This window comes from Spermophilus citellus (genome assembly GCF_964194105.1).
Source record: "Spermophilus citellus genome assembly, chromosome: 17".
In the NCBI taxonomy this organism is placed as follows: domain Eukaryota; kingdom Metazoa; phylum Chordata; class Mammalia; order Rodentia; family Sciuridae; genus Spermophilus; species Spermophilus citellus.
Genome location: NC_138199.1, coordinates 31314258 through 31432546, shown reverse-complemented (window position 1 = coordinate 31432546; position 118289 = coordinate 31314258). Strand labels below are relative to the sequence as shown.

At 42.1% G+C, this 118289-nt stretch overlaps 3 protein-coding genes, 1 long non-coding RNA gene and 1 pseudogene across 9 annotated transcripts; 3 read left to right on the top strand and 2 right to left on the bottom strand.

Moving 5' to 3' along the window:
• Positions 1-213: 213 nt before the first annotated feature.
• Positions 214-6896, top strand: TRAF4 (TNF receptor associated factor 4). The gene is made up of 7 exons (XM_081271847.1): positions 214-371; positions 3301-3352; positions 3948-4052; positions 4123-4284; positions 4374-4535; positions 4620-4775; positions 5004-6896. The coding sequence occupies exons 1-7, from the start codon at positions 229-231 to the stop codon at positions 5634-5636; spliced, it is 1413 nt and encodes a 470-aa protein (XP_081127973.1). The 5' UTR covers positions 214-228; the 3' UTR covers positions 5637-6896.
• A 2644-nt stretch (positions 6897-9540) lies between these two features.
• FAM222B (family with sequence similarity 222 member B) lies at positions 9541-85294 on the bottom strand. Of its 5 annotated transcripts, none has more exons than XM_081270990.1 (4): positions 85158-85271; positions 29621-29721; positions 23377-23498; positions 9541-12333 (listed from the first exon to the last, which is right to left on the bottom strand). In XM_081270990.1, the coding sequence occupies exon 4, from the start codon at positions 12141-12143 to the stop codon at positions 10839-10841; it is 1305 nt and encodes a 434-aa protein (XP_081127116.1). In that variant the 5' UTR covers positions 12144-12333; positions 23377-23498; positions 29621-29721; positions 85158-85271; the 3' UTR covers positions 9541-10838. The 5 variants fall into 5 exon arrangements, with proteins under 5 accessions (XP_081127116.1, XP_081127115.1, XP_081127113.1 ...); XM_081270989.1 differs by having other exon boundaries at positions 9541-12445; positions 85158-85270; XM_081270987.1 differs by lacking the exon at positions 29621-29721 and having other exon boundaries at positions 9541-12445; positions 85158-85294.
• On the top strand, positions 82456-85151 carry LOC308636005. Its single transcript, XR_014019323.1, has 3 exons — positions 82456-83357; positions 83543-83694; positions 83734-85151. It is a non-coding gene; the product is annotated as an uncharacterized lncRNA (long non-coding RNA).
• A 4749-nt stretch (positions 85295-90043) lies between the features above and the next one.
• Positions 90044-90687, bottom strand: LOC308636393 (large ribosomal subunit protein uL16-like; annotated as a pseudogene). The gene has a single exon. The product of its transcript is annotated as a large ribosomal subunit protein uL16-like (transcript).
• Positions 90688-96774: 6087 nt separating this feature from the next.
• ERAL1 (Era like 12S mitochondrial rRNA chaperone 1) lies at positions 96775-102013 on the top strand. The gene is made up of 10 exons (XM_081271686.1): positions 96775-97088; positions 98461-98588; positions 98712-98789; positions 99396-99442; positions 99832-99893; positions 100058-100170; positions 100262-100510; positions 100868-101017; positions 101128-101208; positions 101319-102013. Exons 1-10 carry the CDS (start codon positions 96800-96802, stop codon positions 101439-101441), a joined length of 1320 nt encoding a protein of 439 aa, XP_081127812.1. The 5' UTR covers positions 96775-96799; the 3' UTR covers positions 101442-102013.
• Positions 102014-118289: the final 16276 nt, after the last annotated feature.

The window sequence follows — 118289 nt, the reverse complement described above, 5'->3', positions numbered from 1 at the left end:
CCCCAGAACTAAGGCTTAAGGTGTGGGCGGGGCGCCCGGCGGGCCAGGCACTAGGACCGCGCGGGCGCGGCTCCGCCCCCTCTTCCGGCGGGCGGCGTTGCTGGCCGGGCTTTGGCCGGGGCTGCCAGTCGGCGCCGCCCGGAGCCGCGAGCGCGGCCGGAGCGAGGCGCGGGCTGTGGGGCCGCCGCGTGCCCGGCCCCGCTTGCCCGTGCCCGCCGCTCTCCCGCCATGCCCGGCTTCGACTACAAGTTCCTGGAGAAGCCCAAGCGGCGGCTGCTGTGCCCGCTGTGCGGGAAACCCATGCGCGAGCCCGTGCAGGTTTCTACCTGTGGCCACCGCTTCTGCGACACCTGCCTGCAGGAGTTCCTCAGGTGCGGCTCGGGGGCATCCAGGGATCGCCGGTGGCGGAGAGGGAGGGAACTACTTGGGGAGGGGCCCAGTCCCAAAGCACGCCGGGCCTTTGTCTACGCCGCGGGCCCGTGACCTCAGGGGCGCCCACCGTGACGTCACAGGGCGGCGATGTTGTCAGACCCCAGGGGAAGACCCCACGCACTTATTCGTAGGGTCCCTGATCCCAATTGCCAGGCGCCAGGCGGGAAGAACTCCGAGCCTCCCAGCCATGCGGACAAGGGAAAGACGCTTTTCCTGACCTATGGCCGGCCCTTCCCCCTCACCTGAGGGGAGCGGCCTTATCCTTGAACTTTACATCTTTCAAGGAAGAGAAGGACAAAAACCCTCTCTCCCCCACTGCACTTTAAGCCTTTGGAGAGTCCGTCGCTCTAATTTCTGTGATCCTTCGGGCGCTCAGATACCGGTCGCTATTGTTCTCCCATTTCACAGATGATGAAACCAGAGATTCAAAGAAAGGCCGCGACTTGCCCTGGGTCACACAGTCGAGGGCTTGATTGTGATTCGGGCATGGGCTCCTTGTAGTCACACAATAGAGGGAGCATTGTGATGCTACAACCCTTCCTTGAAGCGGGTGCCCTCTGGGTGTCTCTTTTCTCTTGGAGAGGGGCGGTCTTGAGTACAGCGGGTGGGCAATACACTGTTAAGGCGGGGGTCGACCCCTGAACGCCCCTGCCCACTCAAGACCCAGATCACTCCTTGTTTCTTGGGCATCCATTAAGTTTCTGGGCGCCCTGCGCGGTCTGGAATCCAACCTGCCCACTCTGGAAACTGATCGGGCTAGGGTGTGGGGAGAGGAAGTGAGAGAGCGTGGGGACTCCTGGCTAGGTCTTGCCGTCGGAGCTCGGGGATCAGCCACGGTTCAGGAGGCTGTTTGCTGCGCGGAGGGGCCCAGACCGGGAGAGCATGTCTGGGGCTCCGGCTGCAGTTATCCCACCCTCGGCTCTCCGCAGCCCCTAGCTGGCGGAAATCTCCACAGGCCCTTTGTTTTTTGTTCCCCGCAAGCCGCTCAGCCCCTGCCCTCACATACGCTCGTGCACAAGCTGCTGTCCTGCCCCCTCCTCCCCTTCCCCCTCCTTCCTCCCTGTGGTGTACACACTTAACTCCCCTACAGACACACACGGGGCCCATTGTCTCGGCAGCCCTTCCCCAGCCCTTTGGTTTCCAGATGAGGCCAGCTGAGCCAGCCCCCTCCAGCTGACCCACCCTTAACTGTGATTCAAGCCTGGGGAAGGAGAGGGGGGTGGGGACTGTCAGACCCGTTTCCCTCCCTCCCCATCTACTCCTCTGGCCCCAGTCCGTTGCTTCTGCCCCTCCCCCTCCCGGAAATCCCCTCTTCCTCTCCCACAGCCCCCTCCCCCCATCCTGTCTTCTCCCCTGGGCCTGGGCCTCCACGGCACAGCCTGGAGCAGGCTCTGTCCCTGCTTCCCCCCTTCCCTCAGCGCTAGGAGCTCTGCTGCCCGCGCTTCTAGAGGGAAAAGGTGGTTGGGCAGGCTCTGCCCCTGGTGGACACTCCTACTGTACAAGCTCGGTTGTCCATAGCCCTAGCCAAACCTTTGTCTGGGCTGGGCCCCAAGCGATAGGGTAAGCTTCTTCCTGAAGCCTAGGAACTTGTGTTACATCGTCTGCCCTGTGTCCCATCCACGCCCCCCCCCCACAGCTGTTTCCAAAACCACTAAGTCAGCACATTCCTGAATCAGCCAAGTGGACCCCTCCCCCTTTGTCCACCCCTCTTTCTTTCCCCATTCCTGCCAGAGCCATTACTCAGGTTTGCCAGTAAGACTGGGCACATACTGTTCTTGGCATTGGTGGAATGGCCAGTGGTAGTGAAGGCAGGGAGGAGATGGGTGCTAGAAATCGTTCTGGGCACCTGGGGCATGGGTCGCCCAGGCCCGGAAAGTGCCTTTAAGACAGGACTGTTGTGAGGCCTCTGCTTCCGCCTTGATGCCTGCCTGCCTCCCACCCACCTGACTCAGACCTGCCAGGAATGCCATGCCTAGGGGCCTTCAGTCCTACCAGACATGTGTGACTGGTCCTGGCTGGGGTCAGCAAGGGCATGCTGCAGGAGGAAGTGTGCCACCAGAGTCCTTGAATACTAATAGCCAGGTAGGGATTGGTGGAGAAGGGGACAACTGAAAGGAGGATGTGTCAGAAGCCTAGACAGCTGTGACCCAAGTCTCGGCTGTGTTTGCCTGGACATTTTGGCCTCCTCTGTGCCTTATGGTACAGTAGAGCCTGTCTGGGCTGCTGAAACGGATATAGACATATCCAGGTGCTACTTCATCTGTGAGCCTCCGTTCTTTCACCTGTAAATGAGAACATTTCAACTCTCCTCAAGCAGGTGGTGAGGACTGGGTGGGAATGTAAACACAGTGCCAGGGATCTTGTCTTTCCTCCCTTTTCTTTTAGGAGACACACCCTCAAAGAGGAGGGGAAGGATGGCATAAGTGGCCCCAAGCTGACCTTTGCCTTGGTTCTTGGCCTGGTACCTTCATGGGGGCTGGGTAGCCCTGGCACTTAATCTCAGCCCATCCCTGTTCACCCTCCCCATCAGCTTCAGCCCAGCCAATGAAAATGACCCAGGGGGGAGGAGGTAGCTGGGCAGTTTGTTTTTTCCCCGTGCCAGCTGCCACCTGTTGGCCAAGTGCTGTCTGAGGCAATTCTCTCTGCCTTCACTGGACCCTGAACCCCTTTTCCCAGGATTAGGGCTAGGGTCTTCTGAGGCGCTAGAGAAGTGGGTCCCCTCAGGCCTCTGCTTGCCTCATTGTCTCAGCTGTGGCTGTTTGGGAACCGGTCTGGTAAGGGATGGAGGCTCCTCTGGTTTAGGGGGTGGGGCTCAAGATCTCCCTTCCCATAATAAAGAGCCTTGACACTGTCCTCTCTCCTTTTTAGTGAAGGAGTCTTCAAATGCCCTGAGGACCAACTTCCCCTGGACTATGCCAAGGTGAGCCTGCAAAGCTAGTCGGAAGCCCAGATTCAGGCTGTTGCCCTTGGTGGAGGCTGGAACTTACTGGCAGCCAGTGGGCTCAGGGCCAGTGTCAACCCAGAATCTTGGGATCGCGTGCCCCCACAAAGGTAGCCTGTTCTCTCCCACCAGGCCAGTTTGCAAACGGAGGCCTGTGTTTGCCCTGGAGGGCAGGCACAATGCCCAGCCTATGGGGGTGCACAGAGCTGCTCTGTGCGCTTAAGAAGTGTTCCTTCCCTTTCCGGTGGCAAGTTAGACCTGTGGCTGAGGGCCAAGACCCCTGTATCAGGGGGAAGGAAGCAGAAGGTGGGGGGTGCTACAGCCTGGGACTGAGTAGGCTGATTGGCTGTCTCTCCAAAGGGTGCCAAAGGCATGTTAGGGACTCTGGGATCCAACAGCAAAGCAGACACCACCTGCCGTGCCTTTTATCTTTGGGCACAGAGCAGCAAATAGCCCAAGAGAGGCTGTTACTGGCTCTAAGTGGAGCCAAGAAACTGGGGGTGGGGAGTGGGATGAGACTTGGGGTTTATAACAGATTCTGACCCTGGCCATTTCTCCCCATTCTCGATTCCAGATCTACCCAGACCCAGAGCTAGAGGTCCAGGTGCTAGGCCTGCCCATCCGCTGCATCCACAGTGAGGAGGGTTGCCGCTGGAGTGGGCCACTTCGTCATTTACAGGTGAGGTTCTATTGGTGGGGGTGGAACTATCCCATCCTCGGCAGATGCTGACTGCAGTTCTTCCCACCAGGGACACCTGAATACCTGCAGCTTCAATGTAGTTCCCTGCCCCAATCGCTGTCCTGCTAAGCTGAGTCGCCGTGATCTGCCTGCACACTTGCAACACGACTGCCCAAAGCGGCGCCTCAAGTGCGAGTTCTGTGGCTGTGACTTCAGTGGGGAAGCCTATGAGGTGAGTGGGTCCTGGCTGAGGGTGAAGGGAGGGTGGGGCAGCAGATGGCCCAGGCATCCCTTAACTCAACCCCTCCATCATCACTACAGAGCCATGAGGGTATGTGCCCCCAAGAGAGTGTGTACTGTGAGAACAAGTGTGGTGCCCGCATGATGCGGCGACTACTGGCCCAGCATGCCACTTCTGAGTGCCCCAAGCGCACCCAGCCTTGTACCTATTGCACAAAGGAATTTGTCTTTGACACCATCCAGGTAAGACCTTTCCTGAGCTGTGGGTTGTGGGGTAGAAGATATAGGGGTCAGTCTATTGACTGCTATCTTTCTCTGTGGTCCCAGAGTCACCAGTACCAGTGCCCAAGGCTGCCTGTGCCCTGCCCTAACCAGTGTGGCGTGGGCACTGTGGCTCGGGAGGATCTGCCAAATCATCTGAAGGACAGCTGTAGCACTGCCTTGGTGCTATGCCCGTTCAAAGACTCCGGTTGCAAGCACAGGGTGAGATGCCCCTTCTTCCTGTCAACCCCTCTTTAGCCCATGAAGTCCTAGATGAAGGCTAGGTTTCCTGGCAGTTTAGTTCTTTGAGGTCCTTCCCCCTGCTGATCAGCTGCAGGTTCTTCCTAGCACCCTGTCTTCCTCATGCAGAGTTGGGCGCCTGCTACCCCTGTGCCTTCCCCTTTTGGTAACAGTCCTCCTTTCCCTCATTGCCTGGGGCTTTGCCAACAGTGCCCTAAGCTGGCAATGGCGCGGCACGTGGAGGAGAGTGTGAAGCCACATCTGGCTATGATGTGTGCCCTGGTGAGCCGGCAGCGGCAGGAGCTGCAGGAGCTGCGTCGAGAGCTGGAGGAACTATCAGTAGGCAGTGATGGCGTGCTCATCTGGAAGATTGGCAGCTATGGGCGGCGGCTACAAGAGGCCAAGGCCAAGCCCAACCTCGAGTGCTTCAGCCCAGCCTTCTATACACATAAGTATGGTTACAAGCTACAGGTGTCTGCATTCCTCAATGGCAATGGCAGTGGTGAGGGCACACATCTCTCTCTGTACATTCGTGTGCTACCAGGCGCCTTTGACAATCTCCTTGAGTGGCCCTTTGCCCGTCGTGTCACTTTCTCCTTGCTGGATCAGAGCGACCCAGGGCTTGCTAAGCCACAGCATGTCACTGAGACTTTCCACCCTGACCCAAACTGGAAAAATTTCCAAAAGCCAGGCACTTGGCGAGGCTCCTTGGATGAGAGTTCTCTGGGTTTTGGATACCCCAAGTTCATCTCCCACCAGGATATCCGAAAGCGAAACTATGTGCGAGATGATGCAGTCTTCATCCGTGCCTCTGTTGAACTGCCCCGGAAGATCCTCAGCTGAGTGCAGAGCTGGCAGGCTCAAGGGGAGAAGGGGGCATGGATGGGACATGATTTATCAGGCACTGGTTGAACCTGGAGAGGGGGCGGGACCTCCTTTCAGCTGCTTATGCTGCCTGGGTTGTTACCCTGTTTTCCCCCCTACCACTACCACCCTCAGGTGCCTCCAATTGGTGCTTCAGCCCTGGCCCCTGCGGGGAGCAGGTCTCTGGGTTATCAAGGGCTGGAAACAAGTGATCCCAGGGCCTGTCTCCCCTCCTGGGCAGGGCAGGTATGCCTTGGTGCCAACCACATTCTACCTGGACTGAGGTACCTGCTCAGGTGCTATGTCCCAAGAGCCATAGGGGGAGGGATTGGGAAAAGGAGGGGTAGTTAAAAAAAAAAAATCTGTCTTGAGATTTGATTTTTCTTTCCCCAGCTGTGTCCCTTCTGGTTATTTATTTCCTTAGCACCAGGAAGGCACAACAGGGGAGCCCTGATTTTTAATAAATCCTTAATTGTATTTATTAACTTGGTTCCAGCCTGTCTCCTCCGAGTTAGTTAAGTCCCTGGGAGGTTGGGGCTAACTGGGCAAAGGACCACTGAGAGAAGTGCTGCCACTATGACCCCAAGATCAGCTGCCCTGCTGAGTCGCCCCCTGGTGGGCACCAGGGGGAACCACAGCAGACTTTGGAAAAGACCTGATGCTGCCTCCTGGTGGTTAAATGGGAAAGGTGCAGGATAAGGCTGGAATCCCCAGTTTTTTACTCACCAAAAATCAAATGCTATGTCATAAGCCCCAGCCCCAGGCCTCTGGTACTGGGGATCGAACCCAGGGGCACTCTGTTAATGAGCTACATGCCCAACCCTTTTTTATTCAGAGGGGTCTCAGTTGCTGAGGCTGGCCTCGAACTGTGATCCTCTGCCTCCTGAGTTGTACCATCAAGCCTGTCTCCTGATGACAACTGTCATTGATTTAGTACTTTCTGGTTACAGACACTGCCAAGAACTTGATGCAAAATATTTCTTTCCGTATAGCAGTCAAGTTAAATTAACTTTTACATCATAGTAAAAGGACCTGTCTTAAGTGGGTCTTATTGAAGTTAATGAGACAATACATGTTCCTGACATTTATTCTAAGTGCTTAACAAATGTTAACCGAAGCCAGCCTATACCTGGGGACTGAATAGAGGTGTCTTCAAGATGTACAAGGCAAGCTAGGTTTGTGGCTCAGTGGTAGAGCGCGTGTGTGAGACACTGGGTTTGATCCTCGGCAACATAAAGAAAACAAAGATCTACAACTAAAAGAAAAAAAGAGATGCAAGGCACTTGAACCTTTTTGTCCATCCTTCATATAGGCCTCAGTGGCCACCTGCAGTCACCCATACTTTACCAGCTAGGGACATTAGTGAATTATTAGTACTCTTTCAGCGGTCTAGGACAGGGCTGAATTTCTTTTTTTCCCCTGGTGCTGGGTATCCTTGTGCATGCTACCCATATGCTCTACTGAGCTACAACTCCAGCCCAAAGATTCTTTTAAAACTCCAGAAATATAGCTCCAATTCTGGCAATACACTTGGGCTTGCATTTGGCAAGTTTCTTAGCTACATGGGAATTAATTATGCTCAATTCTAGATTTTGTTGAAATGATTAAATGAACTAATCAAAACCTGCCTTAGTGGTCTTGTTTAGCCTTGGGAAGAAGCCCAAGTTGTGGAAACTGTTACCTAGTAAGGGAAAGTTAAGGAATTATTTTTGTCAAAGGGTAATGTGAAAAAGCCATTTATCAGCTGACAGGGAAGGACTAAGCCAGAGCCTGGGAGCTCTCCCCTAACCATCTTTTCAAAGAAGGTACATTTCACTACCAGAAGTTGGGGCCCTAGCTGAGGAGACAAACCAGCATAGTACAGTGATACCTGGAAACTGGTAGAGAAAACTATCAGAGGAAATACCTCTACCAGGCAACAGGTGAAACTGCCCTTCCAGCATCTCAAAGAGAAACTAGAAAGCCTGAATCAAAGCTGGGTGTTCTCTGCTGCCAGGACGCTGCTATTGCACGATTCCAGGAGGGGCACATTGATAAGAACTGCCTCTAGAACTGTACACAAATCACGCAGTTGACTCCTCCAATCAGCCTGATAGGGCTGGCTCGCTCTCCAGTGCCATTTATTATTTGTGAAACTTGGGCCAGGTTCTGCATCAGTGTGTGCCTAACTCCCAAGTTGTCTCACCTGCCACTGCTTAGCTCCACATGACTTGGTGGACTGCCAAGACTCTTCTGAGGAGGATTTCTTGGTAACATGAGGAGTAAAGGGGGCAATGCATCCTTTTTGTACTGGAGACTCAACTCAGGACCTAGGTAAGCACTCTTATCACTAAGCTACATTAATTGTTAAGGCTAGCATTTGCACCACTGCCTGTAATCCACAGTGGTGTTTACCCTCTTGCACATAAATGATGTAAAGTTCTCTATTAGTCAACATGAGGAAATTTAATTCACCAAAGGAGCTTTCATGTTGCAGACTACAGCACCTCCACCTCTGTCAGAGGCCCTCAGAAATCGCAAAGCTGAAGCAGGGAAGAGAGAGGCCTAAAATTTTTTGGTTCTCTTATGGGCAAACCAGATCTCCATTTTTAACAACTCATGGTCTTTATAGTGAAAGTGGCAGAATCCTTTGGGCTGCTAGCGAGAGGCAGCAAACCATACTTACCCCCAAAATTTGACAGGCCCTAGGAGCCCAGCTTGGATGGAGGGCTGCCATCTTTCTCAACCCCCTGGGGGAGTTGCCAGGCATATGGCCTGGACTAAAATGGGGACGGTTTGAGTGGAATTAATATTACAGGACCCCACTACCACAAGTAGGGAGACAAGTTAGAAAATGACATAAGAAAACATCACCTCAAACATTCACCACAGTAAACGAATAGAACAAGGTCAAAAGGTGAGTTTTTTCTTTTTACTGGTTGATAATAATCTTAAAAACCCCATCACACCCATAAACCACCACAGGTGAGGTGAGAGATGGAGAATGAATGCTACAGTATGTGGATATAGAGTGGGGAATCCAGGTATTCCCTAGGGGTGGCACAGGATGTGTGGATAGGAGGCAGGGAGTGTGGGTAGGAGGCCCTGGCTTGGACCCTTATTGCTGGTTGGGGGTTGGCTGGCAGAGGAGCAGGGGACTCAAGGTTGAACTAGGAAACATCTCACACCAAAGGCGAGGGTAGTTCGTTGGGGGTGGGGGATCACAGTACATTTTCCATGCAGACTAGGGGTGGGAGTGAGAGCTTCAGAGACTTGCACCCCTACACAGGAAGAAATGGGTTTGAGGTTGTTTGACTTAAAGCCCCCAAATTGGTGTCTGGTCCGGTTTCCTAAAATGGCAGCTCACCTTTTGGGGAGAGGGATGGGGAAGGGGGTTACAGCAAGAATATCTGATTTGGAAATCAAGCAAGAGATAAGGGTAAACAGTAGTGCTCATTAAACTTAGAACAGCAGGACTGGAAGGGGGCCCTGGGTGAGACAGTGGCCAACACCTGGGGAGAAGGCACCACCAGAAGCTGCAGGGGCTCCTGAGGGCTCAGGGATAAGCGGGGGTACCAGTGTACACAGACAGTAGGAAAACAACTGGGAACAATAAATTAGGACTTCATGTTGCTATCATTTGGCATAACACAATCAGGCAGTTTTTTCTTTTTTTTTTTCTTTTTAAATATAAGGCAACTTGCCAACACATAATTTAAAAACTGGTCTTCAGTCACATTGCTTCAGATCACTAGAGAATTTCTGGCTAAGGAACAGTGGATAGTAAACAGAACCCAAAATCTTAAATATCAGCTTACATTCCCCAGAGACAGAAAAGGTAAGGGCTTATTTGGTTAAAAAAAAAAAAAAAAAAAAAAAAAGCCCATTGTGCATCTTTAACAGAAGATGGGTGCATAATTTACAACAAAACAAAAATCTAAGTTTAAAGTTACATAAAAGTGTTAAGTTTCTAGCCAACTAATTGTCACTTGGGAATGAGATGTGTTGAGCATGGAGTAGGTGGGGGATGCTCTGAGAATGGACTGTGGTAGGAGGGGCTGTTTCCAATATAAGCCCATCTCCACTAGTTAAAACCATGCTCATTTGGTTGAGGAAGAATTCAAAGAGCTTAAGGCTTTGTGTTTGTTTTTTCTTTTCTCTCCTTTCTTCATTAAACTGAGGGGCTGCAAAGGAGGTGATTAGGAGGGTGAATGTACCTGTGGGGCCACTCATACACAATGCTACTCAAACCCACACTACATTCATACAGAAACATGACATTTAAAACTTACAGTGTAGAACAATATTCTTAGCCAGTGTAGAGAGAACCAAATGCTTTTTTTTTTTTCTTTTTGTTTTTGGTGTTTTAAATTTCAAACTCCAATGTGATCATCCCTTACCTACCTAATTCCTTGAGTAAGGTAGTTTTTGTTCTGCTTTTCTGGAGGGCAGAGGGGAGAGGGTAGGAGGATAAGGACACAGTTAAGTTAGGAGAGAGGCAACAGTGAGAAGGGGTATGCTAGATGGCCACTGAATTTCTCCAGGTCTGGAAGCAAAGTCAGGAAACAAGATGCCAATACAAAGACATTTTTCTCCATGTAGCAAAGACTATGGCCAAATACCTGCAAGATGGCCTTGAGTCCAGTGTGGCAAAGGCAAACACAAGTGCAGTGGCTATAGAAAGCAATATAAAAGCAAACCAAAGCCTTTAGTAAGGAGTGGGGAGGAGATGAAGAATAGGTCAGTTTTGATTTGAGATCTTTGGGTGAATAAGGATTGAGCTTCCAGAGCACTTGCAAAATCTGGCTTATTAGTTCTAAAGGGAGAGGCCTAGCTTAGGGCCTAAGGCCCCTTCCCTTAGTCACACTTCAGTCCTAAGGGAAACAGGTAGAGGTTCAGGAAAAGATGGAAGGAGGTTGGTGGGAAATGGCCAAGGTGAAGACAGACTAATAGGCAGGCAGTGGAGATGATAAAATCCTGGCTTCAGGGATACATTGTTAACATGAAAACAAAAGTTGCTGAAAGGGAGGACAAGAGAACCCCTTCTTCCCCTAATTGGATTCCGTCAAGTTCCCTCCCTTAAATGTCTTAGAATGATCACACTGGAGCAGTGAAACTTTGAAACTATCCAGTTACTTAAAGTAAGACTAAACCTAGAAGGGTGATGTATGAAGTGTTGCTTAAGGAGGGCACCATGGCTCCCTATCTATACCCCGGGTGCTGAATATGAAGACTTCGACTATCAGTGGGATCAGGGGCTCGGCTGCCAGGGGCTCGGTGGGCCTTGCTCAGCATGGCCAGGCTCTGTTCTCGGAAGCAGGCCTGTTGGAAATCCCCACTCAGGTAATCCACCGTTTGCATCAAGCTGTTCTGGCTTGCCACTGGACCGCCCCCAGTCCCTGCTCGGTAGTGGGCCCCAGGAGCTGCCGCACAGTCGAGGGGTGCACCTGTGGGCTGCCCACCGTGGAACGGCATGGCAAGGTCCTGAGACCCCGAGCTGTCGCTATTGGGAGTGGGCAGAATGTTGTTCCATAAGGGTTGGAAGTAGTGACCATTGGGGTAGGCCAATGGGGCTGCCAGGCCGTTGACTGGTGGGGATGGGGTCGGCTTCTCCAGGGGTGGCTTCAGGTGGAACGACTGTGCCAGGCAGAGTTCCTGCGGGTAGGCAGGGGCCTTACTCACAAAGCCAGGCCCTGCCAACTCACGTCCTGCTGCATGCTTGCCTGTCAGGCCAGGGGCTGGTGTCCCACCAGCCTCGCTGCACATCTGTTGTAGGTGGGCCAGCTGGTGCTGGTTCCAGGCAACTGGCTTGAGGTCGCTAGAGTAGCCAGTGGGGGCTCGAGAGATGCCTGTGGGCAAGTTGACAGGACCTGTGGCAGGCAATGCGGCTGGAGCCGCATGGGTGTGCTCCATGGGATTGACCACACATGAAGGCATTGGTGTGGGGACGCTGTGGGTTGATACCCGAGTGCTTGCATTGATGAGCAGACTGCGACTAATGGGGCTGGGGTTGGCGATCTGGCCCTCACACACTGAGGTAGTGCTGATGCCTGCCCTCGTCTGGCAAAACTGGTTGATCTGGTGCACGATGCTGCTCAGGTCCGGGGGCTGGCTGTGCTGCAGGGTGGCCGCCATTGAAAGGGGGATAGTTGAGGTAGACACGGTCACATTCGGGGGGGCATCTGAGTCTGGCATCTTCCGGCCTCCATGCAGCAAGGGATTGGGGGGGTGCTGGAGACCCTGGTGAGCCAGGGCCTGAGGGTGGACCAAGCCCTGGGTTTGGGCCATGGGCTGAGTATGGCCCAGGCCCTGAGGCTGCTGGAGGCTCTGAGGGTGAGACAGCGCCTGTGGTGGCGGGATACCCTGAGGGTGCTGCAGTGTCTGGGGAGGGGCATGGGCCAGGGTCTGTGCATGCTGCAGGGCCTGCTGGCGGGCCAGAGCCTGGGCCTGGGGATGGGCTAAAGTGCTTGGTGCCACAGTAGCATAGGGTGCCACTGGGGGGTTCATGATGGCCTCAGGGAGTAACCGGGCTCGGGTGCCGTCAAAGTCCTTGAGTATGCTTTTGGCTGGCACTTTGACAATGGCAAGCAGGCCTGCCTTGGTGGCAGCCTGAGTCGGGTAGGGGCTGTAGCGCTGGGCTGATGTGTCGAGGCCGTTCACAGTACGACGAACGTGTTTCCGCTGGGGAACCTTCACACTGTTGGGGAAGATTTTTATAGTCAGTGGGTTGTTTGCGACCTTCTTAGCATACGCATCCAATTCGGCTGGGGTAGGATAGTGAGCAGTTCTCATTTTCTGTGTAGTGTCCCCTAGAGAGAAAGAGAGGGGAAGGAGAGCAAAGAGGGAGGGAGCTCATCAGTGCCAAGCCAACTAGCCCTTCTAGACTCCCCTGTTGAGATCCTAGGAAAGGGGTGGGGATTAGGTTGTCATCTGCAGCTTTCACTGCAGATTTAGCCTCCGCCCTCACAATCATGGGCACTGCTAACATTTAGTATAGTACAGTGGGCCAGGCAGGCCTTGTGTTAAGCGATAGGTTATCTCAATGATCTTCATGACTGTTGGAGAAGGTAAGTACTATCATGTCCTCATTTTATAAATGAAAAACTGCAAAGCAGCTTTCTAAGACTCTCATGGTAGAGAGCCAGAACCTAACCAATTCTCACATAGCTAACCAAGAGTTCTTCCCCTACATGGAACTTTTAAGTTCCTACCAGCCCAAGCTGATATGGGGGTTGAAGGTTCTAAGCAGAGTAGCATGTCAGGAACACTCAAGTCCCTTCCTATAACACTCTGGTAAAAAGGGTACCCACAGTGGCTACTGTTCAGCCTGCAGTGGCCAGTGAGGCATCAAACTTTCCCTTGTGCCTTCCTTGGCAGCTGGGGTGCCATGGGTAGACATGTCCATCTGGCACAGCTGACAGAATGCTTCTTTTTCAGGAGCAGAGGAAGAAGCTGTCAACATCTCTTCCTCATCCATGTCACAAGTTCACTTTTGTTTAAGTTTATTCTGTGCCTTACTGGGTGAAGATCAAAAGGCTTTATTTATTTCCCTGTGTGGAGGGTGATAATAAATGACAGGGCAGCAGGGAGGGAACTGAGCATCTTTAAGTCCTGGGTGCCAAAAATAGTTCCTTTTTGGTCCACAGCAACTGTCACTTTCCAAAAAGAAAGAGGAAAACCTGCCTTCCCTTGGAGACTGCGGAAATACCCACTCAATGTGCCTCATTAATGTTAACAGTCTCTTTGTTCCCATCTCCCAGGGCCTCCCATCAGGAGGCTCCAGCGGATGTAGGGCTTCCAAAAAGGAAAAGGTTCCCCGAACAATAGCTCTTTAAGGATGCCTGGCTCCTGCAAGGGGTCTCTGCTTAGTGCTCACTCTCTCAAAGGAGGGACTCCCCTGAGTATACACAAAAGGTGCTTAATAAATGCTTGCTGAATGAGAAAGTACACACATTGACTGCCCAAAGGAGAAGGAAAGTGCTTGGCTGTGGGCCTGGGCTCAGATAGTCGACTCCCTCCCTGTTTCCTCCCTTGCAGAAGACAGACAGGACAGATCAAGGACTCATCTGCTGAATGCCCAGCTTGTGGCCTCAGCTGGCCTTGGCCCAAAGTAGACCCCATTCAAGTCACTGGGCACCAACTGGAACAAGAGCAAACTAGTGAATGTCTTAAATGGAAAAGGGCACAGCTGCCTATGTTTGGTGACATTGCTGGTTAGCTGGCAACAACTGCTTAGAAACTGCTGCTCTCTGAAGCAGGAAAAGAAAGCTCAAGTTTAGGAGGGACGGGGAAATTTGGTCTCATGCTCAAAAAAAAAAAAAAAAAAAAAAAGACAGTCGTAAGTGAAAAGAGAGCATACAGAGAAGAAAAAGGTCTGTTCCTTCAAATACTTTTTTTTTTTTTTAAAGAGAGTGAGAGAGGAGAGAGGATAGATAGAGAGAGAGAGAGAGAGAATTTTTAATATTTTTTAGTTCTCGGCAGACAACATCTTTGTTGGTATGTGGTGCTGAGGATCTAACCCGGGCCGCACGCGGGCAAGGCGAGCGCGCTACCGCTTGAGCCACATCCCCAGCCCCCTTCAAATACTTAATAGATGTCTCCTATATATTTAAGGACCTGCTTTAAGGACTTGCTTTACTTGCTGAGGATAGGATAGATGCTCATGCATAAATGAAATAAATGTTGTGAATATCTGCTTTGGGAATGGTCATTAAAAAGATAAATATGCCAGGCGTGGTGGCGCATGCTTGTAATCCTAGTGACTTGGGAGGCTGAGGCAGGAGGATTGCAAGTTTAAATCCAGCCTCAGCAATTTAGCGAGGCCATAAGCAACTCAGTGAGACCCTGTCTCTAATAAAATATAAAAAAGGGCTGGGGATTTGGCTTGGTGATTAAGTGCCCCCGAGTTCAATCTCTGGTACCACTCCTCCAAAAAAAAAAAAAAAAAAAAGATAAACGTGAGGTGATGCTTGGTGGCACACGCCTGTAATACCAGCAGCTCAGGAGGCTAAGGCAGGCTGATTAACAGGCTGATCACAAGTTCCAGGCCAGCATCAGCAACTTCGTGAGACCCTATTTATAAGTAAAAAATAAAAACGGTTTAGCACATCTGGGTTCAGTCTACAGTACAAAACAACAACTAATGGTGACAACTGAGGGCAAGAAGAAGGGGAAGGTAGGGAGGCCCAGAAATCTCCTATCCACAAGGCAGGACTATCTGATCAGAGTATAAAGCCCTAAAATCAGGGTTTCGGTTCTATCATTTCTTTTAAGCCACTGACCCTAAATGGACTTCAGTCACCATTCAGAGTGGCTATTTTCTGTCCCTTCTTAGTCTCCTGGACAAGAATTAAAAAAAAAAAAAAAAAAAGTAGTAGTAGTAGTAGTAGTAGCAGTAGTAGTAGTAGTAGTCTGGGATCACTAAGAGCTAAACTCAGGGCAGCAGAATTCTAGCACAGGGGCTGGGGATGTGGCTGGGGCTGTGGCTAAAGCGGTAGCCCGCTCGCCTGGCATGCGTGCGGCCCGGGTTCGATCCTCAGCACCACATACAAAGCTGCTGTGTCCGCCAAAAACTAAAAAATAAATATTAAAATTCTCTCTCTCTCTTAAAAAAAAAAAAAAAGAATTCTAGCACAAGTTGCCCTGATTAGCCACTGTACATAAGAGTCTGACTGGTCAGAATCATGAGATAATCCTAGTACTGTGCCTTACCCGAAGCAGACACAATTAGTATAGGTACTGCATGACTGAACAAGTGGGGCTCAGCTGAGGAATGGAAGGCAGAAGCTGCTGGGTATTAGTTCAGACATGAAATATAGGTCTGCCTTCGGGTCCTCAACACCACTTCTGCGTAGGTGGGCTTTTCTCCTTGAAATCCAATTAGGAGGCAGAGGTACAATAAGTAGCTTCTTGAATAAGAGTTCCTTTCTTCCAACTCTCAGGTTGGTTTTCTCTGTGAGAGGAAAGAGGTCAGGTTGGCCTCATTCAGGAATATGGAAAGGATACTTAATGATACTGATTAGTTCTCTCTCTCCTATCTTCACTGATGCTGGCAGTGGTAACAAGGACAGTCAAATGAAGCAATCAGAAATAAAGAAAAATAAGGGTGGGAAAGGTGCGCACAAGGTACATACAGAATCCTTCCCCTCACCCTCAGTAGGGTGGAATGATTGAACCCAGGGGTGCTCTACCAACTGAGCTGCAACCCCAGTCCTTTCATTTTTGAGATAGTACCTCAGTAAGTTGCCCAGTTGGACTTAGACTTGGAATCCTCCTGCTTCAGCCTCCTGAGCCACTCTTTTTTCCTTCTTCTTTTTTGTTTTATTTTGTACCAGAGATTGAACCCAGGGGTGCTTAACCACTATGCCATATCCCTAGCACCTCTAACCCTTTTTCTTGGAACCAGGGATTGAGTGAGGAGTAGAATTCTTAGGTCATGAAATTGTTTTGAAATTTTCACCAAATTAAAAAAAAATACATAGAAGAATGCTGGGTATACAATAGATATTCCATTATTATGAGAAAAATGTTCATATCAAATTAGGGTTTTTTTTTTTTTTGGGGGGGTGTTGCCGGTACTAGGGTTAAACCTAAAGGTACTTAACCTTTCTTTCCTTCTTTCTTTATTTGAGATGGGGTCTTACTATGTTGCCCAGGCTGGCTTTGAACTCCACGATACTCCTACCTCAGCCTTCTAAGTATCTGGAACTATAGAAGCATTCAACCACAACCAGCTTCTTTCTCAAAACTTTCTTATCACATCCCACACAAGCATGTTGGCACCTTCCTTTTGTAAAATATTCCTTTATATAATCAACACAAATACCACAGTTCTGTAAGAAATTTAGTTAAATATCTGGAACCAATGGTGTCATTAATAGAGATATAAAATAGGACTATGAATTGGGATTCCATGGTTAGAAAACACTATAGTTTTGTCCAGGAGCTAGAGTAAAAAAAAAATCTTGAATCTGGGGCTGGGGCTGGGGCTGTAGCTTAGTGGCAGAGCTCTTGCTTAACATATGTGAGGCACTGGGTTCAATCCTTAGCACCACAAAAAAAATAAATAAACAAAACTATGCTATCCATTGATAACTTAAAAAAAAAATTAAAACAAAAATCTCGAATCCAATCTTCCCTAAAGAGACTGCTCTGCTTACTCATCTATTCTAAAGGCCAAAAGACTGGAGAGAAACAGGCAAGTGTGTTTTAAACACAGGCTTTGGAGACTGATCTGATTAAGTTTTGGCCTAGTCACTGACACAGATAAATGACAAATCCTTAAAAGAAAAATAAGAGAACCAATAATCCTAGTGACTCAGGAGGCTGAATCAAAAGAATTCCAAATTCAAGGCCAGTCTCAGCAATTTGGCAACTAAACAACTTAGTGAGACCCTGTTTCAAAACAGAACACCGCTGGATATGATGGTGAACACCTGTAATCCCAGTGACTTGGGAGACTGAGGCAGGTGGATTGCAAATTTGAGGCCAGTATCAGCAACCTACTGAGGTCCTAAGCAATTTAGCAAGACCCTGTCTCCAAAAACAGTCTGGGGATGTAGCTTAGTGGTAAAACACCGCTAGGTGTAATCCCTAGTACCAAAATGAAAAAAAGAAGGAAGGAAGGAGAGTCTCTTATATAATAATACTAAGGAATGAATGAGAACATATGGCTAGGTGCAGTGATGTATGCCTGCAATCCCAGCTACTTGGGAGGGTAAGGCAGGAGGATAACCTGAGCACCTAGGAGTTTGTGACTAGCTTGAGCAATACAGTGTCTCCTCATCTTAAAAAGAAAAAAGAGAGAGAGAGAGAGGGAGGGAGGGAGGGAGGGCCAGAGCCCGCACACAGGAGCTGGATGTGTTGGCACACACCTGTAGTTCCATCACAGTAACCTGGGAGGTCAGGCAAGGAGCAGACACTGTATCAATTAAAAAAAAAGCTGGGTTTGGTGGTGTATGCCTATAACCCAAAGGCTTGGGAGGCTGAGATAGGAGAATTCCAAGTTCAAGACCAGCCTCCGACTCAGTGAGACCCTAAGCAACTTAGCAAGATACTGTCTCAAAATAAAAAATAAAAAGGGCTGGAGATGTGCTCAGTGGTAAAACACCACTGGGTTCAATCCTCAGTACCAAAAAATTTTAGAAATAATTTATTTTCTTTTTAATTTAAAAAGGATTGGGGCTGTAGCTCAGTGCTTGCCTAGCATGTGTGACACACTGGATTCAATCCCTAGTACCATCCAAAACACCCCCCAAATCAAACCAAACAAATGAACAAGGATCTGTTCTGAAGACATTAAAAATAGCATGTGGCACATGTCTAGCAGTCAACAAATGTTAGCTATTATTTCTAACAATAATGAATTTATCCAGTCATTGGGTAAATAACCCATTCCAGGGCCCTCCACTAGGGGGTAGACAGGCATCTAAAGTGGTAAAAGGTAACTTGGGCATTTGTCCCAAGACCTCTAAGTCTCTGCCATAAAGTGGGATCAGTTATTATTTAAAAGATGGAGTGAGGACCAAGGACTTTTGACCATTTCAGCCATTTTCACAGTGAATACTTTATGAGCCACTATTATATACCTGGATCCTGAGCTGGGGAAATGAGCAGAGGTTTGGCAAGGGTAAGGAAGAAAAACTTTCAAAATCACATTTTATTGGCCATTTTAGAAGATGGTCAGAGAAAAAGTACAGAGTTCTAAAATAGCTGAAGACTCTTAAATGACACTATGGCATTTCTAGAAGAATTCCATGAAAGCATCCACGTATAATCCCAGTGACTCAGGAGGCTAAGGCAGAGGACCCCAACTTCAAGACCAGCCTGGGCAACTTAGTGAGACCAGCCTCAAAATAAAAATTAGAAGGACTGGGGATATAGCTCAATGGGGAAGTGATCCTGGGTTCAGTCCTCAGTACCCTGCACAAACACACACATAAAATGATGGGAAATGTTTTATATTCACACACACATATTGAAAAGGAAGGGGAGAAAGGGACAAAGGGAAGGAGAAGAAAAGAGTTAGAAAGGATCAGTCCTACCATTTTGAACACAAGGGCACTAAAGCCTGGAGAAAAGCCTTTAGCCAAATGACTTCACATGCTGGGCCAAGAAACTACATACTACATCTCCTGACACTTTGTCCACCTCCACTACCTTGCTACCTTCAGATGTTTCTTCATTTTTTCCTTTTCCTTTCCCTCCCTTCGTTCCTTCCTTTGCAGTGCTGGGGATTAAACCTGGCTCCCTGTGCATAGTAGGCAAGTGCTCTATCCCTGAGTTAAATCCTGAGCCCAAGATAAATCAAAATATAAAGTACCTTAAGCTATAAACACCTGTGCACCATTCTATTCCACCAACCTCTGTGTCTAGCAATTTGTAAAACCTGTCTGAAGGGCTAGGAATGTGGCTCACTGGGAGAGCACATGCCTAGAATGTGTGAAGCCTTGAATTCAATTCCTAATACCCCAAAGGGAGGGGAGAAAACAAACAAACAAACAAACAAACAAAAAAAACCTCACACCCTCCTAAGGATGTAGGGCAGAAAAAGGATAAATAGCAGAGTCTAAAAAATATTTTTGCTTTTTGTGCTGTGGACTAAATAAACTTAGGGCCTCCAGCATGCTATAAGCATTCAAGCATTCTATTATTGACCAATACAACCAGCCCAAACCACAAAAATATTTTTATGGGGGGCTGGGGTGGTGGCTCAGTGGTAGAGGGCTTGCCTAGCACATGCGAGGCCCTGGGTTTGCTCCTCAGCACCATATAAAAATAAATAAAATAAAGGTATTGTGTCCAACTTAAATAAATAATACATATCTAAAAAAAAAAACAAAACTTTTTTTATTTACTACAGCTGATGGGCCTGGGCTTTGGTTACTGGGCTCCACATTACCTTAACTGTAACTGTTTAATGGTAGCAGGTATGTCACATTATAGGATGTTTTCTTTGAGGGGTGAAAAAAGAAAGCAGGTAAGCTTAAGCACTATTAAATCACCTCTTCTGCAAAGGTTGGGTATGTTTAATGATAGTAACAAGAAAGCTAGAGGGGATCAAATACATATCCTCCATATGAAATATAACAGCCTAAAACAATAATATCTCAGTATGTGTGTGTCTGTTGCTGGGGATCAAACCAGAGCTTCATGCATGTCCATATCTTAATTCTTTTTTTTTTTTTTTTTAAGCGGAGGGGTACTGGGGATTGAACTCAGGGGCACTAAACCACTGAGCCATATCCCAAGCCCTACTTTGTATTTTGAGACAGAGTCTCACCAAGTTGCTTAGTGCCTCACTGTTGCTGAGGGTGGCTTTGAACTTTCGATCCTTCTGTCTCAGCCTCCAGAGCCTCTGGGATTACAGGCACGAGCCCTTGAACCCTGCCAATATCTCAATTCTTAAATCCATAACTGAAGACAGTGGTTATCAGAGGCTATTTGGGGCTGCTTTTAGGAAAACAAAGTGGAGATCTAAAGTCAGCATCAAGTGGTGCACACTTGTAATGCCAGTAACTTGGGAGGCTGAGGCAGGAAGACAAGTTCAAAGCCAGCCTTGGCAATGTAGCAAGACCCTGTCTCAAAATAAAAAATAAAAGGGCTAGGGATATAGTTCAGTGGTAAAACACCCCTAGGTTCAATCCCCAGTCTCTCAAAAAAATATAAATAAATAAATAGTCAACACTATTTGCATTTTCCCTTAAATGGCTCTTCCCTTGATATATCTCTGAGTGAAGTTGCTGTAGTGTGTTAAGCAATCTAGAAAAAAACGAGTTTTCTCTTTGTCATCTTATTGTATATATCCAAGTATATTTCCTCTCCAATTGTGCCTAAAAGCCTAGAACTAGGCACAGTGAAGTTAATGTGATGATTTGGATGACGATGGAAAACAAAATTTCATCACTAAATTATCATTCAGGCTAGGTATACCTCTCAGTAGTTAGAGCAATTACTAGGATGAGTCAGGCCCTGGGTTCAGTCCTCAGCACTGCAAAACAATTTTTTTTTTTTTGGAAAGTGAGAGAAAGGCTGAGTTCATCAAAGCTGGTATTAGAGAACTGGCTTATATATTAGGGAGTTGTAGAAGAAAACTGTCACCTTCAGCTTTGTCCTTTCACAAAACTGGATTTGTCAGACAAATTCAAAACTATCAGGTTCTGAGTCTATGCTCTCTCAAAAGGCTAGTTTTTTTCCCCCCCCAGTGTATATGGGGTGCTAGGGATTGAACCTAGGACTTTGCCCACGCTAGGCACATGCTCTCCCTCTGAATTATACAGTCCAAAACTAGACCACTTTTAACTTCTGATGATCTCGTAGAACAGGGGTGGCAAACTACAGCCTGTATACCAACTCCAGCTGTTTTTGTAAAAATTTTTATTGGAGGGCTAGGGTTGTAATTCACTGTATGTGAGGCACTGGGTTCAACTGTCAGCACCTCATATAAATAAATAAAAATAGGGGCTGGGGTTGTGGCTCGGCAGTAGAGTGCTCACCTAGCACATGTGAGGCCCTGGGTTCGATCCTCGGCACCACATAAGAATAAATAAATAAAATAAAGGTATTGTGTCCAACTACAACTAAAAAATATTTTTTAAAAAAATAAAAATATGCCCTTCAATAGATGAATGGATTAAAAAAATATGGAGGGCTGGGGATGTGGCTCAAGCGGTATCACGCTCGCCTGGCATGCGTGCGGCCCGGGTTGGATCCTCAGCACCACATATAAACAAAGATGTTGTGTCCGCCGAAAACTAAAAAATAAATATTAAATAAAAAATTCTCTCTCTCTCTCTCTTTCTCTCTCTCTTTAAAAAAAATAAACTTTAAAAAAATGTGGAATTTATACACAATGGAATATTAATCAGCACTAAAAAATAACAAGATCATGGCATTTGCAGGCAAATGGATAGCATTAGAGCAGATTATGCTAAGTGAAGTTAGCCAATCCCTAAAAAACAAATGCCGAATGTCTTCTCTGATATAACGGGGGTGACTCAAAATGGGATAGGGAGGAAGAGCATGAGAAGAAGACCACCACTAAATAGGGAAGAGAGGTGAGAGGGAAAAAAAGGGAGAAGGGGAGTTGCATGGAAGATGGAAGGAGAACCTCATTGTTATACAGAATACATATATGATGTTGCGATGAGAAAAAGAAAAGTGTGTCACATTAGATTGGATAGAGACAAAGGATGGGAGAGGAGGAGAGGAGTAGGGGGGATAGGAAGGGCAGCAGAATGGAATAGACATTATGATTGATGTATGTACATTCCATGTATGTATTATATGACAAAATACATTCTGCTGTTATGTATGACTAAAAAAAATAAAAATAAATCATATGGTTAAAAAAAGAATAAAATTTTAAAGACCTATAAAAAAATAAAAATAAAAATAAAATAAAGGTCCATCAGCAACTAAAAAATAATTTTAAACATTTTTTTATTGGAACATACATATTCCTTTGTTTACATATTGTCTATGGTTGTCTTTGCCCTATAATGGCAGAACTGAATATACAGAGACTATGTGGCCCACAAACCAAAAACTATTTTCAATCTGGCCTTTATAAAAAAAAAAAAAGTTTGTGGCTCAGCGTTAGAGTGCTCGCCTAGCATGTGCGAGGCCCTGGGTTCAATCCTCAGCATCACATAAAAATAAATAAAATAAAGGTATTGTGTGCAACTACAGTTAAAAAATAAATACATTTTAAAAAAAAAGTTTGGTAAATTTTGTTTTGTTTTGGGGACTGGACACAGGGCACTCTACCACTCAGCTATATACCCAGACCTTTATATTTTGAGGCAGGGTCTTGCTAAATTGCCCAGGGTGGCCTTGAACCTGCAAGCTTCCTGCCTTAGCTTCCCCAATTGCTGGGATTACAGGCATGCACTAGCACACCCACCTTGCTAATTCTTGTAAAGGATTCAGCTAAGATGCTTAAGCACTCTGTTCTATTAAAGGAAAACCTCACTATCTCATTGATAACCCCTTTTGTGTTCTGAAGGGAGGGTTCACACCAAATTCAAAGCTGTTTTTATATCTGATATTATATGTAATAATTAGCCAAGAATGGAATATTTTTCTTGCATGTCATGTAGTGCAGGGATAGAAGGCAAGAATCTGGGAAAATATGAACTACAATGATCCAATTTAAGTAATTAAGACAGGAATCTTAACAGTTCTCAAAGGCTCAATCTTATGGGAATTATACTAGCAGGCAAATGCCCAGAGAGGCTGAGAAAGCTAGCTCACAACTCTTCAGAGGACAAGAGTTCCTTTACTTACTGTGAACTGAAGTCACACTGGCTCAGAAGGCAGACAACAAAACCAAAGGGAACTATCTGTTTCCATGGTACAGTGTACACAGGTCAAAACAACATAACAGTGTAAATAGTTTACTTCAGAGATACGGTAAGTAATCTGGACTATAAGTTTTCATCCAGTTCCTCAGGGGGTTAACTGAAACATGTTTTTGAAGGGTACGTATCTTATAAAGCACCTTAGTAACAATTAAAATCACATAAACTGGAGAACTGTAGTATTTAAGAGGATTTCTGTAAGATATAAAAGTTATCTCACATTGCTGACAGGTAAGGGCTTTTGCAACTGCTCTCCTGACAAATACCTTGGAGGTACAAAATTCAAAATCAACATGCCCCAGATATGCCTCTGGGATAACTCACATGTAGGGACTAAACAAAGGATCACACATCCTTTCTTGGGGATCCAGATTACTTACATTTCTGAAGTCCAGTGTTCATCTGCGTGTGAGAAAGAAGCTGAAAGGACAGGTCACCTGGCCCTGGTAAACAGGCTAGCATGGCAGACCGGCATCAACACAACATGGGGCAGTGGCTCACACTGTAATGACAAAAAAACAAGGTCATGGAACACAAGGCAATTCATTCAGGGAAGATACCAGGGAAATCAGATATGAGCAGCACAGGCCCAAGTTTAGGTAGATAAACAATTTAATTAACAGTATGTTTGCTGAATAATATATCTACATGTTTATTTGTAGCACCAACCATTCTGATGGCTAAAATGTTATTTCATTCAGCATAGATGTACGAGTGGAAAAAATACCTATTCATACAAATAATTGGAAAATAAGGTATATTTGTAAAGTTTCCACTTTCTTAACAAGTACTAGAACTTACAGTAAGATGACTAACAAAAGCACCCAAAATCCAACTTGTGATCTGGTAATCAATCCTAACTCACTTTTAAAATAAAGGAGTCAGGTGCAATGGATCACGCCTATAATCCCAGTGACTAGGGAGGTTAACCCAGGAGGATTACAAGTTGAAAGCCAACTTCAGCAACTTAGGAAGACCCCATCTCAAAATAAAAGAAATAAAAGGGGGACTCGGGTGTAGCTCAGTGATAGAGTGTGTGCCTGGTACATGTGAGGCACTGCTAAGTTCGATCCTTAGTACCACATAAAAATAAAAAAAATAAAACAAAGGTATTGTGTCCATCTACAACTTTAAAGGGACTGGGGCCAGGTGTTGTGGTGCATGACTGTAATCTCAGCCTCTCAGAAGGCTGAAGCAGTAGGATCACAAGTTCAAAGCCAGCCTCAGCAAAAGCAAGGTGCTTAAGCAGCTCACTGAGACCCCATCTCTAAAAACAATAGGGCTAGGGAGGGACATGACTCAGTGTTCGAGTGCCCGAGTTCAATCCTCAGTAAGGAAAAAAAAAAGATTGGGCTGGGCATGGTGGTGCATGCCTATAATCTCAATAGCTTGGGAGGCCGAGGCAAGAGGATTGTGAGTTCAAAGCTAGCCTCAGCACTTTAGCAAGGCCTGGTGATGTGGCTCAGTTGTTAAGCATATTTGGGTTCAAACCCTGGTATCAAAATAAATGAATGAAAATCAAAAACAAAGAAATAAAACCAAGAAGGAACAAAGAATCCTAGGACATCCAATTAACTGGTTTTATTGTTGTTGGGGTTTTTTTTTTTTTTTTTTTTTTTGGCTTTTGCTGAGGCTTCCTTTGAACTCCCTATCCTCCTGGTTTAGACTCCCAAGCCATTGGGATTACAGGCATGTGCCACTGTGCCTGGCGCACACCCCCCACACACACTTTTTTTTTGTGTGTGTGTGATATTGGGGATTGAACCCAGGGCTTTATGCATGCAAAACAAGCACTGTACCAATTGAGCTATATCCCCAGCCCCCCTGGAGCCCTTTTCATTTTTTAAATTTTGAAATAGGGTCTCTCTAAATTGCTTAGGGTCTTGATAAGTTGCTGTGGCTGGCCCTCAAACTTGTGATTCTCCTGTCTAAGCCTCCCATTATAGGTGTGCACCACCACACCCAGCTATAATTAACCACTTTTTAAAAAGATATTTATTTTTAGTTTTAGGTGGACACAATATCTTTATTTTATTTTTATGTGGTGCTGAGAATCGAACTCAGTGCCTCATGAATGCTAGGTGAGTGTGCTACCACTTGAGCCACATCCCCAACCCCTAATTAACCACTTTTAAAGCAAAATTTACTTGTAAATTTTGAAGAATTCATCTTTTGTATCATGTTTCACACAATTAGGCTTCCTGGACCCCCCAAAAAAGAAAAGGGAGGGCATTGCTCCTAGGCTGCCAGCAGTCCCCTCTGGGTAGGTAATACTAACATTATATCAAAATGGTATGGACTACTGCTAGGTGTGGGGCTACACACTTGCAATCCCAACTACTTGGAAGCCTAAGGCAGGAGGCTGACAAGTTTTAAGGCTGGCCAGGGCAACTTATCAAGACCCTGTCTCACAATAAATATTTTAAAAGAGATAGTGATATAGATCTGTGGAAAAGCACTTGCCTCTCAAGCATAAGGCCCTTCTAGGTTCAATCACCAGTACCACAAAAAAAAAAAAAAATTGATTTAATTGGTGTTGTGTAGCAAAGAGACATATACAACCCAAACACACAACTCTGCTGTAGTGAAGGAAGTATTATCAACAATGCAAGCTCCTATGTACCTGGAAACAAGCTTTTCTCAAATTAAGTAGATTACAGTAAAATACATGAACTTCCTTCCCAATACTACAAAACCCAGAAACCATGATGGTGGATTATGGTTTAGATTACTACAAAAAGGAAGAGTGCTCAAAAATTAAACAAAGGCCTCAAAATCTCTTTATTTCCCTTAGAGGATTCTCTCAGGTATGTGAAACTACCTCGTTATGATGAGTATCTTAGAGCTCTAGCTTGCAAGACCAGGAAACCGAAAAGACACTTTATAAAAGGGAATGCTTAAACTGCATCTAAGATAGCAACTGCATAAAGAACTGAAGATTGGATGACTCAATGAGAACAGAACTGCCCAAGAGTTTTGTTTTTTTGGGGGGGGCACAGATTCGATCTTAAGTCTGTAGTGAGTGGGACAAAAGAAATGAACACAGTGTGCCAACTGCAGAGCCTTAAGAAATAAAATGTCGGGCTGGGGATGTGGCTCAAGCGGTAGCGCGCTCGCCTGGCGTGCGTGCGGCCTGGGTTCGATCCTCAGCACCACATACAAACAAAGATGTTGTGTCCGCCGAAAATTAAAAAAATAAAAATATTTAAAAAAATTCTCTCTCTCTCTCTCTCTCTCAAAAAGAGAGGGCTAAGGAGAATTATTTAAAAAAAAAAACTTAAACAGTACCTATTATTTGGGCAGAAATTTTTCTTTATACTTTGGCACATTATTTCTATAAATAAGTTTAAAATAAGGAAAAATTTTCAGGCATGATGGTGCACACACCTGTGCATGCACCATCCCAACGACTCAGAAGGCTAGGACAAGAGGATCAGAAGTTCTGGGTCAGGCTCAACAAATCAGGGAGACCCTCAGCAACTTAGACCGTGTCTCCAAATAAAAAATTAAAATGGGCTAAAGATGTAGAGTAGTGGTAAAGTGCACTGGAGTTAAATCCCCAGTACCAAATAATAATAATAAATACAAATAAAGAAAAATTTACCAAACTCAAACCCTCAAACCTAAAGCAATGTTCACATGTGGATTGCTGATACACTGATAATGAAAGTTCAAAGCAGACATTCACTCAGCAGTCTAGCAGATACCACTCTGTCCCTGCACATTTTTTTGTGTGTTTATTTATTTTATTTGATACTGAGAATCAAACCCAGTGTCTCATTACATGCTAGGCAAGAGCTCTACCACTGAGCCACAAACCTCCCCCACCCTGCACTTTTTTGTTGTTGTTGTTGTTTTAATTTGTTATACATGACAGCAGAATGCATTTTGATTCATAGTACACAAATGGGGCACAATTTTTCATTTCTCTATTGTACAAATAGTAGAATCACACCATTCATTTGTTCATACATGTATCCCCTCTGCACTTTATATATATTTTAGATGTAGTTGGACACACAACCTTTATTCTATTTATTTATTTTTATGTGGTGCTGAGGATCAAACCCAGGGCCTCACTCGTGCTAGGTAAGCGCTCTACCACTGAGCCACAACCCCAGCCCCACCCCTGCACTTTTTAATAATTTGTTTTCCAATATTCGGAATTTTTTTTTAGTTTAATGATCCTAATTGGCTTTATTTTTTTAATCCTAGAATTAAAGATAACACTTCAATCCATACAATAACAGAATAAGGGTTTCTTAGATTTCTCTCCTCCTACAACCCAGAGACACATTTATTTAGAAAAACAGATATATATTCAAGGCAGAATCTATCCCTTGAAGCTTCCTGGCTTGTGGAGGTTGTAATCAAACAGGAAAAAAGCAACTTCCCTCCACAACCCATTCTAGAAAGCAGAGATGTCAGTATAAAGCATTCTCCCTTGCGAGCTATCTCAAGGAAGAGATATATTTTGAGGTAAAATGAGAAATACATGTTCAAAGAAGAATGTGGGTCATCTTGAGCTTTTGGAGTAAAGCAAAGAATCCACATTCAAGGGAGAATATCGACCATTCCCAGAGGGAGAGAGCAACCCTAGAATACTTTTGAGCTCTCTCCCTGGCATCCCTCTGGGTTGCTAAATATAGAAATTCTAATTTGTGACACCCCCTCCCCCATTTTTAAGAGTTCTGGGATCCATCTGCCATCCTTTCCAAAAGACTGCCTTCAATGCTAAGGGAGGCTTCAAGCCCCTTGACCAGTTTTACTCATGTCAAGAATCAAATCCTGCTAGGTCAGGGAAGAAATGGAATGGACTCAAGACTGTGAAGTTTATAGGGGCTGTGATTAAAAGGGAAAAAAGTAGGCTAGGGTTGTAGCTCAATGTTTGAGCTCTTGCTTCACATGCATGAGGCATTGGGTTTGTTCCTCAGCACCATATAAAAAATAAACAAGTAAAACAAAGATATTGTGTCCATCTACAACTAAAAAAATAATAACAACAACAATAAAAAAAGGAATAAAGCAAGTTTCCTCCACAACTCATTCTAGAAAGCTGAGATGTCAGTATAAAGTATTCCTCTAGAGGTGTGGCAGCTAAACACAGGCCTTTTATTTAAAAACTTTAAATCACCTCCACATTATTATCACATCTGCTTTTTCTTAAACATAAATCCCAATATAATTTTACAGCTCATATTTCCAGGAGCACAATTAGACTCAGAAAATTAACACTAGCATTATCTTCTGAAAGGGCCTCAAAATTCAACTCCTGCCTTCAGAACAGATCAAGTAGTAATGCTGCAGACATCACAGCAAAAACAGAATGGTTTCCTTGGCCTCTCTGTGAGCTCTCAGCAAGCTTTGCTTCTACCAGCTGGTAAGCCAGGACTGCTACCTGAGGGGCCAGAGCTATGGTATCACAGCACAGAACTAGGGTGTTCAAGTTCTCCTGAGGCACCTGCACAAGGGCTGGCATTTCCCAGGCTACCACTAATTAAGGAATAAACCTATTTTCCCCATTGGAAAAATTCAAATGTACTTTCATCTCTCTCTCCTGAGCCTTGCCTCTGTTCAGAAGAATATTAGATGTTTCATTAGAGTTGTGATATGACTTTCTCTGCTCTCCTGGGTAGAATCTGATAAAGGGTCATCTTTGCCTGGGGTGGGGGATCCGTGCTGGTAGGGAAACCTCAATCTGCATTTGTACTGTTTCTCCCTTCTCAAGTTTTTTTTTAATATTTATTTTTTACTTGTAGTTGGACACAATACCTTTATTTTATTTATTTTTATGTGGTGCTGAGGATCGAACCCAGGGCCTCACTCGTGTTCTACCACTAAGCCATAACCCCAGCCTTCCCTACTCAGGTTTAAGACAACTGAAGGATAAGTAAAAGAGCAAGAACATTCCTCATACATGATTTGGTGGGAAAAGATACATTCTATTAAATGAAAACTTCCTTGGGGAGTGATGGAGGCATATGATGAGCCAATTCAACTTCCCCTGACAGTCTTACCATCCACCATCTATCTATCTAGTGCCTTCAATACTACTTCACCAGTTTTTTCCTGTTTTTCTTAATCTGCCTTCAATCCCCACCTTGAAAACAAACCAAAAAAACCCTCCTTGGTCACCCCAAAACCCAGATTGATCAGCCCAGCTTCTGACTCACGCTGTGACTCAAAAATTTAAATCTGCCATTTATGGACTTTAATTGTGGCTCAGCAGAAGAGTACTTGCCTAGCATGTGAGGCACTGGGTTTCATTTTCAGCACAACATATAAATAAATAAAATAAAAGTCCATCGACAACTTAAAAAAAAAAGTCAGGTGCAGCAGCACATGCCAATAATTCTAGGTACTCATGAGGCTGAGGAAGGAGGATTCGATTTGAGACCAATCTGAACAATTCAGTGAAACCCTGTCTCAAAGAAAAAGAAAAGGGCTGGGGCTGTAGCTCAGTTGGCAGAACACTTGCCTAGCATGTGTGAGGCACTGGGTTCGATCCTTAGCACCACATAAAAATAAACAAATAAAATAAAGGTATTGTGTCCATCTACAACTACCCAAAAAAAAAAAAAAAAAAAAAAGGCCAGAAAAGTAGCCAGGTGTGGTGGCGCATACCTGCAAATCCAGTAGCTCAGGAGGCTGAGGCAAGAGGTTCACAAATTCAAAGCCAGTCCCAGCAACAGCAAGGTGCTGAGCAACTCAGTGAGACCTTGTCTCTATTAAAAAAAAAAAAAAAAAAAAGTAGGGCTTGGGATATGGCTCACTGGTTGAGTGCCCGAGTCCAAAACCCAGAAAAGTGTCTGGGGACGTAGCACAGTAGTAGAGTGCTTGCCTAGTAAGCGCAATGCTTTGGGTTCAATCCACAGTACAACTCAAAAAAAAAAGTGGAATTGGGAATAGTGCCTAAATCAGAGCATCACTGCCACCCCAGGTACGGGGGGGGGGGGGGGGGCGGGGGGGGGATGTTACATCCATTGTTTATCTGACTCCTAAATACATTCATCTTAAAGAGATTATGATTAAGAAACTCAATTAGGGGCTGGGGATGTGGCTCAAGCGGTAGCGCGCTCGCCTGGCATGCGTGCGGCCCGGGTTCGATCCTCAGCACCACATACCAACAAAGATGTTGTGTCCGCCGAGAACTAAAAAATAAATATTAAAAATTCTCTCTCTCTCTCTCTCCTCTCTCACTCTCTCTTAAAAAAAAAAAAGAAAAGAAAAGAAAGAAACTCAATTAGGGGCTTGGGTTGTGGTTTAGTGGTCGTGCGCTTGCCTAGCACATGTAAGGCACTGGGTTTGATCCTCAGCACACATAAAAATAAACAAATAAAAGAAAGGTATGTGTCCATTTATAACGAAAGGAAAGAAAGAAAGAAGGAAAAAAACCAAATTAATTAAAATAATTATTACCAGTATCTTTGACAAGCTCTGTCATTCATAAGTCAAAGGCTTAACTAAAAATTTGAGAACTTTTGATAGTCAGGGAACATTTTATCCTGTTCTTTTACTCCTGCAGTCCAAGAAATGTGAGTTATTAAAACCTAGAGGGAGGACTGAGGTTCTGGCTCAGTGGTAGAGCACTTGCCTAGCATGTATGAGGCACTGGGTTCGATTCTCAGCATCACATATAAATAAGTAAATGAAATAAAGGTCCATCAACATCTTTTTAAAAAATTAAACAAACAAACAAAAAAACACCAAGAGGGAGCCAGGCGTGGTGGCACATGCCTGTAATTGCAGTGGCTTGGGGAGGCTGAGACAGGAAAATCGCAAGTTCAAAGCCAGACTCAGCAAAAGTTGAGGCACTAAACAACTTAGTGAGACCCTGTCTTAAATAAAAAACAAAGTAAGGCTGGGGATGTGGCTCAGTGGCTGAGTGTTCCCGAGTTCAATCCCTGGTACCCACCCACCAAATAAAATAAAACCTAGAGGGGTTGGGAGTGTAGCTCATTGGTAGAATGTGTGCCTAGAATGTGTGAGGCACTGGGTTAGATCCTCAGCACCACATAAAAATAAATGAAATAAAGGTATTGGGGTCCATCTAAAACTAAAAAATAAAAATAAACCTAGAGGGACCAAAATACTTCTCTTGGAAAAATAAGCAGCACCAAAGATGGCAAAAAATTATAAGTTTATTGAATTAGATTCTGCATGATCATCTTTTTTTTTTTGGGGGGGGGGGTCACCAGGGCTCTTTACCACTGAGCCACATTCCCTGTCCTTTTTACTTTTTATTTTGAGACAGGGTCTCAGTAAGTCGTTGAAGGCCTCACTAAATTGCTGAGGCTGGCTTTGAACATGAGATCCTCTTGCCTTAGCCTCCTGAGTCACTGGGATTACAGGCCTGCACCACCACACCCAGTCACTGGGATTACAGGCCTGCACCACCACACCCAGCAAATCAGTCATTCTTTAAGGTGTTTTATAATCTATGCAAAAGGTACTTCGGTCACCCAAGTAACTGTGAAATCCCTGCTAAAATTATCCTTTCACTATTTGTTCAAGCTTAATAATGTTCAGACACTGCTTAAAGGCCTCTTTCTTCTCTATTATGAACCTAACAGGGGACCTAAAAGCCACTTGCAATTTTAACCTTACAACTCTAGGCTGGGGAAAGAATGGATGTTCACTCTGGACTTAGCTTGCTGAGACTCCATGACTGTGTCTGCTACAAACCAACTTTAGGGGTTTGGAAATCTCCTTCAAAATTCTACCATTACAAAATTTATCACACAGGTTCTCACTTTATTTCCCATCCCTACCCTAGTCCTCAAAGTACTTTCGGTGGCAAAAAATTGTTCTTCTATAGATCACTAACTACTTATTTCTAATCCAGTGCTATCTCTTGAATTCTTATTCAAGTACCAAAAAGTGTTCTCTTCCCTTGGACATTTTAACCTTTTGATTTGAATGTGAACTTCCTAAGACTGGTGCTTATCTAAACTTTTTAAAAAACATATGACAAATGTATTATCAATAAGGGAGAAAAAATGGTCATGCTCCCTCTTTTGGAACTGTGTCACCTTTCAAGTTCTTTCAGAGATATGTGTCACATATATTTAAACATGTGACTTTTTTTGCAGGGGGTTAGAGGCAGTAGGGATTTCACCCTGGCGTGCTTTACCGCTGAGCTACATCCCTGCTTCTGTTTTATTTTGAGACAGGGTCTCATTAAGTTGCTGAGGCCCTGGAACTTAGAATCCTCCTGCCTCAGCAACTTGGGAGGCTAAGACAGGAGGATTGCAAGTTTGAGGCCAGCCTCAGCAACTTAGCAAGACCCTGTCTCAAAATATAAAATAAAAAGATCTGGAGGGCTGGAGCTCAGCAGTAGAGCACTCATCTCACATATCTGACGTCCTGGGTTTGAGTCTCAGCACCATATAAAGATACATAAAATAAAGGTATTGTGTCCATCTACAACTAAAAAAAATATATATATTTATTTTTTTTTAAAAAAAGGTCTGGAGATATGACTGTGAAGTATCCCTGAGTTAAATATCCAATACCACCCCATCACCACCAAAAAAAGTGTCATCTTAAACTGGATTGGTCTAGGTCTAAGAAGTGAATAGCTGTTGCCTCCTTTCATGAATGAAGGTGTGAAAGATCAGAGTGGATCCCTTTTCAGTGCAATTCAATAAGAATTCTAGTCCTTCATCCACAGAGTAGTTTTATGAAAATAAACATAGAGGCTATATATATATCATGAAGTTACAGTCTGGACTCTTCCCTTCAAAGTTGTCCCATTGTCTTGGTAAAATTTGTGTGTCTCAACCCTGTTTTCCCTTCAATTCTTGCAGTGCACTCAGTCCCTTTTATAAAAGGACAGTAGAAGTGCTGGGTGCAGTGGCACACACCTGTAATTCCAGCAGCTCAGGAGGCTAAGATGGAAGGATTGCAAGTTCAAAGCCAGCTTCAGCAAAAAGTGAGACACTAAATAACTCCGTGAGATCTTGTCTCAAATAAAATACCAAAACAAATAGTACTGGGGATGTGGCTCAGTGGTTGAGTGCCCCTGAGTTCAATCCCCAGTACCCAAAAACAAAACAAAAGAGGAAAGCAGACAGTTTTTACTTCAATGGTAAAGACCTGGAGAGAAATGCAGAGCCTACCTTTTAATTATCCTTCCAAGTTACAGGGTCAGAAATGCGATTATTCATATAATACATGTTACTGGCTCATATTTCTGAACTTCAGGTTCTGACACTCCCCCCCACTCCCCTGGCCCCAGTACTGGGGATTGAGCCCACTAAGCTATATCCCCAGACAGGGTCCCACTAAATTGCTGAGGCTGGCCTTGAACTTGTAATTCTCCTGCCTTAACCAGGAGTTGCTGGGGTTATGGGTGTGAGCCACCATGATCAGCTGAAACTTTTTTTTTGGGGGGGGGAGTGCAGTGATGGGGTATTAAACCCAGGGCCTTAGCATGCTAATAAACAGGTGCTCAACAACTATGTGAGGTACCCAGCACTGCAACTTATTTAAATTCTTACCATTGAAGCACATAACAGAAGTGCTAACTAGTGTGTATGTACTTTCACTCTAGGAGTGAGAGAACATAAACATACCTGGGTACTTTTATTGATAAGTTATCATTTGGGGGCTGGGGCTGTAGCTCATTGGTAGAGTGCCCGCCTCACACGTGTGGGGCACTGGGTTCGATCCTCAGCACCACATAAAATTAAATAAAGATATTGTGTCCAACTACAACTAAAAAAACTATTTAAAAAAAGAAAAGTATCATTTGCTTTCTGTACTTTAATCCCCAGCCTAGTAAAAATGAGTATTCCTAAAAATGTAAATAAGCAGGCTGTATTTATTGAGGGCAGTTAACCCAGAACTTTCAAGTTTTCATTTTGTTATATAACAGGTTTGAGTTTCAGAAGCCCTATCAGGGCTGAATCACTATAACTCCACCTCAGAAGGGTAGAATGACCTTAATATTTAATCACAATCATAATCACAAGCAGAGTTCTCAAACTGGAAACAATTTTGCTCATAAATACTTGGGTTTATGCCCAGAAAGACAATGAAAACAAGAGACCAAGAGAATTCTACCAAACATTTAAAGAATACTACCAGTGCTTTTCAAACTCTTCCAAAAAACTGAAGAGGGAATACATCCAACTCATTTTATGAGGCTAGCATTACTGTGACACCAAAGCAAGACAAGAACACTACAGAAAAATTCCATGATGAATACAGACACAAAAATCCTCAACAAAATGATTACAAACTGAATTCAACAGCACATTAAAAGGATCATTCACTTGATCAAGTGGGATTTATCCCAAGGATGTAAGGATGGTTTAACATAGGCAAATCTATACAGGTGATGAATCAGACTAACAGAATTAAAGAAAAATATCTGATCATGTCAACAGAAGGAGAAAGCCAGGTACAATGGGATATCGCTGTAATCCCAACAACTCCAGAGGCTGAAGGAAAGAGGATCACACGTTCTAGGTCAGCTTCAGCAACTTAGCAAGACTGTCTCAAAATAAAAAGGCCATAAAAAATAAAAAGGCTGAAAGCTTTTTTCTAATGTCAGAAGTAAGACAGGGCCACTCTTGCCACTTCTATTCAATATAGTACTGAAAGTCCTAGCCAGAGCAATTAAACATGAAAAAGAAATGAAAGGCTTCCAAACTGGAAAGGAAGAAGTAAAATTATGTTTGCCCATGACATGATCTTATATACAGAAAATCCCTGAAAGCTCATCAAAAAACTGTCAAAGTTCAATAAAGCTGGAGGCTAGTTGGAGAGGTAGCTCCGTGGTAGAGTGTTTACTTACCATGCACGAAGTCCTGGGTTCAATCCTAAGTACTAGGGGGGTGAAAAAAATAATAGGGGGGCTGGGGATGTGGCTCAAGCGGTAGCGCGCTCGCCTGGCATGCGTGCGGCCCGGGTTCGATCCTCAGCACCACATACCAACAGAGATGTTGTGTCCGCCGAGAACTAAGAAATAAATATTAAAAAAATTCTCTCTCTCTCTCTCTCTCCTCTCTCACTCTCTCTTTAAAAAAAAAAAAATAATAATAATAATAATAGGGCTGGGGATTTAGCTCAGTTGGTAGAGGGGCTGCCTTGAGCACAAGGCCCTGGGTTCAATCCCCAGCACACACACACACACAAAAGTAATAAAGTTGCAGGATACAAAATAAACATACACAAATAAGCTATATTTCTTTAAAATAACAGTGAACTCTTGTAAACCCCAGCTACTGAAGAGGCTAAAGCAAGAGGATTCCAAGTTTGAGCTCAGCCTGGGAAACTTCAAGTTAAGCAAGCACTCTACCACTGAGCTAGATTTTTTTTTTTCTTTAAAGGAAATCTGTAGGAAAGATATCAAAGTTGACCATAATTTTAAGTTTCAGTGTGTTTAGAAAGTTCTTTAATAGGCTCTGAGTGAGGTCAAAAGCAAGTCAGACCATGGGACTGGGGATGTGCCTCAGTGATAAGAGTGCCTATCTGGCATTGAGGGTTGGGGTTCTAATTCCCAACACTCCCCCGCCCCCCCCCCCCAAAAAAAAGACCAGAGACAGGTTTTTTTTTTGTTTTTTTTTTTTTTTTTAAAGAGAGAGAGAGAGAGAGAGAGAGAGAGAGAGAGAGGAGAGAAATAATTTTAATATTTATTTTTTAGTTTTCGGCGGACACAACATCTTTGTTTGTATGTGGTGCTGAGGATCGAACCCGGGCCGCACGCATGCCAGGCGAGCGCACTACCGCTTGAGCCACATCCCCAGCCCCAGAGACAGGTTTTTATTCTGATAAAAATGGAAAAAAGTTCCCCAGTATAGCTTCTATAATCTTATAAATTGTAGGTACAACGTGGAAAAATAATTTTAAAATTTAACAAGGTATTAAATTTCAGAAGTCATGTGTTTAGAGAATACTAAATAAATAATTTATGCCCTTTCCTCCCTCCCTTAACTGCATAACATACAAGTGGCCAAATTTCCCCAGTATAGAATCCTTTGCCTCAGAGTCACCTCACCAGAAAGTAAGGACCTTAAAACCTAGTCTAGAGTCTAGAATTTCAAGTTGAAATGATAATAAAAATTTAAAACTTAGAGTCATTTAGAAAATTTGCTCTAGCAGGGCTCAATGCTGTACACCTGAAATCCCAGATACTCAGGAAACTGAGCAGGAGAATGTCATCACATCCGAAGTCAGTGTTGGCAACTTAGCAAGATCATATCTCAAAATTAGAGGTGTGGGGGTGGAGCAGCTGGGGATAGAGCTGGGTAGTAGAAGCACCTCTGGGTTCAATGCCCAGTACAAGGACAAGAAAAGAAAAGGAAAAGAAAAAAAGGAAAGTAAGCAAGCTTGCTCTATTTTCCCCCTACCCTTGTACTGGGAATTGAACCCAGAGGTGCTTGCTACTGTACTGAATACCTCCCCATTCCTTTTGATTTTTTCTTTCTTTTCTTTTTGTCTTTTTTGGAACTGGGGGTTGAACCTAGGGCTTTGTGAATGCAAGGGAGATGCTTTGCCAGTGGGCTACATCCCAGCCCCCTTTTTATTTTTTGAGACAGGTTCTCACTAAATGGCTGAGATTGGTCCCTGTACCCACCCAAATTTGCCTGTTCTAAGTTTACAACTTATAGTTAATTATTCTGAACCAAGTCTAAATCAAAGTTTTTGGTTCTATATACCTCCATTTTCTGACCCTATTACTTTGATGAAGTACTGGTACATAGATAATGCTCCTTTTTGGTGACTAAATGTCTATAATCATTGTACACTGCTGGGCTTTTTTTCCTTTCTTTTTGGTACTAGGGATTGAGTCCAGGGATACTTTGCCACTGAGCTACATCCCCAGATCTTTTGTTTTTCATTTTGAATCAAGGTCTTGCTAAATTGCTTAGGGCCTTGAATTTGCAATACTCCTGCCTCAGCCTCCTGAGTCACAGAGATTACAAGCATATGCCACCATGCCTGGCTGGGCTTAAAATTTTTAAGAGGCAATAAGTCTATATTTTTACTTTATAAAGAGTAACACTGAAGGCTGAGTTGTGGCTTAGCAGTAGAGTGCTCACCTAGCATGTGTTGAGGCCCTGGGTCTATTCTCAGCACCACATATAAATAAATAAAATAAAGGTATTGTGTCCACCACAACTAATAAATAAATAGATAGAGAGTAGCACTGCAAGAAAGCACTGTTTAAAAATGTTTTAAGAACAGTTTAGATGAAATTTTGCATAGGTAAAGTATTATATAAATGGGAACAGTGAAAGAGAGAGGATTTATAACAACAAGGAGTGCATTTGAGGGGAGTGTAGACACTATTCCCACTAAAGGTATTCGTACAGAAATGTAAGCAGTTACTTTTTATATTCAGGGGGGCAGGTACCAGGAATTGAACTCAGGGGCAGTTGAACACTGAGCTATGTCCCCCAACCCTATTTTTTTTTTTTTAAGAGACAGGGTCTCATCGGGTAGCTTAGCACTTGCTGTTGAACTCGCTTGTTCAAAGGTTGGCTCTGAACTCTCGATCCTCCTGCCTCAACCTCCGAAGCTGCTAAGATTACAGACATGCGTTACTGTGCCTGGCTGTATTTTTAAATAATGCAAACTGCAAATACAGTGTAAATCATTTTTTTAACCTTATAACACCAACAAATATTTTTTTAAAAAAATCTAAAACACCCCAAGTTGAAGACATAGTGAAGGATAACTACAGTGAGATATCAAACTGATCCATTCTTATTGGATCATATCAACAGTTTTTTAAATGCTCGTACTAGCTAGGCCCAGTGACGCAAACCTGTAATCCCAGGGACTGAAGCAGGAGGACTACAAGTTCAAGACTAGCCTCAGAAACTTACCAAGATCCAGTCTCAAAATAAAAAATAAAACAGGCTGGATGCAGTGGAATATGCCTATAATCCCAGCAACTTGGGAGGCTAAGGCAGAAGGATCAAAAGCTCAACCCAGCCTCAGCAATTTAGTTAGGCCTTAAGCAAAGTAGTGAGAACCTGTCTCAAATTTTTTTTAAAAAGGAGGGGAGGGCTGGAGTTGTAGCTCAGTGGTAGAGCACTTGCCTTGTAACTGGGTTTGATCCTCAGCACCACATAAAAATAAATAAATAAAATAAAGGTATTGTGTCCATCTACAACTAAAAAATTTTTTAAATAAAAAGGGCTGGGGATGTGTCTCAGTGTAAGCACCTCTGGGTTCAATCATTAGCACCAAAAATTAATCAATCAATTAATTAATTAAACAAGCTGAGGTTGTAGCTCAGTGGTACAGAACCCCTAAGCTTAATGCCAGTACTAGTGGAGGGCCAATCAACAAATTACCTCATAATCTTTGATACAGTAATTTCACTTCTAAAATCTAATTTAAGGAAATAATCAAAGATGTTAACAAAGGTTAACAACAACTCTATTCACTGCCCTATGGTTCACATGGTGTAAAACTAGAAACAATTTGAACGTCCAAAAGCAAGAAAATAGTTAAATATATTACAAGATATTTGTTTTAATAAAATTTGCGTATACCAACTTTAATTTTTTAAAAAAATATTTTAGGGGCTGAGGTTGTGGCTCAACAGTAGAGCACGAACATAGCATGTATGAGACACTTGGTTTGATCCTCAGCATCTCATAAGAATAAATAAATAAATGTATTATGTTCATCTACAACTAAAAAATATTTTAAAGAACATACATGGGCTGTAGTTGTAGCTCAGTGGTTGAGCACTTGCCTCGCATATGTAAGGCACCACCAGGTTCGATCTTCAACATCACATAAAAAATAAAGATATTTTAAAAAAGAAAGAACATACACAGACAAAGAAAAATGTCTATGATGGAATCCTAGGTAGAAAAGTATATTTAATATGTAAATAAGGAGCCAGGTACAGTAGTGCATGCCTGTAATCCCAGTAAATCGGGAGGCTGAAGCAAGTTTAAAGCCAGCCTCAGCAACTTGGTGAAGCACTCAGCAACTGAGCAAGATCTTGACTCTAAATAAAATACAAAAGAAGGGCTAGGGATATGGCCCAGTGGTTAAGCGCCTGGGTTCAATCCCTGGTTACCCCCCACCAAAAAAAAGTAAATATGGTACATAATAATATCAATTCCAGTCTTTTATTGCTGAAGACTGAGGGCATTTATATCCAGAGAACATTCTATAGTTCAGTTATACTCCCTGCATAATAAAAATTTTATAAACTTTATTAAATATATGTAAAAATTATGAAGTCATTTACATTTCACCATTAAATGCATAAAAGCATTTTGTGGAGATAAATTCTCATTACGGGACTACCTAGTTTAGAAAGACATTCTATATAGCTTGTGTTCCTTGAATATAAAGCTGACAGACTAGGAAGTAACCAGGAAAAACTAGATGGCAAGAGTAAGTCGTTTTTGGAAAAGAATCCTCGTTTAGATAAATATCAACCAAAATCAGATCACCTTAAGAAACCTGAATTGACAAGAACGATACTTAAGTAGTTAACTATGAAACCAGGCACAGTAGCACATGCCGGTTATCTCAGTGACTTGGAAGGCTGAGACAGGAGGATCACAAGTTTGAGGCCAGCCTCAGCAATTTTGTGAGGCCTGAAAGGAGGGATGTGACTTAAAAGTGCCTTGGGGTTCCATTTCCAGTACCAAAAAGCAAATCAACAACAAAAAAAGACAAGACTTTGAAAGAAGTTTGGCTGGGTTTGAATCTGTCACCTATTAACTGTGTAATCTTTTAATTAACCATCATCTGTAAAATGTACCCTACTCTCAACATTACGTACATTCTCAAGACTGAGATCCTCATTAGAGTAAGATATATTCTATACTTGTATACAAGATATCAAAATAGGGGCTGGGGATGTGGCTCAAGCGGTAGCGCGCTCGCCTGGAATGCGAGCGGCCCGGGTTCGATCCTCAGCACCACATACCAACAAAGATGTTGTGTCCGCCAAGAACTAAAAAAAAAAAAAAAAAAAATAGGGGCTGGGATTATAACTCAGTGGTAGAGAGCTTGCTTAGGATATGTGAGGCACTGGGTTTGATTCCCAGCACCACATACAAATAAATAAAATAAAGGTCCATCAACAACTAAAAAAATTTTTTTAAAAAGATATCAAAATATATTCTACTGTCATGTATATATAAAAATAACAAAGAAAAAAGTTTAAATAAATAAAATAAAACATGCCCTACTTCAGGAGACTATTATGAAGATTCAATGATGTATATAGTAAGGACTATTTTTATGATGGCTACAATTATTTTCTGAATCTATTAAAATATAGGTCACTTTCTTTTTTGTCAACAGAAGCAAATCACCACTTTTTGTTTGGCAGTTTCTTATGTTTAGTTTTTTGAGACAGAGTTTCACTGTTACCCAGGATCGTCTCCAACCTGTGAGCTCAAGGGATCCTCTCAACTCAACATCCCAAGCAGCTGGGACTAGAGTCATGTACCACCACACTTGGCCAATTTCTTTATACTCTGAATCATGTTCAGATATGTTGTTTCATCTTACATTTAAAAAGCCATCTTCTAAACTAGATGAAACAAATATCATTTCCCTGGATTAGGAAACCCAGACTCAGAAGAATTAAGTTACATGTCCAGTATTACATAGCCAGCATAGTGGTTCTGGTATTCAATCTCTGTTTTAACTCCTAGACTTATGCTCATTCCATTAAACAAAAAATTTCCAATCTATAACTTTTAAATGAAATGAGAAATATCACAAAGTAACATAGTAACAATGTTTACTGTTTCATAACTAACTACTTCAATTACCTGTATTATAAGAGTGTTTACTGGGTTGCAATCCTTATTGTAGGCATAGATAAAATATTTTTAAAATACCACACTATCCAATGGCTGCCAATCATGTCAATATTTATCAAGCTCCTATCATATCCTATGCCTTTCATTACACCATTATATACAATAAAAACATTCTAAGCCATGGTTTTACTTATACATGTGAATGTAATTACTGGCTTTCTTTCAATTAGGCAGGAGACTGGCTGGGTATGAATCCCAGCTCTGCCATTTATTAGCTGTGCCTTGCCAAAGTAACCTACCATCATTTGGAAAATGTACCCTACTTCATGAGATTACTATGAAGATTCAACGATGCACATTAAGCATTATTTACCTCTCCCAGATCAGCACTATGCACTATAACTCTATTAAATTAGCCTAATGCTTTTTTTTAATGGACACAATATCTTTATTTATTTATTTATTTTTTAGAGAGAGAGAGTTTTTTAATATTTATTTTTCAGTTTTCAGTGGACACAACATCTTTTTTTATTTTTATGTGGTGCTGAGGATCGAACCCAGGGTCTCACACATGTGAGGTGAGCACTCTACTGCTGAGCCACAACCCCAGCCCTAGCCTAATGCTTTGGAAGTAGTTCTTAGTGAAAATCCTTTCAAGGTAAGCAATAAGCCAGCAACTATAACCAAACCAAGAATGTACTGGAAAACTACACACAGGCAAAGAAAAGCTTTAAGTTCAAGTTTTTCCCAGGGCAAAACTGTATCATTCACACAGAGTAAACTGTATCAGAGAATAATACAAATAAATAATACAGTTTCCAATCTTAGCACAGAAAACTCTCCCCCCTCCTACCCTCATCTTCTTTCCTGAATGGGAGAAATAAACACTGACTAACTCTGAATCTACTCTCAACTCTTATCTTTTCTGAGTCAGTTTCCTTTTGGACACTTGTGCTGTGTCATCTTTCAAAAATGGGGCATCAAAGAGCCTGCCAAGATCTCTATAAGGAAATATTCCTCTGTTCCCCGAGTTATTTTAAATTTCTTAGCAAAGAGGAGTTCATACTTATCCTTGGTCACATACATACTATGTGTTCATTTGGTCTATCACTGTAGAACAAGCACTCTGTGCAACATGCCTTGAACTTATGTGCCCTGTATTTCTATTGGGAAGCTTCAGAGAGGCTAGTAAATTCTGTGCAGGTTGAGAATGAAGCTTTATTTATAACTAATAAACACACTGACTGCCATCTTCTATTTTTCTGCCATATAGAGCTAATTTACCAACAGGCAGATTTTTAAAGTACTAGGACAAGGACAAGGCGAGATTAAAACAGGCTGAATATTCCTCATCCAAAATTAATCTTATGAGGGCTGGAGATGTGGCTCAAGCGGTAGCGTGCTCACCTGGCATGCGTGCGGCCTGGGTTCGATCCTCAGCACCACATACAAATAAAGAAGTTGTGTCCGCTGAAAACTAAGAAATAAATAATGATATTCTCCCTCTCTCTCTCTCTCTCTCTCTCAAAAAAAAAAAAAAATTAATCTTATGAACAATGGTAGAAAACAAAAGTTCACAACTCTATTTTATTACTGTAACATGTCTCTTTCATTCCATATATCCATTCACTATCTTCTCTAGAATAAATTATTATTCTTACTTTATTAGTTTTCAATGGACCTTTATTTTATTTATTTATATGCAGGCTAAGAACCAAACCTAGTGCCTTACACATGATAGGAAAATGCTCTACCACTGAGCTACATCCCCAGCCCTTTTTATTTTTTAATTTTGAGACAGGGTCTTACTAAATTCTGAGGCTGGCCTTAAACTTGTGATCCTCCTGCCTCAGCCTCCCAAGTTGCTGGGATTACAGGTCTGTGCCACCAGCTCTAAACTAATTTCTTCTCAGTGTGGGATGTCCCTTACCAACTGAGAGTTCTTACAGACTCCAGTGCCTTCTGTTATTTTACTTTAATTGGATTAGAAATAGAAACTACCTAGCCAGACACAATGGTCTGGCTAAAATCACTTGAGCCCAGGATTTGAGGCCATCCTGGATAACACAGCAAAACTCCATCTCAAAACAGACAATCAAACAAACAAACAAAAATTGCCAGGTACAGTAGTGCATACCTGTAATCCCAATGACTCGGAAAACTGAGGCAGGAGGATTGCAAGTTCCAAGCCAGACTTGGCAACTCAACAAGGCCCTGCAACTTAGCAAGACCCTGTGTCAAAAAAAATAAATAATAGACTGGGGATGTACTTAGTGGTAAAGTCCCCCTGGGTCCAATCCCCAGTACCCAAAATAAATATATGAATAAATAAACAAATAAATCCCAAACTAAGTGAAAGTGAGGTAGATATCCACAAAGGAATAATTGCAGGAAATCAGAAACTAAGTAGTTTGAGGATCACATCCCTAGATAGGATATAGTAATCACTCCCGTAAAACAGAATGAGCCCCAATAAGGCCCACTCAGATCTTAGCTACTAATTATTACATTCTCTACTAAGAAGAACCATGACCCCCTGGAGAAATGGTAGAGGCAGAGAAAATACATCTTCTTATACAGAAAAGGAAGTTACTAACTATTCAAAGAATAATACTGACATGTCAAAAGACAGAAATAAAGATGCTCAACTGGTGGGGGAAACCTCAAAGAGAATTTTACACAGTGGAAATTAGAGGGCAATGAATTGGGACATGCATGTTTCATGTTTGAAGAAAAGAAGTCATAAGCTCCTGTTTTCTATCACTGTTGTTAATATGTTATTTTGGATAACACTGATCAATTCTTTCAAATAAGAGAACAGCAGAGAAGCCACAAGTCTGAGGTCAGCCTCAGCAACTGAGCAAGGCTTAGGTAACTTAGCAAGACCTTGTCTGAAAATAAAGTAAAAGGGGGGTGGGGGCTGGGGATGCAACTCAGTGGTAAAGTGACCCTGGATTCAATCCCTAGTACCTGGAGAAAAAAAATAAGTTACAAATAAATGCCACATGTGATCCTGAACTGTAAGCTTTTCCTATAAAATACTATATTGATAAAAATAGCAATATTTGAAGGGGTTCTGGTATTCATATATGGCAGTCATGTATCAATGTTAACTTCCTAATTTTCACAGTTGTATTATGGTAATACTACAGAATGTCTCTATTTGTAGGAAATACAACTAACTTTTTCAGGGGTGGCAGAACAATAAAGGTCAGTAACTGACTCTCAAATGATTCAAGAGAAAAAAAAATTGTACTATACTTAAAAATATTCTAGAAAAGTAAGACTGTTTCACCAGACACGGTGATGAACGCCTGTAATCAGTGGCTAGGGAGGCTGAGTCAGGAGGTTCAAAGCCTCAACAACTGTGAGGTGCTTAACAACTCAGTGAGACCTGTCTCTAAATAAAATATAAAATAGGGCTGGAAATGTGGCTCAGTGGTTGAGTGCCCCTGAGTTCAATCCTCAATATATAAAAAAAAAAAGTGAGATTGTTCCAAAATAATATTTTAAATATATAGATACAATGCTGAGTTCTAGAAAGGGAACTATAGATCATAAAGAAGAGTAGGAGAGAATGTATATTAATAATTATTCTTTTTATAGGCGGAGTACTAGGGATTGAACCCATGAGCAACCTACAACCAGGCTACAGCCCCAGCCTCTTTTTACTTTGAGACAGGGTCTTGCCAAATTGTTGAGGCAGGCTTTCAACTTACAGTCCTACTACTTCAGGCTCCAGAGTAGCTGGGATTACAGACGTATGTGCCACCATGCCTGGCCAATTCTCATCCATTTTTATTTTCATTTATTATTATTATTTTCTATTATTATTATTAGTAGTAGTAATAGTAGTAGTAGTAGTATTCTGAGGATTGAATTCAGGGGCACTTAACCACTAAGGCACATCCCCTGCCTTTTTTGTGTGTATTATTCAGAGACAGGGTCTCACCAAGTTGCTTAGAGCTTTCCTAATTGCTGAGACTGGCTTTGAACTTGTAATCATCTTTCCTCAGCCTCCCAAACCACTGGGATTACAGGCATGAGCCACCTTGCCCAATTCTCATGGATCTTAATGGAAATGTCTTATTTCAGAATTGGTGAGTATCCACACTGGGGGTCTTCCCACCTGGAATAGGTTTCCTGCATCTTTCTGCCTCATTAGCTTCCTATTTCTTTTCTATGTTTACCTGAATAACATTTTCTCCAGGGTCTATACTTCAAATTCTCTCCCCACCTCCACCTATGTGATTTGGCAATTCTTCACTGTGAGACATGCACACACCTTATTTTATCCTTGTGATAAAGAATTTCACCACTGGAAATGTTCTAAAAGAAAGGATTATCCAGAAGGAGTCACTATCAATGACCCTCTTTACACCTGATATTCAATGCCATCTCTACCTGATATGTTCACATTTTGTGTGTGTGTGTGTGTGTGTGTATGTGTGTGTGTGATGCTGGAGGTGGAACCCAGGGCCTAAGCATTTATTCTTTAGTTGTAGATGAACACAATACCTTTATTTAGTTTTTATGTGGTGCTGAGGATGGAACCCAGTGCCTCATGCATGCTAGACAAGTGCTTTTCCTCTGGGCCACAAGCCCAGCTTTTTTAATAAGAACTTTTCAAGGTCTCTCTTTGTAACCATATGCAGAACCTCATGAATTGTCATGCAAACTTCCCTGCTCTTAAGTTTCAGAAAGTCTGCTAAATAACAAGAGTAAAACAGAGTTTTGACTTATTCCTCCTATTACACAAAAAGTTTCAAATAAACTCAGGAACTTTATCTTCAATTTTCTAAAAAGTACCCATTATAGCTGGCTTCTCCATTTTCACACCAACAGCAGGTGGCCAGCAGGGTCTTGGCTATTCTACAGCAGTATGTTTTTCAGGAACAGCCAATGAAGAGCTTTAAAGTAGTACAAGGATGATGTTTATCACTCCTTCTTTCCCCTTCCTTTGTATTTAGTGTGATCTAGGAAGTTTTGGAGGAAGAACAAGTGTACTAGGCCATTCCCCAAGCAGTCATGATCAATTTATTCCCCTACTTTAAATAAACACTAACTAAACAGGCTCTCAAAATACACTGACATATAAATTAAAGATTAAAAAAGAAATGAAGGCCCCGCAGCCCCGCCTGCAGGCGGTGGGCTGGGAGGTTGTTTCTGTTCAGGTCTTGGGAGCGATCAGACCCTGGTGCTGCGGTCGCTGCTTGTACCTCTCATAGGCAGCAGGGAACACTCAGGTCGAGGACCCTCTTGTAACCGCGACGCTTGCCTCTGTTCCCTGCCCAGATACCTCGACCCCTGCCCTTGCCCCGGTGCCACCCACCGACAGAGGGACGCCTGCGCCCCCCCCCCCACCACTGCGACTGGTTCCTGTGTCGCTTCCCCAGGGCCTGGACTCCATTCTTGCCTGCGTGCCTCAGGACGGAAACCCCTTCCTAACCCTGCCCGTTGGGACCGCGACCCCTATCCTGGATCCTCGACCCCTATCCTGGATCCTCGCGCCTTTCGCGATGGCGACCTTGGCCCAGAGTCCCCTCCCCGCCCCTCCGCCCCCAGCGAGGCCCTGGGTCTGGAAGACTGGCTTTTGCAAGTGAGGAATGTGGACGAAGGGTTGGATCAGAGAAACTAAAGGTGTTTTCAGTAGCTCCTGAGCGGGGTCCAGGAAAACTCCGTGCGATTTCAACGAGAATGGAAAGACTTCCAAAACAAGAATGTCTTAACCCTCCCTTGATCAATTTTAGGGGGGAAACCACAAAGCATTTCCTTTAAGCTTATTGCCTGGTTTTCTGTATCCTTGCTCTTGATGATATATATCATACATGAATTATTTCAAATTTTGTGGTCCCCCTCCCCCGTCCCCATTAAAAAGGCGTTGGGCTAAGGGAATGTGACTTAGTACTAGAGTGCTTGCCTAGCCATGGGTTCTCCCCTCAAGCACAGGGGGGGAGACTATTCTGGATTTGAGCTTTGGGTTCTGCCCCTAGCATGGTGGAGGGTTTGAGTATGTCTATTCGTGGTCTTTGTTTACCTGTGCTGCTTGTTCCTTCCTATCCATGATGTTCAAATTCTGACAGTTCTACATTTTGGAAGAAAGCCTCCTGGACTCCTCCCCCCTTATATTGGGTAGATGTGTAATGCCATCCTTGTAATACCTGTCACATCCGAAAAAAATCGCAAATATTCATAGCTATATTTTTACAGATAATAATCACCTAAGATTGAGTTTTCCTCTAATATTGAAAGCATATATGATAATTCAGGAGAAAAAAATGAATTAAAACATTTCTCCCTCTCCCTAGTATGTTTGCCTTCTGTTACTATCCATCATTCATAGTGCCAACAAGCATTTCCTTAAAAATTTTTGTCACCACCTTTTCATTAAAAGTCTTCACTGGTTCCTTGAAAAAAAAAAAAAAAGAAATGAAAATACACTGCCACACTCCTTGGCAACTTATTCTCAAATTTTTATGCAATTATGTACAAGGAAACTGATAAATCCTTAGGATAATAGCTTAGCAACAAAAGACACTTAAGGCGAGCAACATCTGAAATGAAAGTAGCAGCAAACCACCAGAAGATCTAGTAAAAGTCTCGGCTGAAATAAACTTTGTCTTTTGCACTTTAAGTAGATAAGATTTTGCTTAAAAACTAATTACTTTGCATGATAACCATTAAAAACCAATACTAAACAGAAAGTTTAAAGGAAAATAACAAAGGGGGCTGTTTATGGCTCAGTGGTACAGTATATGCCTAGCCCATGTGAGGTACTGGATTTGATTCTCAGCACCACATAAAAACTAAATTAATAAGGGATGGGGATATAGCTCAGTTGGTAGAGTGCTTGCCTCCCATGCACAAAGCCCTGGGTTCAATCCCCAGCAATATATATATATGTATGTATGTATGTATGTATTGTGTCCATCTATAATTAATAAAAATTTTTTAAGAAAGTAACAAAGGGACCTAGGAGACAGCTTTAAAGAAAAGACAAGTTATTTCCCTTCTTCTATACTTCTTCTACCTACCAACAGTTGTTTCCAAAGATATCTGCAACTATGTACTAGAAGAAGGTTCTGATATTGCTATGGAGCTAGAAAAATGTCCTTAGCATCCTACTTATTTTAAAGGGCAGCCTCAGCAACTGTGAGGCGCTAAGCAACTCAGTGAGATCCTGTCTGGGGATGTGGCTCAGTTGTCGAGTGCCCCTATATTAAATCCCTGGTACTGGGCTGGGGATGTGGCTCAAGCGGTAGCACGCTCGCCTGGCATGCGTGCGGCCCGGGTTCGATCCTCAGCACCACATACCAACAAAGATGTTGTGTCCGCCGAGAACTAAAAAAAAATAAAAATATTAAAAATTCTCTCTCTCTCTCTCTCCTCTCTCACTCAATTCTCTCTCTCTTTAAAAAAAAAAAAAAAAAAAGATGTTCTGTCTGCCAATAACTAAAAAATAAAAAAATATATTTAAAAAAATGATTATACTGCATAAAACAAAAGGGTGTTATGACATAATTTCATTTAAAATAAATAAATAAATAAATCGATCAATCAATAAATCCCTGGTACCCATCTCTCCCCAAAAAAGGGAAGTAAGTACAATCAAAAGGTGCTCAGGATTGCTCAGTGGTAGAGTGCTTGCCTAACATGTCCAAAGGCCTGCCCAGGATTAGATTCCTAGCACCCCCAAATTTTAAAACAATAAATAACAAAATACAATTAGCACATACATTGTTTATTTTTTTTGTGATGAGCAACAGTGAAGGCTATGATCTCAAAATATAAAACTCCATTAAGGCTAATGGATTCCTAATAGATTTGTTTTAATATGATCCTGCACAGCTCTCCAAAAGGAGAATGTGTTCTAATTTTGTGATGGATCTTTACAGTGTTTTGACCTCCTGTCTAAAAGAGATCTAGGAAAGAATGGCAGTGGAGGGAAGGATTGAAATGTGCCATACTGGTTATTAAAATCCATCAAGTTCCTACTTCAGCCTTAAGATAACTGCAGCCAAAAACTGACTTGCAAGTAATTATTACCAATATCTGCAATAAAAGTTAATTGGACATAACTGAACTAATGCCCTAATCGGAGGGAGACTGCAACTGGTGAAAAGCCCATTCTTCCTGCTCCTTCCATCTGATAGCAAATGAAACTGCTAATGATAATTTGTGGATGAACAGGAAATTGCTCTCATAGTTTTCTCACTGAAATCACTCAGCAATTCCAGCTAATGCCTAGCATGTTAGCAGGAGGAAAATCATTAACCAGTACTTCCTTTGATAAAAATGAATATTGGGCCAGGGTTGTGGCTCAGTGGTAGAGTGCTTGCCTAGCACATGAGAGGCGCTGTGTTCAATCCTCCACACCACATAAAAATTAAATAAAGGTACTGTGCCCAACTACAACTAAAACAAAATATTTAAAAAAAAAAAAAAAAGATTAGGGCTGGAGTTGTGGCTCAGTTGTAGAGCACTTGCCTAGCATGTGTGAAGCCCTGGGTTTGATTCTCTCAGCACCATATATAAATTAAATGAAAAACATAAAAGTCCATCAACATCTTTAAAAAAAAAAGATGAATTTTAAAAATAACCAAGCACATTAAGGCTGAGGGTTGCTAAGAATTGTAAATTCCCCCAGGACACCCTAAGTAAGGCACTGCAGTCTTATTCCCATGCCCTAGTACTATGTACTGTATACACCCCTGTGCCACTACTGTGTACTAGAAAGAAGACATATTATGCAAGAACAGAAGCTACTATAATAATACATCTTTTTTTTTTTAGAGAATCCTGGATAATCTCACTGTCAGATAGGCAAGTGGCATTGTTAATCTGCTTCAACAAGAAAACTCAAAATCAATTTTGAGTGGACTTTGGATATGACAGATTTCTGCTGCCTGGCTCATCTACCTCCACTTCTACTCAAAAACCATGCCCTTTCTCATGGAATTTAGTATTAGATACATTCTTTTTTCAACTGTGTCGATAGCCCTAGAGAACTAAGCCCTACAGAACTAAGGGTATAGTAGGTCTCAAGCACTCACTCCAATTTTACAGAACAGGGCAATTATGGTTTGCTTTTTTAAAAAAAAAAAAAATTTGTTTTGGGAAGTTTCTTGGGTGGGTATGCTATGGACTGAACCCAGGGGCATTTAACCACTGAGTCACATCACAAGCCCTTTTTTTTTTTTTTTTGAAGACAGGGTCTCATTAACTTGCTTAGGGCTTTGCTCAGTTGCAGAGGTTGGATTTGAACTTATGATTTTCCTGCCTCAAACTCTGGAGTCACTTAGATTACAGGCATGTACCACCATGCTCAGCCAATTATGTTCTTTATATCAACAGTTACCTGCAATATAGGCAGAAGACAGGTACCCTACACTGAGGGGACAGAAGGTAAAATAGAAAAGCAGGTACAAAATGCTACCTCCACTTATTTTTTGTTGGGTGGTTTGAACTCTATTCTGGCACAAGATTGCCAGATATTAATACAATCAGAACTTTTCCATAGAAGCAACTAGATCAGAGACCCACTTAGTATGCTTTCAGTAAGTTACTTTGGAAGGTTCAAGGTCATGTTTTCTGGTCATTAATAAAAACACACTTGTGGGCAGGAGAAATAGCTCAGTGGCAGAGTACTCTCACCTAAAACTCTGGGTTTTATTCTTAGCACCAAAGGAGGGGGGACACTCTCCATGTGAAATATGGAAAAATATAGGATTAGCTCACTTAAGATGTAAAAGATACAAAACAATTTTTATAGTCAAGGATCTAGAAACTCTAATATGGATAGAAAAGGCAAACTAAGTTTAGCCTGAAAAAAAAAAAAAAACTTAGTAAGGATATTATTCATTCACTCCCCAATTACCTACTATGCATCAGTATTGTGATAATACCATGTACTGGGAAAACAAATATGACAAAATCCCTGGTGAAAAGTTGTTTGAAAATCCAAAGAATGAGGGGCTGGGGCTGTAGCTCAGGGGCAGAGCGCTTGCCTAGCATGCGTGAGGCACTGGATTTGATCCTCAGCACCACATAAAAATAAACAAATAAAATAAAGGCATTCTATCCATCTACAACTACCAAAAAAAAAAAAAAAAAGAAAAAAAGAAAGAAAGAAAAAAGAAAAAAAATCCAAAGAATGAAACATACTTCAAGGGACTAGTGATTAAGAAGAGAATAACACAGGTCACTGAAAGTTCAACAGTAGCATAACACTAGAAGTACTGAAGCAAAAGCAATGACCATTCATCAAGAATGATGGAAAAGGTTTTAGTTGCCTTTAACTTTTCATCTCTTTGATACCCCTTTCCTTTTTTTTTTCTTTTTTTCTTCTTCTTCTTCTTCTTCTTCTTCTTTTTTTTTTTTTTTTTTTTGTAGTTGCAAAGGGGCAGCATGCCTTTATTTTATTTCTTTATCTTTATGTAGTGCTGAGGATCGAACCCAGTGCCTCACACATGCTAGGCAAGTGCTGTGCCACTGAGCTACAGCCCCAGCCCTTAATTTTTTTTTTTTTAGTTGTAGTTGGACATAATACCTTTATTTCACTTATTTATTTTTATGTGGTTCTGAGGATCAAACCCAGAGTCTCACACGTGAGAGGTGAGTGCTGTACCGCTGAGCCACAATCTCAGCCCACCCTTTTCCTTTTAGTGTAAATTAAGACCTATTTCTTACATAGGAAGTGTGAAGACAAAATGGCAAAGGTAAAAGGTGCTTTAACTTAAACTTGTGGAAGAATCAAAAAAAATTTATGACTGATATGCTTCTCTGAAGCAATGCAGATGTTATCTAAATCACCTAATTTCTGCAAATGGCATCAAGTCTGATTTTAATTTAGTTTAGCAACTGATCTTCAAAAGCACTTTGCTAATGCAAAGAATTAGTGATTGGTCATCACAGAAACCTTGCCTTTTAAAAATCTTTGTTATACCAGGCGTGGTGGAGCACACCTGTAATCCCAAAGACGTGGGAGGCTAAGACAGGGGGATCACAAGTTAAGGCCAACAACTTGGTGAAACCCTGTCTCAAAATTAAAAATGAAAAGGGCTGGGGATGTGGTTCAGTGGCTCAGGATTTAATCTCTGGTACCAAAAGAAAAAACATAATCCCAGTTATTCAGGATGCTGAGGCAGAATCATTAGTTTGAAGATGGCATTAACAATTTAGTGAGACATGTCTCAAAAAAAAAAAAATTTAAAAAGGACATAGCTTGATGATAAAGTGACTCTGGGTTCAAGCCCCAGAACCAACACCCAAAGAAAAAGCTCTTGGCTACATTACCTACTGATGAGTTGAACAACCAGAGAAAGAAAACAAATTTCTAGAGGTCAGTTTATTGAGTTAGAAAATCACAGTTAAAAATGTTATATCTGGGGCTGGGGATGTGGCTCAAGCGGAAGCGCGCTCGCCTGGCATGTGTGTGGCCCGGGTTTGATCCTCAGCACCACATACAAACAAAGATGTTGTGTCTGCCGAAAACTAAAAAATAAAAAATATTAAAATTCAAAAAAAAAAATGTTATATCCACTGCTTAAAATTATGGCCTTGAAGCTCAAGACAGTAGTATACACCTGAAGTCCCCCTCTACTCAGGAAGCCAACATGGAAAGACTGCTTGAGCCCAGGAGTTCAAGATCAGCCTGAGCAACACAACAAGACTCTGTTATCAAAGATAAATAAACACACACCCTTGCAAATATCTTTGGATTTTACCTGTCTATATCTTGCCTATTTGCCCTTCTCCAAGAATAAAGATCTGACTCTACTAGTTGATCAGGAATGAACCCTTAATTCAAGTTCTTTCCATATCTTGGTAAAGATAACTCTCCCACCCTTTTCAGCTAGGTGGGAATGTTAAAATTCAGTATATGACTGAATTTGATCTATTCAGCCCCAGTGCTCTCTTCCTGATATCCATCAGCATCAAAATATAATAAAATTTCAATTTGCTCTTTCTTTTATATATCTATCTTTTATGCCCCCAGTACCTCATCCTGAACCTTTTTCACCCTTTTTTTTTTTTTGTGTGTGTGTGTGTGGGAGGTGGGGATGGGATGGGGGGATTGCTAGGGATTGAACCCAGGGTCTTATGCATGTAAAGCAAGCACTCTACCTACTCAGCTATATCCCCAGCCTTTTCATCCCCATGTGTGGTGTGTGTGTGTGTGTGTGTGTGTGTGTGTGTGTTTTGCTGGGGATTGAACCCCAAGACCTCATACATGCTAAGCAAAAAAGCTAACACTGAAGTACATAGCCAGCTCCTATTTTCTTTCTTCTCTTGTTAGGTAATAACATCCTGGATTCCCTTGACAACCAGAAAAATAAAAAAGAATCTTTCAGGGTAGAGATAGGAACATGTTAAAAACAATTTATTTTTTGCAGTACTGGTGAACAAATCCAGGGCCTTGCACATGCTAAACATGGGCTCTACCACAGAGCTAGCTACATTCCTAGTCCGAAATAATTTTTTTTCTAATATATTTTTGGTTGTAGAAGGACACAATACCTTTATTTTATTAGTTTATTTTCATGTGGTGCCAGGGATGGAACCTAATGCCTCACATATGCCAGGCAAGCGCTCTACCACTGAGCCATAACCCTGGTCCACCTGAAATCATTTTTAATAAGGATTCAGAAAGTTATTGTTGAAAATAGTTGAATACATTAGGAATTCAGAGAAGGGAAAAATCTGGAGACCATGGCTCTGGGTCTGGTATCACTACCAAATCACTAAGTTATCTGGACCCTAAGAGCATGCTTATTTAACTCAATGGATGAAAACTAATCAAGACATTAAAATTTTTATATTAATACTAGATATGATTCTTAAGCTAAAGAAATGATCTTTTTTTTTTTTTTAGGTAAGGGATGAGGGAAAGTTTATCACTGAGCTATATCCCTAGCACTTTCAAGGTCTCACTAAGTTGCTTAAGGCCTCTCTAAACTACTGAGGCTGGCCTCGAACTTATGATCCTCCTGTCATAGGCTCCCAAGTCACTGGGATTACAAGCATGGGCCATTTGCCCAGCTTGTCTTAACCTTTTGTGAGCTGTTATGTAATTATGCTCTACAATACCACATGTAATTTCAAAATAAAATATGTACTCAAAGTTCCAAAAAAATCCTTTCGGCCGGTCCAACTTTTTCTTTTACATTATAAATTTACAGATAATGAAAGTTCTGTAAAGTTCTGTTTTTGTTTGGCCAGATATTTGATAATTAATATCTGGCTAAACAAAAAACATTGTGCAGTGTTATAGAATGTTAACATATAGAACAAGGGGCTGGGGTTGTAGCTCAGTGGTAGAGCACAACCAATGAACAAGTTATGTACTTGAGTTTATATTTAAAAAATTATTTTGTAGTCAGGCATGGTGATGCATACCTGTAATCACAGCAATTTGGCTGAGGCAGAAGGACCACAAGTCAAATGCCAGTCTTTCCAATTAAGTGAAATTCTGTCTTTAAAAAAAATAAATAAATAACAACCTTAGGGTTGGGGTTGTGACTCAGTGGTAGAGCGTTCACCGAGCATGCATGAGGCCCTGGGTTCAATCCTCAGCACCACATAAAAATAAAATAAAGGTATTGTGTCCACCTAAGACTAAAAAAATAAATAAATATTATATATATATATATATATATATATATATGAATGCATAGGGGGCATATATATACCTATAATCCCAGAGACTCAGGAAGCTGTAGCAAGAGGATCACAAATTTGAGGCCAGTGACAGCAATTTAGAGAGGCCCTAAGAAATTTCTTAAGACCCTGTCTTAAAATAAAATTTTAAAAAAGGGCTGGGGATGTAGGTCAGTGGTAAAATGTCTCTGGGTCCAATCCCCAGTATAAAAATTACAGTAAACCTGACATGGTGGCGCACACCTGTAATCCCAGTGGCTGGGGAGGATGAGGCAGGAGGATTAAGAGTTCAAAGCAGCATCAGCAATTTAGCGAGGCACTAAGCAACTCAGTGAGATCCTGTCTCAAAACACTAAATAGGGCTGGGGATGTGACTCAGTGGTTGAGCACACCTGGGTTTAATTTCTAGTAGCAAAAAATAAAATAAAATACTAATAAAAATTTTAAAGGCTGGGAATGTAGCTCAGTGTTTATGTGTCCCTGGGTTTTATTCCCAGTGAGAAGCAGGTGGGGAGGTAACTTTATTTTGAATGGCTGTAACAATCCCATAATGCAGGAAGTATCAAACACATTCTAGGTAATTAATTCAGTGATCTTTTCCTCTTTCACTGCCAGATTGAACAGCTTTGAGGATAATCTCCCTTGCTCTCCCAGAGCTCACTTGCAAGATTCATTATTTATGCCCTCATTTGTTTACTTTGTCCTATTTTTTCATATATTCAGGCTCACAGGCAGTGTTATCACTAGCCTGTTTCCAAAATGAATGTATTAGTTCATTCCCTACTAGTTATAAAAAAAAAAAAGATAATGGAACACAGTAGTGTCTTAAAATTGGGAGAGCAATCCCACCCGCCAGTTGATCCAAAAGAGAAGTTAATGACAATGCTGGCCCAGATTACCAAAAGCTAAATTATTTTGGCTGAAGTGAAACCCATACATCATTCTGGTCCTTTATTTTGAGCAATACATACACACAACCAACAAGGACTCTTAAAGGGCAGTGTCATTAAAAGGCAGCTCTGGCCCTCACCAAGAGTAGACTTATAAACTAGGGAGGATTAAAATGATTGAGATGCAATCTGCCTAGCAACCATTCTTTAGGAAGACATAAGTAACTCAGAAGCAATCAATGCCAGGACCTTATCTGAGTGATAAACAAATTACAGACTATACCAAGCCTTCTGCCCTTAAAATCCAGACTCACAACAAACAACTTCCACAAAAGCCTAGGGGTGTGAGGGTTTAAAACACTTGGGGATGTGGCTCAAGCGGTAGCGCGCGACCCGGGTTCGATCCTCAGCACCACATACCAACAAAGATGTTGTGTCCGCCGAGAACTAAAAAATAATAAAAAAATTCTCTCTCTCTCTCTCCCCTCTCTCACTCTCTCTTTAAAAAAAAAAAAAAAAAAGATTGCTAAAGAAAATTAAATCAGCTACTTTAACCTTAGCAGCACTATGTCCTTCAACCTAAGAAATTATAAGCCACTGCTTCAGATAATTGTTTCCTTGCAAAGGACTAAATGTGAGAGCTTCCAAGCTCCTTAAAGGATACCAGGAGATCAATGTAAATACACCTATCAATAGATATATATAGCCTTTTATCTCCTTGGTAAAATTCTTCACAGAACCTAATTACTGCACCGTGCAAAATACTGATTACACAAATCAGTCAAAAAAACAGAAAAAAGCCAGGTGTGATGGCATACACCTGTAACCCAGCAACTCCAGAGGCTGAGGCAGGAGGATCACAAGTTCAAGGCTAGCCTCAGCAATTTAGCAAGACCCTCAGCAACTTAGCAAGATCCTGTCTCAAAATAAAAAATAAAAAAAGACTGGGATATAGCTTGGTGGTTAAGGCACCCCTGGGATCAATTCCCAGTATCCCCCCCCCCAAAAAAAAAAAAAGATAAAAAAATACAGTGAGCAGTTTTGGCTCAGCTGTAGAGCCTAGCACATTCAAGGTGCTGGATTTGATCCTCAGCACCACATAAAAAGAAATAAATAAAATAGATATTGTGTCCATCTACAAATAAAAAAAATTAAAAATAATAAAATAAAGGTATTATGTCCAACTAAAAATTTTTTTAAATACAATGAGCAAAATGTAATATAATTTTATAAATTAATTGCTCTATCTATGGGTTGAGGAAAAATATAAAACACATAGGATATCAAATAGGAAGGCAACTTGTTTGTTTGGTAGAAACAAGTTGAAATGCTATATAGCTTCCAAGTCCTTTTTTGGTCACTTCCCCAAGATGCTACATCTTCAACATCAAAGTGTACTTTATATACTAGCTAGTATATAAAGCTTAAATCAGTGATTTTTAACAGTTCATTCTCAGTAATAAGTTAGGTAAGACAACGTCTGAGAAATCTTTTCCCTCCCAATTTAAACATAATTCATGGAGCCCATTAGTATAAATGAGTAATAAATTAAAAACCCAAATGCAACATAAGATTACTATGAATCTACTTTTTTTTACACAATTCCATACTAAGGCTATTTGAAGTTATATTTGTGATATTATATATATAAATAGATACCTATATCAATATATCATTGTTTATATATGGTTTCCTAATACTATTTATTTCCACAACTGTTGTTTTTTGTTGTTGTTTTTTGGGGGTTTTTTTGGCATCAGGGATTGAACCCAGGGGTGCTTAAACACTGAGCCACATTCCCAGTCCATTTTTTGTATTGTATTTAGAAACAGTCTCTCGGACTTGTTTAGGGCCTAGCTAAATTGCTAAGGCTGGCTTTGAACTCTTGATCCTCCTGTCTCGGCCTCCCAAGCTGCTGGGCATGCACCAACACACCAAGCCTGACATGGTATTTTTGTCCCACCATCCCTATTCTTTATAAAACTTGCTTTCACCCCAAATTACTCCTGATTTAAGATCCAATAAATCAAGGCAAGAAAAAGTACTCATCTACCTAAAACTGTATTTAAGTCAGTTCTAGTGCTATCAATTCTGTCTTTAAACCTGGACTCCGGTTAAAAAATCTTTTGGAAACTGAACCTAGATTACAAGAATAAACTATGAATCACTTTAATTAATATTTACCAGTATTGCAAAAAGAGAGAGAGAGAGAGAAAGATTCATCCCTTCTGACATTGTAGCTCTTTGCTAATCAACATAAAAATAAACCTGCTCCAAACACCTTCAGTTGAAAATGCCCAGTTAAAGCAAGGAAACACTGCCACCCAACATATGCACACTAGATGAACATCATACCCTTTGTTTCTAACATCATAAGTTTTGGATATTCAACCTTCAATTGGTAACTTTCCTCTCAATTTAAAACATAATGAGGGGGCTGGGGATGTGGCTCAAGCGGTAGCTCGCAACCCGGGTTCGATCCTCAGCACCACATACCAACAAAGATGTTGTGTCCGCCGAGAACTAAAAAATAAATATTAAAAAAAAAAAAAAATCTAAAACATAATGAGGTTTTTGTTTTTGGCTGGGATGAGACACATGTCCCCCAGAAAAGATCCATAATTTACCGAAGCAAAGGAATTCAAAAAGAGAAATATCTAAACTGTAGTGTTATAGCCATTCAATTTCTTAAAAGTTGAGGGAGAAGAACCTTTAAAAAATATATGAATGAATTAAAATCTATTTAGATTTTTTCCTTAGGTTTGATTTTGGTTTCATATAAATATCCCCCTGGGAACCTATAAGAAATTTACCAGCAGAGAAACAGTTTAAGACTTTAAATTTCAATAACAGCAAGGTAACTTTGCCAGTTCTAGCTCGGTTTCTCCTACAGAACTGACCTACTACACAAAGCCGGCAACAATGTAGTCCAGAGATGAGACCTGAGCAGAGTTAATAGCTAACAACTATCAGGGTTTCCTTTAACCACCATTTGATAGGGGATGATCCCTTTTTCTACTAAGACCTCCTCCCCTTTCAGATTGTTGTTGCTGATTAAGGCAATCCCAAAGAGGAAAATGATGAAGACAGCCTAAATGAACACGGATGCTGCACAGTTGCAAAAACCCACTTCTACCTTGCTTTTTGCTTTTTCCTTGCGGTTTACTGCAAAAATTGACTGACTCTCTCTCTCTCTCTCTCTCTCACACACACACACACACACACACACCCAAAAAAAGCTCCCCTTTTTTTGTGCATTTTACTATGCGACCGATATCGACACATCAGTCAAAAGATGAGTCCTGAATTTCTTTACCCAGCTACAGGGGATGAAGGAAAGGAAACAAGAATGAAGGCTATAATTATAATTGGAAAACCAAAATATACTGATAGGATGTGGAGATGTTACTTCCCACTCCATTTACCCTTTTCTTACAAGGTTAGGTCAGCCGAACTCCGGGTCACGTTAAAAAAAAAAAAAAAAAGCGCGCGCACGCGCGTGCACACAAAAACACACACACACACACACACACACACACACACACACACACGCGCGCGCGCGCACGCACACACCTTGCACCCAGGAAAGGAGGTGAGGTTCGTTCCACAGCACTCAGAAGGACTCCAGGTTCCGCCCCGCCTGTCTGGGACAGCTCAGCCCTGCTCGCCCCCACCCAGATAAGGTGAAGGGGCTTCCAGAGGGAAGCAGGGGGAGGGGGAGACGGCTACTCCGGGTGCCAGGCTCTCAAAGAGCGCAGCACTCGGCGGTGCGCCGACACCCCCTCCCCCAGCCGGCTGCTGCTTGCTCCCCTCCGCCGCCGGAAGCCAACCCCGCCCCCTCAACTCCATTCCAGCTCTCAGCGAGCCCCCTCCAGTCCCATAGCCAATGGTGAGCCAGGGAACCAACAGAGCGACTTGCCGTGCAGCCAACTGGGGAGGCCCACTGGGAGGTCAGTCGCCCGGGATAGGCCAGCTACCCGCGGCCCCGGTACCTGTTCAGCTCCTCTTTGTTAGCGCTGCCCCTCTCTCTAGTGGCCCCCACCCCAAAGCTGGGAGCCAAGCATTTCGCAGCTGGGCCAGGTGATGTCTTTCCCTTCTGCTCCCCCACGCACTGCTAGCCAAAGTACTAGGAGTGATCCCCCACCATTACCGAGGCACTCTTAAGAGTGCCTCAGACTTCCAAGCAATTGCCATCAAGAAACATCGATAGTAAAAATAGCGTTCTCCAGGCCTCTCTCACTGCCCTCCAGGTCTCTCTCACTGCCCTCCAGGTTCATCAACTGCTAGTCCTCAAACAGCGGACAGATTTAGGTTTACATATTAAAACGCACGCCTGTAATCCCAGCAGCTCGGGAGGCTGAGGCCGGAAGATCACAAGTTCAAAGCCAGCCTCAGCAACGGCGAGGTGCCAAGCAATCAGTGATTCAATACACCCCCCTACATAAAAAAAAAAAAAAAAAAAAAAAAAGCTCACATCAGTCCTCCCTGTCAGAAAGTCCTGCTTCCCAAGAGCAGAAATGAAGGAATAAAGAGCGCAACTGGGAAAGTCTGTATCTGCAAGTTGGAGAGGAACACATCAAATAATCTGCTAAAAACAAAAATGCAAATATATCAAAACATACACACAACTGGTTCCAACCCGTGTCACATACAAGACGTCTACCTTCAATTAAACCAAAGATAACCACTCCCTGAGCAGGTTTCACACAATCAGAACCATAACCATATTCCATCCTAGTATTAGTAAAAACTCACAGCAGCAACTGCCAGGCCACCACATAAATGAATTTGCAACAAAATGTTTATTACTAATGCCAGGCTTATGGGCATAACACTGCTGAGATGGAATGTATAAAGACTGTAGAAGATTTTCTTAGATGCAGTAGTGGAGTACATAGGACTCATTAAAAAAAAAAAAAAAAAAAAGGAGGCTATGACAGAGGATCACAAGTTGCAGGCCAGCCTGGACAACTTAGAGACCCTGTCTCAAATTTTTAAAACTATCCTCAAACAAGAAAAAAACCATTTTCCCAAATCTAGGGAAACATCTTATTTCAATTATTTTTCCAGACCCATACCTCCACAGAATGAGAAAGTGTTTTTCACAAGTGAACAGAAAGCAGATCCCTGATTGTCTAGGGTTGGGGATGTGGAGGGTACTTTCTGGGGTGTAGGACTATTTTGCATCATTATATGACCCTAACGTTATCAAAATTAAACAAATATACACTTAAAGTGGATGAATATTAATCTACATAAATCATACCTTAATAAAACAATTGGGGGGGGGGACCAGGGATTGAATTCAGGGGCACTCAACCACTGAGCCACATTCCCAGCCCTATTTTGTATCTCACTTAGAGACAGGGTCTCACTGAGTTGCTTGGCGCCTTACTTTTGCTAAGTCTGGCTTTGAACTTACAATGCTCCTGTCTCAGCCTTTAGAGCCTCTGGGATTAAAGGCCTGTGCAACCACACTTGGCTACTTTGTCATTTTTGCCCAGTCTTCTTGCAGTTGTGAGGTGTTAAATACCTATGTACACTTCACATGCCCTCCTCAAGTACTTCAATAATTTAAACAAATCAAGGATTTTTAAGTATGTGGTTCTGTGGTAAAGCTTAGCAGGTGCACATAAAAATAATAAAAATAGAACTTTAAATTTTAGTAGCCACTTCTTATGTGGAAGGGACTTGGGTGTTGTTACATATTTCATACACAATAACCTCAGTCTTCTTGGAAGACAGAAAAGGAGTGAATGGTAGCCAGTTTTAAAGCCAGTTCTAATTTTTCTAACCTAAGTTAAAAGATTCTGGCAAAACAGTATAAAGGGGGGACTGGGGTTGTGGCTCAGTGGTAGTGTGCTTGCCTAGCATGTGTGAGGCACTGGTTTTGATTCTCAACACCACATACAAATAAATAAAATAGGGCTGGGGATGTGTCTCAAGCGGTAGCGCGCTTGCCTGGCATTCGCAGGACGCTGGGTTCGATCCTCAGCACCACAAAAAAATAAATAAAGATGTTGTGCCCACCGAAAACTAAAAAAATAAATAAATAAATATTTAAAAATTCTCTCTCTCTCTCTCTCTCTCTCTGATTAAATAAATAAATTAAATAAAGGTCCATCAACAACTAAAAGATATTTTTAAAAAAATAGATGTATTGGGGCTGGGGATGTGGCTCAAGTGGTAGCACGCTCGCCTGGCATGCGTGCAGCCTGGGTTCGATCCTCAGCACCACATACAAAGATGTTGTGTCTGCCGAGAACTAAAAAATAAATATTAAAAAATTTTCTCTCTCTCTCTCTTTTGAGACAGGGTCTCACTAAGCTAATTAGGGCCTCGATAAATTGCTGGGGCTGGCTTTAAACTTTTAATCCTCCTGCCTCAGACTCCCAAAACACTGGGATTACAGGCTAGTGCCACCTGGCCTGGCTAATTATTCTTAAACTATATTGATCCTCATTTTTCATAATCAATAAATGATATTAAAATATAAAAATCTCTCAAAGATAGAAAAATCAAGAGTTTGGACTGAAAGCTAGTTTAGATAACACTGATCTAGTCTGATCAGTTTGAAACTTGTTATTTCTTGAGCACGTTATTTCGAAAATTTCCCAAATGGCATTTATTATAAGGCAAAAAACAAAAACCAAAAAAATCTACTTTGACACTTAAGTTCATTCTAATCAAAATATATATATACAGTGTTCAAATAACTGAATAACAAACAAAAAATTAAAATGATCTAACCTGAACAAGAAGCTGAACACTTTTTTCTTTTTCTTTTTTTGTGTAGTGCTAGGAAATTGAACCCAGGCCGCATGTATGCTTGGCAAGTTCTCTGCCCCTGAGGTGTACCCCCATTCCTTTATTAAATTTATTTTGAGACAGGATCTCACTAAATTGCCCAAGCTGGCCTAGAACTTTCGATTCTCCTGCCTCAGTTTCCTAATCACTAGGATTACAGGCATGTGCCACTGTGCCCAACTGCTGAGAAAACTTAAAATGGCATTTAGTCAGGTGTGCTAGCACATGCTAATCCCATTAACTCGGGATGCTGACGAAGAAAAATTAAAAGTTCTAGACCAGGGGCTGGGATTGGAGCCCCATGGCAGATCACTTGCCTAGCATGTATAAGGCACTGGGTTCAATCCTCAGCACTACATTAAAATGAATAAATAAATAATGGGGCTGTAGCTATAGCTCAGTGGTAGAGCATTTGTCTAACATGTGTGAGGCACTGGGATCGAACCACAGCACCACATAAAATAAACAGATAGATAGATTTATTTTTGTCTATCTGCAACTAAAAATATTTATAAATAAATAAACAGATAAGGTAGATAAAGGTGTTGTGGCTGTCTACAACTAAAAAAAAAAAAATAGTTATAGGCCAGCCTAGACAATTTTAGTGAGACTGTCTTAGAAACTAAAAAGAGGATATGGCTCAGTGGTGATGTCCCTGTGTTCGATTTCTAGTACCACAAAAAAAAAAAGAAAAAGAAAAAAAAAAAGCAGTTTTCCCCTAAAGACTTGCTATATGACATGGATTTCAAATACTCATGACACAGAACAAAGAAACTGATGATTAAAAAAAAAATTCACTTAGAGAGAGTTAGCCAGTCTTGGTGGCACACACTATAATCCAGCTATTTGAGAGACAGAGGCAAGAGAATTATAAATTTGAGGCCAACCTGGGTAAGACCCTGTCTCAAGAAATTTTAAAAGGGGCTGTGTATGTATTTTGGTGTTAAAGCATCCCTGGGTTCAATCCCCAATACCATCAAAAATAAGAGAGCGAAGAGCAGATCTGATCAATGCCTCAAACTATTCTGTATAGCAAAGTATTCTTTCATAGTTTTTTTGCTGTTTTTTAACTGGCTGCACTTTCTTTTTCAGGCACTAGAGGGAAATGTAAAGCCAATTCACTGTATCTTAAGAATTTTCACTTAGGGGCTGGTGTTGTAGCTCAGTGGTAGAGTGCTTGCCTAGCACCTGTGTAAGGCACTGGGTTCAATCCTCAGCAATGCACAAAAATAAATAAATTAAATAAAGATATTTTTTAAAAAGAATTCATTTTGGGGCTGGGGTTGTGGCTTAGTGGTAGAGCACTTGCCTAGCATGCATGAGGCACTAGGTTCGATCCTCAGAACCACATAAAAATAAACAAATAAAATAAAGGCATTCTGCCCATATATAACTTCAAAAACATTTTTTTTTTTTTAATGATATGGGGGTTGGGACTGTGGCTCAGCGGTAGCGCACTTGCCTGGCATGTGTGAGGCACTGGGTTCTATTCTCAGGACCATGTATAAGTAAATAAAATAAAGATCTATCAACAACTAAAAAAAATATATTTTTTAATGATACGGGGGCTGGGGCTATAGCTCAGCTGATAGAGTGCTTGCTTTACATGCACAAAACCCTGGGTTCAATCCCCAGCACTTACAAAAAAAAATTAATATTAAGGTAGAGTGGTAGTGCTTGTGATCCTTGCTACCCAGAACAGGGGATCACAAGATCAAGGTCAGCCTGGGCAACTTCGCAAAACCCTATCCAAAAATAACAAATAAAAAGGGTTGGGGTTGTAGCTTAGTGGTAAGGTACTTGCCTAGCACGTGTGAGGCACTGGGATTGATCCTCAGCACCACATAAAAATAAAGGTATGTGTCTGTCTACAACTGAAAAAAACAAAAGGACAAGAAGATGTAGCTCGGGGCTGGGGATGTGGCTCAAGCGGTAGCGCGCTCGCCTGGCCGCGTGCGGCCCGGGTTCGATCCTCAGCACCACATACAAAACAAAGATGTTGTGTCTGCCGAAAACTAAAAAATAAATATTAAAATTTTCTCTCTCTCCCCCTCTCTCTCTCTCTCTTTAAAAAAAAAAAAAAAAAGATGTAGCTCAGTGGTAGTACTTGCCTCTATGATAAAACAGGACAGGATAAATTGAGTCTTTGGGTTCAATCCCTGTATTATAAATAATAATAACAGCAGCAAGGTACAGCCTATAGTCTTAACAACTTGAGAAGCTGAAGTAATAGAATCACTTGGGCCCAAGAGTTCAAGACAAGCCCAAGCAACACAGAAATACCCCATCTAAAAACTTTAAAATAAAATAATAATAAAGGCAAACTATAACAGAAAATGCACAAAAAGAGAGCCAAACTCTAGCCTTTGGGAGAATCCGGCTTTGAAGCAGGATGGAAGAAGAAATATTTCTAGCAGAGGGGGGAAAATATGTGTCCATGTAATAACTCAAATTAAATAAGCCTATCAAACTGGCTTATTCTACTAAAAATCTTCCTCATTTTTAGTTGTTGTAGATGGACACAATACCTTTATTTTATTTATTTTTAATGTGGTACTGAGAATCAAACCCAGTACCTCACGTGGTGACTTCCAAGTGTAAAATATAGAGGCATTATCTAGCAAGGATGATATGCTATAATAACTAGCTGGCTAGGTTTCAAAATCAATTATACATTTGGTTCTGTTTGTTTGGGGGGGGGGGTACACTGAGGATTGAACCCAAGCAGGCTCTACCACTAACCTAGGTCCCCATCCCTTTTTATTTTGTTATTTGGAGACAGTGTCTTGCTAAATTGCCAAGTCTGTCCTCAAACTTTCAATCCAACTGCCTCAGTCTCCTGAGTTACCTAGAATTATAGGCATGTGCCCCATGCCCAATTATACACATTTTAAAAGGTATGCAGCAGATACAATTGAAGTTAAGACTTATTATGTGACAATTTAAAACTCTCATTTGAAATCAGGATAAATTACTCTAAAACCTACTAAAAAGTGTGTTAAGGATAAATGAGTAAGTATAAGTTTCCTAAATGTGCTATCTTAAGACAAACTGCTTCCTGGGTTAGAAAATAGAGTATTCTGACAATCAGCTTCCAATGATACCTTTGAAAAATCTCTGTGAAAAGACATGTTGATTAGCAAATCATTTCTACACCTAAATAATTCAAGACTCCATAAGAAAGACTTTCACAGACAAATCAGAATTAAAGCTCAAAGTCACACTAAGGACACTAAAGGGAATGCCTGTGTGGTGAATTTTTTCCTCATCCTCAAAATGAGTACTTCATCTTTTGTTATGGTTTAGGATGTTTAGGTTGTGTGTTGGTATGGGGAGTTGAAGAGAAGGGAAAATAGTTAATTTATCATATTGATGGGGTAGCACATTGTAGAAAAAGCAAAAAAACAACACCCTGAAAAAGTTTCACACACACGGAGAAAATGAGACAGCAAACTTGTGAATCAAGCATGATTTGGCATCTTTAAATGCAGAGCCATTTTTCTTCTAGTGCCAAAGCCAATGGCTTCTCCTGTAGATAAAATGGCACAGTTCCTGAAAAAGCCCTGGACGCTGTTTCCCCACAATCCTATAATCTGTCAGAAGACAGAAAACAAAAAGAAGGCTATGCCAGCCAGAAAAATCAAATTATAGCCAACAGAGAGTCAACACTTTACTTCAAACAGAAGGAGCCTTTTCTATATATCTCTGAAAGGAAAGAGACAAAAGAAGCTTACCATTGTTTAAATAATCAAAGCAAGCAATTAATTTAACCAAACAGCATCTTGGATTATCATCTGATTCAACAGCCTGGCTTTTCACTTCTTATTCATAGCTTTGAAGAGTACGTGCAATGCTTATTAAAAACAGTAGATTCCAGCGCTGTGGCACACAAACACCTGTAATCCCAGCGGCTGGGGAGGCTGAGGCAGGAGGATGTCGAGTTCAAAGCCAGTCTCAGCAAAAGTGAGGCACTAAGCACAGCAACTCAGTGAGACCCTGCCTCTAAATAAAATACAAAATAGGGCTCAGGATGTGGCTCAGTGGTCAAGTGCCCCTGAGTTTAATCCCCAGCACCAAAACAAACAAACAAAAACAGTTGATGACTATAATATACAAAGAACTTTTATAAGTTAGTAAAATAAACAAAAAGCCAAAGGTGAAAATATTCAAACACCATGAACAAATAAGTCACATAAGAAACACGCAGTTGGGCTGGGGATGTGGCTCAAGCGGTAGCGCGCTCATCTGGCATGCGTGCGGCCCGGGTTCGATCCTCAGCACCACATACAAACAATGTTGTTGTGTCCGCCGATAACTAAAAAATAAATATTACAAAAAATTCTCTCTCTCTCTCTCCCTCTATCACTCTCTCTTTAAAAAAAAAAAAAAAGAAAAGAAACACGCAGTCTAAATACATATACTATATTCTGCATTGTTAAGATAGTGGTGGAAACTTAATTTATCCATATTCAGGAGGTTGAGCAACAAGGATCACAAATTTGAGGACAATCTGGGTAATTTAGCAAGAGTCCCCGTGAAGGGAAAGTGAGGAATGAGAGACAGGTAAAAAAGAAATAAAAGACAGAGACCAGGGCTGGGGATGTGGCTCAAGCAGTAGCGCGCTCGCCTGGCATGCGTGCGGCCCGGGTTCGATCCTCAGCACCACATACCAACAAAGATGTGGTGTCCGCCGAGAACTAAAAAATAAATATTAAAAAAAAAAAGAGAGACCAGGCAGAAATGCACAGAAGAGTTTGTCTGTCAGAGCTGACAAATAAAGGCCATCTCTCTATAGGAGAAAGGGGCAAAACAGTCTTGAATTCTGGGACTTTTATGGGGGACACTCAGAAATCAGATCAAGGTGGGTCCTAATGTTGTGTTGGTATGAGGGAGTGGTGAGCCTTTCTCAGAAAGGCCCTTGGGTGGGAAATCGAAATTTTTTTCCTTAAAATGGCAGCAATACATGATATTTTTGTGCATTATATTATACATAATAAATGGCATCTGTCACTGAAGATGGTCATCCAAATGCTAAGGACCTTATACCCTGTCCCCCTAAAAATAAAAAAGGGCTGGAGATAAAGCTCAAGAGTAGAGCACTTGCCAGGCATGCTGGAACATGCCCTCATCTCAGTAACTCAGGAGGCTCAGGCAGGAGGATCACAAATTCAAGGCCAACCTCAGCAACTAGGTAAGACTCTCGGCAACTTAGCAAGGCACTGTATCAAAGTAAACAAAAGTACTGGGGATGAGCCAAGAGGGGTGGCACACCCTTGTAATCCCCATGACTGGGGAGGCAGAGGCAGGAGGATTGCAAATTCAAAGCCAGCCTCAGCAACTTAACAAGGCCCTAAGCAATTTAGTGAGACTACGTCTCAAAATAAAATAAAAAAGGTCTGTGAATGTGAGTCAGTGATTAAATCCCCAGTAACAAAAATAGTAGAGCACTTGCCTAGCACATTTTAGGCCCTGGGGTTCAATCCCTAGAACTGCAGCAGCCCCAACCCTCAGAAAAATAGTTCTTTCTTCAAATAATCCTAAAGACATTTTGGCTTAGTGGTATTACCAAAAACTTGGAGAGGAAACTCTGACTAGTCTAAATGAAAAAAAATTTTTAAAAAAAGGATATCTCCTGTAAGTAATACAATCCTAAAAATATTTAGCATATCAAGTGCAGTAGCACACACCCATAGTCCCAGATACTCAAGAGGTTGAGTCAGAAGGACTGTGTGAGCCCAGGGTTCAAATACAACTTAGACAACACAGAAAAACACCATCTAAAAATATAAAAAATCTTAGTCAGAACAGGGATGAAGTTCAGTGGCAGAACTCTGTCCTACTGTGTATGAGGCCCTTGGTTCAATCCCTAGCACTGCAAAAAAAAAAAAAAAAAAAAAAAAGGCAGTTTTGTGAAATGCCTAATCTGAGAAGGAAGCTATTAAACATATGGATACAGATAAACTGCAAATCCAGTCCAAAGGAACTAAAATAAAGCCAGGCAGGGTGAGGCAAATCTGTAATCCCAGTAATACAGGAGTCAGAGACAGGAGGATCACAAGTTGAAGGCCAGCCTGGGCAATTTAGCAGGACCCTCTCTCAAATTAAAGAATTTTTTAAAAGGGTTGGGGATGTAGCACAGTGGTAAAGTGTCCCAGGTTCAATCCACTCCCCTCAAAAAAGGAACTAAAATAAGAACATAAAATAAACCTTTACCTATGAACATAGTGTATTGGAAGACAATCCTCAGTCTACAATGAACAAAGCAAATGATGAAAACAAATAACAAAAAAGTCTTAATACTGGGCTGGGGTTGCGGCTCAGCAGTAGAGCGCTAGCCTAGCACGTGCGAGGCCCTGGGTTCGATCCTCAGCACCTCATAAAAATAAATAAAATCAGAGTATTGTGTCCAACTACAACTAAAAAATAAATATTTTTTTAAATTCTTAATACAATCATAAAAATAAAATATATCCAAGAAAATAAGCTTACTCAACTGCCTTTTCTGTGCAAGTAGGCCATTCAAGGATCTCTTTTCTAGTCACCAAATGTGAAATAAAAGCAAATAATGCTTGGTACAAAAGTATGCACGGTCTTCCCATTAAAGAGGCAAAAAAACCCCAACCTTTTACTTGTCCTAGATACAAAGATGTAATAGATTATAGGAGAATTTAAATTCCAGAAAGATTTAATTCCAACCTATTATAAACTAGTATCTTCATATCACTTTGTTCTAAAATTAGCAATACATAGGTCCCTATACCAAACGGGATACCCAAGATACCAAATGAGCTGTCAACAGGATAAAGTTCTAAGCATTTTCTATTGCTTAACCATTTCAGTTTTCCCTTACCAGTTTTAAGCAATATCCTGATTTTTTCCTCTGCTGTTTTTGGTTTGTTTTGGTACCAAGGACTGAACCTAGGGATGCTTTACCACTGAGCCATATCCCCAGCCATTTTTTTAAAATTTATTTCTATGTTTTGTTTTTTTTTTAAGAGAGAGAGAGGGAGAGAGAATTTTAATATTTATTTCTTCGTTTTCATCAGACACAACATCTTTATTTATATGTGGTGCTGAAGATCGAACCCAGGCTGCACGCATGCCAGGTGAGCGCGATACCGCTTGAGCCACATCCCCAGCCCATATCCCCAGCCATTTTTATTTTTTATTTTGTGACAGGGCTTTACTAAGTAACTTAAGGCCTCACTAAGTTACTGAGGCTGGCCTCCAATTTGCGATCCTCCTGCTTCAGCCTCCCTAGTTTTGGGGATTACAGGAGTGTGCCACCACACCAAGCTCATCTATTGTTAATACCACTTTAGAGGCTGAGAAAAATTTAGTTCAACAGATTCAAATTTCAAGCATTTTCCAAGTACATTACAGGTAATGATGCCACTGATTCTATATTTAGACTCAGGAATGGAACAAAGAGTGCTAGTTTTACCTGAAATGGCACCTTGTCATTCTTCAAGTTCTAATTGAAACCACCATCTAACCCTACATAAAAATGTCTGAATGGGGGGGGGGGGGGTGCTGGGATTGTGGCTCAGCAGTAGAGTGCTCGCCTAGCACATGTGAGGCCCTGGGTTCAATCCTCAGCACCACATAAAAATAAAATAAAGATACTGTGTCCAATTATAACTAAAAAATAATAATTTTTTTTAAATGTCTGCATGGCATCACCTACAATAAATTAAAATGCTTTCTCAACTTTCTTGTGAGTGGTCCTATTGATTGACTGTAATGATTTACATTATAGACAAAAAAATCACCCCACCAGTACTTTAAATGTTCAGCATTGTAACTACCATAGGGTGGCAATCAAACCCCCCAAACCCTGATAGCACCAAATAGCCAAGATAATTAAGTTTGTTTTGTTTTGTTTTTTGTTGGTAACGGGGATTGAACCCAGGAGCATTTAACCACTGAGCCACATCCCCAGTCCTTTTTATTTTTATACTTTGAGACAAGATCTTGCTGAGGTGCGTATGGCCTCATTGCAAAGACTGATTTTGAACTTGCAATCCTCCTTGCCTCAATCTCCCTGGCTGCTGGATTTACAGGCATGTGCGACCATGCCCAGCATAAAATTCTTATATTAGGAACCCTTTAAAGTGGTATTACAATAAATCTTTAGGGAAATTTTTTTTGGGGGGAGGGACCTGGGGATTTGAGCCTAGGCACTTAACCACTGAGCTACATTACCCTTTCACTTTTTATTTTGAGACAGGGTCTCACTAAATTGCTTGGGGCCTTGCTAAACTAAGGCTAGCCTTGGGGCTGGGGTTATGGCTCAGTGGTAGAGTGTTCATCTAGCACATGCAAGGCACTGGGTTCAATCCTCAGCACCACATAAAAATGAATAAAATAAAGGCATTGTGTACAACTACAACTAAAAAAAATATATATTAAAAAAAAAAAAACTAAGGCTAGCCTTGAACTTGGCGATCTTCTTGCCTCGGTCTCCCAAGTAGGTGGAATTACAGGTGTGCACCACTGCACTGAGAAATATCTTTAATAAAAAGTTGAGAAATATCTTTAATAAGAAGTTGTTTCGGGGCTGGGGATGTGGCTCAAGCGGCCCGGGTTCGATCCTCAGCACCACATACCAACAAAGATGTTGTGTCCGCCAAGAACTAAAAAAAAAAATAAATATTAAAAATTCTCTCTCTCTCTCTCCTCTCTCACTCTCTCTTAAAAAAAAAAAAGAAGTTGTTTCATAATTGTTACATTTCAAAAATTAGGGAAACAATATCTTCTCCCTAAATCTGAGCTATTTTTTTCCTCAAATAGTATTTATAAAAATGTATCACCTTTCTCAAAAGGAACTTAAGGCCTCTAACAGACATCACATTGCTAATTTTCACAACATCCCAATAAAGAACTATTATTTAACGTTTATATCACACTTGAACTTGCAAAAGTGTTTTACAATTATTTTCATTAGTAGTTATGCCTCACAACCACCCACCTGAGCTAAACTGGTCCTGTTAGCCTCATTTGACAGATGGGAAAACTAATGCATACTAAGGCCAAGGTCAAGCCAGTATGCTTTTCCAAGATCAAGGACGATCCCTTGAAAACAGTCTCATTCACTCACCAGTTATCTATATTGCTTATAACAACACTAAACAGTGTTTTTGAAGAGCAGAAATCCCCCTAAAATAATGTCACAAAAAATATTAAGAGATTAACACAATTCAAAGTTACCCAAATTATATTGTTAAATTATGCGCACAGAAAATATTGTAACAGGGTGCTTTCTCATGCTTGTAATACCAACCACTATGGAGGCTGAAAGGAGGTTGACAAGTTCAAAGCCAGCCTCGGCAAAAGTGAGGCACTAAGCAACTCAGTAAGACCCTATCTCTAAATAAAATACAAAATAGGGCTGGAGATGTGGCTGAGTGGTGTAGTGCCCCTGAGTTCAAGCCCCAGTACCAAATAAAAAAGAATATGTAACAACAAAGCCCACCATTATGTACAATTTACTATAATGCACCAATAAAAATGTGGAAAGAGAAATAAAAATCAAAAGATTATAATAACTCAACAAAGCATTATATACAATTAGAATACCAATAAGTAAAGATTTAGTAACAACTGAAATTTTTCAAAGAAATTGCCTTCCAGCTGAGCCAGGCAGAGTGGCACACCCTTTGTAATCCTACCTGTTGGAGAGGTTAAGGCAAGAGAATCACTTTAACCCAGGAGTTCCAAGCCCACCTGGACAACATACAGACCTTGTCTCAAAAAAAAGGGGGGGGGGGTGGCTGGGTGAGGATACAGCTCAGGGATAGAGTATTTACCTAGCACATGCTAGGCCCTGAGTTTGATCCCCAGCACCCCTCAAAAAAAAAAAGAAACTGGCTTACAAAATCTCGTTGTCATCCAACAAAAATTTTAAAATGATTAAATTCTTCTTCATCTAAATCAACTAAATACAGACATCACCATTAATCTGTAGGTTGTCAATCTCCTATGTGTACTTTTCTATTCTTACCTGACTTCTCAACAGTTGACCACTCCTTCCTAAAACACTTCTTTACTAAGTTTGTATAACAACACTTTCCTAATTTTCCACTTACCTCACTGGCTGCTCCTTTCTCATTGAAATCTCTATGCTATATCTACAAACAATACCCAGGTTACCTCCATTTGAATTCCAAGATTCAAATTTCATCTCCATGTTAATGACTTCCAAGTATATAATTCCAGCCCAGAATCTCCTAGGAAATACCAGGCTTTTCTATCCAACTGTCTATTTTATACCTCTATTTCAAACATCCTTGGCATGACTAAAACAGAACTCTTGACACACATGTTTTGCAACAGTCTTATCTCAATAAAGAACAAGTTCATTTACTTACCTATTTGCTTCAGCCAATAATTTAGATGTTATCCATGATTTCTCTTTGCCTTATCCCCCCAGGTATGAAAACCCCAGAGTAAGCCCTATAAACTTCATTTCCAAAAGACAACTCTCCTTATCATCCCTGTCCAAGTTGCCATTAAATCAATGCTCATCTGAATTAGTCCAAGAGTCTTCTAACTGGTTTCCTTGCCTCTAGTCTTGATACCCCTCTGCAATTCATATCCATGCAGCAACCATGATATTCTTTATAATCACAAATCAGTTCACATCATTCCCCTTCCCCAGGGGAAACACATTACCCTAGCTTTCAAATGTTATTTTCAATTGTTCTCTGCCTTATTCACCTTGCATTCTCCCTCTTACCTACCACAATCAAACCACAATGATCACAAGCTAGGGATGGTGGTTCATGCCCATAATCCAAGTAACCCAGGAGGCCAAGGTAGGAGGATGGCAAGTTCAAAGGTTCACCATTCCCTCATACCAACACAACCCTTAACCACCTGCATTAGGACCCGCCTGGCTCTGATTTCTGAAAATCCCCCATAAAAGTTCCAGAACTCAAGCCTGTTTTTCCTCTCTCTCCTATAGAAAGATGGCCTTTATTTGTCATCTCTGACAAACTCTCCAGTATATCTCTGTCTGGTCTCCTTCTTTCATTTCTCACTTACCCGTCTCTTGTTCCTCGCTTTCCCTTCAATAATAACTTCTGAGAATAAATAGAGTGTATCCATTTTGCCTATGGAATGGATTTTGGAGGAAAAGATGCAAACTAAATACAGAGAAATGGAGGGATTATATGTATGGAATTGAAGAAATGATTGGAGTTATATAGCTCAGTGGTAGACTGCTTGCCTATCACTCATGAGACACTGACAGGAGGAGGAGGAACAGGAGGAAAGGACTAAAACCATAATCACTGGGAACAGCAACATTTAGGGAGTTGGTAGGAAAAAAGGAGACTAATAAGTAATAGGAAGTAAGGGAGGTGGGGGAGAAATGGACATTATCACAGTTCAGTGAGACCCTGTCTCTAAATAGATACAAAATAGGGCTGGAGATGTGGCTCAGTGGTCAAGTGCCCCTGAGTTCAATCCTGGGTACCTTCCCTGCCAAAAAAAAAGAAAAAGCTGGAGGGGCTGGGGATGTGGCTCAAGTGGTAGCGCGCTCGCCTAGCGTGCGTGCAGCCCAGGTTCGATCCTCAGCACCACATACAAACGAAGATGTTGTGTCCGCCGAGAACTAAGAAAAAATAAATAAATGTTAAAATTCTCTCTCTCTCTGTCCCCCCCCCTTTAAAAAAAAAAAGAAAAGAAAAAGCTGGAGATGTAGCTCAGAAGTAGAGTGCTCACCTAGCATTCAAAAGACCCTGAGTACTATCCCCAGTATCACAAAAATCAATCAATAAATAAATAAATAGAAAAATAAAGTAAAATAAAGAAGCAGAGGGCTGGGGTTCTAGCTCAGTGGTAGAGCACTTGCCTAACATGTGTGAGGCACTGGTTCAATTCTTAGCACCACATATAAATAAATTAAAAAAAGGTTCATTGACAACTAAAAAATATTTTAAAAAATAAAAAAGCAGAGAGTTAAATTAAGGACTGAAAGTGTTATCTGGTTTAACAATTAGGTCACTGTGCAAAGCAATTTCAGTGGAGTGATGCAGACAAAACAAAATTACAAGAATTGAGAAAAAATAGACTGTGATGAGTGAAGAAAGAAGGGGAAAACTACTTTTATGAACTGAAGGTGAGAAACTCAGCATTAACTGGAGGAACAGTGAGGACAAAGAGGTGTGAAAAAGAGATAGTAGAGCTGGATATCTACCTTGGTGATAGAGCCTAGCACTCATGAGGCCCTGGGTTCAATCCCCAAAACCAAAAAAAGAGCAGAGACAGAAAGATGAAGATTGAGATAAAAAGGCAACAGTGATATAAGGTCAAAAGAGAGATTCACAAACTGGACCACATCATCAGCCCATTTTTATTTTTTATTTGGGCGTGGTGGTGCACAACTGTAATCCCAGCTGCCTGAGAGGCTGAAGCAGGAGGATCGCGGGTTCAAAGCCAGCCTCAGCAAAAGCCAAGCACTAAGCAACTCAGTGAGACTCTGTCTCTAAATAAAATACAAAATAGTGGAAGTGAGCTCGCCTTGCATGTGTGAGGCACTGGGTTCGATTCTCAGCACCACATAAAAATAAAGGTCCATCAACAACTAAAAAAAGCATATTAAAAAAAAAAAAAAACAAAGGCTGGAGTTATGTTCTACAGTAGCATACTTGCCTGGCATATGTGAGGCACTGGGTTAGATTCTCAGCACCACATGTAAAGAAATAAAATAAAGGTATATCAACAACTAAAAAAAAAAAAATCTTTAAAAAAAAAACAGGGCTGGGGAGGTGGTTCAGCAGTCAAGTGACCCTGAGTTCAATCCCTGGTCCCCCCTCCCAAAAAAAGGGAGTGAGGATTAACAGCATAAAAACAAAGGCAACATAAATACACGTCAACTCTGTAAACTCATTCAGTAATTCAGAGTACTTCATTCAGGTAGGTAAAAAATAAGTAAAGATAATTTCCACTATATAGTCTTTTGAGATAAAGGTTAAGGAAGATTAATATTATAGGATTAGAGATGTACTAAATTAACAATTTATTAGGAGCAAGCAAATATTTAGGTGAGACATAGGATCTTTTTTTTCTGCACTGGGTATTGAACCCAAGGGAGCTTAGTCACTGAAACATATCATCAGCCCATTTTTATTTTTAATTTTGAGACAGGGTCTTGGTAAACTACCTAAGGGCCTTACTAAATTTCTGAGGCTGACTTTGAATTTTCCTTTTTTTTTTTTTTTAAGAGAGAGAGAGAGAATTTTTTTAATATTTATTTTTTTAGTTTTTCGGCGGACACAACATCTTTGTGTGTGGTGCTGAGGATCGAACCCAGGCTGCACGCATGCCAGGCAAGCGCGCTACCGCTTGAGCCACATCCCCAGCCCCTGACTTTGAATTTTGGATATTACTGCCTCAGCCTCGAATATTGACCAGATTACAGGCATGTACCACCAAACATGTCTGGGAATAATCTTACTTTATCTAAATAAAGCCCTTACTAGCTAATTGTGGTGGTAAACCCTTCTAATCCCAGCTACTCAGGAGGCTGAGACAGGAGGACCATAAATTCAAGGCCAGTCTGGGCAACTCAGCAAGACCCTGTCTCAAAGTAAAACTTTTTAAAAAGGCTAGGGATGTAGCTCAGTGGTGCAGCACTTGCCTAGCACGCTCAAAGGCCTGGGTTCAATAACAAAACAAAACAAAAAAAAAAGAAGTCTAAAAACACACTGGAGACTGGAGATGTAGCTCAGTAGTAGAGCACTTGCTTAGCCCCCTAAGTTTGATCCCCAGAACCACAACCACAAAAAAAAAAAAAAGACAGAAATTTGAGATTATATGGAAAAGCAGAGCAGTCGTGGAAAAAGCAGAGCAGACACAAGATACAGAAACATTGGCAAACCATTCAAACTGCCTCTCAGAAGAAAGCAACAGCAGCAAGAAGAGGGTGGGTGCCAAATGAGGAAGGAAATATTGTTAATCAGTGCTGGACCTAGTCCACCTACCCAAAAAAAATCACAGCCAATTTTCTCAATGTTTTCCCAAATCTGAAAATCAACACTCACCTGGAAGCCAAAATACACATATTTCAGTAATATATAAGAATACCTCTTGCCATAATATTCTTAGAGTCCAAGCTTCGGTCTATTAAGCAATGCTTGGTGAGAACAGAAAGCTTGGATAGACTTTGGATGAGATCCACATATTAATCCCCAATTAACTTTTTAAATCTCACTACTGAAAATTATTTCATGAACTGAAGCAAAGGACATATCTTTAGTTGACACATCAGTGTCCTAGGACAGGAAGAGAGTAGAATAAGGAAAGCTAATTGCATCATGCTTAACAATAAACCAAACTAACAAATAAAATAGAAAAGAACTGACAAAGTATTTTTAATCTTAGTCTTAAAAATCAAGAATACATCACTACCACTGCTGGGCATAGTGGTGCACATCTGTAATCCTACCGTCCTAGAAAGCTGAGACAGGAGGATTATAAATTTCAAGTCCAGCCTGAGCAACTTAGTAAGACCATCTCAAATTGTTAAAAAAAAAAAAATAAAAAGAAACCAGGCACGGTGGCGCACACCAGCACACCCTGTAATCCCAGCAGCTTGGGAGGCTGAGACAGGAGGATCACAAATTAAAAAAAGCCAGCCTAGTAATAGCGAGGCTGCTAAGCAACTCAGTGAGACTGTGTCTCTAATAAAAATAAAAAATTGGGCTGGGAATGTGGCTCAGTGGTTGAGTGCCCCTGAGTTCAGTCCCTGGTATCCCAAAAAACAAATGAATAAATGAATAAAAATAAAAAGGACTGGAGATGTAGCTAAGTGGTAAGTGCCTCTGGGTTCAATCCCCATGACCACCAAACACACACACATACACACATACACACACACACACACACACACACACACAAACAAACTAAGCCAGGCATGGTGACACAAACCTGCAATACCATCTAGGGCAACTGAAGCAACAGGATCAGATTACTCGAGTTAACAAATTCAAGACCAACCTGAACAGAGCAAAACCCCATTTTCCAGGAAACAAAAAAGAGGTCTTGGGCATGGGTTCAATCCCCAGCCCTACAAAACAAACAAACAAAAAAGAGGTCTTGACTGGGGTTGTGGTTCAGTGGTAGAGCACTTGCCTAGAATATGTTAGGCACTGGGTTCCATCCTCAGCATCACATAAAAATAAATAAATAAAGGTATTGTGTCTATATACAACTATAAATACTTTAAAAAAAAAAAAAGAGGGCTTGTCTAGCTTACACAAGAAGACCCAAACACTGCAAAAAAAAAAAAAAAAAAAAAAAAAAAAAGAATACACAACTGGTTAAGGCCCAAAGTTAAAAAATGGGAGGGGCGGGGGATAGGCAGCAATTACAACTCAGCGGTACAGCATTTGTCCAGGACTAAAAAAAAAAAAAAAACACAACTACACAACTGATTAATTTTCAAAGTAAAATAGCAATATTAAAAGGAATTTAAATTTGGGGAGACTTTGCAGAGGATTTTGCTAAATTGCTGAGGCTGGCCTTGAATTTGTAATCCTCCTGCCTAAGCCTCACAAATCACTGAGATTAAAGATGTATGCCACTACCCAGCTACTTTGTCTCAAATACAGTCTTGCTAAATTGATGAAACTGGCCTAGAATTTGCATTCCTCCTGCTTTGTTTTCCAGAGTAACTTGAATTAAGCACTGTACCACCAAGAATGGCTAAAATAAATTTTTTAAGAGATAGCGCCAAGCCTGGCACAGTGGTACATGCCCCTAATCCCAGTGGCTTGGGAGGCTGAGACAGGAGGATCACAAGTTCAAAGCAAGCCCCAGCAATGGTGAGGCGCTAAGCAACTCAGTGAGACCCTGTCTCGAGGGAGAAAGAAAGAAAGAAAAGAAAGGGCTGGGGATACAGCTCAGTTGGTAGAGTGCTTGCCTCACATGCACAAAGCCCTGTGTTCAATCCCCAGCACCACACAAAAAAAAAAAAAAAAAAAAGAGAGAGAGAGAGAGGGGGAGAGAGGGAGAGAGGGAGAGAAAGAAAATAGGCCAGGCACTGTGGCACACACCTTTAATCCCAGCTACTCAAGAGGATGAGGCAGGAGGATCACAAATTCAAAGATAGAGATTGGGCAACTCAGCAAGAACCCATCTACAGATATACAGATATAGCTCAGTGGTAAAGCTCCTCTGGGATCAATCCCCCACCAAAAATAAAGAATAGACCCTACTGTTTTTTAATAAGGCCAATCCAGTCCAAAAATTTTTTTAAAATGCTGGGTGCAGTGGCACACACCTCCAGTGACTAAGAAGGCTAAGGAAGAGGACTGTCAAATTCAAAGCCAGCCTTATCAATTTAGAGAGGCCCTAAGCAACTTAGCAAGGCTCTGTCTCAAAATAAATAAAAAAAGGCTGGGGATATGGCTCAGTGGTCAAATACTCCTTAGTTCAATCCTGTACCAAAAGCAAAGTTTAAAGTATTTAAGCCTAGTTATGACTTACTGATGGAAAAAAAATACACAAATATATACTTATGTTATTTCTCATATTTCACATCCTTCAGTTATTTCTCAGAAAATCACTATCCAAGTAAGCCTTTTAAATCGTTTCTTAAATGACCTGTATTTTCCCATTAGGCAGTTTTATGACCCAGTAGTGTACCAAACCACTATTTTATAAATAAGCTATCAAATCCAATTCAAGGCATCTTTTTTGGGGGGTAGGAGGTACCAGGGATTGAACTCAGGGGCACTCAACCACTGAGCCATATCCTCAATCCCATTCTTTTTTTTTTTTTTAAAGAGAGAGTGAGAGAGGAGGGGAGAGAGAGAGAGAGAGAGAGAGAGAGAGAGAGAGAGAGAGAGAGAGAGAGAGAGAATTTTTAATATTTATTTTTTAGTTTTCGGTGGACACAACATCTTTGTATGTGGTGCTGAGGATCGAACCCGGGCCGCACGCATGCCAGACAAGCACGCTACCGCTTGAGCCACATCCCCAGCCCCTCAATCCTATTCTTGAATTTTATTTAGAGACAGGGTCTCACTGAGTTGCTTAGGGCATGCTAAATTGCTGAGATTGGCTTTGAACTTTCGATCCTCCAGCTCCAGCCTCCCGAGCTGCTGGGATTACAGGCATGTGCCACGGCATCCAGCTTCAATACATCTTTAATAAAGAAAACTTATGCCAGGTATGGTGGTGCAGTGGTAAAGCTTTTTTTTTTTTTTTTTTTTTTGTGGTGCTGGGGATTGAACCCAGAGCCTTGTGCATACAGAGCAAGCACTCCATCAACTGAGCTAAATCCCCAGCCCTGTTGTATTCTTTTTCACCCTAAGTCAAAGCTCAGAGAGACACATAATCAAGATTTTGAGAAGCAGGGAAAAGACAAAAATAGATATTAAACACTTCTGTAAGAAAGTATTCACCTCTCACCAAAAGTAAAGTGACTTCACACTTATCCCCACTCTGGTCAGCTGTAAAGTTTCAGCCCTTTCCCTGACCACTTTGCTTCTCACATTTACTCTCACTTCTCAATTTATTATATTAGAAACATTTTTAAGTCGCTATAATATTTTAAGACTTCAAATCTAAGTATTAGGCTCATGTTTCTTTTGAAAATCTTCCAAGCTTCCTGTCCTGCTCTGCTGCATTATACGGTGTTACTCTGCCAAAGTCTTAGCTCATTTCCTCCTCCAGCTTGTCCTGATATGGTGGTATACATCAATAATGCCCTCTCTCTTTCCATTTTCAGACTTCACTAAGAAATTGGAATGTCCTATCTTCCTTGTCCAACTGTGAGGGCCTGTCATGCAGGTTCAATACCTACACCCATTCTTATAATAATAATAAGCTGTATCTCAACCATAATGGAACACTTATTCTACTTCAACAATTAGAAGACACAGTTGTTTCTTTCTTCATGTTTTAGCAACTCTGAAAACAAGATACATTAGCAACTTAGCAAGCCCCTGTCTCAAAATAAAAAACAAAAAGAACCGGTGAGGAGGTGCTGGGGTTGTGGCTCAATGGTAGAGCACTCACCTAGCACATGTGAGGCCCTCGGTTTGCTCCTCAGCATCTCATAAAAATAAATACAATAAAGATATTGTGACCATGGGCTGGGGATGTGGCTCAAGCGGTAGCACGCTCGACTGGCATGCATGCGGCCTGGGTTCAATCCTCAGCACCACATACAAAACAAAGATGTTGTGTCTGCCGAAAACTAAAAAATAAATATTAAAAAAATTCTCTCTCTCTCTCTCAAAAAAAAAAAAAAGATATTGTGTCCAACTACAACTAAGAAATAAATATTAAGACATAAACATTTGGGCTGGGGATGTGGCTCAAGTGGTAGCGCGCTCGCCTGGCGTGCATGCGGCCCGGGTCCGATCCTCAGCACCACATACCAACAAAGATGTTGTGTCCGCTGAGAACTAAAAAATAAATAAATATTAAAAATTCTCTCTCTCTCTCTCTCTCTCTCTCTCCTCTCTCACTCTCTCTTTAAAAAAAAAAAAAGACAAACATTTAAAAAAAGAAAATATTAAAAAAAAAGGACTGGCAAAAGGACTCAGTGGTTAAGTACTCTAAATAAATAAAATAAAGAATAAAGATGGGCATGGTGGCTTAAGTTTATAATGCCACTGACTCAGGAGGCTGAGGCAGGAGGATCATAAGTTTGAAATCAATCTCAACAATTTACCAAGGCCCTGAGCAACTCAGATCCTGTCTCAAAATAAAAAAATAAATATAGCTCTCAAAATATAGCTCAGTGGCAAAGCACCCCTGGATTCAATCCCAATACCAGAAAAGAAAAAGAAAAAAGAAAAAGTTAAAGTGATTCACTTTATCAGAATAAAAATGAGTTAATAAACCTTATTAATTTTCTTTTGACCTTTGGTATGTTCGGGATTCACTGGAAGACCTTACATTCTCACAGCTCACTGCACACCTTGGGCAGGCCGCTCACACAACAGGCAATCAAAAAACTGGCTACCTCCTTTCCTATTCCAGGAAAAAAGTCCTTGTCTGTTGACTGTTACTTACAACATAAAAGTTTCCATAAATAGGAAAGAGAAAAAAAAGAAAGGATAAGAAATTCTCATTATAGCTGAAGAAATATATATTATTTTACTATAACACAGATGACATTTATAACTTGTTTGAACTGATGGAAATTTTCATATAGGGACGTATGAATTACCAACATTTAAAATAAATGTTCAGGGGCTGGGATTGTGGGATTGTAGCACATCCGAGGCCCTGGGTTCGATCCTCAGCACCACATAAAAATAAATAAAACAAAGATATTGTGTCCAACTACAACTAAAAAATAAATATTAAAAATAAAATAAATGTTCAAGAACAGGGATGTAGCTCAGTGGTACAGCACTTGCCTACCCTGTACAAAGCCCTAGGTCAATCCCCGGTGGTGCATCAATCAATCAATCAATGCACGAGCAGGCACAGTGGCACATTTCTGTAATTCCAGTAATTTAGGAGACTGAGCAAAAGAACACAAGTTTGAGGCCAGCCTCAGAGCTTTAGAGCGCCTAAGTAACTTAGTGAGACTCTGTCTCAAAATAAAAAATAAAAAGGCTGGGGAAGTAACTCAGTGGTGGAGCACCCCTGGGTTCACTCCCCAGCACCAAATATAAATAAATAGGGCAGCTACAACATTTTCTGCTTCTATTTCATCTACTATGTGGTAAAGACAGAATAAACCTATATTCCATAATGACCTGTGGTAACTGAAAATACTTTCTTTTTGCAGTACTGGAGATCAGATCCAGGGCTTGCACATGTTTGGGCAGTGTTCTACAACTGAGCTACATCCCATCCTAGCTTTTTTTTTTTTTTTTTTGGTAATGGGGACTGAACCCAAAGACACTTTATCACTGAGCCACATCCCCAGCCCATTTTATTTTTGTTTTGAGACAGGATCTCCTTTAGTTGCTTAAGGTCTTGCTAAACTGCCCAGGCTGGCCTAAAATTTGTGATCCTCCTGCTTTAGCCTCCAGAGTTGCCATCATATAGGAATGCATGAGGACACCCGGTCTGATTTTTTTAAACTATCTTCTAAAAAAGAATAATTAGGGGCTGGAGTTGTGGCTCAGTGGTAGAGCGCTTGTCTAGCATGCATGAGGCAGGGTTCGATTCTCAGCACCACATATAAGCAATTAAATAAATAAAGGTTCATCAATAACTAATAAAAAATAGTAATTAAAAAAAGAAGAAGAATCAATGTTATGGGCAAAGAATTTATTGAAAGAGCCAAGGAATTAGAAAGAGCAGCAAGTTTAAAATTATACATCATTGTGCATTTTCAGGAAAAGATAAAATACATTTTACTACATAGAGAAGGTAATGAAAACTCAGTTTTGTTTCTACCCTACCTGTAAAATAATTCATTCCTCATATCTGTCAATTTTCAAAGATTTAGTATAGCCATTCCCTACCTTTACTCACCAATTTCTAAAAAGCCCCAACATTTTAAGCTCTCAGTCTACAAAACCAAAAGAAAACTAAAGCATCTGTCTCTAAAAGGAGTTTGGAAACTTTTTGTCAAAAGCTATGGCTAGAAAACAATTTTCTCTCTCTGGAAGCAAATAATCTAATCTGTCCTTTACTTTGTCTATCCTTAAAAATAAAGGCTCAGAAGTGTTCTTCCAGTCTCTCAAAGAAATCACCCATTTCTTGGGTTCCTGCACAATTGATGCCTTTTTCACTCCACCTAGCAGGTTTCACAAACAAGCAGAGCAGATTAAAATAACAGCCAGGCCCACTGGTGCACACTTATATAATCCCAACATCTTGAGAGGCTGAGGCAGAAGGATCAAAAGTTCAAAGCCAGCCTCAGAAATTTAACAAGGTCCTCAGTAACTTAGCAAGACCCTGTCTCAAAATAAAATGGATTGGGGATGTGTTCAGTGGTTAAGCACACCTGGGTTCAATCCTTGGTATCCCAAAAAAAATTAATATTAAAAAATAATTTTTAAAAAAAGGTGCTAAAATGAGCAAAGTAGCACATGCCTTTAAGTTAAAAAATAATTAATAATCCTAGCATCTGTTGAGGCTGAGACAGGAGGATCACAAGTTCAATGCCAGTCTCAGCAACCTATCGAGGTCCTAAGCAACTTAGTGAGACCCTGCCTAAAAACAAAAAATAAAGGGCTGGGGATGTAGCTCAGTGGTATATTGCCCCTGGGTTAAATCCTCAGTACCCCACCCCCAAAAAAAGGGAGCTAAAAAGTTGCTGAATGTATATATTTTTTTTTAAAGAGAGAGTGAGAGAGGAGAGAGAGAGAGAGAATTTTTAATATTTACTTTTTAGTTCTCGGCAGACACAACATCTTTGTTGGTATGTGGTGCTGAGGATCAAACCTGGGCCGCACGCATGCAAGGCGAGCGCACTACCGCTTGAGCCACATCCCCAGCCCCCTGAATGTATATTTGAGCTGCAAAATAGTCAAGGGTGGATAAGGTAGTGCACACCTGTAATCCCAATGACTCAGTAGGCTGAGGCAGGAGGATTGTAAATTCAAGGCCACACTCGGCAATTTAGACCATCAGCAAGCTGGACATGATGGTGCGTGCCTATTAAAAAAAAAAAAAAAAAAAGCACTAGAGATGTAGGGATATAGCGCAGTAATAAAGTGCCCCTGGGTTCAATCCCCAGTACAAAATAAATAGATAAAATAACAGGGGCTGGAAGGTAGCTTTCATACACATTAGGCAAGTGTTTTACCATGGTAAAACACTTGCCTAATGTGTATGAAATCCTGAGTTTGATTCCCAGCATAGTGAAGAAGAAGAAAGAAGAAGAAAGAAGAAGGAAGGAGGAGGAGGAGGAGGAGGAGAAAGAGAAGAGGAAGAAGAAGAAAATTAAGTTTTGGGCTGGAGGAGTAGCCCCCGGTCCAGAGTTCAATCCCCAGCACTGCAAAAAAAAAAAAATGTAAGCAATTTATATTTGCACACCCGTCATTAGACAGCCCTCCCAGCTTGTCTCAAACTAGGTTCCTCAACTCAAAGCACTTCAGTGCCAACTGTATTACAAGGGAATCTGAGATAGCTACCTTCGGAAAGCATTTGGTCCTCCATTCTCTATTTCCTTCCTCTTGGATGAGGAGCTGCACACCATTTGTAAAAGTGCCAGAGTATGGTATTTTTTTCTACACGAGTCTGACAGCTAATTTGTCACATCACAGAAGAAACTGGTATTTTTGCACTTGATCTGCTGTGCCTTTGTAGAAACCTCATATTTGTCTACTGAGGTTTTACAAACAACACGTTTCACCTTAACAGAGAAATCAGTCATTCTATTAGTAACAATAAGCTCCATAATGCATTGATAGTGTTGATAATATATCGACATTTACACGGTACTTACAATTTACAATTTTCATAAACAATCTCAACCACCTACACGATGCTTGCCAAAACCCGTCTGAAGTCCGACATCTTCCAAAGGTTCAGAAAGAAGTGGGCCCTGCTCAAGGTTATCTATCAGTTTTATCAGTGGTGGACTTACTCTTGAATGTTTCTGACTCCAAACCTTTATCCCTTTTCCCTAGACCCCTCCCAGCTTTAAATGGCGGGTTTCCAACTGCCACCCTTTACCCAGGGCAGCCTACTACGCTGGGCGACCGTCTCTTCCCTGCCGGGTTCAGAGTTGGCTTCTTCAGCTCCAGCAGGGCTTTCATCCTCCACCACCCTCCCCCAACAACCATTCTCTGAAAGAAGCGGAAAGGGAGAGGCGACCAAAGCTCCTGGGGGAAGGGATGATGACAAACGGGGGAGCGCAGGACACTGACCCTGCCGTGAACGCCTTCACGCCTCAGCGTTCAACCCCTTCCGTCCGCCAAGAGGTCCAACTCTTGGACTCCCGACCTGGCTACCCATGACCCAAATTCTTTCAGCATCACCTCAAACTGTCCCTCCCCCACACCCCTCAGTCCCCAAAGGGCAAAGCCCACCCCTCGAATCAGCGTAATCTTCCACCAGGTCACCCCCTTTTCCCCTGCTATCCACTCCCATTCCACGAGGACTCACTGTCTGTGACTGGGCCCTGCCCTCATGGCTGCTCCGTGGCCGCCCGCCGCCACCACACCGCTGCTCCACGCCCCGGCCCCTCAGTCGCCGCCGCCGCCGTGGGGACTCGCCGGGAGCAGCCCCTGCGCCTGCGCAGCCTAGAGGGCCCGGGCCCTTTTGGTCATCTTGCGCCTGCGCAGCGCGCGCCTAGGGCGTCCTCTTCAGTGCCTGACGTACTGGACTTGTGGGTCTCAGATGGACATGGCCGCTGGCAGGCCCTAGGTCTTCTATAAACTTAGAGAATTTGGCGGCTACCCCAGGGTTTGAATCCTCTACAGTATCTTGGCTAGGTTATTAAACTCTGGGACTGCGGTTTTCCTAGGGGTCCATAGATGGAATGGCACTTCCAGTATTCTGGATCCTGCTTGCACTTCAGGGAGCAAGCACTTAGGTGCTCTGAGGTGACCACTGACAGTACATTTTGGTTTTTTTCATGATTACATCCAGCATGCAATGAGGGTGCAGGGTGCGGTGGCGTACGCCTGTAATCCCAGAAGCTAGGGAGGCTGAGGCAGAAGGATCACAAGTTACTTAGCGAAGCCCTATGCAACTCAGCAAGACCCTGTCTCTAAATGAAATATTAAAAGGGGGGGGCGGGGGGCGGGGGCCCCCGGGAGTTCCCGCTGGGGTTGTGGCTCAGCAGTAGAGCGCTCGCCCAACACGTGGGAGGCCCTGAGTTCGATCCTCAGCACCACATATAAATAAATAAAGATATATATATATATATGGCCTTGAGATGTGGTTCAGTGGTAAAGTGGGATATGGGTCAGTGGTAAAGTGCCTCTGGGTTCACTCCCAGCTACCAAAAATATAAACAAACAAACAACAAACCGATAGAACCCAGGGGTGCTTTACCTCTGAGCAAAATGCTCAGCCCTTTTTATTTTTTGTTTTGAGACAGTGTTGGACTATGTTGCTGAGGATCTCGCTAAATTGCTGAGGCAGGCCTCAGACTTGCTATCCTCCTGCCTCAGCCTCCTGAGATGCTGGGATTACAGGCATGAGCCACCAGGCCCAGCCCTGGAAACTTTATTAAAGAGGTGACCTTATCTGGAATACACAGGGACACTGCTAAATAAAAGTGCAAGCTGCTTATTGGACATGTTCTAGCTATCCCATATATGCCATTGAGGAATTTACAAGCAAATAACCCCCTACTTTTCAGCTCTCACCATGGAGCCTGGCCCTTTTGCAAACTGGTAAATGAAAATCAGACCTTTAGCCCAGTGAAGCCCAACTATCAACCCTTACACAACTGTGCTGTTTTGGCATAGGTCAAAAAAACAGGCTTAATTTAAGTCAGACTCCCTTAGGCTAGTTTGAATATGTAGTCCCTACCAGGCTCAATCTTTTTCTGGGAATTCAACAATACAGACTTCAAAGTAGCAGGCACAGCACTTTAACCAAAGTGGGGAGGAACCGGTAGGAAGCATTGATCATTACCAAGAATCTTCCATCACATCCAGCCCTCATTTACTCACTTTATAGAAATAAAGATTGGAGAGGCCCAGTGCAGTGGCACAAGCCTGTAATCTCAGCAGCTAGGGAGACTGAGGTAGGAGGATCCAGAGTTCAACGCCAGCTTCAGCAATAGTGAGGTGCCAAGCAACTCAGTGAGACCTTGTCTCTAAATAAAATACAAAATAGGGCTGGGGATGTGGCTCAGTGGTTGAGTGCCCCTGAGTTCAATCCCCGGAATAGATATAGATATAGATCTCAAAGATTGGAGAGACTGCCCCAGGTCGCAGTAATCCCAGTAGTTTGGGAGGCTGAAGCAGGAAGATCTTGAGTCAAAGTCAGTCTCAGCAATTTAGCAAGGCCCTAAGTAACTCAGGGAGATCCTGTCTCTATGAAGTATATAATTTTTTAAAAAAGGGGAGCTAGGGATGTGTCTCAGTGGTTAAGCACCCCTGAATTCAATCCCTGATTACAAAAAAAAAAAAAAACACCTTGGAGAGAAAGTGACCAATGTCAAAAGTAAGACAAAAAAGAGGAGGTAGGGAGAAAGAGGAAGAGAAAAAGGAAAAGGTAAAATTCCAGTCTTTCTATGAAAAATGTTAAATTTTCTGTTCTTTTTTTTTTCTTTTCCCTTTTTACCCCCTAGTACTGGGTATTGAACCCAGAGGCACTCTACCACTGAGCTATATCCCTATGCCTCTTTAAAATGTTTTACTTTGGGGCTAGGAATGTGGCTCAAGCGGTAGCACACTCACCTGGCATGCGTGCGGCCCGGGTTTGATCCTCAGCACCACATACAAAGATGTTGTGTCCGCCGAAAACTGAAAAATAAATATTAAAATAATAAAATAAAATGTTTTACTTTGAGGAAGGGTCTTGGAAAATTTCCTGGGCCAGACTATCCTTAATTTGAGATCTTTCTGCCTCAGCTCCCCAGTATCTGGGATTACTAAAGAAAGGAAAAACTGCAGGGCATGGTGGCACATGCCTGTAATCCCAGTGATGTGAAAGGATTGAAAGGATTGTAGGATTGAAAGCTTGAGACAAACCTCAGCAATTTAGTGAGGCCCTAACGAATTAGCAAGACTTATCTCAAAATACAGCATAAGGGCTGGGGATACAGCTCAGTTGGTAGAGTTCTTGCCTCACATGCACAACACCCTGAGTTCAATCCCCAGCACCACAAAAAAAGAAAAAAATACAACATTTTTTTAAAAGGGGATGGGGACATAGCTCACAAGTTAAACAACCTTATGTTCAATCACCTGTACCAAAAAAAAAAAAAAATTCTGATCTCAGAATCTAATACAAACCTTTAGCAAGCATGGTGGCACATGCCTGTAATCCCAGCAATTTGGGAGGCTGAGGACAGAGGATCCTATGTTTGAGGCCAGCCTGGGCAACCTAGTGAGACCCTGTCTCAAAAATTAAAAAAAAAAAAATCTGGTGATGTAGTTCAATATCACTTTCCCCTGGGTTCAATGACTAGAACAAAAAAAAAAAAAAAGATCTAATATGAATGTTTGAACTTCTAATCTAAGATAAAGGAAAGTTTTCTTCATTTTGGAAAGAACAGGCCCTAGAATAAAAACTGAGAATGCTGAAAGCAGAGTGTCATTGAGATGCTTGAGGCAATAGAGCCCACTTGTTACTAACTGAAGGAAAAGCAAGGAACAAGAGACAGGTAAGCGAGAAATGAAAGATGGAGAACAGGCAGAGATACACTGGAGAGTTTATTTGTCAGAGCTGACAAATAAAGGCCATCTCTCTATAGGAGAGAGAGGCAAAACAGGCTTGAGTTCTGGGATTTTTTTTTTTTTTTTTTTTTTTTTTTTTTTTTTTAGAGAGAGTGAGAGAGGAGAGAGAGAATTTTTTTTTAATTTTATTTTTTTAAAGAAGGAGGAGGAGGAAACAAAGGGAGGGAGGGAAGCCCAGGATTTATTTTTTTTTAACAGAGAGGAGAGAGAGAGAGAATTTTTTTTTTTAATATTTATTTTTTAGTTCTCGGCGGACACAACATCTTTGTTGGTATGTGGTGCTGAGGATCGAACCCGGGCCGCACGCATGCCAGGCGAGCCCGCTACCACTTGAGCCACATCCCCCCAGCCCTCTGGGATTTTTTTTATAGGCCAGGCTCAGGAATCAGAGCCCAGTGGTTCCCAACACGTGTGATTAAGGGTTGGGTTGGTATGAGGGAGTGGTGAGCCTTTCTCCGAAATGCCCTCAGGTGGAAAAGTGAAACTGTTTCCTTAAAATGGCAGCTGTCACTTAAGATGGCTGTCCAGATGCTAAGCAAGGACCTTATTTCTTTTTCTTCTGTAAAAGTTGCCAGAAGAGGGGCTAGGGTTGTAGTTCAGTAGAAAAGCATTTTCCTAGCACATGTGAGGCACTGGGTTCAATCCTCAGCACCACATAAAAATAAAAAATAAAATGAAGGTATTGTGTTAATCTACAATTAAAAATATTAAAAAAAAAAAAGTTAGCCGGGTGCAGTGGCACACCCCTGCAGTGGCACACCCTCTCCAGTGGCTCAGGAGGTTGAGACAGGAGGATCCTAAGATCAAAGCCAGACTCAGCAATGGTGAAGATAAGCAACTCAGTGAGATCCTCTCACTAAATAAAATATAAAATACGGCTGGAGATGTGGCTCAGTGATCCTGGTACCAATCTACCCCATCCAAAGAAAGTTGCCAGGATGATATGTACACTTACCTGTAATGGGATTCTCAGGTTACCGGGAAACTAAAGGTTATTCTTTCCTGCCTTCTCAGAAAAACACCTAAGAATCTGAGGGTGTTTGTTTTATTTGTTTTTGGCTCGGGGGGGGGGGGGGGGGGGGGGGGGGGGGGTGTCTCTCTGTTGTTTCTGGTCTCAAACTCTAAACTCTAACTTTAGAGTCCAAAGTAGCAGGGATTTAGAGTCATGTGCCACCATTCTGTTTTGGGTGTTTTGTTGTTTGGGTTTTTTGTTGTGTTTTGTCTTGTTTTGGGTACTGGGGATTGAACCCAGAGGCATTTAACCACTGAGCCACAACACCCAAACCTATTTGTATTTTATTTAGAATCAGGGTCTTACTGAATTACTTAGAGCCTCATTAAATTGCTGAGGCTTGGTTTTTTGTTTTTTTTTTTTTGGGGGGGGGATACAATACAGGATTTATTGGTGTGTGTGTGAGATTAAGAAGGGGACAGCACAGTGAAAGCCTTCATGTGGACTGGGGATGTGGCTCAAGCGGTAGTGCGCTCGCCTGGCATGCGTGCGGCCCGGGTTCGATCCTCAGCACCACATACCAACAAAGATGTTGTGTCCGCCGAGAACTAAAAAATAAATATTAAAAATTCTCTCTCTCTCTCTCTCTCACTCTCTCTTAAAAAAAAAAAAAAAAGCCCTCATGAATGCAGGGCCCGCTACTTGTCCATGGGACCACGATTGGGGATATATTTGACCCCACAGCCATCAGGAATGAGGCGCTTCTCAGCCACCATGTCTTCAAATTCGTCATCCATTAAATTTGGTAAAGCCCCACTTCTTTGAGTTGTGGATCTTCTGGTATCTAGGGATCTTGAACTTGGCCCTGTGTAGGGCCTCAATCACATGTTCCTTGTTCTGCAGCTTGGTATGGATGGACATGATGACTTGGCCACTGTGAACCCTGGCCACTGTTCCCTGGGATTTCCCATGGCACCTCACATACCTGTTTGGAGTCTGTCAGCCCCAGCACAGGACAACATCTTGTTGATATGGATAACATGGAAAGGGTGGAGCCGCACTCAGATATGAAAGCCATCTCTGCCACAATATTTTATCACGTACTTGTTGGCACAAATACAAGCAGTCTCCAAGACTTCAGAGGATAGCTGCGCATATTCATCAGACATCATGTGGCCACAGAGTGGGAACTCATCTACTTGTGCCTTTTTCCACCCAAGGTCAAAGATGCGGATTTGGCATCAGGGACACCCTGGCGGAAAGGAGACTTTGGGTATGGCTTGTTTTTACAGTACCAGTAACACTAGGCAGGGCCGCGGCCCATGGTGAAAACTCACGATACTCCTGCCTCATACACTCAGCTTTTGAAGTCTTTTTTTCTCTTCAGATGCTTGCAACTTTGGGGATATAGCTATATGCTGCTTTTGAAAAACAGTATAAAATTTGTCATCTAATGCAAGCCCTAGAAGAGCAAATCTATACGTAGCTTCAGGCCTAATGTATGAGCTGCCTACCACCTGGTCAGTATCATCTTGCCCTATGTAGAGTAACAGATAACAACTGACAAAGCAATGTGTTTGGCAGAAAGAACATCCTGTGGGTGGAGCCCAGGATCAATCCCTAAGACTAACTCCTGGCTTTGAAGAGTTGGCAAAAGTATTACCCTTTGGAGAGGGAGCACAATTGGCATCACAGGGGAACTACAGAGGCAGAAAGGAGGAAGAATTATATTGACACTATGTTCTAATGAATAGATGCCTTTTTTAAAAAAGCCCTAAGCTGATCTTGAAATTTCTGGGAATTGTGTCTTCCTTCTCTGTGCTCTGTCCTATATCATCAATATTTTCCTGCCGGGGCTGGGGATGTGGCTCAAGCGGTAGCGCGCTTGCCTGGCATGCGTGCAGCCCGGGTTCGATCCTCAGCACCACATACCAACAAAGATGTTGTGTCCGCCGAGAACTAAAAAAAAATATATATATATTAAAAAATTCTCTCTCTCTCTCTCTCTCTCTCTCCTCTCTCACTCTCTCTTTAAAAAAAAATATTTTCCTGCCTACTGGGGTATTGCCACATGCAGCCTCCTGGGAAGGCCTGCTGGAGTTTATAAGATAGTGTATTTTCCTATATTTAAGCCTTTCTGGGTCTCCTGGGCCATTTCCATATTTGAATTTCTTACCAACGGCACAATAGTGGATTTTTTTAAATTGTTGGAAACAATACCCTTATTTTGTTTATTTATTTTTATGTGGTTGCTGAGGATCGAACCCAGGGCCTTGCACATGCTAGAGGAGCAATCTACAGCTGAGCCACAATCCCAGCCCTAGTGGATTTTTTTTCTGCTAAGTATTCATTCACAATATCCAGTATAGTCATTCAAAGAACTACCCTTACTCTATTTTCAGATTATATGGTTTGGATGAGGCTTACTCTAGGCATGAAGCACATACCCCAGACCCAAGTTGATCAGGATATAACATTCCCGAAGATGCTATGATTGTTTCAGGGATGTTTCAAAACAGAGTCAGAGACAAAAAGCACAAGAATTTTGCTTCTGAGAAAATCTATTATTTTTTCCCATTGAATCTGGACATGAGAAGATGTAATATCTAAAGCTGCTGGAGCCATAAGATACCACAAGGAGAGAGCTGATCCAGAAAAAGATGTCATTTATTCACTCACTAAACTAAAATTTATTTAGTACTATTCTGTGCCAGAAATGATTCTAGGTGCAGGAGATATAGCAATGAACAACGTATCCAAACCCTGTTCTCACAGAACTTACAGTTCAATAGAATATAGTAACAACATCAAACATTTACACAGCAATTCCTTCTCTATTTTCTTGCAGTGCTAGGAATTGAACCCAGGGCTATGCATGTGGCAGGAAAGCACTTTACTACTGAGCTAAACCCTAGCCTGACAATTCTCTCAATCATCATAATAATCCCATGAGAATATTATCACTATCTCTATTTTAAAAACAGAGGTTACTTGTCCAGGGTCATGAAATAAATAATAGAGATGAGAATCAAACCCATGATTTCTGGCTTTTATAATTTATGTGTTCCATTACAATATCATAAATTTAACTGGGTGCAGTAGTGCACACCTGTAATCTCAGTGACTCAAGAGGCTGAGGCAGGAGGATTGAAAGTTCGAGACCAACTTCAGGACCTTAGTGAGGCCTTAAGGAATTAGGAAGATCCTGTCTTTAAATAAAAAAATAAAGATAAAAAGGGGGGGCTGGGGATGTTGCTCAAGCAGTAGCACGCTCGCCTGGCATGTGTGCAGCCCAGGTTCGATCCTCAGCACCATGTACAAACAAAGATGTTGTGTCTGCCGAAAAACTAACTAAATAAATAAATAAATTCTCTCTCTCTCTCTCTCTCTCTCTCTCTCTCTCTCTCTCTCTCTCCCCTCTCTCTTTAAAAAATAAAAAAATAAAAATAATAAAAAGGGTGGGAATGTGGCTCAATGGTTAAGTGTCCCTAGGTTCAATCCCCATAGGAAAAACCCACAGTATTATAAATTGCCTTGTCATAGACAGGTGAAAAAAAGTCCTCCAAGCTTTAACCAGCTGGGCATGGTCAACACATCTGAAATCCCAGCTACCTGGAAGGACAAGGCAGAATGATGGTGAATTTGAGAAAAGCCCGTGAAATTTAGCAAGACTCTGTCTCAAAATATAGCTTAGTGGTAGGGCAACTACCACTAAGAAAGAAGGAAGGAAAGAAGTAGAGAGAAAGAAAAGGATTTAAGCAGTCAGGGAAGAAACAATCTATTAGCCTGGAAGTGAGAGTTTTTTTTTTAAAGATAGTGAGAGAGGAGAGAGAGTGAGAGAGAGAGAGAATTTTTTTTTTTTTAAAGGGGGGGGGGGAGAGAGAGAGAGAGAGAGAGAGAGAATTTTTAATATTTATTTTCTAGTTCTCGGCGGACACAACATCTTCGTTGGTATGTGGTGCTGAGGATCGAACCCAGGCCGCACGCATGCCAGGCGAGCGCGCTACTGCTTGAGCCAATCCCCAGCCCGAGAATTTTTTTTTAATATTTATTTTTTAGTTCTTGGCGGACACAACATCTTTGTTGGTATGTGGTGCTGAGGATCGAACCCGGGCCACACGCATGCCAGGCGAGCACGCTACTGCTTGAGCCACATCCCCAGCCCTGGAAGTGAGAGTTAATACCAGCAAATTGGAGGATCTAAAAGAAATTTAATTGAGCAGGAAAAAGAGAGTGACAAGAGAATGGGACTTACAAACAAGCCAGAATAATGCTAATTAGTTTGTGCTTTATCTTCAGAGCAGTGAAGCAATAGAGTGACTTGGTCAGGTTGGGGCCACAGGGAGATTGGTAAGATCAAAGACAGAAAGACCCCTTTTGATCATTTCAGGTAGTAATAAAACTATGAAGAAGAGCCTCTTTGAGACAGTGATATTTGATCTGAGACCTGCATGGGGAACAGATACAAGATCTTACAAGATCTGGAAGAGTACAGGAGGCAAAAGTAGCAGGTTTAAAGGCTCTAAGGCAAATACAAACTAAGTTTATTCAAAGGATATAAACACCAGTGTGGCTGAATTAAAGGGTGGTTTAAAGCACAACTTTTTTTTTTAAGCCACATCTCCAGTCTTTTTTTATTTTATTTTTTTAAATTTTGAGACAGGGTCTTGCTAAATTGCTGAGGTTGACCTCGAACTTGTGATCCTCCTACCTCAACCTCCCTAGACACTGGTTGTAGGCATGGGCCACCACGTCCAGCACAAACTACTGATTCTATCATTTTAAATCTCTGGAATCCATCTGCTTTTCTCACCATTTTCACTGTACTTTCTTCACATATTAGTGAGAAAGATGAGTGACACTTGGAAAAGGATTTGAGATCAGAGAAGTTTTTGAAGATATTATGAGATATTATGCAGTTTTAGGGCTGGGGTTGTGCTCTTCTAGTATGTGTGAGGCCCTGGGTTCGATCCTCACCACCACATAAAAATAAATAAAAGTATTGTGTTCAACTACTTCTAAAATATATATATATATATATATATATATATATATATATATATACACACACACATATATATATCTATCTATATATTTTTAAAAGATATTATGCAGTTTTAAATTAAATGTTAATGAAATGAATGTAGTACAGATAAAAATTCTCTGCACAGAAAAAAAAAGAGATAATTCATGGAACTAAATCCCTAGGGGAGTAAAATAATTAGCCTTAGGATAAAAACATATATTGTAAGCCTACTTTGTTCTAAGTCCTGGATTCAAATGAACATATGTTCCATTTGATGTTTATGGTCATCATCTTCATTTTACAGATAAGGAGAGTGACAGAAAGTTTAACTCTTCCAAACTCACAGTAAATAAATGTCAATGCTGGGAAATGAACCCAGATTTCACTTGATGAGCCTATCCTAATCCAACAAAATATAAAATCCCCTATGTTATCATTTGAGGGAAAATATCTACTTACAAAAAGAATTTCTATGGGTAGGGTTCAGTAGTAGATTCTTTGCCTACCCTGTGAGAAACCCTGAATTGGATTCCTATCACTGCAAAAAGAATTGATAAGTCACTTTAACTCATTTTACTTCGGTTTCTATATCATCCTGGGATTCTTCCATAATTGTATCTGTTGCTAGCCCAGCAATATTTAGTATGTGTTCCTTGGATGATTTTGTGTGTGTGTGTGTGTGTGTGGTTCTGGGGATTGAACCCAGGGCCTTGTGCATGCCAGGCAAGCACTCTACCAACTAAGCTATATCTCCAGCCGATTCTTGGATGATTTTGCATTTATATAATTAAGATCTTCATTCACTTACCATATTTAACCTGGAAATTTCTCTTTACTTTAATTACAATTGTAATGGCATTTCACCAAACTGTTCATTTAATACATACCAAAAAGTTTTACAAATTTTCTCATTGCTGGCTATCCCATATATTTTAGTAGCATTTTTCCCCATGGGCACCTCTATGCCCAAAGAACATCTAGAATATAATGTTCCCAAAAGGCTATTCCTTCCACTAACAAAGCAGGCTTCCTGAAATCTGAGGCCCTGGTGTCATTTGCAGACCATCACTGCATTGGGTTTCCAAGCCTTTGTCAATTCTGTGTCATTCAGATTCTCTGGATACTAATTCTCTATACTTACAACAGCAACACTTAGTTCTTTCCACCTTCAAAATTCTCCCCTCTTCTGTCCTATATCATCACTTTAAAAAATATTTTTTAGTTGTTGATGGACCTTTATTTTATTTAGTTGTATGTGGTGCTGAGAATCAAACCCAGTGCCTCACACATGTTATGCAAGGGCTCTACCACTGAGTCACAACCCCAGACCCTATATCATCACTTTTTATTTTTCCTGTCTACTGGATGATTGTCATAAGCAAACAAAAATGTTCCACTTCAGCTTGGCGGTGGTGGTGCACGCCTATAATTTGAGTTGGGAGGTTGAAGCAGGAGAATCGCCAAATTCGAAGCCAGCCTCAGCAACTTAGCCAGATCCTGTCTCCAAAACAATAGCAATAATAATAAAACAAAAAAGGGCTGGGGGATGCCACTCGTGGTGGCACACACCTGTAATCCCAGTGGCTGGAGACACTGAAGCAGGAAAATCGCAAATTCAAGGCCAGCCTCAGCAATTTAGCGAGACTCTGTCTGAAAATCAAAAGGGCTGGAATATGTCTCAGTTGGTAGAGCGCCCCAGGCTGGGTTCAATCCTTGTACCAAAAACAAAACAAAATGATAATGCGGGGGCGGGGGGGAGACTGGGGATCTAATTCCATCTTTAAGTCGGGCGCGATGATTGTCCCTTGTTTTCCCACAGATTCAAGAAGCTTGAGGCAGGAAGACCATGAATTTGAGGCCAGCCTGGGCAACCTAGGGAGACTCAGTCTTAAAAAAAAAAAAAAAAAAAAAAAGTGTAGCTTGGTGGTACAGCGCCCCCGAGTTCAATACCAGTACCAAAAAAAAAAAAAAAAAAAAAAAACCTTACAGGAACAGGGATCAGAGCGTCCCCTACCACGACCCAAACCACTAGCCGTCTGCACACACGAAATTTCTCCCGTGGGGCGACTCGAGAAGTGAGGAAGAGGTTTTCTGTCGCTTGGCTACATGGGAGATGTAGTCGTTCAAGTGACAGACTAGAAAGACCTTTTACAAAACCTTGGCAGGAGAAGAAAATATGTTATGCGAGCCCAAAACTATTGTCATACTTATACAGACCCTAAATACTACACGGGGTTTTTCTTTCCTTAGCCTCATCTAGTCTCCAGAGCGTTTCCTCCCCCACCAAACCTCCAACATCCCACACGCCTCTGTTCTGTTTGGGCCTGTCTATCTCTCTTCTACTCCCTGTTTTGTCGGACTCGCTGTCCAATCGTAGGAGCGCTCTGGTCGGTTCCCGGAGTGCATTGCGATGGCAATGGCTGCCCCTGGCAGGTGTGGGGTTGAGCTTGTTCGCGCGGGGTTGAAAGTCTGGCAGCTGGGTCCCCACGCGGTGAGGGAATGGGTGGCCCCGTTTCGTTCACTTTTAGGCTGTCAAAGGAGGTGCGTGTCCAGTGTGGGGGCTGCCACTTTCTCTAATCCCCGCCTGGCCTCAGCCTCTCGCCATTATGGCCAGGGCTCAGCTATGGACCACTTCGTTGGAGTCTCTCAGCCCGAGAATTCGCTGACTTCATGTGCTCCGGCGGTGTCCATGTATAGAGGTAAAGGAATTAGATAGGTTTTCCTGGGATTGTCTTGGCTTTGGCACTGAAAGTTTCGTGTCGGAAAGACTCTCTGGGGATATCGTCTTTGGCCCGGTTTTATAAAAAATGAATTTGAGCAGGGAGTGATGGTCCATGCCTGTAATCTCAGCAACTCAGTAGGTTGAGGCAGGAGGATTGCAAGTTCAAAGGCAGTCTCTGCAACTTAGCAAAGCCCTAAGGAATTTAGTGAGACCCTGCCTCAAAATAAAAATAAAAAGGGGTCTGGGGATGTGGCTCTGTGGTTAAGCACCCCTGGGTTCGATTCCGGGTACCAAAAAAAAAAAAAAAAAGAATTTGAGGCCATGAAAGTTATAACTTTTGGGTAGGAGACCAGATCTGGTCGTAACCAGCAACGGTAAAAGAGCACGAGGCAAGGCAGAGTTGTGCCTCCCTGCCTCCATGTAGCAAGCAAATTTGATCCAATAAATGTATGTCCAGCTCCTTCTACTTGACCCCCATCTACAGTGTAAAGACACTGAGTTACATCTGGGAAATAGCACACTTTATTCTTCTAGTGGCATAGACTAGAGTCTGGTAGGGATGCTGGACATAAACTGTTAATTGCATTACAGAGTAATAAGGAAAGACAAAGTTTGCAGAGCTTTCATAGTGCCTTTATTAGGATTATATGTCAGAGCCGGAGAGAAATTTTTAGTCTTGTCTAATCAAGCTGTACCACCTTCTTTATTTCTTTTCTTTTTTTTTTAAACAGGGTCTCCCTGTTACCCAGGCTGGTCTCCAACTCTTAGGTTCAGGTAGTTATCTCACCTCATCCTTCTGAGTATCTGGGACTATAGGAACACTGTGCTTGCACTTAGCTATAACGGATGCATGTTTTCTAGACACAGCTACACAGTACAATTACACGCAGTAATTGAGCATCTGTTAATTGCTATATATTATACTAAGTGGTTTTGCACAATTGCCAGTTGTCAAAAGAAAGTTATAAGTAGGTACCATAATGTCAGCTCCATTTTACATATGAGAACATTTAAGGGGCTTAGATTAGAAAACAAGAACAAATTAAAGACCAATCAAAGTCTCAAAGTCAAGTCTAGGAGGCTTCAGCCTGGTTCATTAATCTTATATCTTTAAAAAAAAATTTTTTAGTTGTAGATGAACACAATACCTTTATTTATTTACATGTATGTGGTGCTGAGGATTGAACCTGTCATGATTCCAGTGCTGCACATGTGCTAAGCAAGCACTGTACCACTGAGCCACAACCCCAGACCCTTAATCTTATTTCTTTTGTGGATGGAAAGGGCTGAGTAGCTAACAGAGAGTCCGGATTGCACTATATCTCACTTCTTTCCCCACTTAAACACAGATGAGCAGAATCTCCTCTTGGTTCAACCCCCTGACATGCCTGAGAATCCCCGAGTGCTACGAGTGGTCCTCCTGGGAGCTCCCAATGCAGGGAAGTCAACGCTTTCTAACCAGCTGCTAGGCCGAAACGTATGTTTCATTTTGATCCACATATACTGCACCCACTTTTTTTTTTAATCTCTTCTTGTTTTGCCTTCATGGATAGTCCTAGAGGGATCTAGTATCTCATTGGAACTTCTTTGTTCCTGACAGGTGTTCCCTGTCTCCAAGAAGGTGCACACTACACGTTGCCAGGCTCTGGGGGTCATCACAGAGAAGGAATCTCAGGTGGTAGGTACCTGCAAAGGGAGTTCTGGAAACAGTACAGAGGATAAAGCCAAGAAAGTCTCCCCTACCATTAGACTTTAAGAAAATGATACTTAGTGTCACTTGTCTGAGGGAAGGGAGTCTCCTCTTCCTTGAAGTTCAATGCAGTTCTCTCTACTTTTTCTTCTTTGCCATCTAGTTTGAAGTTATCATTCCTTCTTTACTGCCCTGCAATCTTACATTGATTCACCATCTTCCTCTCGGATCTCATCTAGAATTAAAGCATTGCTAAATGGTAATAAAGTCAGGCTGAGTGCAGTGGTATATGCCTATAATCCCAGTGACTCAGGAGATTGAGGTAGGAGGATCACAAGTTTGAGGCCAACCTCAGCAACTTAATGAGACCTGGCCTCAAAGTTAAAAAATCATTTTAAAAGGCTAAAAATGTTACTCAGTGATGGAGAACCTCTGGGTTCAATCCCCAGTGCCAAAACAAAAACAAAACAAACCCTAAAGTCATTAAAAGTTTGGCTAAGAAGGGAGGACAGGCTACTAACATTAAAGACAGCCTCTCTCTTATTCCCTAGTCTTTTCTTCTGGGGTCTGTCTATCTTTCTTTTCTGATTCTAGATTCTACTTGACACACCTGGAATCATCAGTCCTGTTAAACAGAAGAGGTAGTGGCTGTGAAAGTGGTGGTGGTAGAGGGGAAGGTATAGAAAATCGGTGGGGAGATTCCATCATAGGGGCTAGAAAATCCTCTTACCACAACCCATTCTTAATCAAGAATGCATCAGTCATGCTGGGCATGGTGGCTAAGCTCTATAATCCCAGCGGCTTGGGAGGCTGAGACAGGAGGATCAAGAGTTCAAAGCCAGCCTCAACAATGGCAAGGTACTAAGCAACTCAGACCCTATCTCTAAATAAAATACAAAAAAGAAAATGAAAATAAGTCTTGGGATGTGGCCCAGTGGTTGAGTACCCCTGAGTTCAATCCCTAATGATGCCCCCCCCAAAAAAAATGCATCTGTCATGAGACCTTTCCTCACATATGTCTGTCCCCCAGGCACCATCTGGAGCTCTCTTTGTTGGAAGATCCATGGAAGAGCATGGAATCTGCTGACCTTGGTTAGGCTCAGTATGGGAATATAAATTTACAGGGGTCATGGCCTTTCATCCCTGGTAGTTTGGGGGTTGGAGACTTGCCAGAGCCCATAGCATGGAAGTTTTTATGAGGACAGGAAAAAGAGTGGCCACATACTAATTTTTCTGTCTCTCCTGCCATCTTCCAGTTTTAGTTCTTGTGGATGTCTCAGACAAGTGGACTCGAAATCAGCTCAGCCCTCAGGTGCTCCAGTGCTTGACCCAGTTCTCTCAGGTTCCCAGCATTCTTGTCTTGAACAAGGTAGGCACTGCCCACCTGAGAAAGGGATCTTCTTCTCTCAAAGAGCTGTGGTCAGCAGGACCACATACTTTGTTTATTCCTCCATATCCAGGTAGATTGCCTGAAGCAGAAATCAATTCTCCTGGAGCTCACAGCAGCTCTCACTGAAGGTGTGGTTAACGGAAAGAAGCTTAATATAAGACAGGCCTTCCACCCATGTCCTGACACCCATTGTCCTAGACCAGCAGCCAAGGACTTAAACACACAGTCTGAGAAAAATGCTCGAAAGATTGGCTGGCCCAACTTCCAGGAGATCTTCATGTTGTCAGCTCTAAGCCAAGAGGATGTGAAGACACTAAAGGTCAGTTGGCCTTGGCCCTTGATTTCTTTCTTTCTTTTTTTTTTTTTTTTTTTTTGGTGGGGGGGGCAGGTTCCAGTGATTGAACTCAGGCACTCAACCACTAAGCCACATCCCAGCCCTATTTCATATTTTATTTAGAGACAAAGTCTCACTGAGTTGCTTAGCACCTCACAGTTGCTGAGTCTAGCTTTGAACTCACCATCCTCCTGCCTCAGCCTCCTGAGCTGCTGGGTTTATAGGTATGTGCCACTGTGCCTGGTGGCCCTTGGTTTCTATTGTGTCAAGATAGGTCTCAGATTTTCCTAGGAGCAAGAATGTGTTGGAGTTAAGATGCCACATATTCCTTTGTGCCCACAGCAATACCTCTTGGCACAGGCCCAACCAGGACCCTGGGAGTTCCACAGTGGAGTCCTCACTAGCCAGACACCTGAAGAGATCTGTACCAACAAAATCCGAGAGAAACTCCTAGAGTACCTCCCCCAGGAGGTGCCCTACAATGTGCAGCAGGTGCGAGCAGAGTGAAAGGATCTGGGGGCACCAGGCATACTCAGAACAGTACAGCTGGGTGCCAGGAAGCAGAGATGGACCTATCTGATTAGTCATATTTCCCTGTACAGAAGACAGTGGTATGGGAGGAAGGACCAAGTGGGGAGCTGATAATCCATCAGAACCTTCTGGTACCCAAAGAATCTCATATGGTAAGTGAACCTACTCATGGGAGGGACAAAGGCTATGTTGGGCAGGGGTTCTTCCCCCCCACGTGGAGCCCTGAAAGCAGACCATGTCCCTCTCTTTTACCCACTCTCAGAGGATCCTGATTGGTGAGAAGGGCCATCTTATCTCCCAGATTGCCCAGGAGGTGGGCTGCGACCTAATGGACATCTTCCTCTGTGACATTCAGATACGCCTTTCTGTGAAGCTACTCAAGTGACAACCCCTACTGCCCTTCCCAGGGCATCCCACTCTAGCAGAAGTCATTGACCAGAACTATCCCTGCTGAGGGGACCTCCAGGGCCTAATGAGTGGCATGGACACTGGCTGGTTCCACTTTGCTGAGTCCTGCACAATTCCTGCCCAGCTATGTCTCCTGTTGGAGAAAGGAGCCTGTCTTGGCTCACTTCCCAGTTAGTTTTCCTAGGTTAATAGCTATGGTTGGTCTTAGAAACTGACCTCTTGGTAGGGGTAGTGCCACCCTCCTCTCAAGGCGTTGTGCCTAGAGTGTTGTCCTAAGTTGCCAGTTCTTAGCAGGGAAGATATTTTTGTCTTCTCCTTAGTTCCTGCACCTTGAAATCTTTTTTAACTTTATATTGAACCCAGTGCCTTCCATGTGCTAGGCAAGCGCTCTACCACTGAGCCACAACCCCAGTCCACCTTGAAATCTTATAAAGGCCTGAGTTTCCCGAGTAAGATAGTGCCACCCACTTGCTCCCCCAAGTTCCTGATCCTTTCCACCCCATTCCTCTGCCCATTCTTAGGATACTAATAAAATTAAAAGACAATTGTTCTGGTTCTCATCTTTATTTCTTCAGAAAAGGGAAGAGAAAACACCCATTCCCTCACCCACTGACTCCTGTTGGAGCTGGAGTCTCTCTCTCTTCTAGGAGGCTGCTCCAGGGTCCTCAGCACTCTTTCTGGCCGTTTTGGGGAGCAGCAAGAGAACCGTTACCATTACTAAACTCAGTAATGGTAACGGTTTCCTCGCCATTCCCAAGTGCCCCAGCAGTCAGCAGTTTGAGCGGTGAGCCCTTGGGCTTGCAGCATCTCCCCTGCTTTCTTCATTAGGATCCAAAGCTGGGGGTACCCGGACTAGTACATCATCTATACTGTAGTATCTCATCACAAACTTACAGTATATGATGATATCCCAGCCAGAGCCCTACCGGAGGCTCAGGAAGCAGGCTTGGAGAGCACAGTGGGCAGGGAGAGCTAGGGGCTGGGGACAGGGCAGGAAAGGTAAGAACTGGACATTCCACAACTTTCTCCTCTCTGTTTCTCAGTTCCTTCCCAGAACTGAGAAGACAGTGGTGTGGGAGGAAGGACCAAGTGGGGAGCTGATAATCCACAGCCCAAGTAGCTTAGGGGAAGGGGACAGGCCTGAGGAAGCCCCTACAAAGTAGGGTCTGTTGGGATCCCAGGGACCCAGGACCAGAGTAATGCAGAGATAACATAATGAAGTAGGTTTCCTCTGGTCAGACTAACAGGAAGACAGGCTAAGCCAGAAAGGAGCTCTTACCTGGAGCTGGAACTGCACACCGGGGGATGCCTTTGGATGTAAGGAGGCCTTGGCTCTTCCACTGCACTGCACTCAAGCTGCTTGCCTTATAACCCACCAGCCCCTCCCCTGGGTGGGGCACTTTTCCTGGGTTCTAGAAAGCCTGGCCTCTTAACCCTTCCCTTGCTGGGCTTCATAGAGCAAGGATTACTGTACCACACATCACACATTCTCAGTCCTAGGCTTTTTTTTTTTTTTTTTTTTTAATGTGGTGGTGGGGATGGAATCATTCTACCTCCTTCTAACCATCATTCTTTTAAGGATTTTACTAAACTTTTCACCCTACTCTCATGGAGCTGGTCATCTGTCTGCTGAGCTAGGGAGTGGAAAGAGCAGCCTTTCCCCATCCTTCAGGGCTGGGTTATTAATCAAAACCCAGGTGGAAGGGTTTGTTTTGGGTGAGGGTAGGGAATAAAAATTGAATTTCTATAGGTCAGGGAGGGTCCCAGCAGCTGGATCTGTGTGAAATTTGGGAGCAAGCTTACAAGACCCTCAGGCCAAATTTCCATTCCCAGCTCCTGCCCCTGCCTTTATTTATGCTGAGCCCAAGGTGGCCAGAAAGGGCAGAAAGATTTCTTGCCTATTATTACCCTGGCAAGATTTCCTGATAGAAGGGTGCTGCTGAATCCCCAAGTCTTGTGGCAGCCAGTGTAAGAGTGACTGGGAAGCTGGCACAGTGGGGCATACCTATAACCCCAGCTATTTGGAGACTGAGGCATGAGGATCTTAAATTTGAGGCCTCACAAGACAAATTACAGGAGACATTATCTTAAAAAAAAAAAAAAAGGCGGTGGTGGTGGTGGTGGTGGTATGGGATGTACTTCAGTGGTAGAGTGCCCCAGAGTTTAGTCCCTAATGCCATAAAATAAAATGGTGGCTGGAGGCCCATTTTCCAGAGTTCAAGGCACTTAAAATGAGAGCCCAATGCTGTTTGGTTCTCTGCCTCTACAATTCTGGGTTTCTGGGAGAATTCTGGAGTAGAAGCTCTTCAAAGTAGGGCTTCTACTATTGAGACCCTCATTCTGAAGAAGCTCCCTCTCCTTTACAGGGTAAACTAGATCAAGATGGGGAGTAGGAAGAGATATTCAACTTTCTTTAGGTTCTTTGAAGGCATTCTGTTTCCTTCTGCCATTTAATTGACATATGTTCTACCCTTTGCTTAGCATAATTTTCCCTCCATTCTTGTCCAGTTAACTTCTGTTCCTTCTTCATATATGTGTTACTTAATGGAACTCTTCCTGGTCTTTCTATTTATATCCCCATTATCACATGGTGGTACCTGTAATCCTAGCTACTGGGGAGGCTGAGGCAGAAGGATCACAAGTTTGAGGCCAGCCTCAGCAACTTAGCGAGACCCTATGTAAAAAACAAAAAACTGAGGATGTAGCTCATTGGCAGAGCATCCTTGGGTTCAATCCCAAGTACTGCAAATAAATAAAATAAATAAATCCCTCCATTATGTGATTTTTTTTTTTTTTTAATTTCAGTGCTGGGGATTGAACCCAGGGCTTTGAACATACTAGACAAGTGCTTTACCACTGAGCTACATCCCAGCCCTATTTGTATAAGTCAATAATCATGAGAGCTGGTTTATTCATCAATGTATTTCTACCACACACTCACTACTAAATTAAGTAAATGTTCATATCTGATGGCTAACATCAAGCTGAGCCTACTACAATAAGGAGAGAATAAAGACAAATCTGTAGCTTTCTCAGAGAAGCTACTTTCTCTCTTGGACCCTCCTTTTCATCTGTAAATAGGCATAATAATAATCCCTGGTTCAAACAGTTGTGAGGACTAGGAAATCAGCTGCTGATAAAACACTTTACACAGCCCTAATGCTGGCCCACAGGAATTTAAGCAAGTTAATTCCCATGTCACCTCCTTAGAGGAACCTATTAAATGCCATAGAGAGGGCTGTTGTTGAAAACCTGAAAGCTCCCCCTCCCCCAGCTTTTTTTTTTTCTTTTTGTATTGACAATTGAACCCAGGCTTGCTTAACCACTGAGCCACATCCCCAGCTTTTTTTGTTTTTTATTTTGAGACAGGTTCTCACTAAATAGCTTAGGGTCTTACTAAGTTGCAGAGGCTGGCTTTGAACTTTTACCTCCTGTCTCATTCTCCTGAGTCACTGGAATTACAGGCATGTGTTACCATGCCAGACCCCATGGAATATTCTTAAAAACAGCTTGGGACCATAGAGGGAACCCAGGTTTAGTTGTGACAGGCCTTGAATGACAGTTTTGACTCATTGCATACAGCTTTGTGCTCTCTGCCTCAGTTTCCTCAAATGTAAAATGAGATCAATCAGTATCTACTTTTTTTTTTTTAACATCTTTGTATGTGGTGCTGAGGATCGAACCCAGGCTGCACGCATGCCAGGCGAGCATGCTACTGCTTGAGCCACATCCCCAGCCCCTGATCAATATCTACTTTATACAGGATTCTATGAGCACTATTCTCAGGCTTCCAGACCAGAGCCTAGCACACGTGAAATAGTGCAGGTTTACTTCCCTTCTTTATTTTTTAATTCACTAACTGTATAACTGGGGCAAGTCACACTTCTCTGAACTTCAGTGATGAATAGTTCACCAAGTTTTAAGAATCAAGTGTGAAGTATTTGGGTAAGAAATTGTCATCAACCCAGATGCTTCAGCTAGGTAAGAATTATTTGTCTGCTTCTGCCTCCTTGTAGCCCACCTCCCAGGCTACCACTACTCAGAGACCTCAGATACTTGGACTCCTTTACTGAAGTGAAGGCTTCATGCACCAGGACCAAAATTCTTTCCACACTCTATTCCTAGACTTCTGCCTGGTCCCTGGGGACCAAATCTAAAGGTGAGTCTGGGTAGAAACCAGGGATCTGGGAAGTAAAGGACAGAGATATCTCAACAAGTCAGATCCTATAGCTGTGGCCCCTAGCTGGGCGTGGGGGCTGCTTTGATCAGGGTGTGAGCTGCAGGACAGTCTGTGCCTGGGTGGGGTAGTCTGGGAACCTTGATAAGTAGACATTATGTTATCAGGGTGGGGCCCAGCACCTTCTGCATATCAGGAGCCATCATGGCCCAGAGCAGGACCTTAGAATGCTTTCCTACTCAGGTCTGTCTTCCAGGATGACTGTTCTTTCATTCCTCTGCCTCCCTAGTACCTCACACCTGAATATACATAGAAATACATACCTGCAGAACATACACACAGATATGTATGTGTACAATGCCCATATATATAGAAATTCCTAACATATCCACTGAAAAAATAGATTCTGCCAGTAAAATTACTCCTGTAAATAAGAATATAATTATAAAGCAACTTGTGATTGCTTTACTAAGTTTTATAGTCTGCCCAGGTAGAAGCTGTGGTGCACACTTGCAATCCTAGCTACTTAGAGACTGAGGCAAGATAATTATAATTTTGAGGTCAGCCTGGGAAATTTAGAATAGAATAAATAGAAGATTTTTATAAAAAGAGCATGAGAGGGGGCTGGGGATGTGGCTCAAGCGGTAGCGCGCTCGCCTGGCGTGCGTGCGACCCGGGTTCGATCCTCAGCACCACATACCAACAAAGATGTTGTGTCCGCCGAGAACTAAAAAATAAATATTAAAAAATAAATAAAAAAATAAAATAAAATAAAAATTCTCTCTCTCTCTCTCTCTCTCTCTCTCTCTCTCTCTCTCTCTCTCTCACTCTCTCTTTAAAAAAAAAAAAGAAAAAAAAGAGCATGAGAGGGCTGGGGATATTGCTCAGTTGGTAGAGTGTTTGCCTCGTAATGCACAAGGCCATGGTTTCAATCCCTAGCACCATACAAAAAAAGAGCATGAGTGATGTAGCTCAGATGTAGGACACTTGCCTACCATGTTTGAAGCCCTGGGTTTGGTCCCTATCGCTGCAGGAAAGCAAAAAAATAAAAATAATTAAATAGATCATTTAATGCTTTTACTTATTCAATGTCTCATTCATGGCATAGTCAATATCAAACATCAAGGACTTTGAGAAGCTCTGGGAGTTCTTGCTCTCCTGTTGTGCTTTAGATATACAGGATCCAAAGCAAGAGCCTGGTGTGGATCTAGGAGTCAACATAATATGGAAACAAGCACATGTTTAGCATTCAGGAGGCTCTGGGTTTGGGCTGGGGATGTGGCTTAGGTGAAGTTCTTGCCTAATACATGCAAGGTCATAGATCATAGGTCGGTTCCATCCCCAGCCCTGTGGGGGTGTGGGGGGGAACCTAGAAAACTGCTAATTCTAACTCTCCCTGTGATACATGGGGGCTTGGGATTTGGGGGTGGGGTGTCAGAGATGAGTGTTGAGGGTTGCCTGTTTATCCCAGCCCTGGTTCATCTCCCTCCCCATTGCCCCTGACCTCTGCCAGGTACTGGGGTTTGAATCTAGTGATGTTCTTCTACTAAGCTATACCCCAGACCTATTTATTTTATTATTTTTTTGGCACTGGAAATAGAACCTAGGGGTGCTTTACCACTTAGCTACATCTCCAGCCTTTTTAATTTTTATAATTTTTTTATATTTATGTTTTAGGTAAACACAATATTTTTATTTTACATTTATGTGGTACTGAGGATCGAACCCAGTGTCTCATGTATGCTAGGCAAGCACTCTACCATTGAGCCACAATATCAGCCCCCCAGCCTTTTTTATTTTGGGATAGTTCTCATAAAGTTGCTTAGGGCTTCACTAAATTGCTGAGGTTGGCCTTGAACTTTCGATCTTTGTGCCTCAGCCTCCTCAGATGCTGGCCTTACAGGTGTGCACCACTGTGCCCAGATCTCCCATGTCCTTTTTATTATTATTATTATTTTAATTTTTTTGGTAGTTGTAAGTGGACAGAATGCCTTTATTTGTTTATTTTTATATGATGCTGAGGATCGGACCCAGTGCCTCACACATGCCAGGCAAGCACTCTGCCACTGAGCCCCAGCCCCAGCCCTCCCCCATGTCTTTTAAGCCTCTTCCAGTGCTGCTGGTGACCAGCTACAAGCCAGGAACGATCCTCTCTCCTTTACCTGGACAACTTTGGTTTGTAAACTCCTCATGGAGCTTCTCCGTCCTGAACTTACAGGCCATTCTTGGCTTGAACCAGAGATACCACCTTCACAGTTCAGAGGTTGTGCCTTAGAGTTCTTGCTTGTTTTTCAGACCACCTCTCCCGGATGGACTCAGAGCCAGAAGGAGAAAAGCACAGGTGCAGATTTGCCAGTTTGGGTTCCACCGCTGCTTGCTGAGTGGCCCTGGGCCCTGGGCCCTGATCTTGCAGCCTTGGCTTCCTCATCAGAAAAATTGGATTGAAATTTTCCATGATTATTGTGAAGATGAAATGAGATAGTAAAGGAGCTGGGGATGTGGCTCAAGCAGTAGCGCGCTCGCCTGGCATGCGTGCGGCATGGGTTTGATCCTCAGCACCACATACAAAGATGTTGTGTCCACTGAGAACTAAAAATAAATATTAAGGGCTGGGGATGTGGCTCAAGCGGTAGCGCGCTCGCCTGGCATGCGTGCGGCCCGGGTTCGATCCTCAGCACCACATACCAACAAAGATGTTGTGTCCGCCGAGAACTAAAAAATAAATATTAAAAATTCTCTCTCTCACTCTCTCTCCTCTCTCACTCTCTCTTTAAAAAAAAAAAAAATAAATAAATAAATAAATAAATATTAAAAAATTCTCTCTCGGGGCTGGGGATGTGGCTCAAGCGGTAACGCGCTCGCCTGGCATGCGTGTGGCCCGGGTTCGATCCTCAGCACCACATACCAACAAAGATGTTGTGTCAAAAAAAAAAAAAAAAAAAGATGTTGTGTCCGCCGAGAACTAAAAAATAAATATTTAAAAAAATTCTCTCTCTCTCTCTCTCTCTCTCCCCCCCCACTCTCTCTTTAAAAAAAAAAAAAAAATTCTCTCTCTCTCTCTCTTAAAAAAAAAAAAGAAATTTCCTACTATTAAAAAAAAAAGATGCTGTGTCCACCAAAAACTAAAAAAAATAAATATTAACATTCTCTCTCTCTCTTTCTCTCTTTAAAGAAAAAAAAGAAATGAGATAGTAAAGATGGAAATTTCTAACATAGAGCCTGTTTCATATACAGCAGGAGCTCAACAAATGATGGAACCTTCCCTTTTGGGTTTGCAATGGGTTTTCCCTGCTCATCTCCCCCAATGGTACTTGTACAATGGGCATGTGTGCTCACTCTGGTACCTGTGCAGGTGCACATGGTAGTGTGTTCCTTGCATATCTGCTGAGACACCTATTAAATGTTAGAAATGAAAACTTTCAGGGGAGGGAGGAGAGGAAGGAAAATGGAAATGATATTGGCCAAATTACATTTTTATATTGTGTGCATGTAAGAATATGTAACAACAAATCCCACCATTATATACAACTATAATGTACCCCAAAAAATAAAAAGGAAAAGGCAGATGTGGTGGCACATGCCTGTGATTCCAGTAACTTGGAAGATTGAGGCAGAAGGATCACAAGTTCAAGGCCAGCATGGGCAACTCAAAATTAAAAAAAATAAAAGGGGTTCACTGGTACCCCCCCAAATAAATGGAAAATAAATTAATAATAATAATTTTTTTAAAAGGCTGCTCATGTAGGTCAGTGATAAAATACCACTGAATTTAATCGAAAAAAAGGAAAAGAAAAAGAAAAACTTTCCTATCAACACTTCCCTAAGTCTGCTCAGCAGTTACCAGTTCCTGTTCTCTGGGTTGTTGGGGCCCTCTGTGTCTAAACAAGGGCCATAACCTCTCCTGTCTCCAGTTACAACCCTGAAGGTAGTTTCAGGGTGAAAAATTAGATCACCAGGGAGCCTGGGAGCCCCTATCTTTACAAATTCTTCCCGCCATCATCCAGGCCCTTACCTCCCTCCCTTCCTGCCAGGTCAACCTGTTTGCCTCACAGCTGCTGTGGAAGAGATAGGCAGCCTGGGTTATCAGGGCAGACAAGGCTCCTGATGACAGTTCCCACCCACACCATAGGCAAAGTTCCTGGGACCTTAACCCTCTCTGTGCTGGGCCCTCAGGTCTAGGGAGTAGGAACAGCAAGGAAGGTGGGTAGGCCATGTGCCCCCCACCAGCCTGGGGTCAGGTATCTCAGTATGTGGGAAACTGTCAGCTGTGCCCTCCAGGAGCCCAGTTTGTATATGGGGGGCCCTTTCCAGCCCCATTCTGAGTCCATGCAGGCCTAAGAGGCAGCCGGACACACCTCTGAGGGTATAGGCAGAAGGTCCTCTGCCATCGACTTCACTTCATCCTCTTCCCTGCTCTAGAAATCCAGTGGCTTTAGCACAGGTATTGATACAGCCTCTCTTCACCACTGATCCCCAAATCATTTCCCCTTCCTCCTCTCCAGCATCCTTCAGGACTCCATCAGCAAGGACCATCTTTCTTCTTGCTGACCACCTTTTTCCAGGCCCTTTTGCTCATCTTCCATGGCTGATCACTGTCTCTCACACTTAAGGTCAATCAGGCCTATCTCCTACTTGGGTTCCCTTATAGCCTCCATCCAGACTTCCTTTTCCTGAAGGTCTGCAGGAAGCAGTGAAAGGAGCAGGAACTTCAGAGTCTAAGAGTCTGTGTTTGGTTCTGGTTCTGACTCAAATACTGTGTGACCTTGAGCAAAATCTCTTCATTTCCATATCCCTCAGTTTCCTTATTTTATCAAACTGGGGCAGTAGCTATTTTCTTTTTTTTTTTTTTTAATATTTTAGTTGTAGACGGACACAATATCTTTATTTTGTTTATTTTTTTTTTATGTGGTGCTGAGTATCGAACCCAGTGCCTTACACATGCCAGGCAAGTGCTCTACCACTGAGCCACAACCCCAGCCTCCAGCAGTAGCTATTTTCATAAAGTTGAGTTAGTGAATAAAACATTTAATGAGGTTTTCTTTTTGCTGTATTAGGTATTGAATCTAGGTGTAGATATCACCAAGCAACATGGCTAATGTTGAATTTTTTTTTTTTTTTTTGGTATCAGGGATTGAACCCCGACACTTTACCTCTGAGCTATATCCCCATTCCTTTTCATTTTTTATTTTGAGACAGTCTTGCTAGGTTGCAGAGGCTGAACTTGAACTTTTGATCTTCTTGTTTTAGCTTCCCCAGACATTGGAGTTACAGGCATGCACCACACTACCTATCTGAAATGAAAAGTCTAATTAATAGGTAGAGAAAAACAAAAAGCCTGTGAAAGGGACTTTATAAGTTGGCTACCAATCAAACAATCAAAAAATATCAATTAGCTCTTTTTTTGGGGGGGGTCTCAGAGATTGAACCCAGGGGTACTTAACCACTGAGCCATATCCTCAGTCCTTTTTTATTTTTTGAGACAACAGGGTCTTGCTAAGTTGCTTAGGGTCTTGCTAAATTCCTGAGGCTGGCTTTGAACTCATTATCCTCCTGCCTCAGCCTCCTGCGCTACTATGATTACAGGCATGTGCCACCATGCTGGGTGCAATTATTTCTTAAGGAAGAGTTCTGCTTGATGTTGAACACATGCTATATCATTAGTCCTTACAACCCAGACTACAGATCTCTAAACTTGAATTCAACAGGCTCAGTCATTGGCCTTCTTCTCCCTTCTCCTCACACTCATTCCTTTGAAGATGTCACCTTGTCCCATGGCTTCAAATATTGTCTACACTCTGGTGAGACTTTTTTCCTCCCCTGTATTGAGGATTGAACACAGGGGCATTCTACCACTGAGCTATATGCCCAGTCCTGTGTTTTATTTTGAGACAGGTTCTTGCTAAGTTGCAGAGGACCTGGCTAGTTGCTGATACTAGTCTCCTACTTGTGATCCTTCTGTTTCAGCCTTCTGAGTACTGGGATTACAGGCCTGTGCCACTGTGCCCATCTCTTCTAGTGACTCTTTAATCCATGTTTTCAGTCCAAGCCACTCCCCTAAAGTAATTTGCAGGATGAACCTCCTATTTGTTAATTTCTCTAATAGGCACTTTGGGGTTTTTGGGGGGACGTGTGGGAGACACTGGGGATTGAACCCAAGGGTACTTTACCACTGAGATACATTCCCAGTTCTTTTTTTTTTTTTTTTTTTTTTTTTGGTACCAGGGATTGAACTCGGGGGCACTGGATCACTAAGCCACATCCCCAGCCCTATTTTGTATTTTATTTAGAGACAGGGTCTCACTGATTTGCTTAGTGCCTCCTCGCTTTTGCTGAGGCTGGCTTTGAACTTGGGATCCTCCTGCTTCAGTTTCCCAAGCTACTGGGATTACAGGTGTGTGCCACCACACCCAATTTATTCCCAGTTTATTTTTTATTTTGAGACATGATCTCACTAAATTGCTGAAGCTGACCTTAAATTTGTGATCCTCCTCCTTAGCCTCCCAAGTAGCTGGGATTACAGACGTATGCCACTGCATCTCTCTTCTCTTTCTCTCACTTTAATTCCCCTCTCCCTCCTCCCCACTCTCTCTCTCCTTTTTTTGTACTAGGGATTGAACACCTGGGGCACTTAACCACTGAGCCACATTCCCAATCCTTTTTATATTTTATTTTATTTTTATTTTTTTGGTACTGGGAATTGAACTCAGGGGCACTCCACCACTGAGCCACATCCCCAGTTCTATTTTGTATTTTATTTAGAAACAGGGTCTCACTGAGTTACTTAGTGCCTCACTAAGTTGCTGAGGCTGGCCTTGAACTCCAGATCCTCCTACCTTAGCCTCCAGAGCAGAGCCACACGCCTGGGTATATTTTATTTTGAGACAGATCTCTAAGTTGCTTAGAGCCTTGCTAAATTGCTGTGGCTGGCCTTAAACTTTCAATCCTCCTGTCTCAGCCTCCAGAGCTGCTAGATTTACAAGTGTGTGCACCATGCCTGGCCACTGCACAAGTTTCTGACAGGTACCTTAATTTTTTTAATATTTATTTTTTAGTTGTAGATGGACACAGTATCTTTATTGTATTTATTTTATGTGGTGCTGAGGATCGAACCCAGGGTCTCACATGTGCTAGACATTCACTCTACTGCTGAGCCACATTCCCAGCCCCAAGGTATCTTAAATTTAACATGTTAAAAATTGAGGTCCCAAACCCACTTCAGATCTCCTCCCGCCAGGCAGTGTGGCACATGCCTGTAATCCCAGCAACTCAGGAGGCTGAGGCAGAAGGATTGCAAGTTTGAAACCAGTTTTAATGATTTAACAAGACCCTAAACAATTTAGCAAGACTCTGCCTCAAAATAAAAAATAAAAAGGGGTGGGAAAGTGGCTCATTGGTTATGTGCCCAGGTTCAATCCCTGGTACCAAAATATAAACTATAGCAAAAATACTGGTCCTTCAAGTGTTTTTCCCATTTCAGTAACTAACTCCATTCTTCTACACATGCCAAAAATCTGGAGGCAATTTCTTTTTTCTTTTCTTTTTTTTTTTTTTTGGTACCAAGTATTGAACCAAGAGGCACTCTACAACTGAGCCAGTCCTTTTTATTTTTTATTTTAAGACAGACTTTTGCCAAGATGCTGAGGACTTCATTGGATTGCTAAGGCTGTCTTTGAACTTGCTATTCTCCTGCTTCAACCTCCAGAGCTGCTGGGATTACAGCATGTATTACTTTGCCCAGCTTCCCTTCTTCTTACTAGTAGTAGTAGGGATTGAACCCAGGGCTACACTGGGTAACTGAGTAGTAGTACTTTTTATTTTTATTATTATTCTTTAAAATATTTTTTTTGGCGGGGGGGGGGTGGTGGTGCTGGGGATGTGGCTCAAGAGGTAGCGTGCTCGCCTGGCATGCATGCAGCCCGGGTTCGATCCTCAGCACCACATACCAACAAAGATGTTGTGTCCGCTGAAAACTAAAAAATAAATATCAAAAAATTCTCTCTCTCTCTCTCTCTCTCTCTCTCCCTCTCTCTCACACACACACACACTCTCTCTCTCTCTCTCTCTCTCTCTCTCTCTTTAAAAAAAATAAAATATTTTTTTTAGTTGTTGATGGTCCTTTATTTTATTTGCTTATTTATATGTGGTGCTGGGAATAAAACGCAGTGCCTTACATGTGCAAGGCAAGTGCTCTACCGCTGAGCTACAACTCCTGCCCCAACACTTTTTATTTTTTATTTTGAGAAAGGCTCTCACTAAATATCAAGGTCATTCTTGAATTTAAGATCCTCCCATTTCAGCCTCCTAAATCTCTGGGATTCCAAGCTTGTCCCACTAGGCCTGGCTATCAGCATACATTTCTACCAGCCAGCATATGAAAGTTCTAATTGCTCCACATCCTCACATGTACTTGGTATTGTCACTCTTGTACATTTTCTCTTCTTTTTCTGATCTAGGAATTGAACCAGGGGTGCTTTGCCTCTTAGCTACATCCCAGTTCTTTTTATTTTTAACTTTTGGTACCAGAGATTGAACCCAGGGATGCTTAACCACTGGTTCAGATCTCCAGCCCCTTTTACTGTTTATTTGAAGTCTCACTAAGTTGCTTAGGACATGCTAAGTTGCTGAGGATGTCCTTGAACTTGTGATTCTCCTGTTTCAGCCTCCTGAGTTACTGCAATTATAGGCATGTACCATTACTTTTCTTTTTTCAGTGCTGGGGATGGAACCCAGAGACTTGCAAATGATAGACAAGAATTCTAGCATTCAGCTACACTCCAACTTCTTAAACAACTTAGAGTTACACCTTAAACAACCAATAGTCCTTTTATTGTCTTTCATATTTTCAGAGATCTGGATTTAAGGAATATAGCTGGGTAGTCCTCACTTTGGTCTGTTTTGTGGTTGCAGCCTAGATGGGGGCTACAGCAGCTAGGGCCTTAAGCAGATAGCTCTTTCTCTCTTTTCATCTAATTCAGGGCATATCCCTGTGATCTCTTTGGATGTCTTCACATTGCTTACATGTTGGTTGAGGTTTAAAGAAAGAATATTCCTGCAAATAAAAAGGAAGCTAAGTCTTTCATGATCTATCATTGGAAGTCACAAAACATCCCCTCTTCTATACTCTATTAACCTAAATAGTCACAAAAGTGCACCCAGTTTCAGGGGAAGGAGGCATAGACTATCTCTAATTGGAAGGATGTCAAAGTTTATTGCAAGGGGAACATGTGAGATAGAAGATATTGTTGCCACTATCATTGGACAATACAATCTGCCACACACATTTTCATATATCTATTGGCCATTCTGTGTAGTGCCTGACCCTATCATTTGTCTACTTAATTGTACCTTTTTTCTTATTTATTGGTAACATGTATTCTGGATTCCAGCTTTTCCCCCCATACATATGTATTGCAGATATTTTCCCCATTACTCTAGGGAAAACCTTCTCTATCTACCCCCACCTTTTCTTTTGTACTAGAAATTTCATCCAGGGGCACTTCACCACTGAGCTATGCCCCTAGCCTTTTTTTTTTTTTTTTTTGTAGGGGATTGGGGATTGAACTCAGGAGCACTCAACCACTGAGCCACATCCCCAGCCCTATTTTGTATTTTATTTAAAGACAGTGTCTCACTGAGTTGCTTAGCACCTCGCTTTTACTGAGGGTGGCTTTGAGACCAGGGATCCTCCAAGCCGCTGGAATTACAGGCATGTGCCAGTGCATCTGGCTCCTTTTTATTTTTTATTTTGAGACTGGGTCTTTCTAAGTTGCTGAGGCTGGCCTTGAACTTGTAATCCTCCTACCTCAACCTCCTGAGTCACTGGGATGACAGGTGTGTTACTGTTCCTACCTTTAATTTTTAATATTCCAATTTATCAATCTTTTCATTTGTTTTTAAAAACTGTGTTTTAAGAATATTTGTTTAAAAATAAACAAAAAATAAAAATCTTTGGGGATGGGATGTATCTCAGTGGTAGAAAGCTTGCCTAGCACATAAAGCCCTGGTTTTCATTCCCAGTGGAAAAACCAAAAATATTTGTCTACCTTGAGGTCATGATGTTTTATTGTTTGACTTTTCACATTTAGGTCTACAGTCTACAGTCTACTTGGAATTGATTTTTGGTATAGGTTCAGCGTCAAGAACCATATTTTCCACATAGATATTTGGTATCTTTTATCGAAAATTCCTTTCTCCACAGCTCTGCCTTGTCACTTTTGTCATAAAACAGTATCCATGTGTACATGGGTCTATTTCTGGACTTTTTTTTGATTTTTTTTTTTTTTTTGCAGGGGATACCAAGAATTAAACTCAGGAGTACTCAACCACTGAGCCATATCCTGAGCCCTATTTTGTATTTTAGAGACAGGGTCTCAGTGAGTTTCTTAACGCCTCACTGTTACTGAGGCTGGCTTTGAACTCAGGATCCTCTTGTCTCAGCCTCCCTAGCCGCTGGCATTACATGTGTATACCACCTCCCCCAGCGATATTTTATTTTGAGACAGGGTCTCTCTAAGTTGCTTAGGGTCTTGCTAAGTTGCTGAGCCTGGCCTTGAACTTGTGATCCTCTTGCCTCAACCTCCTTAGTTGCTGGGATTACAGGAGTGCGCCACTGAGCCTGGTTGGATTCTTTCTTCTATTCCATGTGCCAGCATCACACTGTCTTCATTACTATTACTTTAAGACCTGACACTTGATAGTTTGAATCTTCTGATTTTGCTCTTCTTCTATTTCATCTTTTTCATATAGTACTGAGACTCAAATGCAGGGCTTTATGCATGCTCAGTATGTTCTCTATCACTGAGCTACACCCCAGCCCAGTTTTACTTTTTTCAAGTTTTTCTTGCTTATTCTTGGTTCTTTATAGAACTTTCAGAACTTGTTTGCCTATTAGATATCTGTTAGGAACCAGACATACCTGTAATCCTAGCATTTAAGGAAGATGGGGCAGGAGGATAGCAATTTCCAGGCCCCCTTCAGCAACTTAGTGAAACCCCACCTCAAAATAAAAAATAAAAAGGTCTGGGGATGTAGCTAAGCAACATAGTGAAACCCCACCTCAAAATAAAAAAAATTAAAAGATCTGGGGATGTAGAGTGTCCCTGGGTTCAATACCCAGTACCATGGAATGAAAACAAAAACCAAATCAAACCAAAACAAATCATTGAGCTCAATAAAAGACCACTTGCTTTGCAAGTGAGGGACCCTGGGTTGGATCCCTAGCACTGTGAAACAAAACCAAAAACCACAAGTTTCAAATCAAATCAAACAAACAAAAACTCTCTCTTGGCATGGCACATGCCTGTAATCCCAGTGGCTCAGGAGGCTGAGAAAGGAAGATTGCGAGTTCAAAGCTAGCCTCAGTAATAGTCAGGCACTAAGCAACTCAGTGAGACCCTGTCTTTAAAATACAAAATAGGGCTGGGGATGTGGCTCACCCCCAAAGGAAACAAACAAACAAACAAAAACTCTCTTGGTTTCTTTTCTTCTTTTTAGGGCAGGGAGGTGTTTGGGCATGATGTGGATTTGTGGATTCCTTTTTTTTTTTTTTTTTGTACCAGGGATTGAACTCAGGGATGCTTAACTACTGAGCCACATCCCTATCCCTTTTTATTTTTGAGACAGGGTCTCATTACATGGCTTAGGCCCTCGCTTCATTGCTGAGGTTGTTTTCAAATTGTGAGGGGATGCTGTGGATTGAACCCAGGGTCTCATACCTGCTAGGCAAGTGCTCCACTACTGAGCTACACCCTCCAATTTTTGTTTGGGGGTTATATTGAACTTATAGATAAATATGGGAGAATTAATATCTTTAAAATACTAAGACTTCAAATTTATGGACATGGCATATTGGAGGCATTGTTTATTTCTTTTTTCTCTCATACTGTGTATGTCAGTACCTCCTGTTAGGTTATAAATATATCCAGAATCTGAGTACTTTTCACTACCCCCATTGGTTCAAGTCTCCATATTTCATCCGTATTATTGCAATACTGATAAAACACAACTGATCTGAAACAACTGATAAGAAACAACTGATCTCTTAGTAAGGCATTCAGGGTGATGTTCATATTGGGTTGTGTATTACTGATTTATAGGAGTTTTTTATATATAAGATTCAAGTCCTTTGTTAATGTATCATGAACATTTTTGACTGTATTTGACTTACCATGAATTTTTTAAATTAAAATGGCTTTATTAGCTTTTCTTTTAATATAAACATGAGAAATAAAAACCACATAAGTTGTAACATTCTTTTAAAAATAAAACTGCAATTAATATTTGAATATCCAAGCTCTGAACTCCATAAATAATGTTTTTTTTCCTTGAGGTGGTAGATTGTAATATTTCAAATACCATTATTTATCACCTATGTCTGTCCTTTAAAAATGATGGAAACTGCAGGGCTGGGACTGTGGCTCAGCGGTAGGGCACTTGCCTAGCATGTGTGAGGCACTGGGTTTGATTCTCAGCACCATGTATAAATAAATAAAATAAATATCTATCAACAACTGAGAAAAAAAATTTTTTTAAATGATGGAAACTGGAGCACTCAGTACAACATGAAGCATTTTTTTTAAGAGAGAGAGAGAGAATTTTTTAATATTTATTTTTTAGTTTTCGGCAGACACAACATTCTTGTTTGTATGT

Bases quoted from the DNA above. Each gene is read 5' to 3' on its own strand.
- TRAF4 (XM_081271847.1), top strand. From the start codon at position 229: ATGCCCGGCTTCGACTACAAGTTCCTGGAGAAGCCCAAGCGGCGGCTG. The intron at 4,053-4,122 runs GTGAGGTTCTAT...TCTTCCCACCAG, and splicing joins GGCCACTTCGTCATTTACAG to GGACACCTGAATACCTGCAG. The intron at 4,536-4,619 runs GTAAGACCTTTC...CTGTGGTCCCAG, and splicing joins TTGTCTTTGACACCATCCAG to AGTCACCAGTACCAGTGCCC.
- FAM222B (XM_081270987.1), bottom strand. From the start codon at position 23,458: ATGCTAGCCTGTTTACCAGGGCCAGGTGACCTGTCCTTTCAGCTTCTT. The intron at 12,446-23,376 runs GTAAGTAATCTG...CTTTCTCTCTAG, and splicing joins GAACACTGGACTTCAGAAAT to GGGACACTACACAGAAAATG.
- ERAL1 (XM_081271686.1), top strand. From the start codon at position 96,800: ATGGCAATGGCTGCCCCTGGCAGGTGTGGGGTTGAGCTTGTTCGCGCG. The intron at 99,894-100,057 runs GTTAGGCTCAGT...GCCATCTTCCAG, and splicing joins CATGGAATCTGCTGACCTTG to TTTTAGTTCTTGTGGATGTC. The intron at 101,018-101,127 runs GTGCGAGCAGAG...TTCCCTGTACAG, and splicing joins TGCCCTACAATGTGCAGCAG to AAGACAGTGGTATGGGAGGA.